At 36.8% G+C, this 144179-nt stretch overlaps 1 protein-coding gene across 1 annotated transcript; it reads left to right on the forward strand.

Annotated features, from left to right (window-relative positions):
- Window positions 1-14892: 14892 nt before the first annotated feature.
- On the forward strand, window positions 14893-100189 carry LOC129716645 (homeobox protein homothorax). Its single transcript, XM_055666483.1, has 6 exons — window positions 14893-16400; window positions 30809-31059; window positions 65145-65286; window positions 80895-80945; window positions 81065-81115; window positions 96643-100189. The coding sequence occupies exons 1-6, from the start codon at window positions 16386-16388 to the stop codon at window positions 96901-96903; spliced, it is 771 nt and encodes a 256-aa protein (XP_055522458.1). The 5' UTR covers window positions 14893-16385; the 3' UTR covers window positions 96904-100189.
- Window positions 100190-144179: the final 43990 nt, after the last annotated feature.

Consider the following 144179-nt stretch of genomic DNA (forward strand, 5'->3'; position numbering starts at 1 on the left):
TTTCTACTTATGCAAATGTAAATAGTAATTATGATCAAGGATAATATGATAAGGCTCCCAAGATTAATCGAATTGTATTGATGATTAGTAGTCTCCAAAAGGTTGATTCTGTGCCGGTCATTTGTTTGCAATAATTGCATTTCTTCCACCGGGTCCGTCTTTGTTGAGGTTTTGTTGACTTCGACGAAATGAAGTGGGATAACGTCCAATTTAGTTTCGAACCTAAGTGTCTTGCTATCGTAGTGGGTACCTCCAATGTTAATGGAACAGTTGAAAAATGTAATGAAGAACGATCCTGTTAGGTTCTTTGGTCCGTAGCCGCAACTGTTTTGGAGTGTTATTGGTTTTATGACGTTCGTTAATAGAATGCCATTGTTTTCTAAGACTCTTATTTCTGGTTCTTTGAAGCTATTGCTGATAAATGGACATCTGCCAGGGTTTCCCCGCGATAATTGATGATAGCATTGGTTTTTCGTAACGTTAACCAAGTTTTGACTGTTGCATAAAATGTTTTTCTCGATTTGAATGCATTTCTCGTTTGTTAGAAATAATTCCGACTCGCTGATTATAGCGTACGTTCCATTGACCTGTATGACTTTTTGGTCAATTGGGACGGTTTCAACTCGGAGTAGTTGATAATTTCCGATTTTAAATTTTGGGATTTTTACCGCGAGTATGATAGATGAACCATTATGGAAGGCTGAAGGTTCTAAATACTCGTAAGTCTGATCATAACTACTGATTTCAATGCCTTGTGAGGTTAAGAGTTCTGTTGCAAAATCCAATTCAGTGGGGTATAGTAATGCTTTTGATATTACGCCCAGCCTGGAAAGTTGAATGGACTCGAAGATGGTTTCTAGTTGATAGCGAAAGTTGTCCATATTAAAAATGATGTTCTGAAGATGTAGCATGTGTTGCCAGTCTATTGCCCTATCTAAATTTAGTCTAGCCTGTCTAATGAATCTGTTAACTTCTATCGCTTGATTAAATGCTTGTTTTGTCAAATTATTTAGTCGTTTTTCAAAAAGATCGTTAATCTTCACTTGTTCATTATTTTCTGTAATTAAAACATTATTTGAATTCTTCAACGTATTAATTTGATTGCTCAAAGTTATAAAATCTTGGCTATCTAGATTTCCTGTTATGGATTTCACTATCGATCCTAAAATTTCAATACTTCGTTTACGCCTTTGTCTTGGAGTCAAATTTTAAAATACTACTTTAGCTTGCCTAACCTTTTGTTTTAAGAGTTCGGTAATTTCCCTAACTTGTGGGTTATGTTCTAATTCATTAATGGTTGTCTCGTATTGCTTTGAAATAGTATGGAATGCAAATAGCTTAAATTCATGGATAAGGGTATGGTAGCCCTCCTTAATGAATACTTTACCGATTCTCAAAGCGAATAGTCCAGGGTGATTGTTTAGGTCTGTTATCTCTAGGTGTTGTGTAGGGTTGGGGTTGGAAGTACAGATGAAAGGAATTCCAATGGATATGATGATGATGATGATTATGGAAGGGTTGATCGTCTTGGTCATTTTGGTGTTGCTAAAATGAGATTATAAAATTGGTATTAGTAAAAAGTTAAGTTTTTCGTTTTCTTTTAAGTTTAGACTTGTGAATTTTCCTATTATTTGTGTCTAAAACATTAGTCTCTTTGTTTTCCATGATCTTGTTTTCTTTGTATCGCTCTTCGTGTTTTAGATTGTTCCTTTTTCGCTCGTACACTGTCTCGTTTTCTTGGAAATGATCGGGGTCTTCTCTATTTTTGTTTGCTTTGGCCAAAAATCTCTTTTTGTCCTCTATTTGCTTGGCTGCATAGATCCTGTATAGAGCTTCCTTTTGTCTTATCCTTTCGTCAAGGTCTGTTGGGACTGAGTCTCCATCTTTTATACCAAAAAATAATTCCTTGGGTGTCAATTTCGTTTGTGAGTGGATCGAATCGTTATAGATTGATACTGCCAGGTTTATTTTCGCAGTTTCGGTCAGATTTTTCGTGGATTCCTTATTGGATAGTATGTTGTGAAGCTCTCTCAAGGTCCTGTGAACTATTTCTATAGTTCCATTTGAGGAAGACTGACCCACGCTGGTATAATGGTACTGTACGTTATTTTCCTCTAAGAACTCTTTAACAGCTGTTGAAGTAAATGAAGCTTCCTGGTCCATTACTAAAAGAGAAGGTTTTCCTAAATTAGAAAAGAAATGTGTTAATGCCTTTAATATGTGTATAACATTTCGTGATTTTAAAGGAATAGCCATTGACATTCTGGAGAATTTGTCACAAACCGTAAGATAGTTTTTGTTGTTTATTATGAATATATCCATATGCACGATCTGCAATGGTTTTGAGGGAATTTCTGTAAGTTGGTATTTCTGTTTATACGGGTGTCTCTCATATTTCGATTTCTGACAGAGTTTACATATATTTATAAATCTAATGATTTTTCCTGTCATACCAGGGAAAAAATAAGTTCGTGAGATATGGGACTTGGTTTCGTTTATTCCTCGGTGGTTTCCATTATGCTGATTATGTATGATCTGGTCTTGTTCTAATTCGTCGGTTACGTCTTGTAACAATTTTTGAGTCCAGAATATTTTTAAAGTCTTCGCTCTTGAGAAATAATTTTTGTAAGTTGTTTGTAAATTTCCTAAGATTCGTTCGTTGCAATAAAGTCCAGTAGTGTGTTTCGTAGATGTGTATTCTTTCAAAATATTTATCAGTACCACAGGTCCGAAGTTCATTTTCCTGATTGTAGTTCTGTGATAATTTCTAAAAATGGTTTCAGATTGTCTACTGTCTTCGTTACTATCTTCGAGAATTAGTTGGTTCCTAAATTCGTTCAGAGGTCTTTCTGTTGATGGAATAAAGTCATTGTCGTCTGTGTCCGCTGAATGTTGAGTCATGTCATCGTCTGTCGCTGAATTGGCATTAAGTTCGATTTTTCCTGATTCTAAAGTTATTCGAGAGAGTGCATCTGCGTTTCCGTTTAGGGTACCTTTCTTATATTTGATATCAAAATCTAACTCTTCGAGGGCTAATTTCCAATGAAGTAGCCTTCTGTTCAAATCATTTTTCTGTTTTAACCACACCAAAGGTTTGTGGTCAGTTCGGATCTCGAAATGAGTGCCAAAAATGTAAGGCCTGAAATGTTTCGTTGCCCACACAATTGCGAGAAGTTCTTTCTCTGTAGCCGAATAATTACACTCAGTTTCATTTAACGTCCTAGATGCATAGGCAATGGGGTGTTCCTTGCCGTCTTCAAATTTTTGGGATAAAACAGCGCCTTAAGCGAAGTCGCTAGCATCTGTTTCCAAAATGAATTTTTTATTGAAATCTGGATATTTCAATATTGGATCTGTTGTCAAAAGATGTTTACAATCATTAAAACAACTGACAAACTCTTCATCATGGATAATTTTTGCATCTTTTTTCAAGCATTTTGTAAGAGGCTTGGTTAATTTCGCGAAGTCTCGAATAAATTTTCTATAATAACCAAGAATTCCTTAAAAACCCTTGATCTGTGTGGTGGTTTTCGGTATTGGCCAGTTTAGGATTTTTTCAATTTTGTTTGGGTTGGGTCTTATACCTTCTTGGGTAACTATATGCCCTAAAAATTCGATTTTATAAGTCTTTCCAACACCTTGTTAAGGTTTTCCAAGTGTTGCTGGAGAGAACTGCCAAAAATGATGATGTCGTCTAAGTAGACAAGGCAACATCTTCCAATTAAATCTCCGAGGATATGATTCATGGCACGTTGAAACGTTGCCGGTGCGTTCTTTAACCCAAAGGGCATTCTGATGAATTCAAAATGTCCCTTGTCTGTACTAAACGCGGTTTTTTATCTGTCAATTTTTTCAACTTCAATCTGGTGGAAACCAGATTTTAAATCAATTGTAGTAAAATAGACACTTCTTCCTAATTTGTCTAAAATTTCATCGATGTTCGGGATGGGAAATTTGTCGTCGACTGTCTTGTCATTCAGTTTTCTATAGTCGACCACGATTCTCCATTTTTTCTTGCCACTTGCATTGGACTTTTTTGGAACAATCCATATAGGAGAGGTCCAAGGAGAGATAGAATGCTGGATAATGCCGTCAGCTAGCATCTCATTAATTTGCCTTTCTACTTCTGCTTTGTGGATGTTGGGATATCTGTTTGTTTTGGTGTGTATAGGAAGATCGTCTTTTGTTTTGATACTATGCTTAATAGCAGTAGTGCAAGAAAGTTTTTCATCTTCACGATGAATGATATTGGAATTCAGCCGGAGTATTTTAAGAAGTTTTTCCTTTTCTTCCATATTCAAATGCTGTGTTCGTATAAGGTTTTCCAGATTATCTAATTGATTTGAGCGTTCAGAACACACTGTAGAACTCGAATGATTTATCTCAATTAATTCAGAGACTGACAATGTTTCGGCTGGAGTTTTCCAAGAAAATGTTACGGAGTCGCCTAAATTTGAGGCAAGTGCGCTAATATAGCCATTTTTCGCGTGGTATAAGCCAGAGGGTACGATAGCATCTCTAATTTTGATGTCTTTTCGTAAAAATACGTTACCATTTTTTTGAAAGACTGGTATTTTGATAATTGTAGCTGTGTGTGTATATATATATATATATATATATATATATATATATATATATATATATATATATATATATATATATATATATATATATATATATATATATATATATATATATATATATATATATATATATATATATATATATATATATATATCTGCCGGGGTGAGATTGTGCCAAAAAAGGACACGTTTTTGTTCCTCAGCTTGTAATGCACACATTTAGGCAATGAGTTTGATCCAAATCACGTCAATGCATACTTAAATGTTAAGTTAACGACTGCCGCAAATATGGTCAAGTTACAGTAAACTATAATTCTGCTAAAATTGAATGAACTTTAGCCAAATCTCACCCCTTCTATGGGGTGAGATTGCGCCAAAAACAAAAATTTGAATTTAATACCTGTTTAATGAACAGTAATGTTTAATGAACAGTGATGTATCTACGAATAATTCACATGAATAACATGATAAAACAGTAAGTATAGGGACGACCATAAACAACATGGACTATTAAGGGGCTGTAGGGGGTTGACCAGAAATTACGTTTCATATGAATTATAGAAAAATGTATGGCTGGATCAAATCAATATCTTGAGTAACCAGTTATGAGAACGTGGCTCATGGACAGTTTCTAAACACATAGTGGCGTCTCTAGGTAGCTTAGAAAGGGAAAACGTTAGGACATAAAGCCTGAGAAGACTGTTCGTTCCAATTATTATGTGTCATTGACCATTGTATATTCCATTGGAGATCTCAAAACTGCTGGAAACGTAACCACAACCCTCCTTCCTTGCTTTAAAAGTCATCAGTTTATATAGAATAGGTGTACAAAATTTTGTTACATTCCATAAGTAATTTCAGTCATTTTAAATTTCCATCTAACAGTTGTAAGCTTACTGTTCCCAAGCATTTAGTCATTATTTCAAATAATACCATAGCAAGACAACATACCCTATGTAAACAATGCAAGTGTTTTGGTGTATACTGATATAGTTTTGTCGTGAATGTGAATTCCGCTCACTGTACCGTTCATTATAGCTTGGCACAATCTCACTCCAAAAGGGCTCGAAATATTTATAATATTTCCTCAACACATTGGAGACGACATCCTAACGTACCATCTGAGCAGTAACTTGATGTAATTTCTTGATCGGGTTGGTTTGCATGGGACATTTTTTGGTAACGTTATTTGCGCGTGTTTTTTAGCCTGTACTTTGGAACATTATTTAAGTAAAGCAGTTCACTAATATTATCTATATTCTATTTCAGGTTGTGAATAAATATGTCATGTTTCATACAGCATTGAGTTTGAGGCATTAGGTACTAGAAATCTCAAGTAATTTAACATACAAACATTTCCCGTTTTGGCTCAATCTCACCCCCGTGCGTGGCTTAATCTCACCCCGGCAGACGATATATATATGACACATGCTACCGTGACGTTACAAAGTTTTGACTATTCTGTTAGCATAATTTTCACCCTAACTTGAATTTTTCTCAAGAAAATCTTCAATATTATTACAGATTTGGAAAGTACACAAAATTTCCTATAAGAACGATGTATAATACAGTTGTTTACTTTGTTTATATCACTTTGGGGAGTGAAAATGTAGCGTGACGTTACAACACGTGAGAAATTGAGGTTTCCGGACTTTTCTTACAAAAGTCAAAAACTCTGATAACAAATAATAATCGAACATTTTGCCGTGTTTTGAGTGCCGCTAATTGGTAACATCTATTATTGAGAAGCTTTTATTTTTCGTGACGTTACAACGCTCATTTTTCAGCATGAGGTTATTTTTCTTCTAGTTGTTTCACAATGACTGAATACATTAGCAATTTATCCAACATTTATGTTTAAAACAAGTTTACAAATTTATCCTAAATGCCGTTACATTACGTCACGTTACGTAATTTCGATAACCTTCACATTCGGTGGATTGGCTTGGAAGATGCGGACGATGTTTCTAGCATCATTAATTTCATCAATAGGGTCACCTTGCGGCAACAATTTTTTTCTTAGGGAACATTTGCAAGTTACGTAACGCGGAAGATGGCTATTTTCAATACCCTCCAATTTCACGTAACGCGATTTTGCATGGTTGCCTCACATAGAGTAACACTTCGCTGAATACCCCCCATCCCCTGAGCGTGTTTTGTAATATACGAATGTTCCCTTATAACCATTTTTGCTTTTCCACCAATTGCATTGCACTTACCCTTTCCGTGAGAAGTGCAAAATAATTTCCTTGTGAAACTTTTATCGTACTTCTTGGCTAGGTGTACGAGCATTCGCAGCATTTATTGGTTTTCAACTTGCTGCTTGCTCCATCGCTTCAATTTCAGGTTTAAGACGAAAAGTTACCTAGAGATTAATATGAATTCATCAAAATAACTCCCGCATAATTTTAAATAATGGTCATTGTAAAAATTAAAAAAAAATCTCAGCAAAATTATCACATTCAAAGCACCCGAAAAATAAACTTATTTTGGAAAGAAGGAAAAAATAGAAAAAAACCTAATTGCTCCTGGGAAAGGAGCAAGACCTGAGTATGAAAATCTAATTTGTATAATGGCTGTGTAAAACTGTGTAAAAGCTTGTGGATGATCCGTAATCACTGAATGATACTGATATTTTCAACACAAGTCAGACTTTTTCCTCTAAATACAATATTATTAAGTTTTTTAGATTGTAACGTTACTCACGGATGACCCACAGTTTAATGATTAAAAAGAGAACCTATGGGAGATCGTGAAAAGGTCGGTGTACATGGAAAAGTCGAAAAATAAGCAGCAACTGTGGGATAGGATCCAAGCCTGTTGGTACGCCATTCCGGTCACCACGTGCCAGAAGCTGGTGGAATCCATGCCGAATCGGGTGCGTCAAGTGATGCGTAACAAAGGTTACACGACCAAATACTAACCCTAGAACACAGAACGGAAGGTCAACTTCAGGTATATGATCAAACAGAAAGTGCACACAAAGAGGACTGAAAAATCACGAATGAATTTTCTTTGCCCTCAGCAATTTATATTTGTCGTGTACATTTATGCCACTGCCACAGTGGTATAAAGTGGCATAATTTATTCGTTGTTTTGAATTGACGGTTATTTCAACAGTTTAACCTGTTTAATTCGAGCTTTTACGTGCAATGCGAAAACGTTGTGCGAAAACAGCAAAGTTTCACATTTGTGCAATTTTTTATATTCGAAAATCTATAATGTGGCATAGTGGAAGTAAGTAAAAGAATCAACACAAGCTATCTGATGTCCCGTACATGATGGTTTGGAAAACGAACCACAATCAATGCTATTTAAAACCGGGTGTTCGAAACTGTTAATGATGCAATCACATATTGCGAAGGTCTTCCTCTCTCGATTGTATCATGTTTTAGCGACAGTTATTTATAAAAATTAGTTTGAAACTTTATCGTTGTCATAAAGCAAATATGAAGTGTTTTTTTTTTGTTTTTGTTTAAAGGAAGTGCTACTTCGTGTTGTAAGAAGATGTAGTACAGATAAATTTTGTTTGGCAAATATCTAGATATTTTAAAATTTTTTTTTTGTTCACACAACATTTATTTGACACGGCAAAATACAAATTAATGTTTTACGGAGCCATTTAAGTCAAATGCCTTATGGTCTAAAATATCTTATAAGCTAAAGGAAATTTTTTTATGCTCGCTGCCGACTACGAGCTGAAATTTTATAATATTTAATCAATACCTTAGTCGGCCATGAAATTTCCAAACAGGTTTCATCCTGTTATTTCATTATATCACATGTTTTATAGATCACCCGAGATCCAAACTCTGAAGGTATATCGGTTTTGGACTCATTGATGCTAGATGCATCCGATGGAATAAAAATAAGGAGGATGAGATTAGATAAACTTGGATAAGCTTCTGGAGCAACGGATAATGTGGTTGCACGAACGGATAATTTGGTTGTAGCATATTAATTTTGCGAACGATATTTCGATATTAACTATTCACGGATTTCTGGTGTTTATATATCAGCTAGAAGAGTGTAATTTTCGGAACAAACGTGATTTTATATCATTGTCCTTCAATTTTTCAATGAAGAATAAAAATCGCATAATTGACAGTTGGTACATGGGCGAACTGTTATTGTAGCGATTTCGAGCAGATTTCGAACTGTTTTAAATCGGAATTTTAAAACCGAAGGATAACGATAGAAAATTAATAAAAATCATGATTTTATGTGATAGAATATTTTTAAAAATCATGATTTTATTTGAATGTGTGAATGAACCGATTCTTTGAAAAGAGCGAAAGAATGAACGGCTCACGAAAAAGAGCCACGGTTTTTTTAGCGCACCAGAACTGATGGATTCGCGCGAACCCGAAGTTTATCGAGAAAATACGAACTGTCAACGCTCGTGAATCATTGTGAACCATGAGCGGTTCATAAGAGTCTGTTCGGAACGGTGAGTGAGCGGTTCAGAGCCGCTTTTGCAAAAGAGCCGTTCCGCACACCCCTATGTGAAGTCATGCTCTTCGGCCCAAATAACACAGTTATACATTTTGCCAAAGCCAGTCGACATGTTGAGCAGGAGTGCGAATGAAATAGCTTGTCCCCGGGTCGTTTCACACCTCCTGATTTACTGGTCTCATTTCGAAAAATTCACACGAAAAAGCAGGTCTTCTTCACACAGAGTTCTATTCCACAAAATCAATATGCGTCGAGGCGAAACTAATTTAGAACACTTTTATATTAAATTGAAATAAGTCTTAGAATAATCTTTCACATTATGTGGATGTAACCAATATCTTCTTTTCAATGGTAGTACAAAGAATTTAGCAAATAGCATATGCAATCTCTCTGGTGCAGCGATACTATGTAAGTCGCAGATTCAAAAGCACAGCAAAGCCTTGCTACTACATTCTAAATCGGAACTCGACATTCTGTTATACACCGACTTCGCATCCAACTGTTTGAGTGTACAGGACAATTGCGGGGCTAGCACTACGATCCTACTGACAGTGTCAGTCTGACACTAACAATCTCTTCTGAGCCGAGACTCGAACCTACGACAACTGGCTTGGTATGCTAGCATCGTACCTCGAGACCATCTGGGACGGTTCGAGATCGCAAATTCAATAAGCATTCGAATCCTAATCACTTTTCGTGACGGACGGAATTTAAATATTGCTTTCATCCCCGTACCTTTCAGTAGTAAAAATTTGCAAATTTCCAGATCGATTATATTATTCGTACTCATACGTCAAAAGTGTAATATAAAACATCTTTCAAATGCTTGTGATAACCAGTATTGCTGGGAAACTTGAGAGAATTTAAAAGTAATAATATAGAATAAACACATAACCGCATTAAAAGAGTGCACCTGTAGTGTTTTCGCTTGGCAGATTTATACCAGTGTGTATGACAGATGTCAATAAAAGAAGTATAAATTCTATTTATTTTCCGTGTAAAATGCGTTCTTTCCACCACAAGGGAGCGCTGCAAAATTCACTGAGCACTCAGCAGTTTTCAAATCACAGATGACCTTCCGTTCTGTGCCTAGAAGCTTATCACGGTATTAATTTCCTTGTTTCATTTTTTTTACCATAAATTTCAAAACCGGTCTTAATTTTTGTCGCGTCTTTTTAGTTATTAAGTATGCTTGAAACGCATTTTTCAATGAACTACTATTGTTTCAACTACATTTGTTATAAATTTCTTCGAACAATGCAAATAAGTTATTAAAAATTGATTGAAGTACTGCAATGGATTTTTTTTTCAAAGTTTTGTCACTTTCTTTTTTTGTTTGAGCACTGGTCTTAATGTATTGTCCGACACTGTATATATATATATATATATATATATATATATATATATATATATATATATATATATATATATATATATATATATATATATATATATATATATATATATATATATATATATATATATATATATATATATATATATATATATATAAATATATATAAGAAAAGAAAGTGACAAAACTTTGAAAAAAAAATCCATTGCAGTACTTCAATCAATTTTTAATAACTTATTTGCATTGTTCGAAGAAATTTATAACAAATGTAGTTGAAACAATAGTAGTTCATTGAAAAATGCGTTTCAAGCATACTTAATAACTAAAAAGACGCGACAAAAATTAAGACCGGTTTTGAAATTTATGGTAAAAAAAATGAAACAAGGAAATTAATACCGTGATAAGCTTCTAGGGTTAGTATTTGGTCGTGTAACCTTTGTTACGCATCACTTGACGCACCCGATTCGGCATGGATTCCACCAGCTTCTGGCACGTGGTGACCGGAATGGCGTACCAACAGGCTTGGATCCTATCCCACAGTTGCTGCTTATTTTTCGACTTTTCCATGTACACCGACCTTTTCACGATCTCCCATAGGTTCTCTTTTTAATCATTAAACTGTGGGTCATCCGTGAGTAACGTTACAATCTAAAAAACTTAATATTATTGTATTTAGAGGAAAAAGTCTGACTTGTGTTGAAAATATCAGTATCATTCAGTGATCCACAAGCTTTTACACAGTTTTACACAGCCATTATACAAATTAGATTTTCATACTCAGGTCTAGCTCCTTTCCCAGGAGCAATTAGGTTTTTTTCTATTTTTTCCTTCTTTCCAAAATAAGTTTATTTTTCGGGTGCTTTGAATGTGATAATTTTGCTGAGATTTTTTTTTAATTTTTACAATGACCATTATTTAAAATTATGCGGGAGTTATTTTGATGAATTCATATTAATCTCTAGGTAACTTTTCGTCTTAAACCTGAAATTGAAGCGATGGAGCAAGCAGCAAGTTGAAAACCAATAAATGCTGCGAATGCTCGTACACCTAGCCAAGAAGTACGATAAAAGTTTCACAAGGAAATTATTTTGCACTTCTCACGGAAAGGGTAAGTGCAATGCAATTGGTGGAAAAGCAAAAATGGTTATAAGGGAACATTCGTATATTACAAAACACGCTCAGGGGATGGGGGGTATTCAGCGAAGTGTTACTCTACGTGAGGCAACCATGCAAAATTGCGTTACGTGAAATTGGAGGGTATTGAAAATAGCCATCTTCCGCGTTACGTAACTTTCAAATGTTCCCTAAGAAAAAAATTGTTGCCGCAAGGTGACCCTATTGATGAAATTAATGATGCTAGAAACATCGTCCGCATCTTCCAAGCCAATCCACCGAATGTGAAGGTTATCGAAATTACGTAACGTGACGTAATGTAACGGCATTTAGGATAAATTTGTAAACTTGTTTTAAACATAAATGTTGGATAAATTGCTAATGTATTCAGTCATTGTGAAACAACTAGAAGAAAAATAACCTAATGCTGAAAAATGAGCGTTGTAACGTCACGAAAAATAAAAGCTTCTCAATAATAGATGTTACCAATTAGCGGCACTCAAAACACGGCAAAATGTTCGATTATTATTTGTTATCAGAGTTTTTGACTTTTGTAAGAAAAGTCCGGAAACCTCAATTTCTCACGTGTTGTAACGTCACGCTATATTTTCACTCCCAAAAGTGATATAAACAAAGTAAACAACTGTATTATACATCGTTCTTATAGGAAATTTTGTGTACTTTCCAAATCTGTAATAATATTGAAGATTTTCTTGAGAAAAATTCAAGTTAGGGTGAAAATTATGCTAACAGAATAGTCAAAACTTTGTAACGTCACGGTAGCATGTGTCATATATATATCGTCTGCCGGGGTGAGATTAAGCCACGCACGGGGGTGAGATTGAGCCAAAACGGGAAATGTTTGTATGTTAAATTACTTGAGATTTCTAGTACCTAATGCCTCAAACTCAATGCTGTATGAAACATGACATATTTATTCACAACCTGAAATAGAATATAGATAATATTAGTGAACTGCTTTACCTAAATAATGTTCCAAAGTACAGGCTAAAAAACACGCGCAAATAACGTTACCAAAAAATGTCCCATGCAAACCAACCCGATCAAGAAATTACATCAAGTTACTGCTCAGATGGTACGTTAGGATGTCGTCTCCAATGTGTTGAGGAAATATTATAAATATTTCGAGCCCTTTTGGAGTGAGATTGTGCCAAGCTATAATGAACGGTACAGTGAGCGGAATTCACATTCACGACAAAACTATATCAGTATACACCAAAACACTTGCATTGTTTACATAGGGTATGTTGTCTAGCTATGGTATTATTTGAAATAATGACTAAATGCTTGGGAACAGTAAGCTTACAACTGTTAGATGGAAATTTAAAATGACTGAAATTACTTATGGAATGTAACAAAATTTTGTACACCTATTCTATATAAACTGATGACTTTTAAAGCAAGGAAGGAGGGTTGTGGTTACGTTTCCAGCAGTTTTGAGATCTCCAATGGAATATACAATGGTCAATGACACATAATAATTGGAACGAACAGTCTTCTCAGGCTTCATGTCCTAACGTTTTCCCTTTCTAAGCTACCTAGAGACGCCACTATGTGTTTAGAAACTGTCCATGAGCCACGTTCTCATAACTGGTTACTCAAGATATTGATTTGATCCAGCCATACATTTTTCTATAATTCATATGAAACGTAATATCTGGTCAACCCCCTACAGCCCCTTAATAGTCCATGTTGTTTATGGTCGTCCCTATACTTACTGTTTTATCATGTTATTCATGTGAATTATTCGTAGATACATCACTGTTCATTAAACATTACTGTTCATTAAACAGGTATTAAATTCAAATTTTTGTTTTTGGCGCAATCTCACCCCATAGAAGGGGTGAGATTTGGCTAAAGTTCATTCAATTTTAGCAGAATTATAGTTTACTGTAACTTGACCATATTTGCGGCAGTCGTTAACTTAACATTTAAGTATGCATTGACGTGATTTGGATCAAACTCATTGCCTAAATGTGTGCATTACAAGCTGAGGAACAAAAACGTGTCCTTTTTTGGCACAATCTCACCCCGGCAGATATATATATATATATATATATATATATATATATATATATATATATATATATATATATATATATATATATATATATATATATATATATATATATATATATATATATATAATAATATATATATATATATATATATATATATATATATATATATATATATATATATATATATATATATATATATATATATATATATATATATATATATATATATATATATATATATATATATATATATATATATATATATATATATATATATATATATATATATATATATATATATATATATATATATATATATATATATATATATATATATATATATATATATATATATATATATATATATATATATATATATATATATATATATATATATATATATATTAAACTTGTTGATTCAGCAAATTTCATGTGTAACTCATAAATTTGGAAATTTGTTAATAAAAAAAAACACAGTCTCAATGCGCTTGTTTTCTGAGGTGTTTTTCTTTATACTGGCACAAGTGTCTTCAAATATTTTTTTATTGGTTTACTTTGCGATTCAATCTGTAAACCTAAAACTGAAATCAACAACTGTTCCGCTTATGACAACACAGTATCAACCGAAGTTCATATACCAATGAAACTTTATGCTTGCATGTGTTTTGCCGGCATTCGAAAAACAAGAATTCGGGCTAGCCATGCCGCTTTAGTCGTATTACACTACTTTCAGCCAAATATAACATTATGAAGCGTACAGTATTGGTAATTGACGTCAATGTAGTTGTGTGGAGATATCGACTAATCACAATGTATTATAAATATCAACTTGTCGAAAAGAGACAAATAACGACAAGAAACATTCATGTGCGTTTTACCAAATATATGAGAACCTTGGTTCCGTGTTTTAGCACACTCACATTTACTATACTGCGAATAGCTGCATTGCATTCCACATGCTGGTACTCGTAATCAAGCGCTCCCAGAAATGGCAGAACACTAATACAGTAACCGGAGTATAGCTGGTATGTGTGAGGTTTTCGTGGGAAAGAGATAAAATGATGTGCTTGGTATGTGTACTAAATTAAAAAATCTCCCATAGGACATTTTTCATTTCAATCGGCCATATAAATAATTGTATATAGCTATCACATTTTGTATAGGAATAGGCGGAGTTATTGCGTGCGCAATTTTCAGCTCATACAATCTTCTTCAAGAAAGAGCAGGTAAGCAGGAGAGTGTTGTACTTTGTGGGATAGGAAAAGTAACCATAAAAAGAGGCGGGCTCATAAATTTTGTTTCTGCTTCTCATATATTCCGCCGCGGTAGATGAATGTTGATTGACAAGACAGTGTATATTTGCCTTCGAAACGCGTACGACGTGTTTACGAACGTCGCTCTCACTCTTTATATATTCAGAAAAAATAAACATAAAATAAAATAAAACGATAACAGTATACCAATAATTATTCAAATTCGTATTCGTAAGTCATTTATTACCACACATCGGTAAATTTACACAAATATAAACTGCTATTAAAAATTTATACCTATCCGTCGCTATTAAGGACAGCAGCAACCAAGTATTTTCTCGATTATGGATGAATAAATCGCCTATCTGGAAAGTTTGATGGATTAGAATGTGATCGGTTGTGTGCAAAGAACTTACGGTAGTTATCATAACATGATTGCAGAAATAATAGCTGTAGAGAAGAAACGCAAAAGTTTGTGTTAATTTCCGCGGACACCTGTGCAGTTGTATGCAACATATAATGATTTTGCATTCCCGGTGATGATCCAGAAAAGGCTGTGCTTGTTGCAAATCTGGTAGATTTTATTATCCTTTTGGTAAACTTGATGCGCGATCTGATCTAGTGCAGCACCACAAGAGAAGAGCAATGAAATAAGCGAGAGCGATATAAAAAAGCATGCTGAGTAATGCATTGGTCCTCGTCACACTGCACCGTACCTTCACGCTCACATTCTCGATACCGCAAGTGAAGGCTACGTTGTGAAACCTAGCCAGCGTACCGCGTGAGTGTGATAAATCATTTCTCGCTCATCGCACGCGTAACCGACGACATTGTGCAAAGTAGTAGCTCACTGAATCAAAATGCAAGTAATTGATATCCTTTTTTCGGCAGCTGAAAATCCATCTCCGCGGCAAAGGTCGTTTGTGAACTGCGTCTATTATTGATCGACCTTTATTACCAAGTTTATCGAATAATAGAACATTAGATTGTTTATTCGTCCGTGAAATCGTCGTGCAACGGGAAAATCATTGAAACGTCGCGCAAATCGCTCTGCTGAGTATTACATTGAAACTGTGATTATAGTTTTAAAATAAGTGTGAAGTATTGTTTACGATATACGTAATATGAAAAAGTATAGTCATCTTGAAAGATTTGGCTCGGCCAATGTGCACACGTGCTAAAGTGGATCAGAAAATTATCATTAATCAAGTTCTTAGAAGAACGTTGAACCTGAGCATGAAAGGAAAAAGAGTGTGATTGAATTGAAGCGCAAACTGCTTCTGTAGTTCTAAGTTGGCTAGCCGTGAGATTATTTCAATGTTTTCGTCTAGAGAAATCCACGATTCCTTATGATTCACTACGAGCGTTTTCGGTACCACAAAAAGCACAAAAATAAGTAGTCTCGCGGTATCGACTCAACTCGCAACGGTATTGCGGACTATTGATATTAGTATAAAGACAGTGAACATTTTTTTAGTGTAATAGTGATAGTGTGTATAGTGTCAAAAAATCATAGTTTTGATTAAATCTTGGCAGTTCTGTTCGGGTAAGAGGAATTAGAACGCCGCACGTGCAAGTTGATTTGATGGCTCAACCTAGGGTACGTATCACAGAATAAAATTTTCAAAATCGGTTCACGATGCGAAATCATCCAAAACAGTACCTGTTGTATTTCATAAGAACACATCGATTTTTGGTATACAATTTCTGTCAACTGTATTTTCAGTTGACGAATAATAAAAGTTGGAATGTTATTTGCGGAGGTAAAAACTGGTTTTTCTGCGGGGGAAATGAGTTCAATTTGAAACATTGTTTTACAATTTACCATGCAAAAAATTAAGATCTAGAATGAGTAATTCACAATTGCAAAACTGAATCGTTACATTTATGCGAGCGAAACAGACACATTTTTACATTTTATTGAGGTTTAATGTATATTATTTTATTTTTCATAGTTGAACAGTAAGCTTAATGTGGAGGTGGTTGAGTAAGAAGCAATCATTGAAGTTATGCCACCTTTCGAGTCTATGGTAGCACCAGTAGAAAAAAATATTTTGAAATTATTTACTTGTAATAAAGTAAATAAAAAAATACCAAAATTGTCTTGTAGGATGAAATCAGTTTTAAAACTACCATAAGCCATGAATATTTTTAGAGCCATTAGTTTAGTATGAAGTATTTTATTTCCAGCTTTCAATTCGATCACATACGATTATAATGGATACTAATGGATAATAATAATGGATAATAATTTATACGCTTGAAGTTAGCTCCCCAGCTGGCTTCAGGGTCTAATGTCAGTTTTGGAAGCCAGTCATTGTATTCCTAACAAATGTGGATCGACGGAAACGACTTGTAACTTTTCAATTGTCAAGTACAGTAACAGTTGACTACGAAGTTTTTATTCTTATTTTTGAATATCAAAAGTTCATCAATTAACAATAAACTGCCTAAATAATTTCAGATATTACTGAGATGCAGGTACATCATTCAGGTGGTTTTTAAAGCGCGTACACTTTGTTCTGAAACCTAGATTTTGAAAAAAAAATTTTTTTGCAGAAATGAGCAAATACCTCAAACGAAAAACTTGATCCGCTTAATTATTGTTTTCAATCAAAGTCTCATGCTGCGACTGACAAGGCAGAGGTTCTCGTTAATCTCTATTATTTAAAAATGCAAATCCAATTTTGCTGTTCCAGAAAGAAACACCATGAACAGAAAAAGCAAGAGCAAAGAAATTGAGGAATGTCTGATGCTGTTGGACTTGGCGGAGCATTAAATCCCTTTTCGTTTTGCTCCTTTTGGTTCTGATTGCCTTTTGTATAACACAGTGCGAATCCCTGTATGTGTTACGAACAAATGAGCAAAAATATTTTTTCGGTTTGTTTTACGTTTGAACCTCTGGGAAAGGATCAGGAAATCGAAAGATAAAATTACCTTTGTACGTACGCATCAAGGTGTTCTTGTTACCTCTGGTCCCTTTCGGTTGTGTTGTTTAGCTCAGAACCATAGTTTTGATTTGGTATTTCGGTGTGCTTTTACAGCTCGATAACTACTTCTGGATTCTACCAGTGGTGGCTTTCTGAGCCTAATAAAGGAACAAAATGTGCACGTTAGATTTTCCTGAAAACCTTCAAATAAATATCGCCCTGCACTTTCAGATATGTTGGAGTAAAGCAGAACGTAGAAAACTGAATGTATTGTGAAGAATTACTTATAGGGTGACATTATTGGTCTGTCAGGTAAAAATTGGTTTGTTATGGGTGTTAGACGGGCTGTAGCAACACTATTCCATTCTCAGGGCGATAACGCAGTATTACCAGAAAATGATAATTTATGTTTGGCCAAAAAAAAAATCATAACCAATATTTCAGATAGTAATACAGTCGAATCCCTCTATTACGACAATTTATATAGCGACAAATCTCTCTATAGCGACATTCTCAATGGTCCTCCTGCTTTATAAACATAAAAAATAAAACATTTCATTGCGACATTTCTCTATAACGACGGTCCCTTGCGAAGTCGCTATAAAGCGATTCGACTGTAAGTAATCTAGTAATATCATGTTTTACACCAGTTGGCCGCATGGGATGAGACTTGTATAACCAACCAATCGTCTTGTAGAGTAATTTTTATAATGCTATATTATAAGATTATAATATATATATTGTAATATATAATATTATAATATATTATAATGCTAAGATTGTTTGCCTTTTGATTAAACCTAGGGTAAGGAACGGCTTAAGCAGTAGCGCCTATTTTGATCAGTCGCAGAAAACAGGCCTCCTGCTTTTTGATCAAAATCGACAATTTCAATGATGGAAACGAAAATTTTGATTGTCTAGCTGGCTTACGAATATAAAAAAAACCGTTAATCACAAAGAAATATGTGAACAAACATCATTTGAAACAAATCGACCTATATTGCAGCCATTCAGGAGCCATTTCGGGTGCTGCAAAAAACGCCTGCAAAACAGATGGAAACTGCTTAAAATAGGTTTGTGATGATTGGAATAGTGTCCCTCGATTGGTAACTTTAATTAATTATTTTTAAAGTTTGCTAACCTAGTTTTACAATCTGAAAACAAGTTCTGACAGACAAAACGATAGAGAACATATTGATATACTACTGTTTGAATTTCACCCAACACATTTCGAGTATTTCGTCTGAATACACAGGCGGTTCCTTAAGCTGCTTAGAATATGTTCCCTACCCTATCTGTATTGATCGAAAAATAAATAAAATATTTGGCATAATCAATGAAAAGTTGGCTGGGCTCACTAATGAGGTAAATTCATGTCAATTAAGTTCTCATTTTGAAACCACTCGCAAATCATTTATTATTTTTCAGATTTAGTAAAATTGACTTTTCGACTAAAGTGAATGGAGCACTCAAAAGAGTGGGGAAAAGGTGACTAAAGAACTACATTGTATTTTCACGTAAGCTATGAGGATTCAATACAAACTGTAACAGCAAGCAGCTATTTTATTCTAGTTTTCAAATACACTCTTGCGACGGGTCAAGTATTTTATCCATCCAAAAAATTTTGCTTGCACTCACTCGGAACTATCAGCAATACTTGGTGACAGAAGCAAATAAAGTTGTTCATGTAAAGCTTCTACTGGCAATTAGAAAAATTCTCAAAAATATTCTCACTAATGGTAAACCCACGTTATGATTCTACCTGAAGTGGTCAGTTGTTATTGCTAGTGTTTGAAATCGGAACGAAAAGAACCATTTTTGTGTAGAAACCAAAGATGAAGTCTCATGTGCATGCTAGAAACTTTCTATTTACTATCAGAACAATGAAAACTTTGCTGTAAAATTTTACTAATATAGCAATTTGTTACTTCAATTTTGTTTGCTTGTCTTTTGTATTATTAAACTAACTAAGAGTAAAAACTGGTTCACTTTTCAAAAACTGGTTTCACTGGTTTCATTACAGCCAGTATTTAAACTCAAATAACTGTAGAATTCTACCTCTGCTATGACGATTAGTTTTGTAAAAACTTGTTGATATACCCAGCAATAATACTTATTAGGAGAAACCCGTTTTGGCTTCTCTGTGCATTACACACAATACTAATGTTTTCATGACGATCATTTTTACTATTCATCTCGTTGAACGGTGAAGGTTGCAGTATGATCAATTTAATTTATTTTAAATTATGTGTACTTGTACCTAAAATCTATAAATGCCGCAGAGCCGTTTCTAAATAAAGTAACGCAAAATGGAGGAATTTTAATAACTCTGTTGTAATAGCTTGAACGAGTTTAATCGGTAGGATTTTAGGTGTTGACAATATTATATTCATACACTAGAATTTAAAGAGACGAAGTCGACTCCTCGTGAGCCTTTTTAAACAAAAAATGTCACGATCGGGTGGTCTAAGAGATAGTTCCTACTATTTTTGTAAACATATCTTGTGTGATAGCCTGTATCAGTCTAAAACTAACTTAAGGGTTAATATTAAACGCTGATAAAAGAACATTAGTTTAAATGTAAACTAAATTATAAATTTAGTAAAGCGGGTAATGCATGTTGTTTGCGAAAATGCGAAAATGAAGGGGAATAGAAGGTGTGACTTTACACTTGGAAAAAATTTCCCTCGTCCAGACGGGATTGCGAAATCGTGCCCGCTTTACTAAACTTAAAATGTAATTCATATGTCAAAAATGAAATTAGTTCTTAAAGTAAACTGAATTATGTTTTTCACTACTAATTGTTAATAGTTTATCATTTAACTTAAAGGTTAGCGTAAATAGCGTTTATTGATTTTTTTCATTCGTTCAGCGCTCTTTTCAATGATTTGATGAGTCATGGAAACAGTAAAAAGATATTTGGTGCTCATTTATGCCAAGGATTTTTTATTGCTTGTCAGGAAACCGCCGGTAACCGTGCATAGTGGAGCGCGAAGAAGATAACCAAAATGAGAAAAATCACTTATACGCTCACGATGTGGGTCTTGTCGAGAAAGAGTGTTGCTTGGGTTTCTTTTTCAGTTTATGTGCCGCATCGTTGAACACTGTTTTGTAAAAACGCAACCCGATCATCGCACTAAAAATTGCTTGACCAGCTTTGATCCGCAGATAGTAAAATGGGTTACAAACATAATATGAAAAATTTGTTGCACTCTCCTACTATTGAATTGTAGCATATCATTTAAATGTATGTACTAGCCTACAGAACAAATGTTTCCCTTTTAAATAATGTTCTAATTTCAGATAAATTGCGAAAGAAACGTAGTGAAGGAGAATACTTTGGATGTAAAAATAAAAATGGGGAGATATGCTTTTGACATACAAGTGAAAACCGTTTTTTCTACGCTCGTTTATGTCAAAATTTAAGTCCAAAAGTATTTCGTTTCCAAGGAACATCAGATTTCTCGTAGTATATACTTTTCGTCGGTTTAATTTCGCCATATATTAATGCCCATCATTGTCGCCCGGGACGGCGACTCCACCCAAAACCTATTACATTATGCCGAATATTTGCTCATAGCTTAAACTGCAGCAAAACCTCTTTGCTAATTTTGTAGTAAATATATTTGTTGTTTTATCTCCCAGACGGTCTCGAGGTACGACGCTGGCCTAACAAGCCAGTCGTCGTGAGTTCGAGTCTCGGCTCGGGAGAAACTTTTAGTGTCAGTAGGATCGTAGCGCTAGCCCCGCAATTGTCCTGTACACTGAACAGTTGGCTGCGAAGTCTGTGTGTCACTAGGAAATTTTATTTCTTTGATTTGTTTGATGTACGGTATATATATATATATATATATATATATATATATATATATATATATATATATATATATATATATATATATATATATATATATATATATATATATATATATATATATATATATATATATATATATATATATATATATATATAACTCAAAGTATTTTTAGAAAACTAGCAGCAATATTCAACAAATAACAATTATGATTATTATGGTTTGATGAATGATTTACTTATATAAAACAATCAATGGCATTTAAGTTTCTTGTAAGTATCTCTGAAAAATTTTATATTTCAGCAAAAGCGCTTAATCGACTAAATTGTGAGCCATACTGAAACACCGTGTATGAATTCCAAAATGGCTGTATACTAAAGTTGATTAATGATCTTTTTTCGGCTGCGTTGTCTGGTCTCCCCTCGTGCTATTTATATGAGTTGCATTTCAGTTTGGGTTTCTTCTCTCTATCTTTGTACACATTTTTTATGCTATGAAATCAACGGGAGTGAAGGTGTCTACCACAGATTAATGTTTTACTTTTTTAAATCTTTGCTTGTCGTTATGGTTTTGGAAAATAATACTATTCTTTTGTAATGTAAGCGGTAAACTACAAAATTTTTGAAATTATTTAAAATCTTGAATTTATAAGTCATAGCAATGCATGTTCAAAAACAACCTATCAAAAATGCATAAGAAAAAAAAAATACAAGCAATTATGTCACAAAGTAATCAAAAGCAAAGCCTTTGTGCTACATTCCGATTCAGATTTATTATGCAAAAGCTTCGCAGCCAACTATTTTGAGACTTTTGCTACGATGATTGGCTTTTTAGGCCAGCATCGTATCTCGAGACCAACTGGATATAGCGATCACAATGTAATTACTGTACATAATAAACATATTTGGAGACATGGTTGGTATTGAATGAGGTTTTTTTTTACCGTGATTAAATGTTCAGCTCTACTTAGGACTGCACTTTACCCTAGAGCAAGGCGAATCGTTTCGCGACGCTATTTGCGCTTACTATGTTATTAGGCTAAAGCGGACATTACACGAAGCAAATATTTTGTAAATTTCGGAACTTATTTGCACAATATTTTCTTTGGGCAAAAATATTTGTTACGCTATTACACTATGCCGAATATTTGCTCATAGTTCTGTTAGCCTCAACTGCAACAAAACCACTTTACTAATTTTGTAGTAAATATATTTGTTGTTTTACACGATATGAATTATTTTGCAGGAAATAAACTTCGTAACAAATATAGTAAATCTAGTTTTCATTTGCATATCTTGTGTGTCACTAGGAAATTTTATTTCTTTGATTTGTTTGATGTACGGTACTGTCCCGACAGTTCTATACTGAATGTTTTCTTGGAAAATCGTTTTTGATTGGCTTTTTGGTCATTGACTTGTCAAAGTATGGGATGGGGAAACCGGCTCTTTTCGAAGAGCTGCTCTGAACCGCTTATTCAACTCTGCGAATCGGATCATTTGAACGACTTATGGTTTACAATTATTTGCTCGCAAATTTGCCTGATTATGATATTTCGGTAAACTTCGGTTTGGTTTGTCATCAGTTTTGGTGCGTTCGAGGAACCATGGTTCATTTACGAAAGCGCGTTCACTCTTTCTTATAAATCAGCTTATTTAACCGATTCGTGAGCCGTTCGCCCACGCCAGGCAATCATATATCCTTCGGGAACGACGAGAATCAGTAGCGTCGTCAGATTCGGAGTTATTTCCACTTCTTCGAAAGGAAGAAAATAAAATGCCCATTTTACATAAAAATATGCGCATAAACAACGTTAGTTTTCACACAATTGTGCAGTGTGTATCTTCATTAATTAAAGAGCAGGATTCTATATAGTTTTTTCAGCATCAATTATAAGAAAACATTATTTGAACGAAGAATGACTTGCAAGTTTAATTTTAATATTCTCTCGTTGAATGGAACCTTCAAAGCACTGGCAAGTCTGCGTCGTGAAGAATCCAAACATTTGACTGGAAGAGACACACTCTGAATTCCATTTGCTGCATTTTGCTCATATAAAATTTTATTATGAACAAAGAAAAAATTCAAGCAAATGTTCGCTTATTGGCGGATTCACTAGCAAAGAACGGCATTATACGAAGCAAATATTTACTTAGTTTTTTGTTTGGCAAATACCGTTTTGATTCAAACTTAGAACAGTCTCAAACTTCGAACAATTCACAATAAGAATCGAATTATTAGAGCTAGTTTAATAAGAAGCAATATTATCATACACCATTACGTTCCTTGGAATGTCCTTCACCCAGTGATGTATGGTACTTTACTGTAGGGCCACTTCCGGAGAATCAGCAGGCGTTGAAAAACGTGACAGTCAGTATACAGACGGTTTGCCTATCTATCTCTTAGCGATTACGTTGGAGTGTTCGGAGTTTGAATCAAAGCCGATTTCTAAATTCTCCTTGTTTTCGTGTACAAAATGTGTTCAAATCTGTATAAATAGCACTTAATTGCAACAATAATAAAATAACCAACATGCTAAACCTTTAACATCGATGAGAAAGTGAGAAAGTTCATTTTTTGTTGATTTTTTAGTGCAAGAAGTTACATCATGGCTTAAGTGTTCGAAATTTGATGCATTACGGTATATATTTTTGCAAATAATTGGAGCAAATATATTGATATTAGATGGGCAACCAAATATTGTCCATTATTTCAAGCAAATATTTGCTTCGTGTAATATCCGCCTAACTGTATAGATTAACTTCAAACTTGTCATTGTGATACACGTTCAAAGGATTATTCTTCCTAGCAATTTTGGTTACTGATTTGCAGAAAGCATTTTGAATAGTGCTATAAAATAGAATGCAGAATTAAATCATCAAATTACGTAACCAGAGTTTCTACTCACTAGCATGCAGTACTAGCACGCATAAACTGAGTCAAACTCTATAGATACAAAACAAAAAATAACACCCATGCCATTGTCAGTTCAACAATCCCATTTTACCTGTGTCGTTTTCGCTTTGTTTGTATATAAGGGAAGGGTTCTTTAGATGGCTTCTCATGTTTTTTCACTCATTTTAGTTGAATCGCTATCTTGCATTTTCTTCACTAATTATACACGATTTCAATTTTTATTTCATAGTTCCGCTTGGATTATGGAGGTTTTTCTTTTCGTTTTGTGTTGAGTCTGTGTCAAGCTATATGTAAAGTTGTGAGACAGTTAGTCAGTATACCATCATGAGAATTGAGAAAAACCACGGAGATAATAAATAAAATAAAATAAAATGGCCTTTTTGGGAAGTTTCATGCTGCTATACACACACTATTAGTAAGGTTTTTTTTGTCAATGAGAATAGTTGTTTACGAGTAGATCTGATATAGATGGTTTCGCTGTTTAATATATATATATATATATATATATATTATATATATATATATATATATATATATATATATATATATATATATATATATATATATATATATATATATATATATATATATATATATATATATATCAGATGACGAAAGCATTTCTAGGATCTAAACGGTTTTGTTTGATCGGTAAAAAATCGTTCGATCTGTAAACTATTTTTGGTTAGTTTAAAATGTGTAGTTTTTGTATGAATCATTTTCTATTAGTAAAAAGTGATTATTATGAGATATTATAGTTTTGTGTTTTTTTCCTAAGAGAAGTTTTTTGTCTCATTGTGTAAATATTTTCTGGATGGGAAAATTACTGTCTACAGCTTTGCTGGAGACGTTATACCAATAAATCTCCGTGATCGAACAACCATCAATGTTTAGCTGATCTGTTGTAGTTTTCATTGAAAAAAAATAGATTTTTAAAAATGAGTTTTTTCAGACAATCATATGGACGCAAAAATTAGTTCCACAGATCAATCAGAAAAAAACTGGACCAGTCCATATAAGCACTGATGATGATTGTATGTAGCAATCGAAATACGTATTTGTACGGACTAGTAATATTTTCATTATTTACTTCTCAAATTTTCTCAAAGTTTAATTTTTTTATTTCTCGAATGTGTTATGGTGACATGATACTCACTTTGAGGGAAACCGAAAACATCTTTGCGCTTTCACGAGAAATCACTGGGATGTTGGATAAAAGAATTGAGTTTGCATCATGATTCGTTTCTGTAAACAGTGCCCTGAAATAGAAGTCACAGGCATCTATGACGTCGACATGGGCGATAACAGTGGCAACATGAAGGACCATAAAACCTTTCTTTCAGCGGTTATTGAGCTTATAGAAAACCGAGAAAACTTAAAAACGTGATTAAACATAACCGTTCATTTTTCGCACACGTGCAAAAAGCGAAACTTGTCAAAATCTAAAAAGGTCTGCAATTGTAATAAATATCGACAATCGCAATTCTACATGCAGATGAACCTTAACATTTTACACATGAAATAACGCTGCTACGGGTGTACTTTCTTTGTATTCATTGTGTTTGAAATTACCAATTATTAGACCAGGGGAATAAGATGTGCAGATTTTTGAATCCGTTGGGCAAATTTTTATAGAATTACAGCTTTAAATTTTCATTCAGGATCTTATTTTGAAAAATGCTATATCGTGCTTGAAAATAGAATGTTCTTGAACACTTGGAATACTAGCTTTTTTGGTTACTGACACGGAACTTTTTCGATTAGTTATAACTAGCGAAATATGCCAAAAAAAAAGTATGCATAGACTTTTATTCTAGATTTCAACGAAGGAATATTCCCAAAAATCGGAGGAAAATAAGGTATCAATCAGCAAGAAACTGTCAATATTGGTTACTCAGTTTCAGCAATATTGCCCCTTTTTCAACCCTAGAAAGAAAGTCTGCGTCAATTTGACTCCTCACTTTTAGTGACATTGCCCTCTTCGTTTGAAACAGTGCGAAAACCTTCTCGTTTTTTTTTTCAATTGAATTCTGGTATTTGTTATGTGGCAATGTTTTGAACAGCATAATGTTCATATCAAATTATGAAATTATTAAATTTTAAACAAAAACTTGCTTTTTAAATGATTTAAAATTCATGCATCAGTTTCACGTCAAAATCATGTTATCTTTCTTATTTTTCTTTCGTAATGAAAAATAAAAAAAAAATTTAACAACTAGATTCTGACATCTGCAAAGCCTGTATTATTCTTGATATGCCAGAATGATAAAAAGTACAGAATTATATCAAATTCTGTTATCATACACTTGAATGTTCAAAAGTGTGTTTTTTCAAAGCATATTTATAACAAAATTTGTTATTCAATTAACAAAAAATTGTACATTCTAATTAATTCTTATCTTTTTCTGCCAAAAACCTTACAAAACTTGCTATAATTTGTAATGATCAGTAGGCAGTTTTGACATTTCAACTATTAACGAGACCAAGTTTAGAGCAGAAGTTGATACACAAAGTTCGTAACAAAATATCAAGATTTGTTATAATCCTGATATTTTTGTCTGATCGGTCGAAGCTTTAGACCAGGGGTTATTAACACTTTCCCGGCGGAGAGAAATCAGATTTTACCCTGAAAATTACCTGCAAACTTTTATTTCTCAGCAACTACATGCACAATTGACTCGAACTGTATTGAATATTGTAGATCGATCTGTTTTCTAACCGTATTAAATAGTTTCATCGTTTAAAACTACAAGTATAACAAGTATACCGTCCAGATGGTCTCGAGGTACGATGCAGGCCTAACAAGCCAGTCGTCGTAGGTTCGAGTCTCGGCTCGGGAGAGACTGTTAGTGTCAGTAGGATCGTAGCGCTAGCCCCGCAATTGTCCTGTACACTAAATAGTTGGCTGCGAAGTCTGTGTATAACAAACAGAAGGTCAAGTTCCGAATCGGAATGTAGCACCAAGGCTTTGCTTATAACAAGTATTATATATATATATATATATATATATATATATATATATATATATATATATATATATATATATATATATATAAATATATATATATAATATTATATATATATATAGTAATATATATATATATATATATGATATATATATATATATATATATATATATATATATATATATATATATATATATATATATATATATATATATATATATATATATATATATATATATATATATATATATATATATATATATTATATATATATATATATATATATATATATATATATATATATATATATATATATATATATATATATATATATATATATATATATATATATATTGCCCGAAACTTCACCGTTAATCTTATTTCGGCCTCCAGGACGTTGCATGAAATCATTAACACTCATACATAATCACAAGGCCGAGCCGCCAGCATATGCTGTTAAGGAAACCATACTAAAATGCCATTTGCGAGATATATTGGCAGCCCGGATTCATCACAAGTATTGCGTCGCGTCGAAGGGTGGTCAGCAGTTAGATGTTGACGAAAAAAGAATGTCAGTGAACAGTCGTTATAGGCATAATTGTTATGATCCGTCGGGCTCACTGTTTGCATAAGACAACTATGTGTTAATGAAATACAGTGCTAAAAGTGTTGCGGTTCTCCATACACATGTGTAGGCGAATAACCAATCAGACGTACGCCGAAAATATACTTCTATGTGAGCTGGAAATGTGATCTTTGGGCCAGAAGCCCCGCCAAACTTTCACGTGTTTGCATAACTGTTTCCGCATTTGAAAGCATTTTGTACGTACCCAAAATCAGCAGGCTATTGAAAAAAGCTTAACAGTCAAAACAATGAGCAACGTTCAAGTAACTTTATTGTTTCCGATCGATAATTCAGGAAAATGTTAATGATGGCCGCCTAAAGGCCGAAAATAGGTGTTTTACCTTTCTTGACAAGTAGGTTTACAATTTTCCTACAATTATAATCACTTAACTGCGGAAAAAATTACAATCTTCCAACGAAATAAAACCAAAAAATATATGTAATAGTGTTGATATGTCACCCTTTGTGGCAGCACACACAATAAAAATTCTGAATAAATATTAGTCTTTTACTTTATATATAATATTAAGTCACACAGGTATTCTTCGTTATAACGTAACTTATTTCAACTCGCCACGTTATATCACATTTACGTTATATCGAATATTTTCATAGATTACTGGTCACCCAAGTATTTTTAGAAGCTTTGTAGTACCGTCGTGCGGGGCCTCATTTGACACTTTTTACACGTTTTTCAACTTCAGGTAATTGTAACTCCCATTATAGTTAATGGAACTCAATGATTCTTAGCCATATTTAACGCGGATATGTACACAACAGTCACGAATTATTTCATTTGAATTCGTTGAGAAATAAAAAAAAAGTTCATATAGCTATTAAGAAGTTGCTTCCGACTGTGGAATACTTTGTAAAATTTAAGAAATCGATAGGACTTTACACCAAACTACATTTTTTTAACTTAATCATATTTCGTTTTTTTAAAGGGGAGATTTGTTAGTAGCTTAAGTATTTATGTTAAATATTGATAAGTAATTAGTATGTGTGTCCAATCACAAATGGTGACTTCTCAACACTGTTAGAAATTTGTAATTTCAATTGTTTGGATTTGTTTGCTTTCGCAATTAGGACTTATCGTTCGTGGGGATTTAAACCTACTTGTCAGAAAATGATATTTCTTTTTAAAAGTTATAATATAAGGGCCTATTTTATGCAAATTTTTTGGTTTTCTTTAGTGTGACTGTGAATTTTTTTTCGAAAACGAGTTTTTTGCATAAACTGCATCTACTCAAGAAGCTTAAGTTGGGAAATTAAGAAAATTTCGAAAAATCGAACTTTAAAGCTAATTTAAACTTTGTTAAAATTTCGTTCGAAACAGAATGGTCATTCTGTTTCGGAACAGAGTGGTCTATGTACATAAATCGGTGTAATACTGTCATGTAACACGTGACATGTAGCATATTACATGTGATAAGTAACATGTCATTTGCTCTGTATATGTCATACGTGATATGTAACATGTTACACGTAATGTAACACGAAAAATGTAACATGTGAAATATTATGTAATATGTAACATGTTGTGTTACATGTAATGTTACACTGACATCTTACATGTGACATGCTATATGTATCATATAACATGTGACACTCAGGGTTGATATTTGTTGACACTCTTGAGTGAAAGTGAAAAAAAAACATCCAAAAACGTTATTTTTTTACAATCCTTTCAGAGTTCTCCCTTCCCGCTTTTTGCATGGAAGTGAACTGTCAAAACACCTCATTATATTTCATGCGATGGAAGCAAGACAACAAAATCAGTTTATCAGTTAACGAAGATTGTCAAGGCATCGGTCAGTGTCAGTGAAAAAGTGTTTCGGTAAGGTTCATTTTGGTTGAGTGGACTGTTTGTTTTTTTTTTTGCTTTGAAGTGAAGATCATTTGGTTGGATTTGTTGTCAAATTTTATTCCGTAACCGTGAACGATGCGCGCGATTTATTTCATCTGAGTATGACAGCACGTTAATAGGACGAAAATCTAGTGTATCTGAAAGAGTGCTGCGATCATTGGAAGTGAAAATTGAAAATGATTGGCTGTTATTTTCGAAGAATTTTGCTGGGGAAAATGACTTTTATCAGCACTGGTGACACTAGCCATTTTATACAAGTTACCGTCATTTTCTTTGTCATTTACCAGGTTTGTGTACATAGACCACTCTGTTCCGAAACGATTCGCGGATTCCAGTGACTATATGTATAAATTCAAAGTGGTCTATGTACATTGATTAGATAAAATCACTTATTTCGTAAAGAAACTGTTAATTTTATTTATTCCCATGTTGAACCTTTTACCCGAACCATAACCTTTATATTAGGACATTTTGTTTAAAGAATCCATTGAACAGAATTTTATTCAGAGATTTTTCGAAGATTACTTTTCCTGAAAAATTTGCCCGATGGCGCATAGACCACTCTGTTCCGCAACGGCTCATATTATGGCTTTCGTCCATTATGGCCAACGTACTGTAAGGCAATTATGTGCATGCTAATCATACGTTTGGCAACCATAATTTGGCGATCGTATTTATGGCTGTTGTCTTGTCCCTGTACCTCTGTATTCGAATTGGAATAATGATCGAGTTGAAAGTTAAAAAAAGAACAAATGCTTTGACCACCTCTTACTGTTCACGCTATTGCAATTGATGAAAATTTAGGTCCTTTAAAGACGAAGTTTTCACGAATTTGTAGATTAATGAAATGAAGAAAAAAATTGTTATTGAAATTAATTTTTCTCATCCACAGTATGATGATGGCCTGCATGGCTATGGAATGGACAGTGGAGCAGCGGCGATGTACGACCCACACGCTGGACATAGGCCGCCAGGGTTATCTGGCTTACCTCCACATCACTCACCTCATATGAACCATGCAGCGGCTGCATCAGTCGGTATGCATGGTTATCATGGAACCTCTAGTCATGTATCACCAGCCACAAGTCACATGGGTGCAGTGCAACCAGATGTGCATAAACGTGATAAAGAAGCTATTTATGGGTAAGTTATAGGCATTCTTAATCGTTTAACAGTAGTAATTGAGGACAACCCACAAAAAAATTAAACGTGTTGAACGCTTTCTTAAATATCTACACTCTTTGCTCAGTTGTTCCATGGATATTAGACTACAGTTCACAAGCACATTAAAAAACCATAAATCATTCTTTTATGTATCGAATTCCCCGCAAGAAACAAACAACAGCTATCTTAATTATAACCTAAAAAATTGTAAAAATTTATAAAATTACAGGTTTTTTAAGTGCTGAGGATACGCTTAAATTAAATACTTCCTTTGGTTAATCCCGAACCGAAAAACAGTGCGAGAAAACGGTCGCATACACCCCAAAAGATAATAACGATTATCCAAAAATACTATAATAACAGATATTAAATTAAAGACAACAGGCGAGATGCCGTCAGTCAGTCGTGTGTACGGAAGAATTGCGGACGTTGTGATCAATCTATTTAATTATAATTATAGGTCGAAGATTCTCTGTGCAGTTTTTTGGTTGCCTTTCGATATATATGATCATCGACCTGATGCGCTTGTAGTTATAGAAATTCTAGCTATCATCACGCTTTTCGTTGTTTTTTCTTTTATTCTTTGTCGAGCCATTAACATCTTCGTTGACCACCTGAACTTTTATAGATTACACTGGTGAACACTCCAGAAACTCAAACCGGAAAAAAAAGACTATAGCTTTTCAACCATTCCTGTAAATTTTAGTGTCTCTAGTCACTAAGTTTCTTTTAGAGACTTGAATAAGTTTTCTCGTAAACATAAAGTTGAACCGACGAACCCGGCGAGCAATTACTATGCGAACTCTCACGTAAGTTGACGCGATTTGGTAACGGCTAGAGGCACCAAGATTCATACGAATGGTTGAAAAGCCGGTTTGAACTTGTGGAATGCATTTTTTTTTTCATGTTGTAGTCCAGTGTTTTTTTCAGGTTTTGTTACGCGGTTTTTTATACGCGGATTTTTTTACGAGGTTTTTTTACGCGGATTTTTTAATTAACGCGGTGTATTTACGCAGATTTTTGAATTAACGCGGTTTTTTACGCAGATTTCTAATTACCGCGTTTTTTTTGAGCGATACCACGCTAATTTAAAAAAAATGTCGCGAATTTTCGAATTGACGTGAGTTTGGAACCAAAAACGTGTAAGTGTTTATTTAGTGAAAGATTTAGTCAAAAAAAAAACCTCCACCCTCCGAAAGATCCGGAATGACCATCAAAGAGGACAATTTTAAATACTGGTTCTAGAGTGCCTTGGGTTTTTCTAAAGCCCTTCTTGCTGGTTTACTGTACGCGGATCTTTGAATTAACGTGGTTTGTTCAACGCGGATTTTTGAATTAACGCGGATTTTTGAATTAACGCAGTTTTTTTACTCGGATTTTCGATATAACGCCGTTTTCGAAATAACGCCGTTTTTTTTTCATTTTTCCCCCGCGTAAAAAAAACTTGACTGTATATTGAAATGATATTATCGATTTTATGCCCATATTTCCAATTTTTATCACTCAATTTCTGCAATTTTATATCAGATGCTATTAGGATTTGACAAATATGGTAATGAGCAAAAATCGTGATGCACATAAGACATAAATTAGTATTTAAAAATTAGTTAAATCAAGAGCAAGAAACCCAAACCGTGTTGAATTGAAACAGTTCTATGAATTACTTAACAACATTGTTTTAAAAAAAGAAGTTTGCTCATGCATATGGTCATATTCACGAAAAATTCCCATAAAAATCTGGATTATTTCTCATGCAACATAAAGCAAAGCAAAGCCTTGGTGCTACATTCCGATTCGGAACTTGACCTTCTGTTTGTTTATACATACACAAACTTCGCAGCCGACTGTTTAGTATACAGGACAATAGCGGGGCTAGCGCTACGATCCTACTGAAACTAACAGAGTCTCCCGAGCCGAGACTCGAACCTACGACGACTGGCTTGTTAGGCCAGCATCGTACCTCGAGACCATCTGGGGATGCAACATATTGAACACAAAATTGGACATTAGGGAAAGATCCGTTACTGGCTTTCCGACGAAGCTTTCTTATGATGCCGGAATAAGAGCGTTGTACAGCTTTCACGTCGATTTTTCGAATGCATCTCTTGATTCTACCAATCGTTGATTTTCAGTTATTTTTGCACCGAAGGATTTGAAAATCCTAAAGAAATATTCGACTGTGAGGTTGATTCGTTGGGTTGCGTATTTGAGTTACAAATGAAGTCGAATGGTTGTTCAAGAACGTGTGTGTGTTTTTTTTTGCGTAATGAGATGACATTTTATATGGCGAAAACACATACCTTTCATCGGTATGTTGTTTAGGAAGAAATGAAACTATAAGTTTGTTCAAACATTCCAAGATGCATACCTTGGTTGATAGCAAAACCGCTAGGCCTAAACCATGGTTTAGACAAGGACGAAATAGTTATTTTCTGTCCACTACTCTGGACGGTCTTTCACTACGTTCCTGGCGTATTGTTGTAGAGGTTTGTAGGAAACTATACACAGTCGAAACCGGAAGGTTTTTGCTTTTAAATTGATTTTCGGTGAACTTTTTTCCGAAATTGTACTGTTCATAGCTACGCTTCTTGCTTTCAACAGAATGCATGCCCAGGTTGAGAGATAGAATAATTTTAGAATAATTTTTGCCAGGTATTTGTTCTACGTACTCCTATGTGCAACACTGGTCTCTCGTCGTCCATCATTGCAGCGGTACACGATGCGGCTGGTGGTTAACAGTTTATTTCATAAAGATGGTTCCAGTTAATTCAAACGATCCAAAATAGGTTCTAAAAAGGCATAAATAGCGCTACATGAATGAAACATTTTTGCAACCGTATCAAAATAGAAGTTTTTTCTTATTTTTGGTGTTCACTGAACAATATCAAAAGAATTCACATCATTTCAATACACAAATTTATACAAACGTCTTAAAAACACAAATTTATGGAAGGGCAAGAACCGGCAAATGTTTAAGAATGTTTCGTTTATTCACTAAGATTTATGCAGAATCTTTTTTTGCCTTTCTCCTAGAAAGGTATAGCAATCACTGAAAAAACCAAAGGTATAAAAGTGCTCCAAAGGGTCGAATCTCGTGTATCAATCGACTTAGTTCGACGAGCAGAGCATTTTCTGTGTGTGTGTGTGTGTGTGTGTGTGTGTGTGTGTGTGTGTGTCTGTGTGTGTGTGCTTGTGTGTGCGTGTGTGTGCGTGCGTGTGTGTGTGTGCGTGCGTGTGTGTGTGCGTGTGTGATTTGAAAATCCTAAAGAAATATTCGACTGTGAGGTTGATTCGTTGGGTTGCGTATTTGAGTTACAAATGAAGTCGAATGGTTGTTCAAGAACGTGTGTGTTTTTTTTTGCGTAATGAGATGACATTTTATATGGCGAAAACACATACCTTTCATCGGTATGTTGTTTAGGAAGAAATGAAACTATAAGTTTGTTCAAACATTCCAAGATGCATACCTTGGTTGATAGCAAAACAGCTAGGCCTAAACCATGGTTTAGGCAAGGACGAAATAGTTATTTTCTGTCCACTACTCTGGACGGTCTTTCACTACGTTCCTGGCGTATTGTTGTAGAGGTTTGTAGGAAACTATACACAGTCGAAACCGGAAGGTTTTTGCTTTTAAATTGATTTTCGGTGAACTTTTTTCCGAAATTGTACTGTTCATAGCTACGCTTCTTGCTTCCAACAGAATGCATGCCCAGGTTGAGAGATAGAATAATTTTAGAATAATTTTTGCCAGGTATTTGTTCTACGTACTCCTATGTGCAACACTGGTCTCTCGTCATCCATCATCGCAGCGGTACACGATGCGGCTGGTGGTTAACAGTTTATTTCATAAAGATGGTTCCAGTTAATTCAAACGATCCAAAATAGGTTCTAAAAAGGCATAAATAGCGCAACAAGAATGAAACATTTTTGCAACCGTATCAAAATAGAATTTTTTTTTTATTTTTGGTGTTCACTGAACAATATCAAAAGAATTCACATCATTTCAATACACAAATTTATACCAACGTCTTAAAAACACAAATTTATGGAAGGGCAAGAACCGGCAAATGTTTCGTTTATTCACTAAGATTTATGCAGAATCTCTTTTTGCCTTTCTCCTAGAAAGGTATAGCAATCACTGAAAAAACCAAAGGTATAAAAGTGCTCCAAAGGGTCGAATCTCGTGTATCAATCGACTTAGTTCGACGAGCTGAGCATTTTCTGTGTGTGTGTGTGTGTGTGTGTGTGTGTGTGTGTTTGTGTGTGTGTGTTTGTGTGTGTGTGTGTGTGTGTGTGTGTGTGTGTGTGTGTGTCTGTGTGTGTGTGAGTGTGTGTGTGTGTATGCGTGTGTGTGTATGCATGTGTGTGTGTGCGTGCGTGTGTGTGTGTATGCGTGCGTGTGTGTGTGTGCGCGTGTGTGTGTGTGCGTGTGTGTGCGTGCGTGTGTGTGTGCGTGTGTGTGTGTGCGCGTATGTGTGTGTGTTTGTGTGTGTGTGTGAGTCTGTGTGTGTGTGTATGTGTGTGTGTATGTATGTAACGGTCTCCCAATCTCACTCGATTTTCTCAGAGATGGCTGGACCGATTTTCACAAAATCAGCGTCATATGGAAGGTCTTGTTGCCCCATAAGACCCTATTGAATTTTATTGCTGTTGGACTTTAACTTTGTCCGTTATGTATAATAATTGGAAAACAGGCTATGACAAGAAACATGTTTCTAAGACTGCTCGAACTCACCCACTTTTCTTAGAGATTGATGGACCGATTTTCACAAAATAAGTTGCAATAGAAAGGTCTAGTTGCCTGATAAGACCCTATTGAATTTTATTACAATCGGACTGTAACTTTCTCTGTTATGTATCAAAATGTAAAAGCTATGAAACTCCATTATCTCAGAAACTACACAACCGATTTGAACAAAATAGGTATCAAATGAACGGACTGTCTTCAAAACCCCTAAATAACGAATTTCATGATGATTGAACATGTAGTTCGAAGGTTATGAAAAGAAACGTGTTTAGAAAACATTGACAAAATCGAAAAAAAAAATGCTGCTCTAAAGCTCACAATAGTTGCCCTAGAAAGAAAAAATTCACAGGAAAAGCTATAATTTTTCATTTTTTATTAGTTTGACCTTAGGGGCAACACAACACAAGACCAACACAAGACCAGTGTAATCGGACTTTTATTTTAACCATTATGTGTTAAATTGTAAAAATATTGAAAGTCTATTCTCTCAAAGATTACACGACGACGAACAGGTTGTTCCTTTAACTTGAAAAAATCAAACCCAAAGGCTGTTTAAAACTAGCTGCTTTGATCAAAGTTCGAAATTAGGAGTCATTATGATAGAAAAACTATTTTTTTTTAAGGTTTAAATTAGTTTATTTGACACGGCACGATACATTTTCTGTTTTACTGAGCCAACAATTCGTATTAATTCTACGTTAGCAGGGAAAAGAGGGAGGCCTTTTCTTTATTCTCGCGGCCGACTACGAGCTAGTGGGGATTTAAGGTGAGAGGAGGGGAGATACAATTTTGACTTAAAACTATTTTGGAACTTTGTTTTTCAACTGGTAGAGCAATTGTATTCTTGTTTGTTGTGGGTTCAAAATATTTGTGTAAGCATAGATGCGGGCTCTTCGTTTCCGTGTCTTCAGCATAGCATATTTGTATCCTTAATCTGACAAATAGACAAAGAAAATTTTAAATTTTAATGTCAGCGTTTTTCAGAAAGCAGTATAGCTGTGTCATGTACTGGAGATCACCGCTTCCCAGAATGTCTCTAACGGGTACGTTCGGTTGTTTTCCTCGGGCCCGGAGGGAATCTATAAGCTCGGACCTAACACCACAGTATTCGGTACACGACCAAACAACATGCTCGATGTCATGGTAGCCATCGCCACAAACGCAGTGATTACTGTCTACAAGCCCTATACGAAAGAGATACGTGTTTAACGTATAGTGATTGGACATAAGTCTGGACATCACGCGAATGAAGTCCCGACCGACATCCAACCCCTTGAACCATGCTTTCGTCGATACCTTAGGAAAAATGGAATGTAGCCACCGTCCCAGTTCATCTGAGTTCCATGATGATTGCCAACTGTTGAGTGTTCTCTGACGCAAAATGCTATAAAATTCATCATAAGCAATTGGTCTTTCATAAATATCGCCATCAATAGCACCCACCTTAGCAAAAGAGTCAGCCTTTTCATTACCCGGAATCGAGCAATGAGAAGGGACCCACGCTAAGGTAACCCGGTAATTTTTATCTGTTAAAGCACTTAAAAACCGCCGTATTTTCCCCAGGAAATACGGGGTGTGCTTCACAGGCTTCATCGATCGCAGAGCCTCAATGGCACTGAGACTATCTGTGAAGATGAAGTAGTGGTCTGTGGGTAGGGTTTCGATGATTCCAAGAGAGTACTGAATAGCAGCAAGTTCTGCGACGTACACGGAAGCAGGAGCATCGAGTTTGTAGGAGGCGGTAAAATTTTCGTGGAAAACACCGAAGCCAGTGGACTCATCTAGATTAGATCCGTCAGTGTAAAACCTTTTATCATAACTAACATGTTTAAACTTATTCGAAAAAATCTTAGGGATCTCTTGGGGTCGCAATTGATCCGGGATACCAGAAATGTCTTGTTTCATGGTGGTGTCGAAGAATATAGCATTATTAGAAGTATCTAAAAGTGCGACATTGGAGGAATCGTATGAAGAAGGATTAATATCTTGAGCCATATAGTCAAAATATAAAGTCATAAATCTGGATTGAGATTGAAGGTCGACCAACCTTTCGAAATTTTCAATTACTAATGGGTTCATAACTGTGCATCGAATTAGCAACCGGTAAGAGAGATTCCAAAAACGATGTTTCAACGGAAGAATACCCGCTAACACTTCAAGACTCATCGTATGGGTCGACTGCATGCAACCCAAGGCAATACGCAAACAACGATATTGTATTCTCTCTAATTTTATAATGTGCGTGTTCGCGGCGGAGCGAAAGCAGAAACAGCCGTACTCAAGAACTGACAATATCGTTGTTTGGTAAAGCCTTAGAAGGTCTCCTGGGTGGGCTCCCCACCAGGTTCCGGTAATCGTACGAAGAAAATTAATCCTCTGTTGGCATTTTCGTGTCAGATACCTAATATGACAAGCCCAGGTGCATTTAGAGTCGAACCAGACCCCGAGATATTTAGCGACTAAAACCTGAGAGATCGTTTTACCCGTTAGTAGGAGCTGCAGCTGAGCTGGGTTATGCTTCCTAGAAAAAACGACCAACTCAGTTTTCTCCGGAGAGAATTCGATACCCAGCTTAAGAGCCCATTCAGACAAATTGTCTAAGGTATCTTGCAATGGTCCTTGCAGATCGCTAGCCTCGCTACCAGTAATGGATACAACGCTATCGTCTGCAAGTTGCCTTAGCGTGCATGAATTTGCAAGACATTCATCGATGTCATTGACGTAAAAATTATATAAGAGAGGACTTAAACATGAGCCCTGGGGAAGGCCCATGTAACTAATTCGGGAAGTTGTCGAATCGCCATGTGAGAAATACATATGCTTTTCTGACAACAAATTGAGCAAAAAGTTATTCAAATTTGGTGAAAGTCCCTGCGAATGAAGTTTCGCGCTTAAAACTTCTACAGAGACAGAGTCAAAAGCCCCCTTAATATCCAAGAACGCAGAAGCCATTTGCTCTTTTCGAGCAAATGTGAGTTGAATTTCAGTAGAAAGCAACGCTAGGCAATCGTTCGTCCCTTTGCCCCGGCGAAAGCCAAATTGAGTATCTGAAAGTAAACCGTTTGTTTCGACCCATTTGTCTAACCGTAAGAGGATCATTTTCTCCATTAATTTCCGGAGGCAAGAGAGCATCGCAATCGGCCTATATGAATTGTGATCAGAGGCAGGTTTCCTGGGTTTCCGAATAGCAATGACTTTTACCTCCCTCCAGTCATGCGGAACAATATTTAGCTCAAGAAACTTGTTGAACAAGTCCAACAAGCGTCTTTTTGCAGAGTCGGGTAGATTCTTCAACAGGTTGAATTTTATTCTATCTAACCCTGGAGCCTTATTGTTGCACGACAGGAGAGCCATTGAAAATTCCAACATCGAAAATGGAGGCTCTTCCGTAGTTACTATAAACGCGTCGCGAAAGGTTTTCTGTTCCGGTACAGTATCCGGACAGACCTTTTTGGCAAAATCGAGTATCCAGCGATCTGAATACTCCTCACTCTCATTCGAAACGTCACGGTTCCGCATGCGCCTGGCGGTATCCCAAAGAGTGCTCATCGCTGTTTCCCTCGACAACGCGTTTACGAACCGCCGCCAGTACCCGCGTTTTTTCGCCTTTACTAAGCTCTTCATCTGCCTGCCCAGTGCCTCGTACTTTCGTAGTAGGTTGACAGTGCCGTACTCCCGGTAGTCCTTATACGCCGCGGACCTTCGCGCGTACAGCTCAGAGCACTCTTTGTCCCACCATTTGTTGGGAGGGCGTTGTCTAATCGTTACCCCGGGTATCGGTTTCGTCTGAGCTTGCGTCGCGGCGTCGATTATCAAGCCAGCTAAGAACGCGTATTCTTCCTCCGGAGGAAGTTCCTCGTGAGTCTCGATAGATTCCGCTGTAATAGACTCATAACGCTTCCAATCAATATTACGTGTAAGGTCGTAGGAAATATTGATTGGGTTCGGGGGAGTTGAACCATTAGCAATTGATATAACGATTGGAAGATGATCACTACCGTGGGGGTCGTTGATTACTTTCCACTGGCAATCTAACGCTAGTGATGTCGAGCAGAGGGATAGGTCAAGCACGCTTTCACGTGCTGGAGGATTAGGTACACGTGTCGCTTCCCCAGTATTCAAAAGTGTCATATTGAAGTCGTCGATCAAGTTACAAATTAAAGAAGATCGGTTGTCGTCGTACAGCGACCCCCATAGCGAACAGTGAGAGTTAAAATCTCCCAAAATCAAAAAAGGTGCGGGAAGCAATTCTGCTATATCAAGGAGTTGCTTCTGTTCAATCCGCGCGGATGGGGGAATATATAACGAAACAAGGCAAAGGTCTTTTCCATTCATATTCGTTTGAATGGCAACAACTTCAATATTCAAGATCGAGGGGAGGTCGATTCTGAAAAAAGAATAGCACTTTTTGATCCCTAAAAGTACCCCTCCACCGTGTGAGTCTCGATCTCGACGAATGATGTTAAAATCGTGGAAATTAAGTTGGTCATTTGAATTAAGAAAAGTTTCACAAAGCGCGAACGCATCACAATTGTATGTGTTTATCAAATGTGAAAATAAATCAAATTTGGGGATGATACTTCTGCAGTTCCACTGTAACACAGTGACAAAATTCCTAACCTCTTTCAACGTATTAGTCATCGAAAGATACGATAGCTGAAATGAGGGGCCAAGTTGCTGTGAGTTGCTTCAAAAAGGTTTTCACTGTTGGGAGAAGGGCAAGAAGAATGTTTTGAAGGGGATCTGGTATGTTGAATGTTTTAAATATCCAGTCCACAATATCAGAGAATTTTATGAACCCTGTTTCTTTTATGTCTTCTGATCGAGAAATGGGTGCACGAGGGGTTTTTGGTGCCCCAGGAAGCGGTGGGTACTCCTGGTTTGATTTGAAATTAAAACCGGGGGGTACTTGCTTCGGTTTTTCTTCACCGCTTCCTTTTTGTGTTGTCTCATTGGTCATTCCGCTAGGGGTTATCTTACGACCTTTACGAGAAAGATTAGGAGAGTTGAGCATTCTCCTCTTCCTAGATCCCTCTGGCAAGGCATAGGAACACCCTTCGACGGGATCGTCAGATGTACCCTCATCGGTTGGCAAAAAGGAAAAGATGTTTCCTGTCAAGGGTGGCTCAGCCCTCTTAAGCATTTCTGCAAAAGAGCGCTTTGATCGTTCCTTAAGGGAACGCTTAATTTTTTCCTCGCGCTGTTTGTACGCGGGACATGCCGGAAGGTCATGCCGAGTTCCCTCGCAATAAAGACACTTTTCAGTATCCCCACTGCAAGCGTTCTCAGCATGATTGCCTCCGCACTCGCTACAGCGTGCCTTGTTGCAGCAGTAGGTGGCTGTGTGACCTAACTGCTTACAGTTTTGGCAATGCATGACCCGCGGTACGAACAGGCGTACAGGTAGACGAACCCTGTCCAAGCGGACGTAGTTCGGCAGCGCGGATCCGGCGAATGTTACTCGGAAGGAATCCGAAGGGAGGAATTTCTTCTTCCCTTCTTCAATGGATACTGAATGCAATTGCTTGCAATCCAGTATCTTTACACTTTGCATCAAGGGGTTTTTAAAACAGCCAACTCCATGACGCAAAATGTCATCGACAGTGAGATTCCCCTCGGTAACCGCACCGTCGATTTCTACATCCTTGGCAGGGATGTACACGCGATACTCTCTCGTGAAGAGCTCGTAGCCAGCAATTTCGTTTGCTTGCTTCAAGCTACTCACGACAACTCGCAGTTTGTTCGGCCTCACCTTCGTAATCTCGGTTACGGCCGAAAAATGTTTTGCCAGGTCTTTGCCAATTTGAATAATATTCAATGGCTTCTTTATGGGCCGGAAAAAAACAACGCCAGCGGCATCTGGGTAAGCTTTTACCCGTACTTCCGGTACTCTTGGTACAGAACTTGGCAAAGGGGAGGGCACAGGGGAAGGTAGGGGTGAGCTGATGGGAGAAATTTCAATTTCTTCCCCGTTTGTTTCCACCTCCAGGAAAAGTTGCACCTGCATGTCGTCCATTTTGCGGGAGCGTTACGCTCTACCGCACACAAACGATAAATATTCGAATATGGGGGGGGGGGGGGGGGGGTTCAAGTAGTTGATGTTAAATTTTAAAAACAATTTTTCAATCTACAATGGATCAAATAAAAAAAAGACAGTAATACTAATTCTAATAACAATAGTAATAATAATAATAGTAATAATTATAGTAATAATATTAATAATAACAATAATAATATCAATAATAATATTAATAATAATATTATAACATAGTAATAATATTGATAATAATAGTAAAAATTCTAAAGGTAATACTTCACCGAACGTCTAAGTCACGACCTCACGGCTGATAGTAGAATTAATCGAGCGTCTCCGCAGAACAAACAATGACGATCCAGCTTCGTGTTGAGACGCAGTGGCCGTGTCCTACACGCGACCTTGTAGATGCCACTTGTAGTTGACTTCCACTCGCTCGATCGTATGATGGTCCGTGCTGCTAGCGGGGTAACAGCGGTGCGGGAGAATTATTCTTGCTGATATATCAGCTGCGTATCGAATCACTGGCGGGGTAGCCTGCCCCTACCAGTGTGCAGATGTTTCTGCCGATATATAACAGGCTATTGTTATCGCGCAGCACAAGAACTAATCGACAAAAAAACACCCGTACGATAACTCGTGTATTGTTATTTTGCGAACTCAAACGGAGATAAACAATTTGCGTCTAATCGAGAGAGAAAAACTATTTATTCAGTACAAATATTACATCAAATTTCAAATACTATGCTCCAATTATTCCTTTAAATTCAACATCAATATTCTAGAATTCAAAGAGTTGATATACCTTTATTGGATTGTATTTAGCAATTGAAGGATGTTTTCCATAAACCGGAAGTCGCAAATTCAGATTTCAAAATGAAGTATGAAGTTGATTGCTGGCCTCTGAGAAATCATCCCGGGTACTGAAAATTCACATTGGGTAATGTTTGTCCCTTTTAGACTGGTTACCAGAAACCGGAAGCTACTGTCTAGAAATTTAAAATAGCGTCTGAATATGATTTCTGGCGTCAGGCTATAATACCGCTGGCCCAAATCGTATTGGATGATATTTGTCACTTTAGGCTGTTGATCGGAAAATGTCGCCATCTTCGCCAAGAAATACCCAGATTAGGCAGTTCGGCAATTTTATGATGGATTTTATGATTTTGTGATTATCAGGCAACCAGAAGTGGCCATCTGGATTAAAAATGGGGTTTGAGGTCGGATTCTGGCCACTCGGTATAATCCAGGTTTCAAGAATCCATATTGATTGGTATTTGGCCAGTCATTGGATGCTCCTCAGAAACGATCAGTAATATCAACTGCGTTAAAGAATATTCATTTTCACTGATAAGATCATTCAAATTATTGTATAAGGAACAACATTTAATTATACATTATTTGAAATCTGCTTACTAAAGTTGACATAAACAATCTAAATATTTATACGCAGTAGGTATATGAGAACAAATCGATTGTACCACGATCAAAAACAAAATCGCGTCATATATTTGAAAGAATTTAATGTTATTTGCATGTATATGTGTTAATGTATGTTCATATGTTATATATTAAATGTTCGGTATAGTTGTGCTGTTGGCTACCAAAAATTTGTTGTTTAGAATGAATAACAAATCCAGCAGAAATTATCAAGGTGTATTTTTTCAAGTGTGGGTGTAAATCTATTATAACAAATAATAAGTTCGAATGAGAAAGGCTGGATCTCACCACTAGGTCGATTAATTTAGGTTTTTACATATCAGCATGGTTAAATTTTTTGACGTAGAATACGTCTTACGGCAACATATACAGAGGTTCAACTTCAATACAGGGATTCAATTTCGAAAACCGAGAGCGTCACGAAAATTGTCCAATTTCAAACGTTTTAAACTCAGTCAGTTTGCAACCGATTTCCGTCATTTTTGCAGCAATCGATTGAAAAATCATCTAAGCACCCGTCCAAATGCAGAAAATTGTAATCTGATTGTTCGAACTATTGTACTATTGAAAATTGTTGAACCTTGTCGAAACGTAAATGTCGACCTTTGATTGGTCGCTTACTGCCTTTCCCTAAAAAGGACGACAGAATGGAGTACCTAGTTAGCCGGGAATGCACTCTTTGAGTTATATAAGAGACTGATTATCCTCAAGCAAGCTCAGTTTACTAGCAGCGGGCAGAAGCGGCGGACAGTAGAGGCGATGGCAGTTGGCAAAGGCGGAGTGGAGCAACAGCGGGCAATAGCAGCGGTGGTAGTGGTTAGCTGTAGTTCCTACCTTTCTTAGCTCGGCTCCCCTTCGTATAGCGTGTGCAAGTCTATAGCGTGTCTGTGCATGTCTATAGCATGTGGCTTGCGTATGCATATTTATAGCGTGTGTGGCTTGCTATATAGCGTGCGTGGTTTGCTATATAGTGTGCATATCTACAGTGTGTGTGACTAGAAGTATAGCGCTTAAAATTATCATATATAGTTGCAAATAAATCACCTCATGTTGAATTTAAATATCACAGGAAATCATTTTGAACTAAATCAAAAATTTGTCATGTTGAAAAAACAATATTCAGTTGTCAATAAATGGCATTGACAAACATTATTAACCTCTTATGACTTCATTTAAGCCTCAAAGTTTACTGAGTTTATTTTAACATTTATTTGAAGATTGTTTGAGCCAGTGAGCCTGAATCGCATAATTTTTTGCTCAAGTCCTACTATTTGCGGCAACCAGTTGTAAAATTATCTACGCTACCGCAAACTGCATAAAATAGTTCGTATTGAATTTAGTTAACCAGCCATGCACCATTGGCCCTCGTCCATAACCTCTTCGTAGCTACTGCCTAAATTAAGCTATCTCAGTGCAACTTGGTACAAAAGACAGATTAAAAATTCAATTTCATTCTTGTTTTGGATACGGCAGCAAGTAAAACTGCATAGCTGCACATAGCTTCTGCTGTTGTTCATTGTCGTTACCGGTGCCGTCTGAAGAGGTAAACGTCATCTGCAGTAGAGAGACCATTAAATTGATTAACCCCATTGAGGGTATTTCCAAACCTATTGCAAGAAATACGTTGACTTAAGACAGGCTGTCGTATTCTACGTTAACTCTGCGGTCGTGTCTTATACACAACCTCTTCAACTTTTTTTACTTAACGAATAATATATGTATACAATCGGGTACGTAAACGATTATAACAAACGGGTAACACAAATATATCTGAACTTGATAGAAATAACAAAGTCTGTAATATTCTTGATATGCCAGAATGATAGAAAGCATATAATTATATCAAATTCTGTTATCACGTAGTTGAATGTTCATAAGTGTGTTGTTTTAAAGAATATTTATAACAAAACTTGTTATTCAATTGACGAAATATTGTAAATTCTAACTAATTCTGATCTTTTTCCACCAAAAACCTCACAAAACTTGCTAGAATTTGTGATAATTAGTAAGAAATTTTGATATTTTAACTATTAACGAGACCATGTTCATAACACAAGTTAATACAAAAGTTTGCAACGAAATATCAAGACATGTTAAAATCCTGATATTTTCGACTGATCGGGTATTAGCTGTCTTTGGGATACAGTGAATGGAATTGTGGGCAGATAAAAAAATATTTGTCAATTAAAAAACAACAATCAATCTTTTCAAACTTTGAGGCTATCGTGCTGCTACTAAATGAGTTAATCGCTATAATTGATGATTGTTGCGATTTTTGCCAGAACTTGTTTGACATATCTTCTTATGTTTTTTTATTATTGGGCCTTCCCGATCAAACGATTATAATAAACGGGTAACAGAAATATATGTAAGCTTGATAGAAACAACAAATCCTGTAATATTCTTGACATGCCAGAAAGATAGAAAAGGAAAGAATTATATCTAATTCAATAAAAAAACACAATGTTCAAAAGTGTATTTTTAAAGCATATTTATAACAAAATTTGTGATTCAATTAACAAAATATTGTACATTCTAGCTAATCTTTTTCTGCCAAATACCTTACAAAACTTGCTATAATTTGTAATAAACAGTAAGTAATTTTGATAGGAATTTTGATATTTAACTATTAACGAGACCAAGCTTAGAACACAATATATTAAGAGTAAAGTTCGTAACAATATATTAAGATTTGTTATAATCCTGATATTTTTTACTAAATCCCTATTTATAGTTCCAACGAAGTGAAAATCTCATACGCTCGTGAAAAATGCAACCTGCCAAAATTTCACTTCAATTTCAATTTCGAAGGTTGTGGATCTCATCTTTTTCATTTGAGTTTACTTTTTTCACGCATGCAAACGCTAGTGAAAAAATTAGCAGCAAGCGAAAACTTGCGTGCGTTTATATTCCGTCAGTTGCAGCCAATTTTCACTTCGCTCGGAGTGTAAAGTCGTGAATTTCGCTTCACTTAAACTATAAACTGCAGGCTAGTGAAATACCTGTGTGTTCCACAAACGGGTTTCCACGATAAATTTCGCAAGCGAAAATTTGCGCTTTTTCACTTGTTAAAATTTTTACTTCGCTTGGAACTGTAAACAATGCTTAATCGGGTATGCAGCGGCTTCAAAATCATTTTCAGAGTATGATTTATACAATAAATTTAATTTGATCAGAAGTAAATGAAACAAAATAAAACAATGAAATTTTTGGTGCTTATTCAACAACAAAGATACGCTTGTGCCGTACTAAGTATTTGAGTAAATGTTATTGGAACAAAAAAAACCACTACATTGAACAAATTATTGATTGTGTCAACGGACTCTGTAACCTTCGTAACTAAAAATCCCTTTGATTACAGTGTTTAGCTCTACCTGCCCATTTCACACAACTCCTAGGGCTTGTATTAATTTTTCGCTTTTTCAGTAATAGTAGAATCAGTGCATATCTTATTTCAAGGATTGTATAAAAGGAAACTTTTTCAGTATAAAGCGTATTTCTTGACAACCTTTACCGATTATTGTTTATTCTCTGTTGTGTTGTGTTGTACTAATCACCAACCCCGGTAACGCACACAGGTTTTCCCCTCTTTATGCAGTGATCCCAGAGATCCGGAAAATTTTCCGGTCTTTTTGTCTTTCTCCTAAAAAGGTATAGCAATCACTTGCAAAACCGAAAGAATAAAAGTGCTCCAAAGGGCCAAATGGCATATATCACTCGACTCAGCTCGACGAGCTGAGCATTTTCTGTATGTGTGTGTGTGTGTATGTGTGTGTGTATGTGCAGATTTTTATTCTCACTCACTTTTCTCAGAGATGGCTAGACCGATTTTCATGAAATTAATTGCAAATGAAAGGTCTTTTTGTCTCATAAGATCTCAATAAATTTTATTGTAATCGGATTTTTAGTTTAGAGGTGATGTATCAAAATGTGAAAATCACGAAACATCATTATCTCGAAAACTACACAACCGATTTGAACAGAATTAGTTTCAAATGAACGGGCTACCTGAAATACCCTTAATTTTCGAATTTTATGAAGATTGAACTTGTGGTTCAAAAGTTATTAAAAGAAACGTGTTCTGAAGACTGTTTAATCTCACTCTTGTTTCTCAAAGATGGCTGGACCGATTTTCATAAAATCAGTGTCAAATGGAAGGTCTAGTTGCCCCATGAGACCCTATTGATTTGTTTTGCAATCGGACTATTACTTTGCCTGTTATGTTTAAAAATGTGAAATCAGGCTATGAAAAGGAACATATTCCGAAGACTACTTGGACTCACTCACTTTTCTCAAAGATGGCTAACCCGATTTCCACAAAATTAGTGTCAAATGAAATGTATAGCTGCCTCATAACACCCTATTGAATTTTACTGTAATCGGACTGTAACTTCGTCTGTAATGTATCGAAATGTGAAAATCACGAAACTTCATTATCTCAGAAACTACACACAGAACGAGCTAGTTTAGGGGTAACTGATGAATTATGATTGAACACGTGGTTTAAAAGTTTGGCTTCCCTATACGTTCCCATTTCATTTAATTATAATCGAACTTAAGCAACCGTTATGTATTAAATTGTTAATAAAACAACGGAAGTCTATTATCTCAAAGATTACATGACTTATTTGAACATAACTAGTGTCATACGAACGAGTCATCTCTCGAACTCACAAATAACAAACTTCATAACAATTTGATATGTGGCTCAAAAGTTATGGAAAGAAAAGAAATTCAAAAACTATTTAAAACTATACCTGCTTTGATCAATATATGTGGCCTCAACATAATTTAAATGTGGTATCGTACTATTTGAACGTTCCAAGTTCATTGATTCCTTGCGATGTGTTAAAATTCTGCAAATGCACGACGAACCGGCCATAGGATATGATCAAAGTCAAATAACAAATCGTTTGAAATGATTGGGTTTTTCGAAATGACAATATCCTCGACTTTTGGCTTCTGTACATCGTCTTAAGTCTGAATATATTCATATTGGGTGGTATTCGGTAATTTTTAGCAGATTTTTTGGCATCAATCTGACACCGGAAATACCCATATTGGGAGGTATTTAGTTATTTTGGTTGTTTTCCAGAAACTAAAAGTGGTCATCTTTAAATTCAAAATGGTGTCCAGGGTCAAATGTTTAGAGCATCATCTCGATTACAGAAATATTCATATTGAGTATTATTCGGTCATTTTCGACTGTTTCCTAAAAGTTGCCATTTAGCAATTTAAAATGGTGTCTGAGGTCAATTGTTAGCTCATTGCATCATTCTAGTTCCAGATATACTCATATTGGATGGTATTTGGTTATTTTAGGCTGTTTTTCACAAACCGGAAGTCGCCATCTTGGATTTCAAAATGATATTTGAGATAATTTCTAGCCTCTGCGCGTCATTCTGGTTGAAGAAACACCCATATTGGGTGTTATTCGATCATTTTCGGCTGTTTCCCAGGAACCGGAAGTCGCCAACCTAGAATCCAAAATGGGATGTGTGGTCGATTTCAGCTGCTATGTATCATTCTAGATCCGGAGATACTCATGTCAGACGGAAATGGGCCATTTTTGGCTCTTTTCCAGAAACCAGAAGTTGGCATCCTACAATTCATAGTGGTGTTCTTGCAACATGCTGGCTCCGGAGATACTCATATTGGGTGGTATTTGGTCACTTTGGGCTGTTTTTCAGGAACCAAAAGTCGTCATTTTGAACTTTAAAATTGCCTGTGAAATCAATTTCTGTCATCTGGGCGTAATTCTGGTTCCGAAAACATTCATATTGAATGGTATTTGGTCATTTCCGGCTGTTTGCCAGACACCGGAAGTCACCATCCTAAAATTCAAGATTGTGTCTGTGATCAATTTTTAGCTTCTGTGCATCTTTCTGGTTCCGGAGATACTCATATTTAATGGGAATCGTCCATTTTAGGCTGATTTCCAGAAACCGGAAGTTGCTATCTTACAATCCAATATGATGCCTGAGGTCGATTATGGAACATATTTTTTACCACTAAAACATTCACCTGCCAGATTTCTCGAGATGTGCAGAAATTTGTGTTTCATTTGTATGGCTTCCCTCCCTTCCAAAAGAAGGAGGGGTGTCAAAACATTATGGACATATTTTTTACCCCTTAAAACATCTACATGCCAAATTCGGTTTCATTTGCTTGATTTGTTCTTGAGTTGTGCAGAAATTTATGTTTCATTTGTATGGGACCCCTCCCTTCCAGAAAAGGGAGAGGTCTCAAACTATCATGGGAACCTTTATCGGCACCAAAAACTCCTACATGCAAATTTTCACGCCGATCGGTTTGGTAATTTTCGAGCTTATATGGATCAGACAGACAGACAGACCGGATTGCGTTTTTCTATGTATAGATTACAACATCAATATTTTTTAAGAGTGAATATACATTTATTGGATTGAAGCGTTCATGTAAATCTATTTTAACAAATAGAAGTTTCATTCTGTGCCGAACACGCATCAGTATCGGACGTGTGATCGGTGATCGCTCCGATAGTATATAAAAAAAGACGTGTGAACAAGTGTTGGCATTGTTTGCCTGGTCGAGTGAAATAAATCCGGGTTCAAGGTCGCGCCTTTGTGCAACTGTTTCGCATCGTGACTACCAGCTAGTGCGTAAGCCGATTTGGCTGCTGGCTGAATTGTGCTACAGCAGTGGACGAGACACAAAAGAGGAAAAAGAAGAAGCCATCAGTTGACAGTGAGTTGTATCGCTATGTGGAGTGACCTTACACCTGGCTCGCTGCTGGTGGCTGTTTGGTGCTGCTGTATTGGTGCTGCTGGCTGTAACGGCTGCAACTTCGAACGATCGGACAACCAACCTTACTGGAAGGGAGAAGTAAAAAGGTACGTGCTCTTGTCGGCGCTAGTGCGCTAGACTTAGCGGGATGGATGTAGATCCCTCGCCTCCCGCGCCACCATCCCCGAACCCCTCTGACCCTGACCCTTCTGTTACCCCCTCCCCTGTTCATTCTTCAGTCCCCCCTCGCCCCAGGCTTTACCCAGACGGAGCCCAGGGCAGCTATACTGTCTATTTTCGGCCAACGGCGGGACCGAAATCGAAACAGTTGAACCTCTTGCAGATTTCTAAAGACCTGACGAAGGAGTACAAGGGCGTGACCGAAATTTCCAAGGTCCGGCCTAACAAGCTCCGTGTCGTGGTCAGTAACCTGAAAGAGGCCAACGATATAGCTCGCTCTGAGCTCTTCACACGCGAGTATCGCGTTTACATACCCGCACGAGACGTGGAGATCGACGGTGTCATAACCGATTCGAGTCTGTCCGTCGAGTGTATACTGGCAAGTGCCAAAGGGTAAAAACAAAACCTGTCCCGATGTAAAGGTGCTCGACTGCAAGCAATTGCGGTCAGCATCGATCATCGGTGGCAAAACAGTATACACCCCGTCAGACTCGTTTCGAGTTACGTTCGCCGGGTCAGCGCTACCAAGCCACGTCTCGATCCACCGGGTTCGTCTCCCTGTGCGATTATATGTGCCTCGCGTCATGAACTGCCTGAATTGTAAGCAGTTAGGCCACACCGCCGCCTACTGCTGCAATAAGGCACGTTGTGGCAAGTGTGGGGAGAATCATGCGGATGATTCCTGCAGTAAAAATGCTGAAAAATGCATTCACTGTGGGGAGAGTCAGCATGAGCTCTCGACATGTGCGGTGTACATGCAGCGCAGGGATAAAATAAAGAGGTCTCTCAAAGAGCGTTCGAAGCGTTCTTACGCTGAGATGCTGAAGAAGACCGTTACCACTTCTCCCATTACATCAAACCCTTATGATCTGTTGTCCTCTGATGAAACCGATTCTGACGATTCACCAGCGGGAACATCTTACGCCAATCCTGGGGAGTCTAGAAAGAGGAAAAATATTTCCTCTCCTAAACTTCCCAGAAAAGGTCCTAAGATTTCTCAAAGTGAAATGAAAGTTACAAGCAAACCAAACAGTGCTGCGGAAAAACCGAAGCAAACTCCTCCTGGGCTTGCAAATTTAAAGTCCCAGAAGGAGTTCCCAGCACTGCCAGGAACATCTAAAACCCCAGTTGTTCCTTTTGCACATCCAGTTGATGAAACAAACTCTGGATTAGTGAAATTTTCTGACATTGTGGACTGGATTTTTGAAACTTTCAATGTACCCGATCCAATTAAAATTTTTCTTACAGCATTTCTCCCAACAGTTAGATCGTTTTTGAAACAGTTGACTGCCCAATGGCCCCTCCTTGCAGCGATTGTATCCTTCGATGCCTAATTCAACTGCGTATATGAAGGATTCTATCTCTGTCTTACAGTGGAATTGTAGAAGTATTTTACCAAAAATTGATTCGTTTAAAGTTTTGATAAATAAAAACAAATGCGATGCATTTTCCCTTTGTGAAACATGGCTTACTTCAAATATTGATCTCAACTTCCATGATTTTAATATTATTCGCCTTGATCGAGACACCCCATATGGAGGAGTACTTTTAGGGATTAAAAAGTGCTATTCTTTCTATCGTATTCCCCTCGATTCCAGGCATCGAAGTTGTCGCATGTCAAATGACAATACAAGGTGAAGAGCTTTGTATTGCCTCAATATATATTCCTCCCAGAGCACAGGTTGGGCAACGGCTGCTCTTTGATTTAATAGAACTTCTTCCCTCGCCACGTTTGATTTTGGGAGACTTCAACTCTCATGGCGTGGCTTGGGGTTCCCCTTACAATGATAACCGCTCCTCTTTAATCTATAACCTTTGCGATGACTTCGACATGACTATTTTAAACAACGGCGAAATGACACGTATCCCGAAACCTCCAGCGCGCCCAAGCGCTTTGGATCTATCCTTATGTTCGACGTCGCTACGGTTGGATTGCACATGGAAGGTAATCCTCGATCCTCACGGTAGCGACCATTTGCCTATTCTTATTTCAATTAATAACGGGTCAACTCGCATGCGACCAGTTGACATTCCGTATGACCTCACACGGAATGTCGATTGGAAGTTATACGAGGAAATGATTTCAAAAGCGGTCGATTCGATTCAACATCATCCATCACTTGAAGAATACAACCTCCTCGCGGGCTTGATTCTCGACGCCGCGTTGCAAGCCCAAACGAAGAAATATCCCGGCGTAACGATTAAAGAACGGCCTCCCACTCCGTGGTGGGACCAAGAGTGCTCCGATGTCTACACGCAAAGATCCGACGCGTTTTTGGCCTACCAGAAGGGAGGTATACCTGGCGACTATTTACGGTATTCGGAGCTTGATACCAAGCTTAAAAGCTTGGCTAAAGCAAAGAAACGCGGATATTGGCGTCGGTTCGTGAACGAGACGTCGAGGGAGACATCGATGAGCACTCTTTGGAACACAGCCCGAAGAATGCGGAATCGCGTAACGGTCAACGAAAGCGAGGAGTCTTCAAGTAGGTGGATATTTGATTTTGCCAGGAAAGTATGTCCGGACTCTGTTCCTGAGCAAAATATTGTTCGTGATGCGTCTCCGGGCCACGACGCGATAGAATCACCTTTTACGATGGCAGAATTTTCAGTTGCCCTCCTGTCCTGTAACAATAACGCGCCTGGGTTAGATAGAATCAAATTCAACTTGTTGAAGAATCTACCCGGCAATGCCAAGAGGCGCTTGTTGAACTTGTTCAATAAGTTCCTGGAGCAAAACATTGTACCGCAGGATTGGAGGCAAGTGAAGGTGATCGCCATCCAAAGACCAGGGAAACCAGCTTCTGATCACAACTCTAATAGGCCGATTGCAATGCTATCCTGTATCCGGAAATTGATGGAAAAAATGATACTCCGTCGTTTAGACCACTGGGTCGAATCAAATGGCCCACTATCGGATACTCAATTTGGCTTCCGCCGTGCCAAAGGAACGAATTATTGTCTTGCGCTGCTTTCAACAGATATTCAGCTGGCGTATGCTCGCAAAGAACAAATGGCGTCTGCGTTCTTGGACATTAAGGGGGCTTTTGATTCCGTTTCTATTGACATTCTTTCGGGCAAACTTCACCGACAAGGATTTTCTCCAATTTTAAACAATTTTATGCACAATTTGTTGTCCGAAAAGCACATGCATTTTACGCACGGCGATTTGGCAACTTTTCGCATTAGCTACATGGGTCTTCCCCAGGGCTCATGTTTAAGCCCCCTTCTTTACAACTTTTATGTAAATGAAATCGACGAATGTCTGGCAAATTTATGCACGATAAGACAACTTGCAGACGACAGTGTAATCTCTGTTACAGGCGCCAAAGCTGCCGATTTGCAAGGACCATTGCAAGATACCTTGGACAATTTGTCTGCTTGGGCTTTACAGCTAGGTATCGAATTCTCTCCGGAGAAGACTGAGATAGTAGTTTTTTCTAGGAAGCATGAACCTGCTCAGCTTCAAACACAATTAATGGGTAAAACGATTTCTCAGGTTTTGGTACACAAATATCTTGGTATCTGATTCGACTCTGAAGGCACCTGGGGTTGTCACGTGAGGTATCTGATGAAAAAATATCAACAAAGAGTGAATTTTCTTCGTACAATAACCGGACAATGGTGGGTAGCCCATCCAGGAGACCTTATAAGGCTTTACCAAACAACGATATTGTCTGTTATTGAATACGGGTGTTTCTGCTTCCGCTCCGCAGCAAACACACATCAGATCAAACTGGAGCGAATACAATATCGTTGTTTGCGTATCGCCTTAGGTTGCATGCAGTCGACCCATACGATGAGTTTGGAGGTCTTAGCTGGAGTACTACCATTGAAAAACCGCTTTTGGAGCCTGTCTTCTCGTATTCTTATCAAATGTGAGGTCTTGAACCGTCCCGTGATTGAAAATTTTGAAAGGTTAATCGAACTTAATTCTCAAACCCGTTTTATGACATTGTATTTCCATCACATGTCCCAAAATTTTAACCCTTCTTCGAATATTCCAAATCGTGTCGACTTATCAAATACTTCTGATTCTACTGTGTTTTTCGATACATCCATGATAGAAGAAACTGGTGGAATCCCGGATCATTTACGCGTGCAGCAGATCCCCAAATTTTTTTCCAATAAATATCGAAACATCAACTGCAACAATATGTTCTACACTGACGGATCACTTCTTGATGGGTCCACTGGCTTCGGTATTTTCAATAACAATTTAACCGTCTCCCATAAGCTCGATAATCCTGCTTCTGTTTACGTCGCAGAATTGGCTGCAATTAAGTACACCCTAGGGATTATCGAAAAAATGCCCACGGACCACTATTTCATCTTTACGGACAGTCTCAGTTCCATTGAGGCTCTCCGATCGATGAAAGATGTTAAGCACTCTCCGTATTTCCTGGGGAAAATACGGGAACATCTGAGTGCTTTATCCGAAAAATCGTTTCAGATTACCTTAGCGTGGGTCCCTTCTCACTGCTCGATACCGGGCAATGAGAAAGCGGACTCTTTGGATAAGGTGGGCGCAACAAACGGTGATATTTATGAAAGACCAATTGCTTTTAATGAATTTTTCGCACTTGTACGTCAGAATAGGATCATCAGTTGGCAAAATGCTTGGACCAGAGGGGAATTGGGAAGTTGGTTACATTCCATAATCCCCAAAGTATCGACGAACCCATGGTTCAAGGGGTTGGATGTAGGTCGGGATTTCATTTGCGTGATGTCCTGGCTTATGTCCAATCACTATAGATTTGACGCGCATCTCCGTCGTGTTGGGCTCGGGGAAAGTGGTATATGTGCCTGTGGTGAGGGTAATCACGACATAGAGCATGTGGTTTGGTCATGCCCTGTACACCGTGACGCCAGGTCTAAATTAATAGCTTCCCTGCAGGCCGAAAGTAGGCAGCCGGCTGTTCCTGTTCGTGATGTCTTGGCGAGCCGTGACCTATCCTACATGTCCCTTATATACGTTTTCCTGAAATCCATCCACGCCCCAGTTTAATCCTATTCCCTTCCGCCTACATCCAACCAAACGACAAGAACACGTTAAGACCCCGGATCCGGAAACAGCAACTAGACCCGCACGATACTCTCAGGTCCCGAGGGAGACAACCCAATATGCCAGCCCGTAATATCTTGGCCCAGCAGCGGAACATATTCAATATGCTGCTTACCTATGGCGATGGAAAACCATCAAACAACAAATCAGTGCTTTTAATGCAAAACATTCTAGCTTTAAGTTAGATTTAGTTTCAGCTCGTAGTCGGCAGCGAGGATAAAAATTTGCTTTTAGTTATTAAGATACTTTAGAAAGTAAGCTACCAGATATAATTGGCGCCGTTAAACATTAAATTGTATTTGTGCCGTGTCAAATAAATTATATATGAACGAAAAAAAAATAGAAGTTTGAATGAGAAAGGCTGGGTCTGACCGCTAGGTGGATTAATTTAGGTTTTTAGAATTGAATCCAGGCAGCTCGGTTGATTGTGAGTGGATCCGGCCACAATCATCGACACGTTTAGGCCACTGGCGTGATTTGCGGAAACGGTAATAAGTACGCTAGACCTAGGCGGGGGCCTAGCGTGGTTGGTAACGTCTCCGCCAACCACGCTCGACACCTGGGTTCGAATCCCAACGCCGACATAGGTGTCGATGGTTGTGGGGTGGCGTGATCCACTCACAACCAACCCAACTGGTCTAGATTCAATCCTAAGCGACACCGGGAGATTTTTTGAGGCGAAAAATCTCTAGGATCACGCCTTCCATCGCATGAGGAAGTAAAGCCGTTAGCGCCGGTCCGTTAATCAACGGGTCGTAAGTTAGGGTCCTGGGTGGAGTCGCCTCCCGGGCGTCGGTGATTGGCACAACAACAGTGGCGGAACTAGACCGACGGAAAATAAGCGAGAATAAAAAAAATACGCTAGACCTCTTGCGTACCGATATCGACAGCGGTTTTCGTAAGTTCTGTAGATCCCGCAATGAGAGAAAGCGAAGAGCATGACAGATGATGAACATTTTGCTTGGAATGTAATTCATACTACGAAACTGATATCTAGGATTGCTGTATGCGCTTTCTGCCAGAAGAAACTTAACGTTCAACAGTTTTTTTTTTATTCTCGTTTATTTTCTGTCGGTCTAGTTCCGCCACTGTTGTGGCCAATCACCGACGCCCAGGGAGGCGACTCCACACCCAGGACCCTAACTCACGACCCGTTTATTAACGGACCGGCGCCAACGGCTTTACTTCCTCATGCGATGGAAGGCGTGATCCCAGAGATTTTTCGCCTCAGAAAATCTCCCGGTGTCGGCTAGGACTGAATCTAGACCAGTTGGGTTGGTTGTGAGTGGATCACGCCACCTCACAACCATCGACACCTATGTCGGCGGTGGGATTTGAACCCAGGCGTCGAGCGTGGTTGACGGAGACGTTACCAACCACACTAGGCCCCCGCTCAACGTTCAACAGTTTGTTCCACACCAATTAACAAACGTGTCCAGGTATATCGGTAGCTCCATGCATTCACGCAAATACTTAATTTATTTGCTCTATTAAATAATTTCGTAGCGTCGCCATAAAACAGTGGCAGCAGAAGAGCAGTATCGTTAGAGTAGAGAAGAGTAGCGGACCCAGGTAACTTGAGGGTCCGCTACTCTTCTCTATTTTCGTCGACGATGCTGCTATTCTGCTGCCCTCGGAAGTCTTCAAAAACTGCTGGGTTAGAGTGGACGAACTATTTGGATTTTTTACCCAAAAACCTATCGGAACTAATGAATTTTTGAACTGATACTTGTCTGTTTTACGGCCTAACATGTTTATTGCCCACGATTTTGTAGTAGAATAAGGACACCTTATTTTGATTGAATGTTTCATCGCACCCCAAACGAATTTTGAAACATTTTTAAAACTTTGGGGAATTTTTTTAAATTAATAAGTAAAGGCAAGCAATCAAACAAAAAGAGAGAAATGAGAGACAAGCTCGACGCTTAACTAACTATGTTGAGTTAGCTTGCGCCGTCGAGGTAAGTTATTTTAGGCCGACTTCTAATTATGCATGTTTGACCGAATTGCGTACCGTGTAACACTTTTATCTGACGATGATAACTTTGTTGTCGGCTTAGCCAGTAACTCCGTAGCTTAGTACTGATAGTTTTTTAATAGTCGATAATTAGCGACCAGAGCACGAATCCAGTTTATCGTAGTGTTAGTGATTCAATTGTTAGGAAAAGCTGCATTGATTGTTGCGGAAGCAAAGGACATATTTGAACAATATAGAACTAAAGAACATTAAAGTACGATTAGAGAACAGATCGATCCTCCATATATGATGCAGTTTGCGTCTATCATGCTTATAATTTATAAGTGAAACAAGTTTCAAGATAATTTTTCGAGATGGAAATTGATTCCTCTTCACAAAAAGTGGTGTAATCGAGATAACAGTAAACGAACAGAGAAAACGAGTTATTAGACGCCGATATCTTCCAAAAGTTAGCGTAAAACCTAAGACTTAGTTTTTTCTTGGTGTTGAAATATTGTCGGCGTAGCTCTTTTTTTTTTGTTATAAAGAATTGGTGTAGTTTTTGGATATCGTTTCTAGAGCTGCATATTCTATTAGGTAGCATCTTTGATATGATTGATGGCTACTGTAAGCGTAAGCGATGGCTTGGTTACCTACTCCGATAGACTTTGTTGCAGGCAACAGACTATCCACATCGTATGCCCACGTTTCATAGATTTTTAAGGTTTACGGCGAATAGATAACTAAGGCGTAGAGCTTTAGTGAAGTCTCTACTGTACTTATTTCAACATTGCTGGTTTGCCTGGTGCTGGTAGCAGCGAAAGTTCTTCTAAGGAATATTGCTAACGTTTCTTCCTTCACTGCGCAACACAAGTTCCTTATACTGCGTTGATCGTAGGGTAGGGAACATATTCTATGCAGCTTTAGGAACCGCCTGTGTATTGAGACGAAATACTCGAAATGTGTTGGGTGAAATTCAAACAGAAGTATATCAATATGTTCTCTATCCTTTTCTTTGTCAGAACTTGTTTTCAGATTGAAAAACTAAGTTAGCAAACTTGAACAATAAACAATTAAAGTTACCAATCGAGGGACACTATCCCAATCACCCCGAACCTATTTCAAACAGTTTCCATCTGTTTTCTAGCCGTTTTTCTTCAGCACCCGAAGTGGCTCCTGAATGGCTGCAATATAGGTCGATTTGTTCCGAATGGTGATTGTTCACAGATTTCTTTGTGATTAACGGAATTTCTTATATTCGTAAGACAGCTAGACAATCAAAGTTTTCGTTTCCATCATTGAAATTGTCGATATTGATCAAAATTCAGAAGTTTAAGGCCTGCATTCTTCGACTGATTGACATAAGCGCCAGTGCTTATGCCTTTCCCTACCCTACATCTGTTCTGTCGAAGCAGACGGGAGTTGTGCCAGTTGTTTGAATATCCACAAAAACAGGTTCCTTAGGAATTTGAAATTTTTATGTTCAAATTTAAACATCGCAAAAAAGGTTGTTGTGTCGATAAATTTTTTTCTGGAAACAGAATCTCAAACCTCAAAGTTATTAATATCCCAATGTTGGCGCTCATCTTATAATTGGTCGGCGTGCGACCAGACCGAACCAAACGCCAAAAACATTATTTCGAGTAATCGGCGATCAAAGTTTATCCACCCCGCATGTTTCCTGCTAGCTGCTGCAGAGAAATTTAAGATACACTGTTCAATTTTTTATTTTTTTGATGAAAGATAGATTATCAATTTTTACATCCACTGGTGTTAAAAACTCAATTTAAAAAAAATGGCGCTTGGTTCGCTCTGGTCGCACACCGACCAATTGATTTTACTACAGATACAGCATTATCAACAAAACAACTTCTAATTTATCACTTTCGGTAAAAATTCTTAGTTTTCTCTTGGTTTTATTTCTACAAATACTTAAGATTCAAATGAATGTTTTCAGTATGTTTCAGAGTTTATATTAATATTTTTCAGAGGCAGTGCTGTCTATTGTATCTCTATGAATGCCCAATGAATAATATTGTCCTGTTTATCTTACATACAATAATTTATAACAATTATATGGGTTAATAACAAATTTTTTCATTCCATAAATGAGAATCTATTCCCAGAGAAAATTTCATCAATGAAAACCTTTACTTGATTTAGAAAAATTTCCAAACTAATAAAAAATGTTGTAATGAATATCCAAGCAACTTGGTATGTTTGAGACCCATATACCTTGCATAATTAATTTTGTGCTGTGCGCCGACCATATCATCGGCGACGGCGGCGTTGGGTTTTATCGGCGCGGCGGCAGCGGCGTGTGTCAGCGTGTCACTTATTACCACTTCTAAAATATTGCGCAAAATTTTGCTCGCATGCACGGATTTTTGTAAGTTCAGCTACCACACATAAAAAAAACTGCTATCAGGTTTGACAAGATGTCAAAGAGAATGGTTAGAAATGAAGCTAAAAAACAATTGTTTTTGAAATCATCAGAGCACCAACAATAAGGAAATGATATAACATGCAAATGTAACATGGATGCCAAGAAAATACATAAAAAATCAATGTTAACTCTACAGAATACTAACAAAAATCATCTACGAGCCAGCAATAAAAAACACCGGAAATGCTTATCCCAAACAAACGTTCAGTATGGGATAAGAAGATAATTTTAAAATAATGAGATGTATGCATTCCTGCTGTCTCGATTCAGAAATGTTATTTCCAATAAAAAAATGTATTTCACTCTCGTCACAATTCTAATTATCGAACTAGCAGGAAAATGCAGTTCCTAATTTTTGTATTTTGGAAATTGATTTGCGCTTTTCTTCAACGTCATTATTGCTAAAGTACGAAAAAATGTGATCTTTCCAAACATTTATATTCAATAGTCTTATGATGTATAATTGAAGAACATTAAAGAAAATGATTTATATTTGAAGATAATTACAACAATAAGTGCATCGAAGATAGGCAGATAATATAGAACACAAGAATAGATTTTACCAAACATATAGTTCACGCAAAATCTTCAGCAAATGCTCGAATATGTATAAGACATCTTGACCTTTGCGAAAATTCACGTAGAATTTTAGAAGCAACGCAAAGTCTGTTTTAAAAAAAATAGCAGAGTCTTTGTAAAAAACTTACCCAGACTTTTATTTTTTTATAATTTATCGAACATTCGTTGTATTGAATATTCAAAAACTCGTGGTATCTCTAGAATCAGAAAAAAATCCAGCTTACATAATCATTATCGGCGCTTAAAAAATTTCCTCAGCGGCGCGTCGACTCAAAATCATCGGTGGCGGCGGCGCACGGGACTAAATTGATCATGATTACTAATTTTCTGTGAAGATATTCTAGATAAACAACGACATTTATTAGTTCCGTATAACATTCACTGGGACAAGTACATGTCTATGTGTGGTAGAAAGCCGCTCAGAAAGTCAAAACAAAAATTTAACAGAAGCTGTTAGTTTGTTATGACCCTTTCAAATGGTGTTTTCAATTTGATCTCGATAGGTGTTGAAATAACAGTAATCATAACAAAAACGATTCTACTAGTATCAAACCAACATCAAACTTTGTTAGTGACGTATCAGCTTTCTAACAAAATAAGAAAATAAGATTAGAACAGTATAATAACAATCTTTGTTAGAAACTACTTTTGATAATGCGAAAAAAATGTTAGACTTGCTTTAGAACAACTTCATTTCAGGATTTGTTATCATCTGCTTGTATCTGCTGTTGATAGCATTTTGTAACGTTTTAGTTATACTCTTCTGGTCGGGAAGGCAATATGGCATTAAGATACAGTTCCAGAATAATCCATCAATTATGACACTAGTTTAAAAATAGTTTCATTGTATGCCGGGCGTAATTAACTAGCCACAAAATGATTATATATGTTTTATTACATGCATTTAACACCGCCAAGCGTTCTATTCCAGTTTGGAGGTATCACTCCGCCTCTGTGGTTTGCCGGGTAGAGGCAAATGAACAGAGAAGCGAGCGACTGTTCGATGCACTACGCTTTGGATATTCGTAAAGTGTTGTGCTTTTCTGTATGAAGAGTCTTGAAGATGAGAGTTCGTGAGAGATGAGAAGAAGAGCACATTGAAGTGTGTCGGAAAAGAAAAATAGTAATAAATATTTTATGACTATTGTCTTTTAAAGCATGTTAAACTTTTCAACGCTACCTTTTTTGTTTTGTTTCATCCTGAAAGATTCTAGACTATCGCCTGGAGAAAGGTAATGGTAGAAGTACATGCTGAAAACAAATGCAAAGTGTTCAAATTATTTTTATAATGAGTTGATTATATTTGATGATATTGGTTCCAATTCTTACACTTAGTTAAATAACTTATAAAATTATATATTATTACTTTTCGAGTTTTACTTACAAACTTATCCAGAATCACACTCAAAAAAATCTATAGTGATGCGATTATTCATGACCTGATGATTTCAAGACATTTTGTACAATTAATAATCAAAAACTGCCAATAGAGTTTGTATACAATATTGCTTTGAAAATTATCTGTTTTACTACAAGTGAAGTTATCAGTTATAGAAATTCATGATTGGTAGTACATCATTAACTCCAGTTATGATTATGTTGAATACTAAAATTATCTTAAAACATAATATATAAACCTTCATCCTACCCTTGTGTGGAAAACCACACAAATGAATTTTGTTTCCATTTTTTCCGGAAAGTTATCGATCGATTTTGACGAAATTTCTTGACAATTATGTTGAATACTAAAATTATCTTAAAACATAATATATAAACCTTCATCCTATCCTTGTGTGGAAACCACACAAATGAATTTTGTTTCGATTTTTTTCCGGAAAGTTATCGATCGATTTTGACGAAATTTCTTGACAATTTCTGAACCATCAGATTAACATAAAATAAGTTTCGTCTAAAGCAAAAATATTTTTGGTTGATAAGATATTTAAAAACTAACGTCGTCTACCCTGGTGTGTGGTTTTCCACATATATATCATTTCAATTTATTTTGGACAAGAATCAACATATTTTTTTTCAATGAGTGCTTACATACCTGATACTAAAGGTACCAAATAATTCTGTTTCGAAAATCAGATGAGGTATGTATGTGTGCGGAAGTATGTGTATGTGTGTTTATTTCTTTTTTACGACCAATGTATTTAGATTTTCTCTGCATTTGCTGAACACAACACAGGATTATTTGGTATCTATAGCTTCAGGTATGTAAGCACTCAATAAGAAAAACATTTAAGGGGCGAATTCAGTTTTTTCTTGCCCAAAAGAAATTGTAATGTTGTATATGTGGAAAACCACGCACCAGGGTAGACAAAGTATTTTTTTTAGGATGCGATGAAGGTTAAAAATTACTGAACTGAATGGGGCTGGCGTTGACCGACCATTCTCAAGTGTACAAGTTTTAGTGGCTCAATACTTTAATGTTCAGTAACGGGAAGAAGGAAGGAATGCTAGTTTGGCCTTTACTGGTTGGAGACCGTGTTAACCTCTGCATCTCCACAAAGATCACAGGAAGGAGATTATTTGTAAGTTGGAAAAAGCAACGTTGGATCATGATTCACCTTGATAAGTAATGCGATCCATGAGCGATGAGTATATTCACCGATTCTATCGATCCGAGAACGACGCGCGTCTGTCTACCCAAACGCCAGAAGCATACGAATATCCACGAAGTTACTTCATTACGACAACCGGGAGATGTGTATGTATATCGCGTTTCCATCGGTGCGAGAGAAACGCGTGATAGAAGCTGAAAACTGTCCTCTCTTCAAATGTTCGTAGGAAAACAATTCAAAATGTTCTATGATTTTATTAATTCAACTAAGCTTCCCTCACGACCTCGTAAAATATATTGTTTTGACAATCTCAGAAAATGTTATGGACAAAAAACTGATTTCAGAGAGGAGTGTTCCACAAAAATCTCTATTTCGTCGTGTCCAACGTACAGACAGGACATCGCAGTATTCAGCAATTGTTTTTCTTTCATATTTTTCCACAACTTTGCTGAGGAAAGCAAACTGGTATTTTGAAAATTAAAAAAAAATATTTTTTTTGTCTAACTGTAAGGTGGATTGATACAGGTGGGGTACAGGTTTACAACACAACAGGTCTACTCCATCAATGAGTAAGAGCAATCCGTAACCTCGCAGTGGCATTTCAGTACCCAGTGCCCTTCAGGCATACAGAGAGATAGGTGGATTGATCGCAAAACCGAAAACGCCAAAAGTATAGTCTTGTTCTAAGAAACAATTTTGCTGAAGACATTGAGTACATAAAATCAAGTTTTCACAGTCAAATCTAGTACAATCATGATTTTTCGTGCTTAGACTACGGTGCACTGTGGGATTTTCAAATAAATCTTTCCACCAATTGTAAATGTCATGAAATATAATACTTGGAATGTGTAGAAACTATTTTGAAAGTTATTTATGAAATGGTGGTTGAGAAACGTGCTTTGCAATCAGAGTTTAGCTGTTTTTATATGACTTTTTTGTACTTTACGACCTTTTTTTTAGTTTAAAAATAGTTTATTTGACACGGCACGATACAATTTATGTTTAACTGAGCCAAGTACATTTTTTTTTAATTCTAAATCAGCAGGGGAAAGAGGGAGGCACATTTTTTATATCTCGCGGCCGACTACGAGCTAGTGGGGATTTGAGGTGAGAGGATGGGAGTTACAATTTTGTTTTTAACTATTTTAAATTATAGAATGTACTCCTTACTTTACGACTCAAAAATGTACCGTACGACGATTTTGAAATTTTGACCAGAGATTCTGAACATCATAACAAATCGAATGGTGTACTCAGATCCTAATAATAATTTCCAGTTTAGCTACGTCAACTTTGAATTACTTTAACAGCGTACCAGACTCACGGAAAATTATAAGCAATAACGTTCCTATTTCTTGTCAGTTTCTCTGTTTTAATCAAGCTTAGGGTAATCTGTTTTACATTCTATCTGGCATGACAGATGCAATGAAATCGTCTTGCGTTGCATGTATTAAGATTGCAGGCAAGATACGCCAAGGCTTTTGCTTGAACTGTCGCCGTTCCATGTTTACGTAGCACTTTACTTTGGTTGAATGTTATTTCTTCATTCAGCAACTGAACGAAATGCATGTCGGTTGCGAGACATAGTCCTTCTCGATCTTTCATTCTCAAGATTTTCTTACTCAAACAATCACTCGAATCAGGTCGAGAATTACATAAACAATTGGTGAAAGTATAATATTTAGTGACATTAACATAATATTTACGTATTGCGTCGTCGGATCTGTCTCGCCTGGTATTAAATACATTTAAGGAAGCTGCGTTGTTCTTGCACCGAATGTGTACCATCTCCATGTGTTATGTAGTGCACACTGAGTTCTAAACAATGTTTATTTTACCTATAATCATAAATATTTTAATCTTGGTTTGCAATGATCTGGTAAGGTTTTCAAATATCGGAGTCAGTTTGAGTGTATACTATTGAAAGAACAAATTTTTCAAAGGCAGATACCACTAAAAAATTTTCGAATGGCATGTGCTAAAAACGCTTATCATAAATTACGAAAATAAATTAATACTACACGCAAACTGAGTTATAAACTTTATTTTGCCTATGGCAGGAGTTTGCTACCGCGGCAGCAAAGCATTACATACCTTCGAAGCCCGTGCCATTAGAAATAACAGACAAACAATCACTATAGTTGAAATATCTTATCAGCATATGTTCTCTTTTTGACAATCATCATAATATGAATTTTATGAATTCAAATTCAAATCTCATGGAAGTCAATGTTTGTTCAAGTCAATTAACAGTATGTTTTATCTCTTTCTTCATTCTCTGCAGACACCCATTATTCCCGCTGTTGGCTCTAATATTTGAGAAGTGTGAACTGGCGACGTGTACACCCCGAGAACCAGGTGTTGCGGGTGGTGATGTGTGTTCCTCAGATTCTTTCAGTGAAGATGTGGCAGTATTTAGCAAACAGGTAAGCCGAATTACCGGAAGGAACACTGAACAGTTATCTTATGTTTGCCCAGTGCAAACACAAAATTATGTTTGATGATCCCAACGATAGGCAGTTCAACATTGATAAGAAAGTGTTTCGATATTTTGAAAGTTGACTAGAATGGATATGGCGCGCAATGATACCGTAGAACGGGGCGAATAGAAACAGTGGGGCGAATAGAAACAAATTTTCGAACTTGAAAAAATGCGATTTTAAGTCTTCGATTACATTTAAAAACCATGCAAAAAATATTTTCTTGGATAGTTCAATAATAAACAAGTCCTGCAAACCCATTTTTGGGTTAGCAGCACTACTGTCGGTTTGCTTAAAAAATGCAAAATGGGGGCTCAAATTCTGAACGTTTCCGAGTACCAAAAAACTTTGTCTGTGGAAGCCATTCTGCTTCACTTAGAACTTGTTCGTAAGATATACTGAGTCGGTAGTTAAGCATTTCAAGTTTTTACGAAGAATTAAAGGATTGCCGTAAGGTATTAATCACCACGTTACCTTGTTTCATGGGAAACTCGCGGTTCTCAGATTAACGGGGCGAATAGAAACAACGCCGTAGCGGCTATTTTTTGTACCAAAACATGTGGATTTTAGAAATGCTATAATGTTTTATTTGTAAAATGATAGACGGAGCATGTTTTGTGTATTTTCTGCCCATCGTGGTCAGGACTTACCGACAAAAAAGTCCTAAAACGTATTTGCTCCGCCTGTTGCTGTTGAGATTTTACGCAAAAAAACTGTTTCCTTGTCAAGCGGTTACGAAATATAGAATCAACTACTCTGTGATAAATCGGATGTTACCTTTAGACTTAAATCCAATAGACCAGCACGCTAGTTTCCAAAAACGTGATGAAAGTCTGATTTATCTGCTGCACGATGCTCGACATGGACTGACCCGAGAGAAATGAATCAAGGTTTCAGTTCCACCAAGACAAAATGTTCCCGGATGTCGTGTCCTAGATGAAACACCGGAAAATGCCAGACCGGTGGAAATGCTTGACCCAACCCCGAGTCCTTCTGTTCCTAATAATGACTCTAATAGAACATATTCATTCATAAGATAACAAACATGAAGTAATAAACCGAACATTTTCACTATTTTGATACTTTATATCGTTTTCTTGCCTCTCATATCAAATAATATGATGCAATTGTTCTGTTTTCTTCAAATTAAAACTAGAATTTTCTATCAGAACAAGGAAAACGTATTTTATTGGCGAGTGTTTCTATTCGCTCCATTGCGGAGTTTTTCAATTTTTTTCAATAAAACAATGAATTACTTATTTTATCAAAATGGACGTTACACCCTTAATAAAGGGAGGCAATACCCATGTTTTAAAACTTTTATATTCATTCTATACATCATAGTATTTTTGTACACTGCAAGATATATCGCAGACTGTTTCTATTCGCCCCGTTTTACGGTATCAAGTTTGCAGTTTATATTAAAACTTAGCTTTTAATATGTTGGAAAACTGCAGCATTAAGTGATTAAGCTAACATTAAGCTATATCAATGTCCAATGAGTTTTAATAGTTAGCAATAATATCCAATAAAAAATATCCAATAAAAACCTTTAATTGTACAACGTATTGTATCCCTATTATTAGAGCAACGTCGGGTGAAATTTTAAAAAAATGTGTTGTTTGTTATTAAAGCTATGCAAACATTTTTTAACAGCAAACTTCCTTCTTTGAACTTTTCAGTAAATCACATTATTTGAAAGTGTGCTTTTGAGGTATTTTCATAGTGATGATTATCATAACTTGCATGGGTTTTTATCAAATCCCTGGCGTCCCAACTCGTAATCGATCAAATTGAATACGACATATTGTTCACCACAACAGCTTGTGCAGTATGAACAATTCTGATTCAAAATTGATAGCGCTATCTTTGGAAGGTTCATTCTATGATTTAGACTGTTATCAAAAATATAGGTAGCCGCGTATTAAATTAAAAGCAGCAACAAAATTTCTACGAGTGTTGCGATAAGGTTTCCTGCTCTGCCTCCTTGTTAGTCGTTATCTTGTAAATCACACGATGTGTCAAAACACGTTTGTTCTCTTCAGTTTTGAACGCCATAGTTGTATGCAATGATGTGGGTTGTGGTTGTTGAACTTGATTGCTCCAATTTATACACATGTGCCTTGTGAAAAAATCAAAAAGGTAACTAGATTTAGTGGAATTCGTTTCGAACCAAGCTGACATCATTGAATATTATGTGCATTACACGTCTTGTTTTTAGACAGGAACATGTTCTTCAATCCGTACGTGTTGGATATTTTTACCGAAATAGATACACGGTATGGATCGTTGAGTGTCTGTAGCGCAAATCTTATGCTGCACACATCATAAAAGTAAAGTCATCAATATATATTTGAAAGTGTAGTATTGATTTCGTCTTTTCATGATGATCGTATATTCGATGAAACAGATAAATACAACATTACTTGCGAAGATACTCTGTTTGAACCCTGTAAATAATGTAACTTACACTGATAGGTGAATAAGTCTAAAATTCACATTTTGTTAGTCTTTCTCGATGTATTTTTCCCGCTGCCAGGCGGTTGATGTGCTCAACTGCGGGTATATTTTGGTATGCTTTCTCGCGTGCGGTAAATGATGTACAGATGAAGTATCAGAGCTGAAAAAGCAAAAGTGGGAATTGATTATCAGCCAGCATCTTTACTAGAAAGAGGGCACAGTGCAACGTAATAAAGCAGGCGATGGATACAGAAGTCCGAAAAACCGAAAATAGTATTACTGCGCAGTGGTAGCGACAGTCAGATGAAATTGAACAGCATAGTTTAGTTGTTGTAAATTATTTACAATACAAAATACAATTGGGAATCGTGACACACGTTTCTATCGTACTGTGGAAGTTGTGTTGGTTTGAAATAGTCGTTTAAGTTCACTAGTACTCTACATTTTATATTTGAGAATAAACTACCGCTCACTATAAAATATAAGTGTAATGCAACTACTTGATGAATAATATTGATTTTTTGACCAACCGTTTCGCAGCCACCCATTGTACACTTAGAAATGCATCAACTAATAGAGTGTATTATGTTTCTAAGGGTAATCTATCTCGTACGGGAAGAATACTCATCCATAGTGTTTCATTTTATGATCTTTTTTTTGTTCACACAACATTTATTTGACACGGCACAATACAAATTATTTTATGATCTGTAATAGTTTATCATTTCACAGTTGTCGTAGTTGTATATACTTCCTATATTTGATATGTTCAACTAGAATATTCTCAATGAATACTATTTTGTGTTTGAGTCACGGTTGATTGAATGTTTAATGTTATGCTAATGCATTTAGTTATTATCAACTATTTTATAAATACCTTTCATGACCTTGCCCAAAATTCATTCCATCTGTTTTACTGAAATATTTGCTACATTATTCTATCGTTCATAGTCGCGTATTGTCGATTAGGTCGAATAATAAAATGTATATTTCCCAACCAATAAAATGCATGTGGATTGATTTCTACCGCAGTTGCTACGCCAGTTGTGTCATGTGGCTCATTCTCGAATGACTGCCATCTATTTTCACACGTAGCGGAATCATTAACGGAGCGAAAGCGTGCTCGTCAGTGATTCGAAGCACTTGATTTACGATAGCCCTTTCCATCATGCGCTCCGCAAAGAATCACACTGTTTTATGTATTCACCTCAGACCACCAATCCAATAATACTACGAGTGGCGCAAAGCAACATGAAGTGCGATATTTGATTAGGGCTATAAATCGATGAAAGCAACAACAACTGTATGTATTTTATGAACGTAAGTTCGATGCAGAACAATAATTCAGAACTAATGTTTGTTAGATATTATTGAAACATCCAGAGTCTATAATTGACTCTACCATATCGATCACATTTTTAACATATTTCATTGAACTCTACTAAAAATTAACCATAGGTAGCCATGTCTTCAACGATTAGTTAAAGCATGCACGCACATTTTATTTGTTTACTTTTTCAAAATAAACAGTCTAAACCGAGCAATACAAATTTGAATGATAAATTGAATAACTTCATGACAAAACCTGATGTGACAAAACATAGGATTCGCTGCACTGTATCGAAGTGCTAAGAGTTGCATCACAGTTAATACTGTTTCGCTATGTCAGTATACTTTTGATAACCGTGATAACGATGGGTATAATTTTATTGAACAATTAGCACCAATGATTATGATAAAAATTTCAAGATGCTGAATATCGTATATTGTGAATACTTCAACTAACTAATAAAATAAATTACGTTTTCTTAGCAACTACAACTGATTGATAATTCCATGAATAACAACTATAATAGAATGTTTGTATCTGAACTCTTTTATTTGAAGTGAGCATAGCTTTTATTTCAGTATTACGTTATTTGAACTATTTTTTTTCTTTATTTGATATAGATATGACGTATTGTATAATTGTATGGCGTATTGTATGACGTACGAAGATACATTTACAGTACAGTGTTAGGATCTATAAACGAAAATATAAATGGTCAATTCAGTCAGCTTTGTTCATGATATTCGACATTGACTAATGCTCTTCAAAGAGTAATGCCAACATAACACATTTATTGCGGTTTGGTAATGATTTTCACCGAAACAAAAGCAGTCTCGATGTTAACCATTTTAAACGAGCATGTTGAACATATCGTGCTGACGAAACGAACTGGCATGAAGCATAGAGATGGTCGGGTTTCGGGTTTTCGAACCCGAAACCTGAACCCGAGCCGTACCCGTCGGGTTCGGGTTTGAAAATTTTTTAAAGTGTCGGGTACAAGTCGGGCTCGGATTTGGTGAAAAAAAAAATTCGGGTTCGGATTTGGAAATGTCGGGTTCAGGTCGCGTTTGGGTTTGAAAAGCCGAAACCTGACTATAAAATCTATGAAATCTCGGGTTCGGGTGTCAAAATTTCGGGTTCGGGTTTGATCTAAAAAAAATCGGGTTCGGAACAGGTTCAGATTTTAACCGAAAAATAAGTCGGGTTCGGGTCGGGTACGGGTTTGAAAAACATCAAACCGACCATCTCTAATGAAGTACTCTATGAAATCTTTTTTATGCGCTACGAATCGTGTTGTAAATAAAAGAATATATCTGAATTTCTATGAATGATAATTACTTTGATCATGTTGAGTATGCTGAGAAAAAAACATGTTTTAGTCAGTTTCTAAGACTACCAATTTGCTCGTCGCCACTACTGGCCGTTTTGTCCAGAAGGTGAATATATCAAAAACTACTAATTTCCGTACAAACTGCCTTTCCTCATATTTCTACAGAGCGCTAACTAACGCTCTAACTACACTAATGCCCTTTAAAATTCCTTTTTTTCATGTATCGAGACAGCCCAAATTCTATACATCATTCTATACAAATAAAACCATCACACGATTGCTGTAATAACGAGGGTCGACTTACATTGGTTAGTTTTGTGTATACAGGAAGCGTCGTGGCAAAATCTGCAAACGTACCAGTTGTGGCCTATAGAGTTGGAATGGAGTAGTGCCATATCTAGTACCATTGCGCGTATGCGATATAGCCATAACTGATGCACTTAGCATGACTGGTACACTTACCACAACATGTTAAAATATCATTAGTTCAATACAACGAAATAAGTACAAAGTTTTGGCAATTGTCATCAAGTAGTTTGTTAAACATGTTCTGCTTTTACGTATTTTTATCTTGGTGATATTTGTAGGGGAAACCAAAAATGTTTCTATTGTCTCCGCGTGTCAAAACATTCACAAATATTTTCTGTGACAAAGTTCAAGAATGAAATATTTAATTCGTGACCAACTCTCGACCCTCCCAGCTGGTCTCGTTGTACGATGCTGGCTTCACAAGCCAGTCGTCGTGGGTTCGAGTCTCGGCTCGGGAGAGACTGTTAGTGTCAGTAGGATCTGAGCGCCAGTCCCGCAAATGTCCTATACACTTAACAGTTGGTTGCAAAGTCTGTGAATTTTAACATATTTCATTGAACTCTACTAAAAATTAACCATAGGTAGCCATGTCTTCAACGATTAGTTAAAGCATGCACGCACATTTTATTTGTTTACTTTTTCAAAATAAACAGTCTAAACCGAGCAATACAAATTTGAATGATAAATTCAATAACTTCATGACAAAACCTGCATGAAAACATAGGATTCGCTGCATTACCAATGCACAGGTGTCAGCAGGATTCCCATCTGAAGTAACCTGTCGTAACGAGTTTATACACTCAGCTGGATCAAGCAAACAAATTTAGGTCAACAGTCTAGGCGTAGGTAGAATCTACAACGTGTTTCTGAAGTCACTTCTGATGGAAATCTGACTGACGCCGGTACACTGGCTGTGTTGGCAGAAAAAATGATTTGCAACATAAATTTCGACATACTCAACTTTGAACAGCTCTAGTACTTTTTTGCGACACCCTAGCTCTTTAGTATCTTCGGCCAAGTTGTTATGCTGATGAAAAACCTACCATTTGAAGTCATGAAACCTTTGGTTTGAGCCATTTTGAGCTCTTTAGAATGGAAAATGCAAAAAAGTTGGTTTTTCCATACAAATCCCCATATAAATTCGAAATGCAATGCGCCAAGCGGAGACAAAACCAATCGACTTCCGATAAATTGAGGATTGTTAGGGGCCCTAAAAAGAACAAAAAAAAACCTTGGTTCTGGCCTTCTGCTATCAAGTTTCGTTTTTTCCATATAACGATTCCCCACCCTAGTATGTATACATTTCTTACGAATGAAGAAAAAACTCGAAAACTTGCCCAGCAATTCGAGAGTGTTCATAATTTCAATTTAAACGTAATGAGTCCTATTGAAAATGAAGTATTACAAAAGTATGATCAGATCACCAGTCAAGAATTTCTTTCTGGAGAGGTACTGGAAGAAACTTGAATGAAATACGAACCAATTTCGAAATTGATCACTAGTCTCTCGGAATAGCCTGTATTATGATATACACTATAACTAGCATCGAATACATTATGTCTCATTAGGGTGGTTCATTTAGTCGGCATAGGGTGGTTCATAATACAGTCAAACCTGTTTTTGTGCAACGGTTTTTGTGCGAAATTTATTTTGTTCGACTTTTTTATGCGATTATTGTTTTTGTGCGACTGTTTTTGTGCGAATTTTTTTTGTGCGGCATATGAAAAAGGACCACTTCCGACAATATTTTCAGCCATTCAGTTTTTCCGATTCATGGAATAAATTCCAACGCATTCCATAAGTGTTGCGTCAAAAAATTACTATTTGAGCCAGTTTTACGTAGGAAAAGTCACGGATTGATTGCCTACGAAGGAAAGCGGTTGAAAGGATTAGCATGTTTAAAAAAGTTTCGTTTATCAATCCGATGTTCTAAAATTGTTCTCATAGGTATTCTAAATCAGAATTATCAACTTTCGAGTTATTTTTAACTGAAGATTTTTTTTAGGCAGTCCCTATCCACCGCATAAAAAAAGTTTTTTTTTCAACAATGCTTTGGAAATATTGTTTTGTAGCAGCACGTGAAGTTTCAAATGATTTTTTTATGCGATTTTTTTGTGCGGTCCCTATCCCTCGCACAAAAACAGGTTTGACTGTATTGTGAAGAATGTGTATAAAATAAAAAAAATCACTTTTTACTGAATACCAATAGAAAAATTCCTGAAAATTCAATATTTGTTATACCATTGTCGTTAGGGTGGCAATGTTGAATTGGAGAAAATACTATCTAAAATTGCAAGATGTTACAAAACAAAGTCACAATATGTTTCAAAAAACTACTCTGTGCAAAAAAAATTATCTCAACCAAAATTAGGATTGTGTCTCTCGGAAAATGTTGAATGCTTTCATGGCATTTGCAAAATCACACACGGGAGGTACATGGAATTTGAATATTTGAAAAATTTTTTCGATTCCAAGTGTCTTAAAAGTACATGACAATGGAAACTGATGGATTTTTTTAATTTTGTTTGAAAAAGCTACTCTCTAGGACACTTATACTTCTTCTTTCGAATGTTGTAGCAGACAATTTATTCGTTTTATTTACCACAATAACGTCCTTTGTCAACTCTTTATTTTGTTCGCACAACATTTATTTGACACGGCACAATACAAATTAATGTTTTACGGAGTCTTAAATCTAATGCCTTATGGTCAAAAATATCTAATAAGCAAAAGGCAAATTGTTTATCCTCGCTGCCGACAGATTGCCAACACTTGATCGAACACACAGTGCTTATATAATCGGACAAAAGACTGTATCGATGTTATTCAGTGATAATGAGAGTTTAGGGATCTCAATCAGATACGCAACACAATTGACTCGTTGTTTCTGGGTTTGCGTCGTTTTGACAGTTCGACCATACCATTTCTGTCAAGTTTACATCATCAGAACGTGAACGTGCCCTTTGGCTGAAACTGATAGATGTTTTATAGGCAAAAGACGCCATTTTGTGCTATTGATTTAATTTTTTGGAACACAACTCATTTTTGAAAAGCTATTGAAAAATGCTATTTCGGATAGGTATTGATGATTTCAAATATTTTTTGAGCCAACACGGTTCGTTTGAGCGGTGTGACGTCTTCGGCAAAGTTGTAGATAATAGTTTTGTCTCTCAAATACACTCTATTAACAAATTATTATTTCAAAAATAAATAAAAGAAAGTTAAAAATTAATTATCCAAAACAGCCCATATAAAAAAACTGATTTTTTTTATAAAAACTACGAAAGATTACCTGAACAGCGAAACTGATCATGGAAAAATCAGAAAAAAAAAGTTATATTTTTTTTAACTCATGTTTTTCACAGGGTACATTTTTTTGGAAGAACAAAGTTATTTTTTACAACTTTGCCAGATACACTATGCCAACCGTTTGACCGTTTGACTGAAAAAATATTCTCAATTCCTCATTGAGTGCTCTATTGGAAATTAAAAATATGTCTACAGTCGAAACGGTTTGTTTGATTGGCATAGTGTCTTCGGCAAAGTTGTAGATAGTATTTTGTCCTTCCAAAAGAAAAATATGCCATTAAGAAAAAATAATTGAAAAAAAAAATTTTTTTTCAAGAATTTTTTGCTTCAAAAAATTATCAATTTTTTTTCTTGATTTCTAAATGATCGGACTGGTTTCATTGTTTTGGTAATCTTTTGTAGGTTTTATAAAAAAAATCAGATTTTTCAAAAATGAGTTTTTTTTAAATAAATAATTTTTAATTTTTCTTCTAACTTTTTTTTTGAATAAATAATTTTTTTAAATGTAATTGTTTTGGAAAGACAGAATTATTATCTACAACTTTTTCGAAGACGTCACACCAATCAAACGAAGCGAATTGCTTTTTTTATTTTATATGTACTCATTTTTCACAATACTATGAACCACCCTATGCCGAATAAATGAACCACCCTAATGAAACCAAATGTATTCGATGCTAGTTATAGTGTATATCGTTATACAGGCTATTTCGAGAGACTAGTGATCAATTTCGAAAAAATAATTTCTAACGTTTTGAACTCCGCCCAACACAATTGAAAAATCGACGGTTGAAAAAAAAACGAGTCCCAGAGAGTCGATTTTTGAAAAAAAAATTTTTTAGATGACACCAATTCTCGACGTTTCATGTGTTTTTAAGTCATTTGGCATAAAAAAATTTCGAAACCGAAATTTCACTTACCCTCCCCTTGGGTGATTTTTTGGTTTTCAAAAAGGCCAAACTTTAATCGCTTTGCGCTCCCCTCCCCTCTTTTAAGTCCGATTGAACTGAAATTTTGCACAGGGTGTTTTTTCGAGAAGCTGCTGGCGCCCTAATGTATACATATAATTTACCAAGTTCGAATTGCGATAAATATCAAGAGCTATTTTCAAATACAATACAATTTTCACGGTGAAAGTATATCGTCTACTTCTTCAAATTTTCGTATGCCTTTAGAAAGACTCTATTTTCTATAGTATTCGGAAAATTTTAAATATTTAGAAACAGGGAAAATTTTATTCATTACCGTCTGCCGGGGTGAGATTGTGTTAAGAAAGGATACGTTTTTGTTCCTTAGCTTGTAGTGCACACATTAAGACAATGAGTTTGATCCAAACCACGTCAATGCACAGTTAAATGTTTAGTTAACGACTGCCGCAAATATGGTTAAGTTACAATAAACTATAATTTTGCTGAAATTAAAAGAACTTTGGCCTAATCTCACCCCTTCTATGGGGTGACATTGTGCCAAAAACAAAAACTTGAATTTAATACCTGTTAAATGAAAAGCAGTGTATCTACGAATAATTCACATGAATAACATGATAAAACAGTAAGTATAGGTACGACCATAAACAACATAGACTATTAAGGGGCTGTAGGGGGTTGACCAGTAACTACGTTTCATATGAATTATAGAATAATGTATGACTGGATCAAATCGATATCTGGAGTAACCAGTTATGAGAACGTGACTGATAGACAGTCTATATACACATAGTGGTGTCTCCAGGTAGCTTAGAAAGGAAAAACGTTAGGACATAAAGCCTGAGAAGACTTTCCGTTTCAATTATTATGTGTCATTGATCATTGTATATTCCATTGGAAATCTCAAACCGCTGAAAACATACCCACAACCCTCCTTACTCGCTTCAAAAGTCATCAGTTTATATAGAATAGGTGTACAAAATTTTGTTATATTCCATAAGTAATATCAGTCATTGTAAATTTTTATCTAACAGTTGTTAGCTTACTGTGCTCAAGTTTATGTCATTATTTCAAATAACACCATAGTTAGACAACACACCCTATGTAAACAATGCAAGTGTTTTGGCGTTTACTGATATAATTTTGTCGTGAATGTGAATTCCGCCCACTATACTGTTCATTATAGCTTGGCACAATCTCACCCCAAAAGGGCTCGAAAAGTGTACAGTTTGGAAAATCATTATTTTCTGAGCCAACACAGGTTCGATGCATAATACAGTAGAGTTCTTTTTTAAACGATTCTACGTACCGTGCAAAAAAAAAAGTGTAAAAACCGCGTTATTTGGAAAAACGTCGTAAAAAACGCGTTATTTGGAAAAACGTCGTAAAAAAGAACCGTGTAAAAATGAAAATGTGTAAATGAAATGTGTAAAAAACAGCCTACTAAAGCCTGTTACCGTTATTGTTACTAACTGTAACAATTTTACGCGAAGACGGAAAATCGTGCAAAATAAAAACCGTGTAAAAAAACCGCGTTATTTGAGAAAACGACGTTAAAAAAATCGCGTTATTTGGAAAATCATCGTAAAAAAGAACCGTGTAAAATAAAACCGTGTAAAAAAAGACTTAACTGTATTTCCTCAACACATTGGAGATGACATCCTAGCTTATCAACTGAGCAGTAAGTTGATACGATTTCTTGATCGGGTTGGTTTACCTGGGACATTTTTGGATAATGTTGTTCGCGCATGATATTCCAACACTGACATTTTTGAAACTGTTCTCATGAACATACACTTCCGAACTCCGAAGGATTGACGGATTTTCATGGCAACGAATAACAACACGTCAACACGCACTATAGCATTAACATGGCAATGGTGCTGACTTGCGGTTACTTTTCTCTTCGATGTAGAATGTAACGGCAAATCAGTCACACTCAAGATTGTTATCGTTAAATCAATGATTTCAGTGGTTTTTACAACGTAATTAGTGCGGGCTAATATGCAACCTTAATTTTAACATGAATACAATAAGGTCGCTTTTTACGCGTTTTTTTTACGCGGATTCCGGAATTTTTGCGGTTTTTTTTACGCGGACTCCGGAATTTACGCGGTTTTTTTTACGCGGATTCCGGAATTTACGCGGTATTTTTTTTTTGCCCAGATTTCGGTTTCCCTTCTCTCGGAATGCAAAATTAACGATGTTTTTTTTCACGCGGATTCCGGGATTTACGCGGTTTTTTTTTTACGCGGATTCCGGAATTTACGCGGTTTTTTTTACGCGGATTCCGGAATTAACGCGGTTTTTTTTACGCGGCACGTATCTCCCGTGTAAAAAGCGACTTTAGTGTACTGTCAAAATATTCCCAGTTAAATAAGTGATAACTGAGCGTGAATAATATGTCTTTCGAAGCAGTTTTCTCGATTTCATAGTTGTACAGATTGGACTGACTTGCAGTTACCGGCAGTAAATATCTGAAAGAAAATCACGAGAATTCAGTAGTTTTCTACCTTCCAGAGTAGCCCCCCCCCCCCCTTAAACAACATCTATATCTGTTTATCTGACTGTTCCCTATAGACTCAAAAACTACTGAACCGATTACAGTGAAAATTTGTACATAGGAGGTTTCAAGTACGGGGAGTTGTACTAGAATATTAGTTTAGCTCTATCACATAAGCGTAGGAAGGGGGGGTAAATTGGTGGCTTCTGACCGCGAAAACGTCCTTCCCAATAACCGTGCAAACTTATATACAGGTGTTTTTGAGTCTATGAATCTGTAGTGGGGGGGGGAGGGTGGTAATGTTACTATTTGTAAGGAGCCGTTCCTAAGCCACGTGGTCATAAAAAGGGGGAAGGGGGGTTTGTAAAAGACCACGAAAAACCACGCACGGGGGTGGGGGGTTAACGAAATGACCAAGTGGTCTATTTTACTGACTTTTAATTTATTGTTGCCACCAATTCAAGAATGAAGTTTTTGCATTTTAGAAATATAGAATATACTGAAAGTTCAATAAAAGAAATGTGAAAAATTTAAGCGAATTGTTGGTACTTGGCAAATGAAAAGACCACGTGGTTAAAGTCGCAAGGGGGCCAAAACACCACGAAAAACCACGGGGGAGGGAAGGGGGTCATAAAAAGTGATCAAAATATGACCACGTGGTTCAGGAACGGCCCCTAAGCTCTCCAACACCTAACTTGCTCACCGTGCCAATTTCGAAAGGTGGGTATGTTTCTATAACATTGGTTTTTCTGTATCCCAGTGGTGTAGGGGGTGTACTAATTTCATTATTTGTAAATTGTTAAAATGCATATCATGAAAATTTAAATACAGGTGGTTTCGAATATGAGACGTGGTTTTGCGACATCTTCGTTGTTTCTGGATGACAGCCGTTTCGTTGGATTGGAAAATTAGTTACGCCTCCATCAATATGTGGTAAAATTGTAATGTCATGACGTGAACTATTGAACTATTGATAAATTTTTGAACTCAGATTACGACCAATTAAAACTGAAAAGAAGGCCAATATGAGTATTTTCGAAGCCAAGGTAATATCTAGACACCGGGGGTCAACCCAAGATGTCAAGATGATTGTATCCGGTTGCTAAAATGGTCCAATACCACCCAATATAAATATTTCGTAACCAGAACAGTGCCAAGATTGGAAATCAAATCTAGACACAATTTTAAAGTCCAAGATGCCGAATTCCGGTTTCAGAAAATTATCAAAGGCGGTATTATGGTTTGTTAAGGAACCAAAATGGAACCAGAAAAATCGGCTCCAGACACCATTTTTAAATTTAAAATGATGATTTCCAGTTTACAAAAAAACATATGGGTACACTATTTAAAGATATAAGATGGCGGCTTCCGGTTACCGAAAATGACCAAATACCACACAGTATGGTTATTATTGGAATCAAAATAATTGCCAGAGGCTGAACATCGACTCCACAGACCATTTGCGGTCGTGGCTTTACCAACAACATTACGAGATAATAACTCATTCGAAATAAATCAAATGACTTTTACGGATACTATTGATTTAGCTGATTCTTAAATATAAGCCCCAACATATTTGTTATTGCGCCCTAATTTATGATGATAGAAGTAGTTGTTTACCACTCAACATAAACAGGTGTAAGTAGTTATCAAAATGAATGGATACTTTTTTTATTTATAAAACAAAAACACTTCTTAAGTTATCTAGAATCGAAAAAAAAACGATTTCTATTTGTTTACATTTGGCACCTTAGTTTTTTTTACGTGTTGCTTGATTGAGACAATGCGGAATCTATTCCTGGTCAAACAAATATGCCTGTTCTATAACAAAATGTCATTTGTAGGTAATAGGTAATCAAGTTTTTTTTATAAAATTAAACTTTTTTTTTATAAAATTAAACTCAAAATGCTAGAATGGGCCAATTATTTCAATGCGTAAGGAAAATGTCACGCATTACTCAAAATTCGTTGGATGAAATAATATATTATAGACGCAATGTTGATTTCTTCGTTTGTTCTTAGAACAACAATCGTTGCAGTACGCAGCATCCGCTTAAGGACCCTACCGTAGATGCAGCATGCTTCAACAACATGTATAACATTGACTATAGAATGCGCAGTTCTATCTGGATTGTTTCGAAGCTTGGTGTGATGGGAAGGATACCCATTACACAGAAATGTTAAGAAGAAGAAAAAGACAAAAGTTCTTTTGAATTACAAGAATTTGAAATTCTAGACGATTCCGTTTTGCCTCTCTCTGCGTCCTTTTTGGAACTTTCTGTACCCAAGAAATGTACCTAATACCAAACCAGTAAAAAGTAGCAAATCCAATTTAAACGCATAAGAGCGAGATATACGAATGGAGCTATTTTAGCAGAAGACAGAGGGTTAACTCCACAGGGGTGCTGCTAGGGTCTTAAAAGTAACAAAGCAGCGCGTGTTTTTTGTATGTGTTAGTTCAGTTTTCGTTTTTCATATCCCAAGGCAGACAGATTTTTACTCGACAGAATCGAATAATAAGCTGCAGTAGAATAAAGCGAAATAATTGACACTAGCTCTAAGGGTTGCATACTAATTACAATGCTTTTCTCGTTGGAGGACTTTGCAAAAGTTGTTGTTATCATCCACAATGAGTTATTATTGAATATTTAGTAAAAGCACCTGCAAGCTTTAATTACGTTCCGATATGAGCGTTGCATCCTAATAACAATTTGTTTTAGCACTTTAAACTGCTGGAAGGCTGGAAGGTTACCAATCTACAAATTATTAAATTACCTACATGATCTTCTTGTCTTCAAAACGTATTAACAGCATTTTTCTGATTGTAATCTCTAGAATAATACTCGAATGCGAACTTTCACCCCGTATTGCATCACATGCAAAAATGTTCGCACTAGATTGATGGATAGTGAATTTGTACATACAAACATACAAACTTAAGATAAAAGTAAAAGATTATTTCGGTGTATCACTGTTTTCAGATTAAAAAAAATCCAGATTTCTCAGTAAGATTTCTTTTGTGTGTCGCATAAAAGGGATTAGAAAATTGAAATTTTCATTAACGCTTGTTTAACACGGCTGTGTTCTTAAAATGTATGAAAATTTTCACAAACTTATGCCTGAGAGAGCTCAATTTTCCCGAACTTCGAGAAGATTTTATAAGAATTTTAAAGCGATTTCTTTCAGTTTTCAGTTGTATCAAAAGAGTTAAGTTTTTAAGAGGTTTTATTTATAATGTGCAACAGATGTACGGGGACTAAGAAAATATACCAAATATAACCACTTTTTGAATATTCCTACAGAACATTACTTCCTTTTCGTACACAAGCAGTTTTTTCCATCTTTTATTTATGATTGAATTGTGATTTTTTCTATTCTTTTCTGCAGATACGACAGGAAAAACCCTACTATGTAGCAGATCCAGAAGTAGACTCATTAGTAAGTAAAAATATGTTAATAAACATAAGTAAATCATTTGTAGGTTATAGGTTATTCTTGAAAAGATAACACATTTGTACCATTTTGTACAGGAAACCAATAATTTTACTCTTTTTCAGATGGTGCAAGCTATTCAAGTGCTACGGTTTCACCTCCTGGAGCTTGAAAAAGTAAGTATATTTTTACAACATGTTACTCATATGTTGCGACTTGACGATATCCTAATGTGACATAACATATTTTCGACGCTGATGTTATTCTCCTACTGTTCGAGCCAGCCTAATGATAGAAATTGTCCTTGACCAAAATGAAATTTTTATTATATCTTTTTATTGCTGTACTACAATTAGATTGCCTACCGATCTGAAAATATATTTGACAAGAGTTGTTTGAAAAATGCCAGAAATTTCATTACCTTTTTATAATTTCACCACTTCCTTTGTTATACAAAATTCTGACAAATGTATTCATTTCTCTAATTGAATTTAATATTAAAAGTTGTGCCACTCTTTTTTTATTGCTCTACTCATTTACAGTTGAAAATAATTAAAGTATCTTCTTTCATACCATTCTTTCCGGCCAATAGGAAGCATCTGCCGTAACAATAAAACATGTTCTATAAAAATACTAGCTGCGAAAGCAGGTGAAAAGATAACTTCTCCTTGTTGTAAGATAGCTTACACACGGGTCGTACAAAGTTCGAATTTAATAGAGATAGTCAGAGAGGAAAACTAGTGTGTGGGCAATTTTCAATAAAATAAAAATGTAAATTAATTTTACAATTACAAATTTTTAACTAATCGCTCCAATGTTTCATTTCCATTTTTTATATGCTTTCGTTTTTTCTTTGGGCATTTTCGTTTATAATGAAAATAAGAGCTCGTTTTCTGAATTATCTCAAGGTTTTTGTAAGTTGTGCTTGGGATTTTTGGTGGAATGACTCTAGATTGAATCGTCGATGATTGACGATTATTGTTAGTGGTAAGTACCGTTGCGCTAAACCTTCAATTCGCTTATGAGCGATGTTTATTCAGTGATGAGGGATTTTCAATCGAAAACACAATTGTTTGCATCGCTAAAAACATGAACTTTGAAACGCTAAAAATTTAATCACCAAGTGTGCAGTAATTCGTCAAAAAATATTCACCGTATTGTTGTTTACGCAACTTTTGAAAACTTTTAAATGTAACGTTCAGTCCCTGTGGAATACTGTTGGTACTGTTCGTTGCTTCTCTTTCCGATAGATGAATATATACTTCATTTTATATCGAAAAGTGTTGTTCATACTAATGTATCCAATTTTCAGTTGTATTTTCACTTAGGTAATTCGATGATGTTATTACTTTCAATATGTATACGCTTCGGGACGCTTTGCACACTATTTTTTTTTTTTGTTCACACAACATTTATTTGACACGGCACAATACAAATTAATGTTTTACGGAGCCAATTATATCTAATGCCTTATGGTCTAGAATATCTTATAATCAAAAGGCAAATTCTTTACCCTCGCTGCCGACTACGAGCTGAAACTAAATCTAATACTAAAACTAACATTTTTTTTTTTTGTTTTGCTGTTAAATTGGCATCTTGATGCTCTTCAAGTAGCTATAAACATGTAGCATGTATGGCAAGTTTCGCTGAGCGAGAATATCACGAACTGGCACATAGGGCTGTATTCCTCGGGCCCTGAGGGTATCCAAAAGTAGAGATCTGGCGCCGCAGAATTCAGCACACACCCAAACCACGTGTTCAATGTCTTGATACCCCAATCCACAAACGCAATGATTACTGCTCGCCAGCCCAATACGCAAGAGATGTGCATCTAGCCCGTAGTGGTTGGACATAATCCGAGACATCATGCGAATGAAATCTCGTCCTACATCCAACCCCCGAAACCAAGGTTTGGTGGAAACCTTGGGGATGATGCTGTGTAGCCACCTCCCCAGTTCTCCCTTATCCCACGAGGCCTGCCAGTTGACAAGTGTACTCTGACGTGAAAGTTTTAAAAATTCATTGTAGGCAATTGGTCTGTTATAAATATCACCGTTTGTTGCGCCCACCTTAGCCAAAGTGTCCGCTTTCTCATTGCCCGGAATTGAAAAATGAGAAGAGACCCACACTAAGGTAATCTGAGAAGATTTTTCGGATAAAGCACTCAGATGTTCCCGTATTTTCCCCAGGAAATACGGAGAGTGCCTTACATCCTTCATCGATCGGAGAGCCTCAATAGAACTGAGACTGTCCGTAAAGATGAAGTAATGGTCCGTGGGCATTTTTTCAATAATCCCTAAGGTACACTGAATTGCAGCCAATTCTGCGACGTAAACAGAAGCAGGATTATCGAGCTTGTAGGAGGCGGTAAAATTATTGTTGAAGATACCGAAGCCAGTGGACCCGTTGAGAAGTGATCCATCAGTATAAAACGCATTGTCGCAGTTGATGTTTTTATATTTGTTATAAAATATTTTAGGGATCTGCTGCACGCGAAAATGATCCGGGATTCCACGAGTTTCTTTCATCATGGATGTATCGAAAAACACAGTAGATACAGAAGTATCTAATAAGTTGACACGATTGGAGGTGTATGAGGAAGGATTTATACTTTGAGACATGTGATTGAAATACACAGTCATGAAACGGGTTTGAGAATTAAGTTCAACTAACCTATCGAAATTTTCAATTACCAAGGGGTTCAAAACCTCACATTTGATGAGAATACGAGTAGTCAGATCCCAAAAGCGGTCTTTTAATGGGAGAACGCCCGCCAAAACTTCCAAACTCATCGTATGGGTCGAATGCATGCAACCTAAGGCAATACGCAAACAACGATACTGCAATCGTTCCAGCTTGAATTAATGGGTGTTTGCAGCGGAGCGGAAGCAGAAACACCCGTACTCAAGCACCGACAATATCGTTGTTTGGTAAAGCCTTATGAGGTCTCCACAGGCACCCCACCATGATCCAGTAATTGTCCGGAGAAAATTCACTCTTTGTTGACATTTTTTCATCAAATACCGAACGTGACATTCCCAGGTGCCTTTCGAATCGAACCAGACACCAAGATATTTAGATACCAAAACCTGAGAAATCGTTTCACCCATTAACTGTAAGTGGAGCTGAGCAGGCTCGCGCTTCCTAGAAAAAACTACTATCTCAGTCTTCTCCGGAGAGAATTCGATACCTAGCTGTAAAGCCCAAGCAGACAAATTGTCCAAGGTATCTTGCAATGGTCCTTGCAAATCGGCAGCTTTGGCTCCTGTAACAGAGACCACGCTGTCGTCTGCAAGTTGTCTTATCGTGCATAAATTTGCCAGACATGCGTCAATGTCATTCACATAAAAATTGTAAAGAAGGGGGCTTAAGCATGAGCCCTGGGGAAGACCCATGTAGCTAATACGAAAAGTTGCCAAATCGCCATGCGTAAAATGCATATGCTTTTCGGACAACAAATTATGTAAAAAATTGTTCAAAATTGGTGAAAATCCTTGTCGGAAAGCAACGCAAGACAGTCATTCGTTCTTTGGCACGGCGGAAGCCAAATAGAGTATCTGATAGTAGACCGTTTGATTCGACCCAATGGTCTAAACGACGGAGTATCATTTTCTCCATCAATTTCCGGATACAGGATAGCATTGCAACCGGCCTATAAGAGTTGTGATCAGAAGCTGGTTTTCCCGGTTTTTGGATGGCGATCACCTTCACTTGCCTCCAAACCTGCGGTACAATGTTTTGCTCCAGGAACTTATTGAACAAGTTCAACAAGCGCCTCTTGGCATTGCCGGGTAGATTCTTCAACAAGTTGAATTTGATTCTATCTAACCCAGGCGCGTTATTGTTACAGGACAGGAGGGCAACTGAAAATTCTGCCATCATAAAAGGTGATTCTATCGCATCGTGGCCCGGAGACGTATCGCGAACAAAGTTTTGCGCAGGAACAGTGTCCGGACATACTTTCCTGGCAAAATCAAATATCCAACGACTTGAAGACTCCTCGCTTTCGTTGACCGTTATACGATTTCGCATTCTTCGGGCTGTGTTCCAAAGAGTGCTCATCGATGTCTCCCTCGACGTTTCGTTTACGAACCGGCGCCAATATCCACGTTTCTTTGCTCGGATCAAGCTTTTGAACTTGGTCTCAAGCTCCAAATACCGCTTAATGTCGTCGGGTTGACCTTTCACCCAAAAGAAGGCCTTAAACGCGTCGGATTTTTCCGTGTAGACATCGGAGCACTCTTTGTCCCACCACGGAGTGGGAGGCCGTTCTTTGATCGTCACGCCGGGATATTTCTTCGTTTGGGCTTGCAACGCGGCGTCGAGAATCAAGCCCGCGAAGAGGTTGTATTCTTCAAGTGGTGGGTGATGTTGAATCGACTCGACAGCTTCTGATATCATTCCCTCGTATAATTTCCAATCGATATTCCGTGTGAGGTCATACGGAATATCAACTGATCGCGTGCGAGTTGAACCATTATCAATTGAAATTTGAATAGGCAAATGATCGCTACCGTGGGGATCAAGGACTACCTTCCATGTGCAATCCAACCATAGCGATGTTGAACATATAGATAAATCTAAAGCACTGGGGCGCGCTGGAGGTTTCGGAACGCGTGTCATATCCCCGTTGTTTAATATTGTCATGTCGAAGTCGTCGCAGAGGTTATAGATCAAAGAGAAACGGTTATCATTAGAAGGGGAACCCCAAGCCACGCCATGAGAGTTAAAATCTCCCGAAATCAAACGTGGCGAGGGAAGAAGTTCTATTAAATCAAAGAGCAGCCGTTGCCCAACCTGTGCTCTGGGAGGAATATATATTGAGGCAATACAAAGCTCTTTACCTTGTATTGTCATTTGACATGCGACAACTTCGATGCCTGGAATCGAGGGGAGGTTAATACGATAGAAAAAATAGCACTTTTTAATCCATAAAAGTACTCCTCCATATGGGGTGTCTCGGTCGAGGCGAATTATATTAAAATCATGGAAGCTAAGATCTACATTTGAAGTGAGCCAAGTTCCACAGAGGGAAAATGCATCGCATTAATGTTTTTTAATCAAAACTTTAAATGAATCAATTTTGGGGATGACACTTCTACAATTCCACTGTAAAATAGAGATAGAATCCTTCATCTCAGCCGATGAATTAGCCATCGAAGGATACGATCGCTGCAAGGAGGGGCCATTTAGCAGTCAACTGCTTCAAAAACGATCTAACTGTTGGTAGAAATGCCAGCAGAAGACTTTTAAGAGGATCAGTTATGTTGAAATTTTCAAAAATCCAGTCCACAATATCTGAAAACTTCAGCAGTCCAGACTCTGGCTGAATCTTGGACGAAAAAGAAGGAACAGTTGGGTTTTTTGATGTTCCTGGAAGTGCCGGAAACTCCTTACTTGAATTCAATTTTGCCAATCCCGGAGGAGTTTGCTTCGGATTTTCTACAGCACTTTTTTGTTTCTTAGTATCAGTCACTTCAGATGGAGACCTTCTCTGTCCTTTCCTAGGAAGCCTAGGAGAAGAAAGGTTTTTCCTCTTCCTAGATTTCCCGGGTTCAACAAAAGAAGATTCCCCAACTGAATCGTCAGAATCAGATTCATCGGATGGCAAGACCTCGAAGAGATTCGGGGAAACCAGTTTGGTGGCAGCGGCCTCTTTGAGCATTTCTGCGAAAGTGCGCTTAGAGCGCTCTTTCAGAGACCGCTTGATCTTGTCTTGGCGCTGTTTGTACGCGGGACATGCAGACAGCTCATGCGGAGTCTGCCCACAATAGAGGCACTTTTCAGCACCCTTATTACAGGCGTCATCCACATGTTGCTCTCCGCACTTGCCACAACGTGCTTTATTGCCACAGTGGGAGGCCGTATGGCTCAACTGTTTGCACTTGAGGCAATTCATTACCCGCGGTACAAACAAGCACACGGGCTGACGCACCTTGTCCACGAGCACATAGCTCGGCAGAGCAGACCCGGCGAAAGTCACGCGAAAAGAGTCTGAAGGGGTGTAAGTTTTTACACCCTTGTCGAGCGATACTGAATGTAATTGCTTACATTCAAGTATCTTGGCAGGTTCAAGGCTAGAATCCTTGAAAAGGCCTTTTCCAGCCTTCAACAGGTCCTCGACAGTCAGACTCGATTCGCTGACCACACCGTCAATCTCAACGCGAGCTGGAATGTACACGTGGTACTCCCGCGTGAAGAGCTCACAAGCAGCAATCTCGTTTGCTTGCTTGAGGTCGGACACCAAAACACGCAGCTTATTCGGGCGTACTTTGGTAATTTCAGTCACGGCTGTAAACCGTGCCAGATCTTTACATATTTGCATTGTGTTCAATGCTTTCACTTTCGGCCGGAAAAATACAGCCCCAATACCAGCTTTGCCCTCCGGATACTGCTTAAGCCGATGGGTAGCTTCCTGCGGTGTTCCATTCTTAACCCTTGGAACTTTGTATCCGGGAGGGCTAGGCGGTAGAACGAGCGGGTTTTCATCCCCGCGTTCGTCGTCCATATTGGACGCGTAAGCCACACACGCAGAATGCCAATCAACAAATAATATTGTAGAAAAAAACCAAGAAAAAAAAAACTACTTATCTTCTGCAGCCGCTCTCCACCGCAATCAGCGCACGGGCGATGCCAATCTCCAGTCCTTCACACAAGAGTCCGGTAGCAAAAGCTGCAGCCGCTCCAGCCACACAGCAGCACCAGTACAGCCAAACAGCAGTACGCCGGGTACTGGATCTCTCGCAGTAGCGACACAACGTACAGTCTGTGGCGTACGGTAGCAATAGGCGATGATGCGTTCTTTTGTCTTCAATAGACGACGGCAACGAGCAGCAGTGCACACGCAATACAATGCACGGTGACCTTGAAGGCGATTACCTGGTCGGCACTATCGAGATCGAAATGAAATTGCGACCGAACACGACGAGAGCATAACTCGGAATGATTTGCACACTTTTGAATCAATTTGATGTAGTTGTGGCCATGGACACTTAAAGTAATGTGGAAAACTGAATTGAAATAAAATTTATGTATTCGGTTACAGATTACCAATTAGCGGCGCCAAATTTTGATTTTGGGTTCAACACTGAAGATTGTTCGTATATTTTTAGGAGCATTATTAACGTTAGTCAAATGTTATTATATGCAGTGCTCGATTGATTACTGCAATTTTTAAAATACTTTGAACTTGAATTTGCAACTCCCGAATAAAAACAATGTACTATAATGTGAAATTATCTCTGATTAACATAAAAAGGTAATCGAGTTTCGAAATTTAATGGAGTGGTAAATAGATAGAAACCTGATACAAGTTTACGCTCAAGTGCTAAATTCTATAATATGCACGATCAACAATAAGTTAACCATATTTTTTTATCTTATTTGAACTAGCATTTCGGATCTTTTTCCAAAGTTTTCCTTGCACTTCTTCATGGTTAAAATATTGACTATATTTACTTATCATATGGTTTATAAATAATAACATTGTATTATCGAGTGTCTCACAAAATGTGCACCAAAAGCTTTTTTTAAGCTGCAGATATGCAATGTACCTACTTCAAAAACTGTTCAACCGGGGTGGTAATGCCAAATTTAAAATCCAGACGAATGACTGTTAAGACCATCATTTACGTTGATAGTAGTAGTGGTGAGAATGGAAATGACTTTTTGACTTTACACGCATAACGTACTATAGATTGTAACGTAGAGTTTACTGAAAGTGTATTCCCGAAAAGGCACCAGCGAAATAATATGTACCCTTTGCATATATTAATTCATCAACGCCGCTGATTAGCATAATTTGTCATGAGTTTCGCCAATAGCGATTCGAATAACGCAGGAATATTATGTTTAACGGAAAGCTTTAGAGTGCTAGTTGAGAGCAATAAAGTATATGTGGAAGAAAAGGAACACCAAGCGGTTTTATGTACGAATATATTAAAGAAATGATACGTAGAATGTTTTATCGGTTCAGTTTACCTACCTAAAAACATTTTTGTGTACGGAGCGGACGATTTCAACCTGTTTTCAGTGGTTGGTTTCGTCTTCTGGCATTTTTTCTCCTTCGATATTTTTTTTGTTTGTTAGGACCGGTTTTCACAGACTACTGCAACCAGAAATATAATCAGGAATAGAATGTGTGCTCACCAATAGCCTAAACTGTAACATTATAGGAATGAAGCCCCTACCTGAAAAGGTGTGTCTGCCTATTACATAGGGACGTTCCCAATTTATCGAGTCAGCTGTCCTACAGAACCTTTTTATTTTCGGATAAACTTTCTCCTTACTACTCATTTATATCCTAATGTGCACAAGCCTATTTTCATTCTAATTCTAAATTACTATTTTTATCGTATTAATAAAATTCGAATTCGACGAGGATGCCTAATTTGTTCAACACGTTGTTTTTTGTCTGATGAAGCGAGTTTTTGTGTAAATATGATTTTTGACACCGTTATCTGCAAATTGAAATTAAGTTTTTCATAGTATTTTTTAGAATTACGTTAAGCATATTATTCGATCTTATTACCAAATGCCTACAATATATTATTGCCATATACTGCAAAGTGCTGGAAAAGTGCTCCATAAATTTATAATTTTCAAGATGATTAAAGCTCAAAAGTTATTTCGTCTATTCATGTTGTTAGATACGAGTTTTTAGCTTATAATCAGTTCAGATCAGTATATTTAGAATGAAATATAGATTCATATGGTGCTTTGTGGTGCTGAGTTTAAATCTGATTGTTAATGAATCTACGTTATAGTAACTCAGTAGGATCATTGATATAGGCTCTGGCCGTGTTTTTATCGTACATTGTCTAGCCGGAACAGCGCTGCGCTGAAGTTTTCAAAAGTGGTGAAAGATCAACTCGTAAATATCTAATACATCCATACAGACATTTAAATTTACTTTTTCTACCTTCTTGATTCGCTAGGCTTTTCATTATAAAGATCGAACATTCCTTTGAGAGAAATATAATGACGGGTCTGTGTCTGCTGGATATTGATATTTATGAGAAATTTAAATGATATCTTATATCTGGATATGTCTCATGCAGCATTTCCTCCTGCCGTGTTTTGTCTACTAAAACAGGGTGAGGTCTTCTGAAGCGAGAACAAGAAGACTTAAATCGTTTGTAGCGAATGAACTGAGAACACCAAGAAACGAAACAAAAATACGATTTAAGTTTCGTGAATTTTAATTTCTATACTTGCGGCGCGATTCGTATACGAGATTTGAAAAAAAATCCAATCGGAAAAGATATCTTTCTTTTTTAAACTTTTCGTTCTCATCTTCTTTAAAAATTAACGTATGGTGATTGAAGAAGTTGAAAACCTCAAGCGGTGGTATAATGCACGCAGAGCAAGAAAATCATATTTTTAAATGTTAGAATCAGTATAAGATAATATTGAATCGTATTCAACAGGCGAAACGAAACCTAAGCAAGGTTAATCTCCCTCTCATTCTTCACTGCATTGGTTAGTTGGATAACTAAGTCTTCTGACAAAAAGTGATTCTCCACATGGGCTCCTCACTGTTACCCACAAGATATGAATAGCTCCGCAAGCCTTCGGCACAATATTACAAAGACCTGCACCACAAACTGGATGACAAAATTAGGAATATAGATCGTACGGCTTGCCATTGCTCGATATAACGGGTTGCGTCGCTGGGTCAGCTTTGTTACTTTCGAAACCGGTTTTCATCATTCTATCTATCCTTTGAATATTTCCAATAACCGTTCAGTGACAAAAGGCAAAAAAAGTTGTAATAAACGTTAAACCATTAGAAAGCACACCAGGTAGTGTCTGTTAATTGCTCTTGAAGTGCAAATAAACATGTTTTTGTGCTTTTGCTTGCTTTTTTTTTTAAACAAATCGATGTTTTAAAACGAAAATGCGGATGTTGTAAAGATGAAGGTTATACAATATTTTTATATTGATCAACTAGTTATGACTAGTGTCTTAACTCTGGAATGATAACCATATTTTAATTTGATTCAATTGAAAATTCAAGTTTTTCTTCATAAACTATTGATGAATGGTCATTACGGTGTTAACACATCGATAAACACAAACACCTGAATTTAGGTCTTATTATTACTTCATTGTTTAAGGAGAATACGAGGAAAAACGGAACACTATTAGAAAAACCTAAATTGATCCACCTAGCGGTCAGACCCAGCCTTTCATCATCTTTCTCAACTTATTTTTTGTAAAAAATAGATTTACACGAACGCTTCAATCCATTGAATGTATATTCACTTTTTAGGTTCTAAAAAAATGATGTTGTAATCTATACATATAAAAATGCAGTCCGGTCTGTCTGTCTGAATAAGGCTCAAAAACTACCGAACCGATCGACGTGAAATTTGGTGCCGATAAAGGTTCCTATGATAGTTTGAGACCCCTCCCTCTTCTCCCTCTACAAATTAAACATAAATTTCTGCACAACTCAAAAACAAACCAAGCAAGTAAAACCGAATTTGGCATGTGGATGTTTTAAGGAGTAACAAATATCTCCATAATAGTTGCACGCCCCTCCCTTTTCTGAAAGGGAGGGGTTCCATACACATGAAACACAAATTTCTGCACATCTCGAGAACTAATCAACTAAATGGAACCAAATTTGGCAGGTAAATGTTTTCAGTGGTAAATAATATGTCCATAATGCTTTGACACCCCTCCTTCTTTTGGAAGAGAGGGGTGCTATACAAATTAAACACAAATTTCTACACATCTCGAGAACTAATCAACTAAAAGGAACCAAATTTGGCAGGTGAATATTTTCAGAGGTAACAAATATGTGAATAATGGCTTGACACCCCTCCCTTTTCTATAAGGGAGGGGTCCCATACAAATGAAACACAAATTTCGCACAACTCAAGAACCAATCAAGAAAATACAACCAAATTTGGTATGAGAATGCTTTTAGAGGTAACAAATATGTTCCATAATCGACCTCAGGCAACATTTTGGATTGTAAGATGGTAACATCCGGTTTCTGGAAAACAACCAAAAATGGCCGATTTCCACCCAATATAATAATATCCGGATTTAAAATGATACACAGGAGCTCAAATCGACCACAGATACCATTTTGAATTCTAAAATGGCGACTTCCGGTTTCAGAAAAACAGCTGAAAATGACCAAATATGCGTATCTCCGGAGCCAGAGTGTTGCTAACCTAAAGCTAACCTCAGACACCATTATGAATTGTGTAATGGCAACATCTGGTTTCTGGAAAACAGCCAAAAATGGCCGATTTCCGTCTAACATGAGTATCTCCGGGTCAAGAATGATACACAGCAGCTGAAATCGACCACAGACCCCATTTTGGATTCTAGGTTGGCGACTTCCGGTTCCTGGGAAACAGCCGAAAATGATCGAATTACACCCAATATGGGTGTTTCTTCAACCAGAATGACGCTCAGAGGCCAGAAATTATCTTAAATACCATTTTGAAACCCAAGATGGGGACTTCCGGTTTGTGAAAAACAGCCCAAAATAACCAAATACCATCCAATATGAGTGTCTCTGGAACCAGAATGATGCAATGAGCTATTAATTGACCTCAGGCACCATTTTAAATTGCTAAATGGCAACTTCTAGAAAACAGTCGAAAATGACCGAATTATACTCAATATGGATATTTCCGTAATCGAGATGATCCATAGAAACCAAACATTAACCCTGGACACCATTTTGAATTTAAGGACGACCACTTTTAGTTTCTGGAAAACAACCAAATAACTAAATACCTCCCAATATGGGTATTTCCTGTGTCAGATTGATGCCAGAAAATCTGCTGAAAATGACCGAATACCACCCAATATGAATATATTCAGAATTGAGGCGATGTACAGAAGCCAAAAGTCGAGGATGTTGTCATTTCGATAAAACCAATCATTTCAAACGATTTGTTATTTGACTTTGATCATATCCTATGGCCGATTCGTCGTGCATTTGCAGACTTTGAACACATCACAAGGAATCAATGAATTTGGAACGTTCAAATAGTACGACACCACATTTTAATTATGTTGAGGCCACATATATCGATCGAAGCAGGTATAGATTCAAATAGTTTTTGAATTTCTTTTCTTTCCATAGCTTTTGAGCCACATATCAAATTGTTATGAAGTTTGTTTTTTGTAAGTTTGAGTCATCTCGTTCGTATGACACTAGTTATGTTCAAATAAGTCATGTAATCTTTGAGATAATAGACTTTCGTAGTTTTAATACCAATTTCATACATAACGGTTGCTTAAGTTCGATTATAATCAAATGTAATGGGAACGTATAGGGCAGCCAAACTTTGAAACCACGTGTTCAATCATAATTCATCAGTTGACCCTTAACTAGCCCGCTCATTTGATAACAATATCAATCAATTAGGTTGTGTAGTTTCTAAGATAATGAAGTTTCGTGATTTTCACATTTCGGTACATTACAGACGAAGTTACAGTTTGATTAGAGTAAAATTCAATAGGGTGTTATGAGGTCATTTGACACCAATTTTGTGGAAATCGGGTCAGCCATCTCTGAGAAAAGTGAGTGAGTCCATATTATCTTCGGAATATGTTCCTTTTCATAGCTAGATTTCACATTTTTAAACATAACAGGCAAAGTATTAGTCCGATTGCAAAACAAATCAATAGGGTCTTATGGGGCAACTAGACCTTCCATTTGACACTGATTTTATGAGAATCGGTCCAGACATCTCTGTCAACATGAGTGAGATTAAACAGTCTTCAAAACACGTTTCTTTTCATAACTTTTGAACCACCAATTCAATCTTTATAAAATTCAAAAGTTAAGGGTTTTTAAGGTAGCCCGTTCATTAGAAACAAATTTTGTTCAAATCGGTTGTGTGGTTTCAGAGATAATGATGTTTCATAATTTTTACATTTTGATACATAACCTCTAAATTATTAATCCGATTGCAATGAAATTGAATAGGGTCTTATGGGACAAAAAGACCTTTCATTTACAATTAATTTCATGAAGCCATCCAGCCAGCCATCTCGGAGAAAAGTGAGTGAGAATAAAAATCTGCACATACACACACATACACACACATACACACACAAACACACACACACATACAGAAAATGCTCAGCTCGTCGAGCTGAGTCGAGTGATATATGCCATTCGGCCATTTGGAGCACTTTTATATCTTCGGTTTTGCAAGTGATTGCTATACCTTTCTAGGAGAAAGGCAAAAAGTGGGCAATATTGATGAAAACTCGAAACCAGATTAACGCAAAAAATCTTCTCTGGAGTAATATACCAATTTTCTGCAATTTGAGAAAATTAATAGTATATGCTTGCATATACTTTTCGCTCTCAATGTCTTAAATGGTTCGATTACATTAGAAAAAATGTAAACAATGTTCATGAAACGGAAGAGCCAGAAAGAGTTAAACAAATGCCGTAATGCGGACTAACGAATGTGTTCCATGAAGACAAAATCAGATTTCTGTACTAGACCGAATCATTCACATATCGCAGGATGGCAAAAAAGGTCCATAACACTCATGATTTGGTGGTAACCGATGTTGGCAACAAAACGGTATTATGCGCGTGATGTGTCCAGTCAGAAAAATAGTTTAGATTCTGCTTTTGCTTAATCACGATGACGAGTGATGATACATTTACAGTAATCGTGAGCAACAGGCTGGATGCACACCGTATGTCGAGCGATTCTGATCAGCGAAATAATTACTAGGGCTGTCTCAGACGGCAAAGTGAAAATGACGACGGGTACAACGGCTACCACAAGCTGTTTTCACCTCCGTCGGGAGTAGGTGAATAAGAAGATACCAGGGAGAGTTGTATATAATTCTGCATAGTGATTGTTGAAATTCTAATATGACTCAGCAACTTTTGTTGCTAGTTGTCAGAATCGTTGAGTTGTCTCTTTTTGGTTGAAAACGTATTTGTCGTACGACGTACGGCCGTCGGCAAAGTTGACTTGACTCAGCCTTTTCCTGGCGTTTTTTTATAGTTGTTTGATCTTATATAACAAAAAGCCAAAGTCTTGATGCTATATTCCGATTCGGAGCTTGACTTTCTGTTTGTTATACATATACTTTGCGGCCAACTGTTTAGTGTACATGGCGATTAAACCGTTGTGGCACAGAGTGGCTTTCAAGCAAATTTTTCAGAAAAGGCAAATTTCGACAAATTTCCTAATAAAATTCTGTTCAACGAATTCTTTCGAATAAAATGTTTTAATAGAAAGGGTATGGAGCGGTTTAACACGGGAATGCATAAAATTAGCATCTTTTTTCGTAATTAGTGATTTTATCATACCAATGTACATAGACCCCTCTGACTTCATATATATTTCGCTGGAATCCTCGAATCGTTTTGAAACAGTGATCTATGTACACAAACTTTGTAAATGACAAAGAAAATGACGTTAACTTATATAAAATGGCTACCCGATCAAACAATTATAACAAACGGGTATCACAAATATATCTGAACTTGATAGAAATAACAAAGCCTGCAATATTCTTGATATGCCAGAATGATAAAAAGTACAGAATTATATCAAATTCTGTTATCATACACTTGAATGTTCAAAAGTGTGTTTTTCTAAAGCATATTTATAACAGAATTTATTATTAAATTGACAAAATAATGTACATTCTAACTAATTCTGATCTTTTTCTGCCAAAAACCTTACAAAACTTGCTATAATTTGTTTTAATCGCCGTGTCAAATATACTATTATTGATTAAACATTTTTGTTATAATCAGTAAGTAATTTTGATAGAAATTTTGATATTTTAACTATTAACGAGACCAAGTTTAGAACACAAGTTGATGCAAAACAGTGCGTAACAATATATCAAGATTTGTTATAATCCTGATATTTTTGACTGATCGGGTAATGTCATATGTTATATGCTATACAACATGTTACGTATTACTCATGTTCTTTCACATGTTACATTTTTTATGTTACATTACATGTAACATGTTACATCACATGTAATATGTTACAAGTTACATAATAGTGTACTATTACTATAGACCATGTTCCTTAACAGAATGGCCATTCTGTTTTGGACTAAATTTCAATATGATCAGTTTTAAAGCTCGATGTTTTGAAATTTTCGTTATTTCCTAACTTTAGCTTTTTGAGTAGATGCGTTTTAAGCATAAAACTCATAGATCACTCTGTTCCGCAACGGCTCCATTGTGAGGCAGGCGCTACGATCCTTCTGACACTAAAAATCTCTCCCAAGCCGCGACTCGAACTTGCGAATGACTTGTTAGGTCAGCATTGTACCTCGAGACCAACTAGGAGGTGGGAAATTGATATAATTATTGAATAAAATATAGTCAACCGGAGTACTACCTATAATATACTTATTTTCAGATCGGTAAAATGAAAGTTAAAACAAAAGAATCATAACGTCAATATAGTTAAATTTTCACCAGTGATGCAGCGACGAATGAAAATTTCGACTCTGTTAGCACATTTTTTAATTCAGTTTGCAAAATTTCAATCAGAAAGGTAGCCTGAATTTATCACATTTCTAAATTATTTTTCATATAAAGGATATTACACTTGTCCATTACATTTTGCACAGTAGACACGATATCGTTGACGAACGACATTCCCCACGTCTAACAGAAGACCAACGTCTGACATCTTTTTTCTATTTCTAACTTCTCTTTCAGGTACACGAGTTATGCGATAATTTTTGTCATCGATATATTTCATGTTTGAAGGGTAAAATGCCAATTGACTTAGTGATCGACGAACGGGACACCACCAAACCACCAGAATTAGGCGGTGCCAATGGCGAGGGTAGAAGTAATGCAGATTCAACATCACATACAGATGGAGCTAGCACACCAGACGTTGTGAGTACCCCCTTCGCGGGAGCACATGGTCCTATATTGGCGAGCTACAATGCGGTGGTGCACCCATGTTCGTAGTACGACTATGACCTTCTTGCAAAAACGAAGCGGGTGCTCACAATGCCCTGGAATAATGGCCACAACTACGCTTGAGTTCGCGCTGACTATGCTTAATTGTACTACTTTAGATACAACAAATTGAGAACGAAAATACCAAAAATTAAGCGAAACCATAGCATTGATTAAAACTTGATACTTTAGAGACAAGGCAAAATGGATACACGCCAATGTAAATCTGCATTAACATCTTACGTTCCAGCGACATTGAGATGATTAAAGAAGTTTGCAACATGTACAGAAGCTGCAACCACACTACAGGACTCAGCTCATCACTGTTATAAGACTCAAATCCATGTGTGAACAATTTCAAACGTCTGGATGCAAAAACTTGAACCGACGGAGAAATGGCAAGTGTGCATGTGCAACAGAGAGAAAAACGAAAAAAAAACACAATGCAAATAATAAATAAAGTGGAAAAGAAGATTTGCTAACAAGTCTGTGAGTGCAAACAATCACACTCGGACCACCGGTTCAGGTGCGAAGCTTCTTTTGTGTGTATGTATAATCTCGTTTTTCATCTAGCATATTACAACGCTTTGAACCATGAATCCTGTTCGTGAAACATTAAGCATAGAGAGAAAGAGAAATGCATAAATCAGACAATTTGAATGAATTGTAGATTCTGTACGTGCTGCAAACGCCTGAATTTCAACAATGTTTCAAGTAAAAGCAAACAGCAGAAAGAATTTCATTCTTGCATCTTAATTATAAATACAAAACAAAATGAATAAAGAAAAGTGATGCGACAAACGTACGAATCTAAAGTATAGATTGTAAAAGCAACTTTATATACGTAATTAAAGTATAAGGATGAAAAGTAAAAGCTAATTTCAAATTTTATTGAACGACTACAAAGCAAACCACCTGTAAAAGGCAAGCCAGGAAATGATAAAGAAAATATAGCAAGTATACTTCGTTTTTGCAAGAAGCCCATATAGCTCGCCAATTTCGATTACCGGAACAATTTGGCAACAATGCGTGAGTGTGCACGGGTTCACGTCGTTGGTTCATAATGTTAAACGTAATTTTTTTACAGATTATTGGGACGATACTAAGATCACTGACGGTTACCTCTCAAATATTTTTGTAAACATAAATATATGCATTTAAGAACTCTTGAGGCTTTGAGCCAAGGTTCTTTGATGAAACCGTCGGTGATCTATAAGTTAAAATACAATACTAACAAACTGCTCAATTATTCTTTCTATTTCAACAGCACACTACCTGGTAATCGCCATTGTTGTCAAATCGTTCCGCGTTTGCATGTACAGATGTATTTGCTCTGAAAAAATTATTGTGTTTTTGTTTGTATTATCATGCTATTAGTTACTAAAAATAACAGACTTTGGTTCTCTGAACGATCAAAATAGTACCTCTGAGGGTTTGGGACAACAAAATATAAAACAAAACCATCAGAATAGGTTATGATGGTTTTTTATTTCCTTCGGTGAACTGGATTCTTCAATACGATTGTTCAATGTCGATTTCCCTTCGCTTCGAGTTGAACTCTTTGATGCAAGAATACATAGAATCTAGAAAATATCTGAGTTTCAACATTGATCAAACATTCAATAACATTTTGAATTTTCTATAGTGTATGGAAAATAGACATTAAGGCCAAAATATAATGAACGATGCCGATATCTCAGAATAAATGTTCTGGATTTTAAATTTTAGTTGTATTCTTTGCCTCTTTCGTATAATGTCGGACTTCTAAAGTTGATCAGAAAGAAAATATGAAATCTTTTAAGGATGAATCGAGCGATATACGTAATTTACATTTGACTGAAATTTTTCTGTGTAGTAGTTTTCTGGATAACAAATGATATTGTTGTCCAGCTGTACCTACTAATCTGTTAAACTAGGCAAAATCTACCATTAAAAAAACGATCGCATAGAGTTATGTGAACGAAATCATTATTATGTATACGACTTTAATCCCTCGATTACGAAACACTGCAAGGGGGTTTGATTCTCATGATTTGTAAAAAAAATCGACACAGGATACTGCGATAAACTAAAAACAATTTATTTTCAGTTAACCAAATATGTTTTAGACATTTATTTAGAATCCTTGAATACAATCAATACACGCAATTTTAGAGATACCGTTCTATCATATATTTAATTTCACCCGTTTCATAACAAGTCAAAGTGACTAAATTTATTTCCACATTTTTTATAAATTTTACATCTCTGTAACATTAACAGCAACAAATGAATATCAAAACCAAACATTAGTAGCAACAAAAAATCTGCAAAATGATTTCACTTGAAGATTGAATTCATAAAATATCCCTAAATTAGAAGTAAAATCATTCAATGACTACCAGCTAAATTCAACCCTATATACATTTTACCTAGATAGCCTCTATGTTAAGAATAAAATTTAATATGATGAAAGCGTATACGAACTATATTTAATAGAAATAAATAAAACTACACAATTTGGAAATGAACGAAAATATTTTATTATTGGAATATTTTTGTAAGTATGTAAAAAGAAAGGTATATTTAAATTAATTCAATCTATATAATGTAAACTATTTAAGAGAGGGCAAACTAGCAACATTGAATAGGTAACTAGTGAAACGCGTTTCTGTCGGTTATACAAACAAACATGAATATTATTTTTCTCGAATTTTTGTATAAAAATTATTGAAAAATATCAAGCTATATGGGCATTTTAGTTTAAAAATTTTATTATCAGACGCGCATGCAAGGAAAAATACTATACTAATTACAATGCTAAGTAGAAAAGGCAGATGCAGACAAAGAAAATCATACTCAGTATACAAGAAAGCAAAATTTGTGATTTTTATTTATATCATAGCGAAAAACCACAAATGTTTTAGACAATTTTCATTATGTTTGGAAATGTTCTTTTGAAGTTATGATTTTTTGTAGCTAACAAAAGTGAATGAGACGAAAAATCCAAATCAATTAATCACTATGCAGTGAATGAAGGTTATTCAACAAACTCAGAATTGAAAGCAGACTGTAGCTAATGACAAATTTGCCTGTATTCCAAAATTAGTTGTTAACGAAAATTTTATATTGGAAAATAATGAACGACTTGAAAACAAGCATAATAATAGAGTACAAATCTGAAAAAAGTCCCTGCTGTATTTTTTATCTTAACCTTTTATTTTGTGGGTCATTTCCTTAAATTCATTAGTGTAACAATAATATCCACTAAAATGAAGAAATTTTGAGAATTAAGCTGCGGGTCGTTAATTTTTTTATGATTACACTGGTCGACAAAATGAAAAAAAAAGTGCATTTCAAAAGCTCAAACAGGAAAATAGATTATAACTATTCAACCATTCCTATGAATTTTGGTGCTCTTACCCATTACCAAAACGCGTCAACTTGCGTGAGAGTTCGTATAGTAATTGCTCGTCGCTTCAACGTTATATTTACGAGAAAATGGCTACCCGCATAAACAATAACCATGAAACGTGCCTAACAACTAGTTTGAGATATGGTCACGACTGTATGGGCTATCGTAAACCATATGGATTATTATCCGTTCATGGTTATTGATTATGCGAGTAGCGACACCAAAATTCACAGAAATGTTGATCATTCATTTTTTTCCGGTTTGAGCTTTTGGAGTGCACCTGTGTTGACCAGTGTTCTCAAATTCAGGCAAAGTTTATTTTAAGAGTGATTAGCTGCAATTTGTCAAAGCCGTTGATAAAATATATACATTCACACATCAATAAGCAAAAAATTATTAAATCAATAACTTTTAGTTATCCATTATCTGTTTTTATTATCTTTATTATCCAAAATTATTGTCTATTAACTATTGTAATTTTTATTTTTCTATTTTAATGAAAGCAAAAAAGAACTAATTTATCAAAACAAAAAGCAAAAAAAAACTCACACAACTGTGTCTAGTTTTTGTAAATCTGGCCGCTGTGTAAATTATAAACATTGAAAACGTATTAATTATTTTCTAACAAAATAAATGTTTTGTTGTTAAAATGTAAGAATTGTGTATTGCATTTATCTAATAGGATTACGAAAACGAAATGACACTCGAAACTTTCATTCGCCTCGTTAATATTACACGCATTTCACATCGATAAATAAGTGGTAATTATCAGTATGCAGTGTTGAATCGTTTTTATATTTTAATATTCTGCTCTCTATTCCATCATGTCGGTAACGTTTCCGAAAGGTGCACTCTATACTCTACAGAATCTGCGGATAATGACCATCGTCTAGTAGGTTATGAATCGCTTAAGTGCGTAAATTTGAACAGTTCTATCAAATTGCCTGCTTATTTATATATATATATATATATATATATATATATATATATATATATATATATATATATATATATATATATATATATATATATATATATATATATATATATATATATAAATATATATATATATATATATATATATATATATATATATATATATATATATATATATATATTTATATATATATATATATAAATATATATATATATATATATATATATATATATATATATATATATATATATATATATATATATATATATATATATATATATATATATATATATATATATATATATATATATATATATATATATAAATATATATATATATATATATATATATATATATATATATATATATATATATATAAATAATATATATATAATATATATATATATATATATATATATATATATATATATATATATATATATATATATATATATTTATATATATAAATATATATAAATATATATATATATATATATATATATATATATATATATATATATATATATATATATATATATAATTTTTTTTGCGAATTTTCGAATTAACGTGGGTTTGGAATCAGAAACGTTTATATGTTTATCTAGTAAAAGACTTAGTCCAAAAAATACCCTCCGCCCTCCGGCCAGAATGACAGTCAAAGAGGACAATTTTAAATACAGGCTTCTTGCTGAACTACTTTACGCGGATTTTTTAATTAACGTGGTTGTTTTGTACGCGGATTTTTGAATTGGGTCCTAAAGCTATATCAGTTTTTATATACCATTTGAAAATGCCGCGTTTTCTGAGCAAACCGGGATTTTTAAAAAACGTTTAAAATTAATGTTAAAATGTTTCTTTAAAATAATTTTTCCTTCGATTTTTAAAATAAGACTAAAAAAACTGCTCGAAAGGTTTTAAATGACATTTCGCCCATGCACGTATATGGGAGAACTGAGCAAAATCATTTCAAATCGCCTGGAAATACGCGAAAATTTAATCGACCACTTTTGATTTGAATAAAACTTTGCACACGTATTTGGCTTAGCAAACTGAGCATTTTGCACAGGTGGAGAGATTTTTCACACCCATGAGTTACATTCTAAAAGGGCGTATGCCTTTTGGCATAGGTTTTATTCGAAGCATTGTAGCCCAAAAACCGTTGGTTGTATAGAAAAACTGTCTGAGAATGAGTTGTAGCGAATCAAAAATGCATCATAAAAAAAATATCCACTGTACAAAATAAAAATTTTTTAACCAAAAAAAAAAATTTGAAATAAACATTAAATTTCAATTAAAAAAAAAAGAGTTGATTTTTTTTAACTTTTTTTTTTTGAAGAAACTTGACGTTAATACGCAACTTTTAAAAAAAAGTCCGGGATGGAGAAATGAAAAATAATTTTTTTATGGTAGATTAATTTTTTTAGGAAAATTCTAATTCAAACATTTTTCAAAATATTTGTATTTTGATGATTTTAAGAGATGCAGAGAGTCATTTTGAATCAAAAAGCTTTTGGTAGTAAACATTCTACATTGGTTTTCGAGTTATTTCTAATTTAAGCTCGAAAAATTATAATTATTTAGAAAATTACACGTTTTTCTTAATTTGTCCATGGTTCTCCAGCAAAAACCATACGTTCATTGGAATGCTTGATCAAAAATATACAATTCATTCTTTGACAACAAAACGATTGGATGAATAACTCAAGCGCTAAACCCTAGCCTACCCACACGTTCCCCCTTGCCGAATGTTTCATAAAAAAATATGTTTGTCGTGCAACACTACCTACTTGTTTACTTCATTTAAGGTCATTTGGCGCGATCTTGCTCAACTGTCATTTAAGGCATTTTGAGCAGTTCTTTATTCTTCATCTAAAAATCGAAGGAAAACGATAAACATCATTTAAAAATCACATTTTACTCAGAAAATTGCACTCTTTCAGCTGATATATAAGAATCTGAAAATATATATATATATATATATATATATATATATATATATATATATATATATATATATATATATATATATATATATATATATATATATATATATATATATATATATATATATATATATATATATATATATATATATTATTATTAATTATACATATTGATTTTGATTGTCAATCGTGTTAAATTGCTTTCTATGACTGATGGGCTTGCGTGGGCTAGTTTGGTGTGAATGCTATTTGTATTCGTGTTTCCAATTTCTAAGCCGTGAACTGGCAACTTCTATTATAAATTCATCACATAGTTCACCCTTCCTAACTTCATGTTATTATTTTGAAGCTCCTCATTCGTTGAAAATAATTGTATGTTTGGTGCCTATGCTTCTGATAGGTTTCGGCTATTATTGACAGAGTCGCATTGGTGTAAGGATCCGGTAGTCAACTTCTTTCATGTTCTAAAACTCCGTACGCGGAAACGAGACCACAAAGTAGTGGCCATGGATTTGAGGGCGATTTTATTTTCTATGCGTGAGAACCAAAATCACTGCTTTTTATAGTGATTTTTATTCAAATGTAATGCCCGCTTAGAGCTCTTTTTATGGCGTGTATTTTCCCGGGAGAGAAATTTCAAACGAAAAGCACCACTGGTTTCGTTAGCAACTAAAACGGGGATGGTATGAGGATGCTGGTGGAATCAGTGTTTGCGGAAAAGTTCTCTCCTGTTTTCTTTTTGTACTGTAGCCATAGCTGGTTTCAGCCATTACGTGACAGGATTATACTTTCTAGCTTGAAGTGAAAAATAATTGAAAATTAGCATAACATTCAATAATTTTCAATTCCCCGGATCATACTTTTTACCAAAGTTTTAAAATTAAGTAAGTTGATTTATTTAGTGCGACGGTAACTCTTTTGCTGATAACTGTAATCTAAAGGTATAGAGTATATGCATTTTTCGAAAGTCAACTTTAATTTGTTGGATCGAGTGAACATCAAAAATATTTTGTTCTGTCTGTTATGATGATCATGACGAGGTTTAATTCTGAAAATGACATTATATTTTAAATCCTGACCATAATTTTCAACTTATAAGCAATAGCTCATGAAAAAAAAAAAATTAAATCTTTATGAATGAGTCCTGGTTGCGAAAGGAAACAAATACTAACAAATGAAATTACAAATAGTCACCATCCTGATCCGGTACGAACTAAAATTTTACTTGACCCGACTTTCTGGACCGATGTCTTCATATAAATAAAACGATCAGATTTAACATCTGTTTAATAACTGTGTAAAATTATATTATGTTGTTTGATTGCATACACTTAACATATTAAACAATGATTTAGCGAATCAAGCGGTTTTTGCATCATCTTGGATTCAGTTACAGAAAAAGCAGTAAGCAGAATACGCATGATACGATTGTTACAATGTGTGGCAGATCTAACAATCAAATGTCTTTTAAATTGAGTTGGCAATAGCGAGCTGGTGTCAAAAATTTATTCTTCCGAATACGCTTGTTACTGCGTGTCCGAAATAAAAGACATACGATATTCCCGATGGAATCAATGCTTACCGATCAGGTTACTGCACAAATAATTTACACAATGCGCTCCACAAATCGTCGATGCTGTGAGCGTGCCTGCAGGCGGTGAAACAGCAGTCTGTCATGTTGCGACCAAGCCTACCGAGGTAAGATATATACCCAGCACACGATAACGTCGGTCATCGGATCAGCATCGGTAAACATTAACTGAATTTCTTCAATATCACATCCCAAACACGTGACCAAAACTAGCGTCGATATCGCTCCTGCTTAACGGATGCAATTGGTACCAGGTTTGCACTGTTTTTGTAGCATTTGAAACACAAGATGCAAGAGTGCGTAAACCCAAACTTAAATATGACTCCAACTGGTAATGAGGGAGATTAAATATAAAATGCATTATGTGAAACATGAGACCGTGAACTAAAGTGACAAAAACAGTTAGTGCGTGTTGTGACCCTGTGTGTGTGCGTCAACATTTTGCCGACGTCTACCTTGTGGCAATGGCAACTTATTCTTATCAGTTGTCGCCTACGTATTGTTTGTTAATCTGGATGAAGTCGATTGTGCTTGACATAGAGGCTTATTGTTCAGGAAAACCAGCGTAACTGTTGCTGGATAATTGCATGTGGAGAACCAGAGAAAAGCACCTAATTATATAGACGCTGGTAGCATGTTGCAGTTTACTGAGATACATATAAATTTTACTGACATGCGGTTTATGCGGTTTCGGGTGCTATCCAGACGCATCATCGTTCAAGATGAACTTATCAATAAGATATTTGATTGATCGATATTCATGAAGATTTATTGTTCAATGAGCCTATGGCTTCAAATTGCTGAGACTGTAGGAATGGAATTTGTATACATAGCTAGGCTAATTTCTGTGTAAGTAATATTGCTGGTAATAGCAATTACAGTCTAAACTCTATTTAAATCACCTAAATGTGAAAATATTTGAAAATCTCACTTCTGGTTTTCTACTCCCCCACAACAAGTTTATACACCCTCTGTTCTGAAAAATCATTAATATACGCATGAAGAAAAAACAACATGTATGCGTCAGCAATCGAGTCGGGGCACCAACAACGCTGACTGTGGCGATGATTACTTCGACGGTGAAAGTGGTTTTTCTGTACGTCTACTATGTCGATGCCGGTTAAGTCCCTCTGTGGTACCGAAAATTATGAAATATGATTCCTTTTCTCACTTTTACATGCAGTCGCGACGTCACAACTAGCTGTACAAGTCGGTCTGGTGAGGGAATGGATGTGGAAGGCAAGGAGAAAACCAGAAGAAAATTCCCATTATCGTCGTCATCGTCATCCCTCATTGTGAGCATTTTCGATGTCAGCCCTTGTACCGGATGGATTGCTGTTGTAAGGATGAATGGTTGGTTGGATCTGATGCGCTCCGAAGAGGGAAATTCCCTAGATGCTGTTATTATTTTCCCGCTTTTCCACTCCTCGGTGCTAGCTGTTGTTGCCGGTCGTCTTGCAGCCGGCTGCTGCCTGCTATCTTTATTATTATTTTTATTTTTGTTTGGTGGAATACGGTGCGAAGAGTAAATTGACGCCAATTACCAGCCAGCCACCCTCACTCAGTCTGATTCTCTAGAGGGAAGGAATTTTCGTATACTTTTCTACCGTGCTCCCTTCTGTTTTTTCTACACCACGATACTTTCAAGTGATGGCAGCAGATTTCTTTACAGCTTCGGTTACTTTCTTGTACGCTGGTACAAAACTGTGTCATGGGTTTCATCAAGGGAACTAACATTAGATTTTTTTCCTGTTCCTAGAACGGGTTTCAGGAATCCGTAATGCCGTCCAAAGTATTACAATCATAAAATCATTAAATAAAAATAACAACTTGACCAAAGCATAACTTAGTTCTGCTTATTTCTTGCGTTTCGAGATATTGAACATCGTTAACTCCATACTGTGTTTAAAAAGTGTTATTCAAGTTGCAAGTACTTAATAGAAATAAATGTTTGTTATTTTCTTATGTCATATCAGCCCAGCTACCTGTGTTATTGAGTATTATTTCATATGTTAGAATATTCATCGAACCCAAGTTTCCAGATAAGTTATGTTTGCAATAAATCAGTGAAAATGAAACTAATTAACTTTTCCGTGCATAAAATCTCTCTAACAAGCAACTATCTGGAAGCTAGCGTACATTCGCCAAAACTGATGTAATTTTTTTTGGTATCCTCATCTAAAGTAAAAATTTCGCGAAATGTACAGTAGTATCACATTTCTCCCTTGACTTGAACTTATTAAAGATTAATTATGAAAATTGATGGGATAACACAGAAGTTAGGAACATAAAGTTAATAACGCAAAAATATTATATATTACAATTTATGACATATCGATGTGTGTGTCGACGTAGCACCTAACTTAATAATTAATAAATAAAAACCTAAATTAATCCACCTAGCGGTTAAACTCAGCCTTTCTCATTTAAACTTGTTATTTGTAAAAATAGATTTACATGAATGCTTTAATCCAATAAAGGTATATTCACTCCCCAAGCAGCAAAATTTGTTTCGCTCATGAACTTTGTGCATCACAGCAACAAATTCTTATGCGAAATTAAGTTGCAGTTACATCTCAGTGTCTTATACAATGACAAAAAAAAGCGCAGGAGGTGGAGCCAATTGCAACATTTTCGTTGTTTCAACACAAGTTTCAAGAATGAAACCGCAATGTGTATGAACTAATGCATGGAATTTGATAACAATATGGTAAATGCTGCATGGTAAAATTTCAGCTACGAAGATGCATCGTAGCAGCAACTAGGGCGCAATAGAAACTTCATGGCGTTGTGGTAAGATTGTAAAATGGCCAATGGTCAGAATGGAAAGAGATTGTCTGTATAGCGATTTATCTCTGATTATTTCCAGAAATTTGGGGATTCAACTCCAGTTATCAATTTCTATTTACTTTTCTCGTTTGTACTATTTACGTCATTTGCTGTAGAAACACTTGCAAGTTCATGACTCAGTTTTAAATATTGCTTCCCTTATCATGCTAATGGTCATTACCAGTTTCAATTCTTCAATTCATGAGTACCTCAGCGTGATAATGAAATTCAAAGCAATTTATCACATTCCGTTTTAGAGACCCACACTTTTTGAACAACTTCTAGTCCAAGTACCCAAAAGTTACAACGCAGTAAATAACCTCATTTCAAAAACAAATATAAGGCAAACAATCGAGCAAAAGTTGCTGTTACATGGCTTCAGAACATGACAGCAACTTTAAGAAGTATTTTTGTGTGTTTGTTTTTTGTATCTCGCAAGCATCACGTTGGCAACCTATTTGCTCTACCCACTAGATCTATTCAGTGAAGGTTAGGTTTTCAAATGCCGTTTACACGTTTCAACAGAAAATCTAACCTCGCGAATTACGTTGATGGTGTGAAGAATTTTGAAGCAGCGATGCAACTTTAGTTGTTGCTTGTTTCTTTAAAATTTCATCGTAGTAGCAAAAAATGTTCCTTAAAACCTCGGAATTTCATTAGTGCAACAAATGATCACAATTTATTTTTTTATTATGTTTCAATTGTTGCTTGGGTCTTTGGGTTCTAAAATATTGATGAAGTAATTGGAGTATAAAATATGAAATTTGACGTAATGTTAGTGCCTAAGAAATAGCGAAACAATAGAAATGACTCCTAATTTCGAACAATCTAATCATGAGCGATACCGGGGACGTTCAAATAGTATATACGATACCATATTTAAATGATATATATTGATCAAAGCAGGTATAGTTTTAAATAGTCTTTGAATTTCTTTTTTTTCCAAAACTTTCGAACCACATATCAAATTGATATGAAGTTTGTTATTTGTAAATTTGAGAGATGACTCGTTTGTATGACACAAGTTATGTTCAAATAAGTCGTGTAATACTTGAGATAATATACTTTCGTTGCTTTATTAAACAATCTAATAAAATCAGTCTCGGCTTAATCGTTTAAGCGTATAGTCGGTTTTTCAACACGCTCCGTAAGCGCCGGTAATATAACAATAGGCTATTGTTCTCGATAAGTGAGGAATTCTCTGTGTCGGGATTCGGTCGATATTCCGACGTGATTATTTGATTTTTGATTCCTTGGTTAATAGTGCAGTGAACTAGGGGGAGGAAAAGGTTACACGGGCGTTGGTGGCCCGGATAATCGGTGAAAAAGTGACACCAATTCAGCGACAGTGGAAAGAGTGCCATATTTCCTCGGACGAAGGTCTTTTTACAACTGTCCCTCAGGCCTACTCCGGGCAGAAAGTCGCAAGTGCTTTACGTTCGTTGTCCGTGATTTTTTTTCCGGATCTCTTTAGGTGTCCTACTGGTGAAGTGATCAAAACGAAACTCGTGTCAACTTGAAGAAACAATACTCTTAAAGTGTGTGAACTCATCAGGAAGATAACTGATTAATCCTTGCGAGACTAGTGAAAAATTGATAGCTTTACTAACGGGACGACGGACTCCACATAGCAAAGTAGGAATCTAGTGACTACGGTGGAAATTGTGTGAGGAGCTGAGGATCTAGGTTCGTTTAAGCTGGGTGAGTACTAAATTACACCCAGAACTTGATTCAAACAGATAACCCGCGGCCGACTGGCCGCTGGACAAGATGTCCACCCCAGACCCATACCTTAGTGGGAACGGACCTGGAGGGTCCACCGGGAAGATAGATGGAACATATAGGAGGCGAACATTGCCCGAATGGCTGGATTTACACAATAAGAAAGGAGAATTGAAGATTCTCCGTATGAATACCAAGGATGGTCAACATTTTAACAACCCTTTCGTTGTCCGAACTACAGTAGAGAAATGTGTGGGAGGAAAAATAGAAGGTGTCTACCCCGAAATGCGAGGTCTTTATTACTCACTCAAAGTTAGGAACGACATGCAAGTTGAAAAACTTTTGGCGCTCAACACATTAATTGACGGAACGTTGGTCGGAGTTACATCTCACCCGAGCTTGAATGTCACCAAATGCGTTGTGTCATGCTCAGATGTTCTACACATTCCAGAGGACCAAATTAAGGAATGGCTGAAAGATCAAAAAGTCGTAGACGTGAGGAAAATTACGAGAAAAATTAACGAAAGCAGAATAAATACGGCATCAATGATCCTGACCATAGAAGGCACGATGGTACCGGAGTTTATAGAATTCGGGTTCCTATGCGCCCGTACCCGCCCCTACTACCCGGCCCCAATGCAATGCTTCCACTGTTGGGAATTTGGACATACAAGAATGCGCTGTCAACGGGAAAAGCCAGTATGTGGAAGATGTGCCCAGACACATGACATACTGGAGAACGAAAGTTGCATGAATGAAAAAGTTTGTAGCAGATGCAACGTATCAAGCCACACGGTTTCAGACAAAAAGTGTCCATGCTATATCAAGGAGAACGAAATACAGCACATTAGGGTCGATCAAGGGGTCTCCTACCCAAATGCCAAACGCATATACGAAGCCAGCCATAATCCCCGCTCTAATGCCAGCATAATGAGCACAGGGAAAGAAGAAAAAGTAGATATGCCGACTAAGAGAGTAGAAGAAATAACACATAAACTGATAGAAAAGGATCAACGCATACATCAGCTAGAAGAGAAACTGTCCGTCAACAACCGATTGGAAACAGTACAAAAATACGGTACAATAGAAGACATGATCGAACGAATGAACAAAATGGAAAGATACATAAAAGCAAAAGAACAAGAGATTACTAAACTAAGATTTCTTATTCGGAAATACTACCCCTCTCCCATACAACCTCAGTCTTCCCCCTCAGCAGCATACCATTCTATCGATAGCAGCCCTCCCACTTGTCATGCTGGATTCCTGCGACCCAGGAGCATAAGCCCTATGGACCCGAAAACGCCAGCCAGCAACGTCCTTAACAGTTTGGAACAAGGCACCCCGAAAAGACCCATGGCAGACATAAAACCGACTAACCGCAAAAGTAGAGTGAAAAAACAAAACTCCCGCGAACCAGATGACCAGCTTAGAGATACTTCGATGGACACTGACTCCATAGAGATCGAATGACAGCCTCAGCAAACAACTCCATGGCCTCCAATCCTTCCCTAGTTACTTATCGCTCTAAACCTATCCCAAAATCTTGCAATGTTCCCACCCATCAAATCCCACCCGCAATTGGAGATAAAAGAGGCCTCAAATACCCCATCCATTCCTAAAACTCACACCAAACCACCATCATTAGCACAGCATGAGAACTCTACAACGCACCACAACCCCCCTAGCAGAATGCAATTGAGACCCAGGAAAGCCAACCTTGCCCGGGAGAGTTACGGCCCCTCCGAACCGGAAGCTACAAGAAGAACGGAATCGGTGAATAAGCCGCAATCTCCCGGGGACGGGACGCACAAAGGCTTAACAACCTGTTCTCCGTTTGGAAACCAAATCGAAGAAAACAGCAGAAAGAGAAGGACCAGGACGGAAAAGGGCAATATTGCCTATCCCCTGGGGGAACAGGAAACTAGGCCTGGGAGCCATGGCCCCGTCGTACCGGACGTTATAAGAAGAGTGGAATCGGCGTACCAGCCATGGCACCCAGGGCCCTCATCTAACGGGACGCACAAGGATGGCAACATTCGTTCCCCGTGGATAAATGGAGGAGAAAGTAAGGAAGAAAAAATAAAAAGCAGGACGGAAGGAAGGAGAGACAAGAAAATTGGACGCTTAACCAGGACGGAAAAGAGTCGGATGGCATATCCCCTGGAAGCAGGAAATGGAGTAGCTAGAAGTTACGGAATCGCAAATCAAACAAAGGAAACCCGCACTACCCAACACGACATGAATGCCGCAATAATAGCGGAAGAGGTCGAGGAAAACCCCACTCGGAAAACTTCATCTGTCTCTAGGTGGGCTAGTACTCCCGCACAGTCCCTGGCGGAAGAACAGCGGATCTGTATCAGCAAAGAGACGACGATGGCGAAAACCATAACAAATACCGCACAACCAGCGGAAGAGGTCGAGGAAACACCCTCCAGGAATTCCTGGCTTGAAACCTGGAGGGTCAGTACTCCCGCACAGTCCCTGGCGAACAGGCCGCGGATCTGTGTAGATCAGCACAGCGCCCCGCAATGTCGAAGAACTACAGTGGAAGACACTAGTCACCCACACCCCAGGAAAAACATGAGCCCCTTCGCAACCGTATTCTACCCAGGGAATTCCACACGATTATCGCATCCTCAAAACCCATCCATCGTCTCACAAGCAAAATCACTCTCAAATCGGCTACCTATAGCGATTCAGTGGAACATAAACGGTTTTTTTCACAATCTGACCGACCTCGAAATGCTGGTCAGAGACAATCCAGCAACGGTTCTTGCGCTACAAGAAATTCACCGAGTCTCCCCAGGCAGCATGGACAGAACACTAGGAGGGAAGTACACCTGGATCCATAGGCAAACCAACAGCATTTATCACTCGGTTGCCCTTGGAATCCAAGTTCAGAACATGACAGCAACTTTAAGAAGTATTTTTGTGTGTTTGTTTTTTGTATCTCGCAAGCATCACGTTGGCAACCTATTTGCTCTACCCACTAGATCTATTCAGTGAAGGTTAGGTTTTCAAATGCCGTTTACACGTTTCAACAGAAAATCTAACCTCGCGAATTACGTTGATGGTGTGAAGAATTTTGAAGCAGCGATGCAACTTTAGTTGTTGCTTGTTTCTTTAAAATTTCATCGTAGTAGCAAAAAATGTTCCTTAAAACCTCGGAATTTCATTAGTGCAACAAATGATCACAATTTATTTTTTTATTATGTTTCAATTGTTGCTTGGGTCTTTGGGTTCTAAAATATTGATGAAGTAATTGGAGTATAAAATATGAAATTTGACGTAATGTTAGTGCCTAAGAAATAGCGAAACAATAGAAATGACTCCTAATTTCGAACAATCTAATCATGAGCGATACCGGGGACGTTCAAATAGTATATACGATACCATATTTAAATGATATATATTGATCAAAGCAGGTATAGTTTTAAATAGTCTTTGAATTTCTTTTTTTTCCAAAACTTTCGAACCACATATCAAATTGATATGAAGTTTGTTATTTGTAAATTTGAGAGATGACTCGTTTGTATGACACAAGTTATGTTCAAATAAGTCGTGTAATACTTGAGATAATATACTTTCGTTGCTTTATTAAACAATCTAATAAAATCAGTCTCGGCTTAATCGTTTAAGCGTATAGTCGGTTTTTCAACACGCTCCGTAAGCGCCGGTAATATAACAATAGGCTATTGTTCTCGATAAGTGAGGAATTCTCTGTGTCGGGATTCGGTCGATATTCCGACGTGATTATTTGATTTTTGATTCCTTGGTTAATAGTGCAGTGAACTAGGGGGAGGAAAAGGTTACACGGGCGTTGGTGGCCCGGATAATCGGTGAAAAAGTGACACCAATTCAGCGACAGTGGAAAGAGTGCCATATTTCCTCGGACGAAGGTCTTTTTACAACTGTCCCTCAGGCCTACTCCGGGCAGAAAGTCGCAAGTGCTTTACGTTCGTTGTCCGTGATTTTTTTTCCGGATCTCTTTAGGTGTCCTACTGGTGAAGTGATCAAAACGAAACTCGTGTCAACTTGAAGAAACAATACTCTTAAAGTGTGTGAACTCATCAGGAAGATAACTGATTAATCCTTGCGAGACTAGTGAAAAATTGATAGCTTTACTAACGGGACGACGGACTCCACATAGCAAAGTAGGAATCTAGTGACTACGGTGGAAATTGTGTGAGGAGCTGAGGATCTAGGTTCGTTTAAGCTGGGTGAGTACTAAATTACACCCAGAACTTGATTCAAACAGATAACCCGCGGCCGACTGGCCGCTGGACAAGATGTCCACCCCAGACCCATACCTTAGTGGGAACGGACCTGGAGGGTCCACCGGGAAGATAGATGGAACATATAGGAGGCGAACATTGCCCGAATGGCTGGATTTACACAATAAGAAAGGAGAATTGAAGATTCTCCGTATGAATACCAAGGATGGTCAACATTTTAACAACCCTTTCGTTGTCCGAACTACAGTAGAGAAATGTGTGGGAGGAAAAATAGAAGGTGTCTACCCCGAAATGCGAGGTCTTTATTACTCACTCAAAGTTAGGAACGACATGCAAGTTGAAAAACTTTTGGCGCTCAACACATTAATTGACGGAACGTTGGTCGGAGTTACATCTCACCCGAGCTTGAATGTCACCAAATGCGTTGTGTCATGCTCAGATGTTCTACACATTCCAGAGGACCAAATTAAGGAATGGCTGAAAGATCAAAAAGTCGTAGACGTGAGGAAAATTACGAGAAAAATTAACGAAAGCAGAATAAATACGGCATCAATGATCCTGACCATAGAAGGCACGATGGTACCGGAGTTTATAGAATTCGGGTTCCTATGCGCCCGTACCCGCCCCTACTACCCGGCCCCAATGCAATGCTTCCACTGTTGGGAATTTGGACATACAAGAATGCGCTGTCAACGGGAAAAGCCAGTATGTGGAAGATGTGCCCAGACACATGACATACTGGAGAACGAAAGTTGCATGAATGAAAAAGTTTGTAGCAGATGCAACGTATCAAGCCACACGGTTTCAGACAAAAAGTGTCCATGCTATATCAAGGAGAACGAAATACAGCACATTAGGGTCGATCAAGGGGTCTCCTACCCAAATGCCAAACGCATATACGAAGCCAGCCATAATCCCCGCTCTAATGCCAGCATAATGAGCACAGGGAAAGAAGAAAAAGTAGATATGCCGACTAAGAGAGTAGAAGAAATAACACATAAACTGATAGAAAAGGATCAACGCATACATCAGCTAGAAGAGAAACTGTCCGTCAACAACCGATTGGAAACAGTACAAAAATACGGTACAATAGAAGACATGATCGAACGAATGAACAAAATGGAAAGATACATAAAAGCAAAAGAACAAGAGATTACTAAACTAAGATTTCTTATTCGGAAATACTACCCCTCTCCCATACAACCTCAGTCTTCCCCCTCAGCAGCATACCATTCTATCGATAGCAGCCCTCCCACTTGTCATGCTGGATTCCTGCGACCCAGGAGCATAAGCCCTATGGACCCGAAAACGCCAGCCAGCAACGTCCTTAACAGTTTGGAACAAGGCACCCCGAAAAGACCCATGGCAGACATAAAACCGACTAACCGCAAAAGTAGAGTGAAAAAACAAAACTCCCGCGAACCAGATGACCAGCTTAGAGATACTTCGATGGACACTGACTCCATAGAGATCGAATGACAGCCTCAGCAAACAACTCCATGGCCTCCAATCCTTCCCTAGTTACTTATCGCTCTAAACCTATCCCAAAATCTTGCAATGTTCCCACCCATCAAATCCCACCCGCAATTGGAGATAAAAGAGGCCTCAAATACCCCATCCATTCCTAAAACTCACACCAAACCACCATCATTAGCACAGCATGAGAACTCTACAACGCACCACAACCCCCCTAGCAGAATGCAATTGAGACCCAGGAAAGCCAACCTTGCCCGGGAGAGTTACGGCCCCTCCGAACCGGAAGCTACAAGAAGAACGGAATCGGTGAATAAGCCGCAATCTCCCGGGGACGGGACGCACAAAGGCTTAACAACCTGTTCTCCGTTTGGAAACCAAATCGAAGAAAACAGCAGAAAGAGAAGGACCAGGACGGAAAAGGGCAATATTGCCTATCCCCTGGGGGAACAGGAAACTAGGCCTGGGAGCCATGGCCCCGTCGTACCGGACGTTATAAGAAGAGTGGAATCGGCGTACCAGCCATGGCACCCAGGGCCCTCATCTAACGGGACGCACAAGGATGGCAACATTCGTTCCCCGTGGATAAATGGAGGAGAAAGTAAGGAAGAAAAAATAAAAAGCAGGACGGAAGGAAGGAGAGACAAGAAAATTGGACGCTTAACCAGGACGGAAAAGAGTCGGATGGCATATCCCCTGGAAGCAGGAAATGGAGTAGCTAGAAGTTACGGAATCGCAAATCAAACAAAGGAAACCCGCACTACCCAACACGACATGAATGCCGCAATAATAGCGGAAGAGGTCGAGGAAAACCCCACTCGGAAAACTTCATCTGTCTCTAGGTGGGCTAGTACTCCCGCACAGTCCCTGGCGGAAGAACAGCGGATCTGTATCAGCAAAGAGACGACGATGGCGAAAACCATAACAAATACCGCACAACCAGCGGAAGAGGTCGAGGAAACACCCTCCAGGAATTCCTGGCTTGAAACCTGGAGGGTCAGTACTCCCGCACAGTCCCTGGCGAACAGGCCGCGGATCTGTGTAGATCAGCACAGCGCCCCGCAATGTCGAAGAACTACAGTGGAAGACACTAGTCACCCACACCCCAGGAAAAACATGAGCCCCTTCGCAACCGTATTCTACCCAGGGAATTCCACACGATTATCGCATCCTCAAAACCCATCCATCGTCTCACAAGCAAAATCACTCTCAAATCGGCTACCTATAGCGATTCAGTGGAACATAAACGGTTTTTTTCACAATCTGACCGACCTCGAAATGCTGGTCAGAGACAATCCAGCAACGGTTCTTGCGCTACAAGAAATTCACCGAGTCTCCCCAGGCAGCATGGACAGAACACTAGGAGGGAAGTACACCTGGATCCATAGGCAAACCAACAGCATTTATCACTCGGTTGCCCTTGGAATCCAAGTTGGAATCCCCCACACACCGATTCAACTCGACACCGAATTGCCGCTCATTGCCACTAAAATCCTCGCACCGATACCTCTAACGATAGCTAGTATATACCTGCCATGCCAAAAAATCCCGGACCTTGAGAGAAAATTAAGAGAAGCAATCCAGCAAATTCCTGAACCTCGTCTTCTGCTTGGAGACTTTAACAGCCATCATCCAAAATGGGGTAGCAAAGAGGAGAATAAACGTGGATCCATTGTTGCGGATGTGTTAGAGGATGCCAACCTTACCATTTTGAACGATGGCTCCCCTACTTTCTTCCGAGGAAACAAGGAGTTCGCCATCGACATTTCACTAGCCAGTGAACAAATGGTATCACGACTAGAATGGAATACATGTGAAGATCTGATGGGAAGCGACCATACACCAATTTTCATCAATATCAACAGCGACTCCGCTAGCATCATGAAACGACCTAGGTGGCTATTCGAGCAAGCAGACTGGACCCTATTCAACAACCACATCTTAGCAGCAATCCGTGACAATCAGCCTGGTAGCATCCCCGAACTTACCGACGCAATCATTCGAGCGGCAGAAGCTGCGATTCCGAAAACCAGCCGAAAGTCAGGAAAAAAAGCATTGCACTGGTGGTCGCAGGACGTTAGTAAGGCTGTGAAAGCACGCCGAAAGGCCCTCCGTGCCGTTAAACGGCTGGAAGCACAACATCCCGATAGAGAGTCAGCCATGGAACAGTATAGAACACTGCGAAACAAATGTCGGCAAGTTGTTCGAGAAGCGAAACGTGCATCATGGGAAGGATTTTTGGACAATATTAGCGAAAAACATACCTCCACTGAGGTTTGGGGCCGGATCAACTCCATGAACGGTAAGCGGCGAACCACAGGTATAACCCTCAAAATAGAGGACAGGTACACTCGAGATCCAGAAATGGTGGCTGACGCACTTGCCGACCACTTTGCAGATCTGTCAGCGATCGATAACTACTCAGTCGAATTTATTCGGAAAAATGACGTATCCGCCCAGACAGTTCGAAACACTCCTATCCCCGACACAGGCCCAAATGATGCCATCAATGCCCCATTCACCATGGCTGAACTCGATTTTGCCCTATCCAAGGTCAAAGGACAGTCAACAGGGAATGACGAGATAGGGTACCCCATGCTGAAAAATCTTCCCTATCAGGAAAAAAGTGCCTACTCGAACTCTTTAATCGCGAATGGACCGGAAGAACCTTTCCACAGAGCTGGAGGCATAGCTTGGTTGTGCCCATCCCCAAACAAAACCATCGGAACACGGACCCTACTGGCTACAGACCGATCTCATTAACTAGCTGCATATCAAAGACAATGGAGAGATTAGTTAACAGGCGGCTAAAACACTTCCTGGAAACTAATGGCCTTCTCGACTCTCGTCAACACGCTTTTAGATCAGGACTTGGGACGGGGACGTATTTTGAGGCACTAGAAGAAATACTCAAGCAGACCAGAAACGGGAATGAGCATGCCAACCTAGTATCTATTGATCTGGCAAGAGCATACAACCGAGCCTGGACCCCAAAAGCCATTCAGCAGTTAGCCACCTGGGGCTGGTCAGGAAATATCCTCCACTTATAAAAAATTTTCTAATAGAAAGGACATTCCAAGTAATGATTGGCGATAAGAAATCGAGAGTTTTTCAGGAGGAGACGGGAGTCCCTCAAGGGTCCGTCCTTGCGGTGACACTATTCCTCGTTATCATGAACACAGTGTTTCTTAAGCTACCAAAAAACATTCATATCCTGGCATACGCGGACGACATTCTCCTAATCTGCTCTGGAAAAACAATGCCGGCCCTTTTTCGTAAAACACAAGCCGCGGTCAGAGCTATAGTAAAGTGGGCAGCTGCAAATGGCTTCCAAAATCCCGAAAGATTATTGTAAACAGTATCCCTATAAGACACCAAAAGACAATGCGCATCCTTGGAATGTTGCTCGACCGGAAGCTTACATATAAACCGCATTTCGCCCAGGTTAAAGAACGTTGCAAAACTACTGTAAACCTCCTAAAGGCAATCTCCGGGCGCCGTACGAGTTGCAGTCGAGGAACCAGGCTCAACGTTGCCAAAGCCTTACTGGATTCCAGGCTCCTCTACGGACTGGAAATAACCTGCAGTGCATCCACAGAACTGATAGCTGTACTCGGTCCAACATATAATCAATCACGAAGAATAATATCGAATCTGCTTCCGTCTACTCCAACGTACGCCACGCACGCGGAACTTGGTACGCTTCCGTTCGAAAAGATGGTAAATCTTGCCATAACCAAAAGAGCCACGAACTATGCAGAAAAGTCAGCGTCAAACGATAGAGGGGTCCACCTACTCGCCGAGGGGTCCAGATCCCTAACCGAGACTGCTGGCCAAGAGCTCCCTCCAGTGTCGCAGGTGCATTGGACCGGAGACAGGGGCTGGTCCCTTCCCCCATTGCGTACAGATTGCAGCCTGAAACATTTACCACGAACGAGCCGAAATCCGAAATGCACAAGAATGGCGACAGCGGAACTTCTTCTCGAAAAATAACCCCACCACACACAGAGGTTCACAGACGGCTCCAAAGCTTACGAAAGGGTTGGTTTCGGTATCCACGAAAGCCATCCGCGCATTGGATTTCATCCGTGTATATCGAACCACTTCGACCACGTGCGGAACTTCTTCTCGAAAAATATCCCCACCACACACAGAGGTTCACAGACGGCTCCAAAGCTTACGAAAGGGTTGGTTTCGGTATCCACGAAAGCCTCGAAGACAAATTTTACCGACTTCCAGACATGACATCGGTCTTCACAGCGGAATCAGTTGCAATCTTCACAGCAGCTACGACTCCATCCGACAAGCCAATCGCCATCATCAGCGATTCACTTAGCGCGATCAAGGCTCTCGAGTCACCCACAGCTCGTCACCCATGGATTCAGAAAACTCAAAAATACGCCAATCCGGACTGCGTATACATTTGGGTACCAGGGCACTGCGAAATTCCTGGAAACGAGGATGCAGACAGGCTAGCCGCACGTGGTCGAAGTGGTTCGATGTACACGGATGAAATCCCATGCGCGGATGTAAAAAAATGGCTGGAAAACAAAATGCGACCAAATTGGGAGGAAAAATATAATAGCTGCAGAAACCTGTTCCTACGTAAAGTAAAAAATACCACCATAGCTTGGAACGACCGGAAAAATTGGAAAGAGCAAAAAATTTTGTCTCGACTTCGAACGGGACACACTGGAGTCACACACAACATGAGCAATTCTTGTGCTTTTAAAAAAATGTGCCCCTTATGTAATGTCACAACAACAGTGGAACACATTATTTGCATCTGTCCAGAGTTCGAGGGACCACGGCGAACAAATCAAATTACCAGCAGCATTAGAGAAGCACTCAGCAACGACCCAATAGCGGAGACCTCGGTCATCCAATTTTTAAAAGACTGCAGATTATTCGATTCGATATGAAAGCAAACTGTTTAACAAAATGTAAATAATTTTCTCACTTGAGGTGAACCAGCCGCCGGCTGAAAGCCTCAAAAATATAGACAAAAAAAAAACAATCTAATACATAACGGTTGCTTAAGTTCGATTATAATCAAATGAAATGAGAACGTATAGGGCAGTCAAACTTTGAAATCACGTGTTCTATCATAATTCATCAGTTAATCCCTCACTAGCCTGTTCATCTGATATCAATATTGTTCAGATCGGTTATGCAGTTTCTAAGGTAATGAAGTTTCGTGATTTTCACATTTCAATACATTACAGACGAAGTTACAATCCGATTACAGCAAATTTCAATAGGGTGTTATGAGGCACCTAGACCTTTCATTTGACACTAATTTTGTAGAAATTGGTTCAATCATCTCTGAGAAAAGTGAGTGAGTTTATGTAGTCTTCGGAATATGTTTCTTTAAACATAACAGGCAAAGTAATAATCCGTTTGCAAAAAAATCAATAGGGTCTTATGGGGCAACAAGACCTTCCATATGGCACTGATTTTATGAAAATCGGTCCAGCCATCTCTGAGAAACATGAGTGAGATTAAACAGTCTCCAGAACACGTTTCTTTCTATTACTTTTGAACAACAAGTTCAATCTTCATAAAATTCAAAAGTTAAGGGTTTTTTAGGTAGCCCGTTCATTTGAAATTAATTTTGTTCAAATCGGTTGCGTAGTTTCTGAGATATTGATGTTTCGTGATTTTTACATTTTGATACATTACCTCTAAACTAAAAATCCGATTACAATAAAATTCAACAGGGTCTTATGGGCCCACTAGACCTCTCATTTGCAATTAATGTCATTAAAATCAGTTCAGCCATCTCTGAGAAAATCGAGTGAGATTGGGAGAGCGTTACACACACACACACACACACACACACATACACACACATACACACACACACACCCACACATACACACACATACACACACATACACACACACACACACACACACACACACACACATACAGAAAATGCTCAGCTCATCGAACTGAGTCGAGTGATATACGACATTTGGCCTTTTTGAGCACTTTTATACCTTTAGTTTTTTCAGTGATTTCTATACCTTTCTAGGAGAAAGGCAAAATGGTAATTCACTAAAAGGCATGAAAACTATATCATAACATTTTCTCGATAACAAACACACCTGTTTTTATCTTGCATCATTTCTGAATGAAGAAACTTAGGGTAATGGAACAATAAAAAAGTGAATCTATAAAAAAGAGGAATGTGGCTTTGTGCGTAAAGACACCTGATGGTAAGATAAATACTAACTACGCCATTAAAAAACGCTAGTTAACAACTCAAATCATTTTTGGTTTTGAAGCTAGTGTAAAATTTATGAGCTCTTTCGGGAACACCATTTGCACCTAACACCATCACCATCAGAAAATGGTTATACGTACTTACACTTGAGTTGTGCTGGGTCAGGTATAGCCATCGTGTGATAGAGAAAGAATGTGATGACAGCTAAGTATCGTGAAACTACATTTTAGTTAACAGCGAAGCTAAGTATTTCACAGGAGCCCACATCCTGGTTTTCACATACACTAAAGTCGCTTTTTACGCGGGGGATACGTGCCGCGTGAAAAAAAACGCGTAAATTCCCGAATCCGCGTAAAAAAAACCGCGTAAATTCCGGAATCCGCGTAAAAAAACCATCGTTAATTTTGCATTCCGAGTGAAGGGGAACCGAAATCCGGGAAAAACAAAATACCGCGTAAATCCCGGAATCCGCGTACAAAAAGCCGCGTAAAAAAACTGTGTAAAAAGCGACCTTAGTGTGTTTGTGCATTTTTTCAAAATTTCTTCAAATTTTTTATCACACACATTACTGAATTTTGAAATAAATTAGGCCAATTTTGGAAAAGTTATGTTTAAGTAGATCTTGTATTACAAGAAAGAGGGGACTGCTTAACCATATGCAATTGTTTTCCAGCAAAAGATATTTTTCCATCTTGACTGCTTCAAAATTTGTTTCATAAATCAAAAGGATGGTGAGCTATCCTAGCTAGCAATTTTAGGTATAAACCAATGCATCTATACTTTACACAGGCAACAAAAATTAAATGCTATCTGGCTAAGTCACAAATTCGGATTCAAATCATGCAATACACCCTGTTCGATTGACTCTCCAAAACATGGACAGACAGTCACAGCATGGTTGCGAATTTGTCATTTACCCAAAATCAAATGATTCCTTTACCTAGGTTCGTTATGACCATTGAAAATGATATGATTGTATCTCTGCTCGGAGTGCTTGATTTGTACAGTTCACATCTGCTCTGATGATCTCAAAAAGCAGTAAAAGTAGATGAGCCAAAAGAAGAAATGGCTCGGTTATTACTATCATTATATGTATGCGTTACTCGTTCGAAGAAAACGTTCAAAACGCAGTACCGAGAACACCCACCATGATGTTTTTTAAGTGGTATACAACTTTCAATACCTTTAGGCTGTAGTGTGAATCCTTTACAGGTAATAAGCTCAGTAAGTATCCAAACACATCGAATAAATAAAATATTGTAGTAGGAAATGTACAATATTACACTATTATTGTTATTTTTACTGCAATATGTATAGGTATTTCAATAATTTGAGGAGACCAAATAAGTCAGAGGTAGTTCTAGTGTGGATGGTGACATCGGACTGTTTCTGGTTTTGATTGCCCGAGATGTCACGAGAAACATTGTGTATGAAAGCGACGGTAAACAAATATTTGCTTTTATAGCTTTTATGATAACTAATGAGATGTGTAATGTACTAGGTAATATCTGCCTGCATTGCTGTATATTTTAGCCGCGTAACGCCATTAAAACCTTCTCTACAAAGCAATCAAACACATTCGAAGAAATACCGTTTAGAACTATATTTATTTTGTTGTGACATTGTTGAGCATTGTTGTATTTGTTTGATGATTTGTTAGTTTTTATGGAAATATCAGATTTTGTTATTATAAAAAATTCAAGTATTTGCTTTATTACTGGGATTAATCTGAAAACGACCATCTGCACTCGAATTATTACATTTTTTCGTTCAACTGTATTTTTATATATGTAATATTTTTGTTCTTGTCTATATATTGGTCAGTATTGTCTACATCATTGAAATAAAATAAAACTGATGGTTAATAGAAATGTTACTTCAAACTGTTTTTGATTTATTTTTATGATGATAAACGACATCCAGCTGAATAATCATGCAACACTATTAGATATACGCAGTAAAATTTTCAGGATTTATTTGCGTTCACAACTAAAGGGCAAATAGACATCATTCACTCACATTCTTACACAGTCATCAACATGACAACACTGACAGTAAAGTTAAAGTATATCTTCTTGAGAACATTTTCACAAATTTTCATAAAGATCTGAGCGATAGAGAGAAAGTTAGAGCAATTTTAGGCGCGCCTCGTCACGGCCGCATAAGCTAAACTTGAAACTTTATACGCGTTTATCTCGGAATGGTGTTTCTCAAAAAATGACTTTGCCGTGTTTACGATTGCAGTAAAACTACTGAACCGATGTTCTTCATCTTTTTTTTTTAAATGTTCGTTATTAAATTTACCGGTCGTTGAACGATCATTTTTTGATACACGAAGTTTAACTTTTCCGAAAAAGATTTTTTTTTGCAATTTTTAGCGCTCGAAAAATGTTTTTTTTTTTTCAGGGAAAACGTTCTCGTTTGCACTGAAAACAAATATCTACAAGAATGATCGTTCAGATACCCAGCACACTTCTAAACTGATAAAAAATATTTCTGTTGATCTGCTGGGTCGCTATCACCGCCAACCTCTGCAAAAAAGACGCGTTTCGGGGAAACGGCCATTACTCCACAAATAATTGGTATTTCTCATGAACAAATGTGTTTTATTGTTGATGATTTACTGAACTACATTCATGCAATAAAAAAGGTGCTACACGATTAAAAAGAATTCAAAACTTTCCTCTTTTTTTCTCGAGCAAAAAGGTATATAATCCCTTATTTATAGTGACTTAAACGTTGCTTCATTCGTCTCTCAGAGAAGATAATTTTACAACCAATTTAATTGCTAACTTATTGAGAAGAGAAAATCATTTTCAGTATTTTATTCTGAGTACTTTGAAGCGATTGATACTTTATTAGATAGTGCTGAGGGGGGAGCTACATAGCCGCATAGTTTCAGAGTCCGCTTTGGCAAGCGGATGATCGTGGGTTCGTATCTTTCTAGAATCAGGGCCGTTTGATGTCAAAGGACTTACGCATGGGTTTATTCTCAGGCTCCCCACTAATTTCCTGTTATGGTTATACTGGCCGAAAGGATGCATAGTTGAAACCAACAATTGTCTAAGGAAACTTAAAATAAGTGACTAGTAATATATAGATGCAAACCCCTGATGTAATCCGATAATTATTATTGCAAGTCGAGGAAACAATTTTGTAAAATGTAAAATTATTAATAAATAGCTCCTTTAAACAGTTTCCCCTGATGAAGGCACCAACAAGTGCTGAAATGTTGAGAAGAATGACAATAACTTCGTTCTAAATACTGAGATGAATGACTGCTAAGCCGAAACCCAATTGTTGATACCATCTACAGTCTAACTCTCCCACCCAATTTATAGTTGAAACTTTTCTAAGGAATTATAAAAAACCGAATTTTTTGACGTAGTACTACGTCTAACCGCACTATATCGGGATACATTCTGCGGAAACTAAAACCAAGGTGTAACGTCGGAATGAAAGATTTCAAATGGTAATACTGATGGAACCACATGATTGATCACAATAATCAATATATTCGTTGGATTGATAAAATGATGGACAATTTTGTGATTACTCAGTTATCATTATCATTTCATCGTTAAACAGTGAAAATTTCATAAAAGTTTCAAGGTCGAATTTTCACGAATAATGTACCAATCACATGCGAGCAAAGACTTCATGAGTGAATACAAAAATTTGACAGAATCTCCCCGTTCCAATCTAGTGTTTGCTTCCATGAGCCACGACTATTTTGATGTCTTGAAGGTAAGGCTTTTTCGGAAAGTTCGTAACCACCTCCACTATCAGACAGTTTCACGTTCTGCTGTTAAAGTGTTATAAGAACTTATGTCTTGAAGGAAAACATGCTGGCACAGGCAACAGTACTGCACCGAGCAATGTATGAATAGAGCGCTGGTCACTTGTCGTCTATCAGTGCAGTAGAACTCGATATTCATTTGTGTGCAGCCAAGCCAAGTGAAGACTACATTGCCGCTATCGACGTGGGCGTGTTGGGTTAACGCGTAGGTATCGTTTTGTGATCTGGAACACAATCGAATTGCGTTTGAATTGTCTTCTTTTTCTTCTTGTTTCGTATAGTAGCAAATATCTGAATTCAATATGATTATTCGGTGCCGCACCAGGGACCGTCACCAGGGACAACAAAATTCTATACATGTCGGTAGAGGCAGATAGTAGGGTATATAAATTAGATTCACTGTACAAATAAAATGGGTTGTTTGTTTTTGAACTCTACACTTTGTTTTTTTTTTTTTAGATTTATTTAAATAACTAAATATAGAGCATTTAAAAGACAATAGAAAACCAAAATGCTCCGTAAAGATCTTTGAATAGGTAGTTTAACGAGCTGTACTGATGATTATATTTTGATAGCTAAACTAATTTAGTTCAATATGGCAATCCTAGTTGCATCCCGCGTTGGCAGTACAGAGGAAAACCAAATTCATTTCATTTTTATGTTAGAGTTCCCACATTTGTATTTGTACTTTTCTTTTATTTTCCATGACCTTACTTGTAATTGAAAAACAATATGCAAACATTAATTCATCATTGTTGTTCATCCTTGTTTATCTTTATATAGTGCTGAAGGGGGTGCTACATAGCCGCATAGCCCGGTTTATTTTTGAAGATAGCAGACATATGACTTTTAAATATGGCAGCTTGAAACGGATTTTTTTTTATTTTGTTTTTAAAATGTTTAAATTGACCTGAATTGATGTTAATATGTTTATAAAAGTATGTACATTTCAAATTTTCTGTGAATATACATTTTTGTTTGAAAACTGCAATTCTTCATCGTTTGTTTTTCACGAACTTGTAACTGCAGGAAAATTTTTGTATGTGACATCTTTGCCGCTTGGTGATCGGAGAGTGAGCCATCTTTCATAAGACAAATAAATATTGTTTAATTTCTACTAAATCGCTAACCTGTTCGCGTATTGAAGAAAATTTACTGTATTAGAATGAAAGGTATTCATCAATGTTAAAGAGAATATCTTTTCTTTAAAAATAGAGTGCTGCAAATAAAAAATCAAAATACAGAGCCCGTTCGATTTTTCCAAACACTACACGGCAGAATTTTTTTTGTTGCTAAGATTGAGCCATGCCAAAAATGAACGGTTCTCTTTTCATGACTTTTTTATAGATATTTCCACCAATGAACTAGTTTTAGTTCCAAGTCGTTTGAGGTATCGCTTGATGAATTGAGGCTGACGACCTAGATACTTGTTATTACCACCCGAGTAATTAGAGGCTTAGTACTGCTTAGATCATGATCATTATATTACCGAAACATGTTCCGATCATATTCCTGGAACCGTTTTACCTGTTCTGGTCATCCGCTTTGGCAACATAAAGAACCAAAATACTTTTCTTTTGGAGGATGTTGAGCTTGGTTGAAATAATCGCTCGTTTCGATCGCTCGAACCATGCCGAAAGTAAAACGAGCCAAAAAAAAATCAAACAGAGCCTGAAAGGGAAATATAAAACTATTGTAGTCCTACGTCAACTATGCGGTCGTGTCATGGATACCACCCGACTACTTTTTCTGTGTGGCTAGAGCTATCCAACAGATCGGTTGCGTTTTCGTTTGTGTATTGGCCTAAAATTTTTAAGTGTGTATTTTGTTTATACATCTATATCTTCAATCAAGTATGTCTTTACATTCACCGCCTTAACATCACCGCGTGAGTGCATAAGCTATGCCACGGCGGGTATTTTCATTACCCTTCAGTGCTTGTACAAAATGAAATCTACAGTCTTCTAAATAAAACAGTCCTTCGGCAGTTTCGGCGAACACCGACCCGAATGTTCTCGACTTCGTGAATACACCTCAGAAGCCCGCTTGCTTGCTAACACTTGTTTTCTCAATCACTTTATTTTTGAAAAAGTACATATGAAAAAAAATATTGCAAGTTATCCAGTATAATACAATTCTCATTGTGTTAAAATCTCATCATGACGACTAATGCTTGTGTGCACCCTGATACAGCAAGCCCTCGGTTGCCTCATGTAGCAAAGACAAAAACCCTCGCCTCGCGTGTAAACGAATGGCTCTCCGTGTTAAGGGGCCATTCAATAATTACGTCAGCATATTTTTCTACTTTTTCAACCCCCCGCCCTCCCTTGTAAGACATCGTAAGATTTTTTGATACCCCCCACTCCCCTAGTAAGATCTTACTGCCAGCATTTCTAGGTTTTCATTTTAGTTTTATCATTATAAAGCAAGCACAGAACTTCGTTTTGTCTTCTGTCCTTTATTCGAGTGATTTAGTAATTTCCTTTCCATGAATTTTACCGTCCACGCTGTCATGAACATGGTTATTTCAACAGCTGCATTAACAATGTTTTTCTTACGTAAGAAAATCAATTCACCCCCTCCCTCTCTTGTAAGATAGCGTAAGAAAATTGCACACCCCCTCCGCCTCTATTTGCTTACGTAATTATTGAACGGCCCCTTATGTCTTGAGCTCGCAGCAGAGAGTAGTACGAATTGCCCTGCGTGGTGTGTTCCTTAGCAGAGGGGGCACCCGTGCTTTAGAGTCTTGCGTTTCTACATGCCTGTTTTCAATACATATAATGATTTTTTTTAATATTCTGTTTGAGTAAGAAGCCGACGAAATTGAAATTATCAATATTAAGACGATTCCATGTAATAAATACAGGTTGGTGCCAAATTGGCCATTAGTTCTACTCGGTTCATAAGCAGCGTTGGCAGGTATCCAGATTTATCTGGATAATCCAGATTTTTGAACATGTATATAGATGGACAGATTTGCATAATTCTTTTTTAGTTCGTAATAAAATATCAAGAAATGTTACAATCCTGTGACATTTGGCTGATCGGTAACTCAGGAAGTTTTGATTGATTGCGGCTGAATAACAGTTTATGATAATGTGTAAGCGTAGTAATCAACACAGTAGGCAATGCTGTTACTAAATGGAAATCAGTATATAAAATAAAAATACAGTTCGACTGAATGATTTTACCTTAGAATCTAAAATGTTTATTGATTGTTGGGAAAAAACTGCGAAATATTCGAAATTTTCTATGTGAAAAGATATCGATGGATATCGTTAAAAGCAGTTCAGTATCTTTGATGTATGAAATACCGTAGGGTAATCGGTCCTATATTTATCTCACTACTCTCATTTGCTTATTTCAACGTCAAACTTTCCCAAATTTTTCAAGGTAAATGATTTAACCTCCCGATTTAGTCTAGTGCTTGAAAGTTTATTTAAAAAAATGATAAAACTTTACGGTAAATAGAACAAATAAGTTTGATGAGATGAATATAAAAGCGAGTACCTTATTTGATTTATTTTTTTTTTGGTTTTTAGGAACTGCTTTAAACCTTATATGATAAAGAATTCAATATATATAATTCTGTACCTATGATTAGTCAGGTATATCAAAAATAAAGGGTGATTTTTGAAGAATTTGTTTTTTCTTTTAAAAAAAAAACGCATAAAAATTACAAAACTGTATAAAATCTTTATTTGAGACGATAAATTGGCTTATGCCATTTACTTTTTAAAGATAATTTCATTCAAATGTTGGCCACGGCTACGTTTTAAATGGTCCATACGAAAAGTCCAATTTTGGGTCACTTTTTCGAGCATTTCGGCTGGTATCTCGCGAAAAAGGCGTGTAATGTTGTCTTCCAAGGCTGGAATTATTGTTGGCTTATCCGCATGGACGAGAGACTTAACGTAGCCCCACAAAAAATAATCTAGCAGTGTTGAATAGCATGATCTAGGCGGCCAATTCACCGGTCCATTTCGTGAGATGAATTGCTCACCGAACTCATTCCGCAATATGTCCATTGATTCGCGCGGTGTGTGGCACGTTGCTCCGTCTTGCTAAAACCACATGTCAACAAGACCCAGCTCTTCCATTTCCAGCGAAAAAAAACAGAAATCATCTGCGCGATAGCGAGCGCCATTGACCGTAACGTTGCGATTTTGATCATCTTTGAAGAAGTACGGACCAATGATGCCTCCAGCGTGAAAACCGCACCAAACCGTGCATTTTTCTGGGTGCAATGGCGATTCTTGTATTGCCTCTGGTTGCTTTTCGATCCAAATGCAGCATTTTTGCTTATTAACATACCCATTTAACGAGAAATGAGCTTCGTCACTGAACACAATTTTTCGGTAAAAAAGCGGATTTTCGGCAAGTTGTTCTAAGGCCCATTCACCAAAAATTCGACGCTGCGGCAAGTCGTTCGGCTTAATTTTTTGTACGAGCTGTATTTTGAAAGGCTTTACACCAAGATCCTTTCGCAAAATCTTCCATGTAGTCGAATAACTCAAGCCCAATTGCTGTGAACGGCGTATAATTGACATTTCACGGTCTTCCACTACACTGGCTGATACGGCAGCAATATTTTCTTCTGTACGCACTCTATGTATACGTGTTGGTGGGTTTATGTCCAACAGAGTAAAACTGGTTTGAAATTTCGTCACAATTGCTGGTCGTAATGCGCGAAAAACATTTTTCACAGAGGACGAATTTTGGTAATAAAATTCGATAATTCGTAAGCACTGTTCAGGCGTAAGTCTGTTCATGATGAAATGGCAAACCAAACTGAGTACATTAGACTTTGACAGCTGTCAGAATTCTCGCGTGAACTGTCAAATCTGAATTCACGAAAAACCAAATAGCAAAAAAATCACCCTTTATTACAGACTTTGTTATTTCTGTCAAGTTCAGAGGGTAATGTATCATGATCCGACCAATTTAGACTATTTTCAAGGTACATCGCTTTTCATGTCACATTTTCACCATTATTACATGTAATCACAAATAAAATACATTCATTGGAAAAGTCTATCTGTCTAGTTTAAAGAAATAACAATTTATGGCAAATCCGACGTAAATTCATTAAAATATATCGTTTTTCCTAATCATAGCATTTGTATCATGATCCGACCTTGGTGAATCATGATCGGACCAAAAAATTTATCATAATCGAACCAGTGTGCTTCTGAGACTTCAAGCGATTCTCCGCTCCACGTGCTGGGGTTTACATGCATGGTGTTTGGTTTGGGCTTGATAAATAAGATATTTCTGAATATTTTTGTTTTTTTTTTTTTCGTGATTCTAAAAATATTTTCAAATATTTTTCATATTATTGCGAAAAATTTATGAATTTTGTTTGAGTTTCCAATACGGCAAGTTTGCTTATTCAATTTCTGGGTGTTTTTTTTGTGTTGCCGTTTCGTTTTACCGATAGCTCACTCCACCAGCATAATTTTAAGAAGCGATGTATGACAAACTTGTAGTCCCCAAGAAGTACTACAAATTTCCGAATATTGCAATGCTCTAACTTTTATGCCTGAAGTGCGGTATTCAGCCAATGATACTTATTACGGGAGTTACTTCACGGTGAAATATATTTCACTCTCACGCTCACTTCATTTTTTGAGACCTATTCCCGATTCCATCTGCGAAGTGACAAAAATTAGCTCCATGAAGTGATTGACAGTAAAGTAAAAATGAGGAAGTGACAAGTGGAATGAGTTTCCCAGCACAATGTTTTTAAGTCCCAGAATGTCGAGTTTTCCGTTTTATTTTCGAGATAACACCAGATTTCGGTGTTTTACGCATTTCTAAGATATTTGGTATCAACAAGAATTTCCATATCGACAATTGCATGACCTGTGCCTTTCTTTGGGTTTATTTTCGAGATAACACCACATTTCGGTTTTTGGCTAATGTCCACGGTCCATACATTTTTTTTAGAATTTATATGGGCAGTTGTCCACGGAGGGGGAGGGGGGGTCAAAATCGTTACGTTTCCTTTGCGCAGCTAAAAAATGAGTCGGTCTCAAAAAGAATCTTGTTACTGAAAAATAAATTCGATATATATATATATATATATATATATATATATATATATATATATATATATATATATATATATATATATATATATATATATATATATATATTATCGTTCAAAATGGTCGTGAAAAAATTCCACGCAAAACGTCACTGGTTCCGTTTTCATTTTAGTCATATGACAGATTTCACAACAGTTGTCACTTTGCGACGTTTTTTACCTACGTGAGTGCATTAACTTCACTCTGTTTTCACCGTGAAGTGACTCCCGCAATAAACACCAATATTCGCGGTGAACAGCATAACACAGTCATGCCTCGATATAAGGCAACCTCGATATAACGTAACTCGATGTAACGTATCTTTCACCTCGCTTCAACGTAACTTTTTTAATATTTTAAAATTAAAGTACAACAATTATTTTGGGGTGTATAATGTTCCGAATAAATGTTTTCAGTAAGTTTTGAAACCAATAAGTACTATAAAATGGGGTAAAATTGACTGTTTTTCAATATTTTGTGACTGGGTGTGCTTGTCAAAGAAAATTATCACAACAAGGCATAAGACTTCTATATATACTGCTGGGTAAGGGAAATAAGTTTTTGCGCACCTTTGAGCAACTGTCAAGAATTTTACATCAATGAAAAAAAAAAAATTCCTGCTTCGTTATAACGTAACGAAAAAAAAATAAGTTGCCTTATATCGAGATATTATTACATAAATTCCGATCAAAATATGAAACGTTTATTAACATTTTACCAACTCGAGCCAAATTTTCTCACTGTGTGTTAGAATATTGTGTGTCGCTGACATGTATGTATTTATTGAAAATTAATTGGTGTCCATTCTGTTAAAGCACTCAGAAGCTTTTCTTTGTTTGTTTCATTTTTTCTTTAGTTTTAAACCAACCGTTCTCTTGAAAAAACGTTATATTTTCATAGCATTATAACTGATTGTTGAAATATATCGCGAAAGCGCTGCTTACTATGCGATTTCAATTAAATGAGATTGGCTATCTCTTTACGAAAGTACTATCTGTCATTTTTTCAAAACTGAATTGTTAGTGGTTATCGCATCTTTTTGATAAAGTCGTTTGAAAGAATTAAAGCTGTTATTTCATGCTTCTCAAAACTACAATTTAAGTTTTAGGTACATTAAAGAAAGTTATCGGTACTATGTCATCAATCTTTTTGTAGAAACCTTATTCATATTCGTCATGTATTGGATATCTAAGAATGTTGTGTGTTAGAATATTGTGTGTCGCTGACATGTATGTATTTATTGAAAATTAATTGGTGTCCATTCTGTTAAAGCACTCAGAAGCTTTACTTTGTTTGTTTCATTTTTTCTTTAGTTTTAAACCAACCGTTCTCTTTAAAAAACGTTATATTTTCATAGCATTATAACTGCTTGTTGAAATATATCGCGAAAGCGCTGCTAACTATGCGATTTCAATTTAATGAGATTGGCTATCTCTTTACGAAAGTACTATCTGTCATTTTTTCAAAACTGATTTTTTAGTGGTTATCGCATCTTTTTGATAAAGTCGTTTGAAAGAATTAAAGTTATTATTTCATGCTTCTCAAAACTTCAATTTAAGTTTTAGGTACATTAAAGAAAGTTATCGGTACTATGTCATCAATCTTTTTGTAGAAACCTTATTCATATTCGTCATATATTGGATATCTAAGACCGTTTTTATTAAGCTAAGACATGTATGAGATGCCTCGATAAAAGCAATGACAACCAAACATTCACAAATATAAATTTTCATATACTTCAATTTATCACTCTCCCGTAAATTGGTCGAAAATTCGCGGGAAAAGTGCTTCTCAAATAAGCATGACACTGAGTATATTTTCCCTATTTGAAGTGCAGGGGGCTGTTTGTAGTGAAGTTTTACACGGTTTTGTTCGAATTGGCGAACCTTACGTCGTTTTTGAGAGGTTTCATTCTATGAAAAATAAGCTTCATTATTTATATTCTGTCCCAAAGAATTAAACGTGAAACCTTCGTTGGGTTATCAAGCATAAGCAAAGTGAAACGGTGATGTCTCTGAAGTAGGCTGGTCCGATCACGGTTCATTGCTGGTCCGATCATGATACAAAACAGGTCTTTGCTTTTCATCAATAATTCCAACTTTAAAGCAAATATTTCATATAAACAGTGTTTCAACATTAAATTTAAATGTTGCAGAAGCATATTACTAGAAAATATACTGCAATCTTTAAATATTTGATTCTAAAACCACTGCTTGAAAACATGACTAGATAACAATTGTAAGGGCAAATTGTACTTGAACATAGTACATTTTTAAAAACTTTTCTAATAATAGTAATACTTAAGCAATCTGAATGAAACTTTCTGAACATCATCAGTAGAAGTGTTTTGATGATGCGGCTACATATTTGATACAGTTTTTTATTCAATAGTTGAGAAATCTCGCATATAAAAAATGGTCCAATCATGGTACATTTTCTGACTGGTCCGATCATGATACAACACCATATTTGTGTTAGGCGTTTGTTATAATCGTCGATCGAGAAGCATATTACTCAATGTCGTATTCGCCACCGGGTCAAAATTTTGTCATATGGATGCAAAATGTTTATTTTGTGGAAATTTTTCTCACAACGCTATACACATGTCTACACTGAAACGAGTCGACATATATTCTTTCTTAAATTTGTCCAATGAATTTATCGTACCAAAAGATCTCTTAATTATAATTGATTCCATTAGAAATCCATTTGTAAAATAAGTGTGATACAATTATTTTAACGAATCGCACAATGAAATAATAATTATCGGATTTTCACATCCATTTTATTTGACACTCATTTACGTCCAACATGTGTAGTAAGGAGTTAAATTTACAGGCAATATTGCGAAATACATTTCATAAAGTAGATATATAAAACCGTCATGTATCGCAACCAACATATAAATCTTATTGATAAATCCAATAAAAAACACACGTCGCCGTGACTTTGAACTCAGTTTACCTGCGAACTTTTGTTCTGACGTTTGGATTTGGTATCGAATCATCCAGATTCAAAATGGCTACACCACGAAAAGACGGTGTCTTATTGAGCGATTGTAAGGATATCTCTTAATCTCCAATAGGTAAGTTATTTTTCTTTACTTCATTTGAGCTTAAACTTACCTATAGATATTCACAACTATAGATCACACCGAAGAAATTGGCCCTTATCAAATCGTATCATCAGGCAAACAACGAACAGACCGTTGGAACTCGGATCAAGTGGCCAACATTGAAGCGGTAATTTCCTATTTAATCATCATTTGTCAGGAAGTCGGTAGTGAAATCTCTCGAAAGTTGTGACCGCCACCGACCGACGTAGTTCATTTTTGCTTTAATTTATAGGATTGCTTTATTCCGATAAGAGATATACGGGTAACCAATTTCTTAAAATAAATATTATTTTTAAAATAAATTCTTGTATTTTTCATAAACAAACACTTCAATTTGTTTTCATGTACATATCATATAAAAGAAACAGTCCCTTTAGTGAAGTTATTGCTATAGGATAATAACAAGGAATGCATGAGATTTTCCAATGAAATTGTTATTGTATGTCAAGATATAAATTATGGCATTTCCAATGAGTCTTATCGATTATATGTTCTTTGGTTTTAAAACGATTTGCTTATCTATTTCAAAAGCTTGGTAATGATGTGAGTCTATCAGACGATCCTATGAAGAATGCATTACACATTTTCGATCACATCGTTTTGATTGGAAGTTCTAATAGTGCAAATTCATAACACTCTCATATAATCTGAACATGTGAGATTATTTCAGTGTACTGAAAGAGAATAAAAAGAGAAGCAAAATTTCACCATAGGAGTTTGTCAAGCAAGCTCGCCAAACTTCTATGCCAACGTTGCACAGTGGTTCGCCCATAGGCCAAAAAGAAAAAAATGCTTTTTTGTTTTCTGGTTATTATCGATTCAATGGATTGGTTATGAACCTGAGAATGAAGAAAAGCTGTTTTAGTTGGCCTATTTCAAGAACAGTCCAATTTTGAGCACGAGATAAGTGAAGGTGTTTGATACTTGCAAAATCAGTTTAAGCAGTACGTGTTTTATACATTGTGTACATATCCGCTGTGAAACAAATTCAATTGCTTAATCAGCTTATTTTCATCATGAAACTTCAGAATACAGGTAGGTAGGTCGAACGTTTTCGTGGTAAACCCAAGCATTCCACAAGTTGGCGCTAAAATCCAAAACGGTGGTAAGCAAAAACACTGCGGAAAACTCAGACAGCATTGCTATTAACAATACATTTTCTAAAATTAACTGCTAGGCACCTATTACAGCAGATCAGGGGTTCCCAGATTGTTTTGCTCGGTGGAGAGCTTTTGTAAGCCAAAGACTACTCCTATAGCAAGCTGAAATATAAAAAATGCTCCAAGAGTTAATCGCCAAGATAAAAAATTTCTAACAGTTTTTTCATGTAACATTTTTTTTCATATTCATTATTCAAATGTTTGTTTTGATTTTCTGTTGCTAATTTTTTTAATTTATATTTTTCACAAAGCGTTTATTGGTTCCTACAACTCGTTCTTCGATGGTAGCGTAAAAGTATAGTAAAAGATACTAATATTATTTATTATTTATTTCATCCGACTATAGTCTTACTGAATATATACTGAATTCTGTTTTCACGCGACTTTTAACGTGATTTTATTTTACATCATCTTTTTACACGATTTTCTCGAAATAACGCAATCTTTTGTTACGCAATCTTCTTAAAATGAATTCTGGATATCAGGGATGTTTTTCCGGTGTAAACTTTTGTGCGCTTTCTTACTAGTTTTTAGAGATGTTTTAGAGTTTTTTGACTGGATGAATTTTTGATAGTAGTTTTTGACCTTTTCCTGACGTAAGATAAATTTCAGCCCCATTTGTTGGGGTTTTCCTGTTCTTTTTTAAGATTAATCTGTTTTCCTGAGATTTAAATTATATATTTTATATGAAATATTTTCAATCAGTATGCTGCGTTTTTTTAACCACTCTACCTTGTATAATAGATTTTATTTTTCCAGCTTGTACAGAAGCTTTCTGCCACATTGAATCCGTTTTGCTTTTGGTCACTTATTTGTTCATTTTTCGAGCAGTTAACAACTATTTCGGAAATCAAAGTCATTTTAGAGTGGATTTTGAAATCTATTGTTTTGTTTTTTTTTCTGGCATCTAAAAGTGTTTTCAACCATTCGAAGCAAAATTTTTTATTAGGAAAAGCGAGTGAAACTTGGCTTGTGAGAGCTTACTGACAGACGAGCTATTCGTCCAAAAAACAGCCGACTCACCATCAGCAATACCAACATTGGTCTAATGAGTAACTTGCGGTTCGCCTCGTTATCTAGGGCCATAATTTGTGATTGAATTACTTTTGGTTTCTTAAGAATTATAAAGGCGTTTATTTAGCATATTTCACGGCTCTCTGGGCTGAATTTAGATGGGATTCTTTTCATTTTGTTGTTTGGGCTGATTTTAAAACAATATTTTTGTTATTCTTTTGTTGATATTATTATGTTTATTCACTAAATAAAACCACATAAATAAACATTTTTTGACTTATCGTGAATAAAGAGGGTTCAGAGGGTTCAGTAAATTTCTACGCCTGTCCACCAGGTGAGAGGGGGGGTTCTAAAATGACGATTTTTGTGTCCACGTGGAATGTGGACGGCCCCAAAAAGAGAATCCAGTGTATATAAATAAAGTATGTGGCTGGGAAAAGCCGTGAAGAGAACTTTCGAGCCGGCATAAAAACCCAGCATCTTTTAGGAATGCAAGTATAAAATAACATATATATCATACAATACAATACATCGTTAAGCAATTCACAATACACTATTACTTACTAAAAATTAAAATTTCCAAAGTATCGATCGAAGAGCAGGGCCATTTGACGGATAGGTTCGTTCAGGCCGTAGTTCGTGCGATGTGAATTTGTATGCAATAAACGCTGGTCTAGTCGGGGGCAATGGAACTGTAACATAGCCAAGATAGCTGGACAATCATAGCCTGTCAAAATGTTGTGTGCATTTTGGTAATTATTTCTTTGCGGCGCTGTTCGAGGGGTGTAATTTCAACTAACAAGCATAGGCTATCATAAGGTGGCAGGTGATTGGGGTCTCTTCATGGTAGTGTGCGACAGAACCTTCTAATGAAAGTTTTCTGAACGCGCTCAATTCGCTGAACCCGGAACTCATAATGCCTTTTCCATACAGCGCACTCAGTTTCTGAAATTAAGCGAACCAAGGAGCAGCAAAGAACCATATTCAACGAACTCATTTCCGATTCTAAATATCAACCCAAGTTGACGATTAGCCTTGGAGACGATCATCGAAAAATGCTGCCTGAAAGTCAATTGCGTGTCCAACAAAACACCCAAATCAGTGACAATATCGGTACGTTGTAAACAAGTACACCCAACACAAACGGGGAACATTTTGTTTCCTTGGTGCAACATTTTATCACTTATTGTGTATTAGACCGCGCATTGTACACAAAGAGTAATAACCAAAAAGTAACAAAAATCATGACGGCCACACGCATGTATGTGTTTCTGCCGGAGAACATACAGCCAAGAACCGCAATACGTGTGTTAGCAAGACTTCATTCGTTGCATTTGTATTTATGCAACGATCAGGTTCATTTCTGTCCCCTTTATTCACACATAATCAGAATATCACCTGTCAACATCAAAAGTCTAATTAGAAACACCACTGTTTCGTTCCCCAGTGTTCACTTGAAATGAAAATATGCAATACTGTGTGACCAGAGTTGCGAATATTGTTCTGGATGGGCACGAGTTTTGTATCTTCAAACAGGTCCAAATGAGTTTCTATGAAGCACACTTATTGCGTGTTTTAGATAGGTTGCAAGAAAGCAATTGTTTGTATTCTTCCCTAACGCAGTTTACAGCTCATGATGTGATTTCAAGACCCTTTTGAAGTCTTTGAAATTATCAACGATTGCATACTGTATGACAGGGAAAAATGCTGCTTGGCAGCTCTTTTCATATTATTTCTTGATTCCGTATGCGTACAACAAACTAATACACGCACACCGGATGAATTGGAGATAGAAGGTACTTGTAAGACCGAGGACATACTGGCGCGGCTTGAGTTGTGATGACGGTTTGCCTTGCCGTGGGTTAATGTACAGTCCTCAGTAGTGCTGTACATTATCCTGCAGCAGGGCGAGTGGCCCTCGCAGCGCAGGCCACGCCAGTATGTTCACGGTCGACATGTACAACATATGCGACGGTGTTGTTTCTTGTCTGGAGATGGAAAGGGAGCATTTTTCAACAAAGAAAATTTTGCATGTGGTTGAAACGTAGTCGCACTCCCTCCCTGTACCTGATTGGAGATGAACTTTATTGCTTTTTAAGTAATATATTTAATACCTGAAGAGCCATTTCACGTTATTGCTAGTTGAGTAATACGAAAAAACTTTGCGTGTACCAGCAATGTGATAGTTAAACAATAGCAACTGCTTTTTTGCGCTGGAAAGTAATCACAGTACACTTCGGAATCCTTAGCATCATGTAATTGCGTTGGCTCCAGTCATTAAAAAAGTCAATCAGCGATTGAAGCCTACGGCAATCTTCAACAGTCTCGATGAGTTTTTTCGTGTTTTTTGTATCACCCACGTACAGCAAACGTGTGTCAGGTGGTAAAACTTTCGTAACGTCATTGATGAACAGTGGAAAAAGTAGCGGTCCAAGGATGCTACCTTGGGGAACGCCGGAACTGTTACTGTTATAGTATATAGATATATACTGTTACATAGATTTATACTGTTGTACTGTTATATGGGGAATGGGGGTCCAAAAACTGGGATTTTCGCGTTACGTAATTTATGGATGTCGCCTTCTGACGAAAAGCGTCCTATCTGCTAGATCGCCACCAAAATGAATTCCAGCAACTACTGTGAGCTTCTGGAAGACGTTTTGGTTCCATACTTGGAGGATTATCTGGATAAACCTGTTGTATTTCAGCAAGACAACGCTACTATTCATTTTTCCCGATAAACCAAGGCATGGTTTTCTGAGAAAGACATCACCGTACTTGATTGACCAGCATATAGTCCAGATTGCTACCAGATCGAGAACCGCTGGGGTATCTAGGCTGCAAGAATTCACGCCAATGGACGCCAGTTCAACAAAAAAAACGACCTTAAATCATGCATATGTTCATCCTTGCAAGAAATCTCTGTAAATACTCTTCACAACCTTGTCAATTCAATGCCCAGAAGAGTATTTGAAGTTATTAAGAATAAGGGAGAAGCTACAACGTATTAGCCATCTGATTGACCCAGAAAATTTGAACTTTTTCGACGTTGATATCCAAAATCCAATTAGTTTTGAAAGAAAAACCTATAAAAGCACGGTGCGTCTAAACGAACGCATGTCACTGTATATACTGTTATATAGATATATAGGTATAGTAGAAGACACTAGACATCCAAAAGTTTCGGGACTACACTCGTTTGAAGGAAATGTGTAATTGAATGCATACACCTTTTTAAAAAGTTATTCTTGAGCCTAAAACATTTCCCCACCAGCGAAAATACTCAATTTGCTATGCCGGATACATGAAGAAAGTTTCTTTCAAATCGAACATGTTCTGTTGTAATTTTGTGTAATTTAAGGTTAATTTGGCCGGAAAATCTAAAGTGAAAGATGCACGTGTATAAACCTCAATTGGTAAGCAGAATAATATATGTACATACCTAAGTACCTTTCTGTGCCACTTCTCTGGGTTTAGACGCTTTTTACCAAATTAGCTCAGCTGTTTCTGGCACATATTAGAGTTCGAGATTGCAATAGGGAACGTGCGATCAGTACAGCGGGCAATCAGCTGCTGTCCAATCGTTGTTTTGTTCCTTCTCGAATGAATGAGGTGTAAAAAGTTCACAAAAACTAAGCTGCATTTGGATAGTTGCGCGCGTATTTTTAGATTGGAAAACCATAATAGCGCCATTAGACGAAGGTTTTACATAATGTCAAATTTTTTTTTATGGTACGGTACGGTACTACTTCGGCACGTTTTCTGCAGCATTATAATGGAAATACCCTATAACTGAAACTAAATCGCACATGCTTTGAATAACGAACAATAACTTTATACCATTAGTGTGTGTAGTTGTCATTTTTTTGTGATGGTATTTGACAACTTTTGTTGTCGTGTAGGTGTTTTCAACTACACTAGGTTTCATTCATGTGCAAAAAGTGTAATTCTGATATAGTTACACCGCAAAAACGAATCCGAGATGAAACGTTGCTTTCAAATACGTAACTCATTGAGAGGGAGGGTGGAAGGGGGGGGGGATTACTTATTGTTAAATACCCTTTAAGAGGTGATGCAGTTAAGAAAGTTACGTGACTGTAATATTTTGTCAAAATTGAAAATTTTATGGGGGCAGGTTGTCTGCTTAGCGTCACGTAATTTGTATTCAACACCCTATTGGCCGGTTGGTTGAATGAATCTTTACACACGTATCTGGCATAGAAAATCGAGTATTTTGTTTTATTAATTAATTAAATATCCCATTCAAACCAATTCAGGCAATTAAGAAACCATTCCTTGTATAGTAGAACCGTCATATAACGAGTTATAGGAAACTTATAACGCTTCTTGAATATGTGAGTTAGGAAAATTGGCAAAAAGAAATTAAAATCAGCATTAGAGTTATAATTAAGGACCATACTTAAATGACGTAGCATTCTTGAGGGGAAGGGGGGATATCATCGTTTTGTGACGAGCTGTGACAAAGGGGGGAGAGAGGTTGGATTAAAATCGACGTAGCATTTATTTTGAAAGACCATTTTTTACAGAAAAAATGTATACTAAAAATATTGGGTTGAGTCATAAGTAATTTCGATTTTGAACTAAAGATTCCAACACTTGTATTTTCAACCAATTGTCTTCACTCCAACCATCTAACCTAAATACCATTCGATAGTAGACACTTCAATCGTCTCTACCAAAATACGAATAACTGAATCGATTCAGTAGTGATCATACAACAATGGATGAAAGATGGAACAGAAAAGTGAGGAATATCGGTATGTTCTTTTGTTCTATTACTGGAAAGGGAAGAACGTAATACAGACACATTAAAAAATTGTGCGAATAGTACGGTGCAGACTGCTTAACAGAACCAAATTTCGTTCCGGTAATTTTAATGTAAAAGATGCGCCACGTTCAGGAAGACCCTTTAGGTTGTAGCTGAGAACGACAAAATAAACGCAATAATCGAGCCAAACCGCCATTACACGACGCGAGAGATAACAAAAGGTCATCGACGAAATAGGACAACACATAATTGAATGAAATTATTTCCGTCAATAAAAATATTGCTTTTGAATATCAGAGAAAAACCGAAATGACTTATGACTTAACCCAACACACTAAAACATTGCACAAAGTTTTGCAGCGAGAGCTGTCGAAACCTGTTTATCTGTGGCATTCTGAAATCTTCTTAATCTTAATCAAATGCTACGTTTTTTAGAAGAGGGGTTAAGGTTTTGTGACCAAATGCTACGAGGAGGGAGAGGGGGTTTGAAAATCATGAAAAAAATGCTACGTCATTTAAGTATGTTCCCTTAACAAAAAAAAAAGCAGTGTGTGAAAATTTATAATAATAACCAAAAATACCAAGCCGAGGTTGACCTTTCAGCTGGTCTTGAGGTACAATGCTGTCCTAACAAGCCAGTCGTCGTAGGTTCGACTCCCGGTTCGGGAGAGACTGTTATGTCAGTAGGATCGTAGCGCTAGCCTAGCCCGGCAATTGTCCTGTACATTAAACAGTTGGCTGCGAAGTCTATGTAAAATAAACAAAAGGTCAAGTTCCGATACGGGATGTAGCACTAAGACTTTGCTTTTTACCAAGCCGAGGATGAAAAAATGTCAGTTAAATTTTTATTTGAATGTTAACCCGTAAAGACCCGGGAGGGAACTTGTTTTTTGAAAATGCTTGTTCTCAGCACTGGAACGGCCGATTTGGGAAAACTTGGAATTTTATTCAATGGAATTAATAGTAGCTCTAAGTTTTGGTAAAGGTGCCACCCCTCTGGTCCCCTCCCCGTTTTTGTGAGACGCAAATATGTCTGTGTTTTTTTTTCTAATTTTCCAAACAAATTAAGCAAACACTGGAAGTATTTATACGCATCAATTGCTCCATGTATCAAAAAATGTCAGGTGGATGAAATATGGTATATAAGAGTGAATTTTGGAGTTTCTAAATTACTTCAGTACAAAATCACAAAACTACGTATTTTTATAAAAATTCAAACAACAAAACCGTTCTTCAAATTATAAGCTCGGAATTTTTGCGGTAAGGTCTCCTAAATCCATACGCGATGAAATATTTATTTTAGCATGCAAACATGCCAGTTTAAATTCACCAAAGTACGTATTTTCATGAAAACCTGATTTTCTCAGTCTCCCACGGTAGGTTTCAACTTAGCTCTTCAATTTTCAAGCTCTATATATTTAGAGTAACGTCTTCTGAATACAAAGATGGTGAAAGATATTTTTAGCATGCACAGATTTGGAACAAATCAAGTTTTTATAAGAATACGTACTTTAGTGAATTCAAATTCGTTTTTCTCTAAATCTCAAAATATTTGCATGCTAAAATAAATATTTCATCGCGTATTGATTCAGGAGACCTTACTTCAAAAATGTAGAGCTTTAAATTTGAAGAACGATTTTCTTATTTGATTTTTCACGAAAATACGTAGTTTTGTGATTTTTTACTGAAATAATTTAGAAACTCCAAAATTCACTCTTACATACCATATTTTATCTACCTGACATGATTTGATATATGGAGCAAATTGATACCGGGTCTTTACGGGTTATAAACTTCAAGAGTTTCACTCGGGAAGTTGATTTTTTGATTTCCATTGAATTTGAATAAGTTTTCAAGTTGTTATTGTCATTTGAAGTTTAGGTCCATATTTTTTTTTTAAATAGATAAATCTTCAAAAATATTATTATTATTTTTATTATTATTATTATTATTTTTATTATTATTATTGGTTTATTAATTCATCTGACTGCATTTGTCTACATGAATAAAACTTAAACAGTTAACAAATACACTTAAGCGGCCAAATTGGATAGTTTCAGACTGTTTTTAAAAATTTCACAGGATTGACAAAAATCGAATAGATGGTAAACTTCGTTAAATTCTTTACAAATCGCTAAAACAGGTTCATTTTTCCCGTAGTTAGTTCGTCTGAAGTTAAGTCTTAAACAGTAACTAGATCTTAAAGATACTACCGGCAAATTCAGGTTGATCCAGAAGGTTGGGAGAGTCAATATTACCAAGCAACAATTTGGCAGCAAACAGTGCTCTAGCTGAATTCCGCCGACGCTGCAGAGCTTCCATGTTAAGGAGACGGCATTGATCCTCGGAGGGTGGTAAGTTCGTTGGGTTACTCCAAGGAAGCAACCTTAGTGCAAATTTTGAAGAATCGCAACTGTATAGCTTCGACTCTAGTGGCCCAACAGTTTATGTAGGGGCTCCAAATGATTGAAGCTGTTTCTAATACTGAGCGAACAAGGGAGTAGAACAGTGATCGCAGGCACTAGGGGTCACGGAAACTTTTGGCAGCTCTAATGATGAATCCTAAGTTTCTATTTGCTTTAGCAATAATAATCAAGTAATGATCTCTGAACGAAAGCTGTGAGTCCAATAAAACTCCAAGGTCTCGCACAACACCAACTCTGACAAACGGGCGTCCGTTGATTTCATAAGCCCACTCAATGGCAGATTTCTTTCTCGTGAAGGATATGACACAGCATTTCTGTACGCTGATGATAAGTTGGTTCCACATGCACCATTTCTCGAACATTTTAATCAGTCGCTGTAGTTCACTGCAATCTTCTACTGACTCGAAAATGACGAAGATTTTATGATCATCAGCATACGCTAGCTTACAGCCAAGAGGCAGGTATAGACAGACATCGTTGAAATAAATCGTGTACAGTAAAGGCCCCAAGTTGCTTCCCTGAGTGCCTCAGGGAGCT

The sequence above is a fragment of the Wyeomyia smithii genome, chromosome 1, assembly GCF_029784165.1.
Source record: "Wyeomyia smithii strain HCP4-BCI-WySm-NY-G18 chromosome 1, ASM2978416v1, whole genome shotgun sequence".
Taxonomy (NCBI): Eukaryota; Metazoa; Arthropoda; class Insecta; order Diptera; family Culicidae; genus Wyeomyia; species Wyeomyia smithii.

What these genes read in the sequence shown, in the direction of transcription:
- LOC129716645 (XM_055666483.1), top strand. An exon ending in GATAAAGAAGCTATTTATGG is followed by an intron (nt 31,060 to 65,144) that starts GTAAGTTATAGG and finishes CATTCTCTGCAG; the next exon opens with ACACCCATTATTCCCGCTGT. An exon ending in ACCTCCTGGAGCTTGAAAAA is followed by an intron (nt 81,116 to 96,642) that starts GTAAGTATATTT and finishes CTTCTCTTTCAG; the next exon opens with GTACACGAGTTATGCGATAA.